This window comes from Nomascus leucogenys, chromosome 7b (genome assembly GCF_006542625.1).
Source record: "Nomascus leucogenys isolate Asia chromosome 7b, Asia_NLE_v1, whole genome shotgun sequence".
In the NCBI taxonomy this organism is placed as follows: domain Eukaryota; kingdom Metazoa; phylum Chordata; class Mammalia; order Primates; family Hylobatidae; genus Nomascus; species Nomascus leucogenys.
In genome coordinates this window covers 62,570,828-62,715,006 of record NC_044387.1, presented here as the reverse complement: position 1 = coordinate 62,715,006, position 144,179 = coordinate 62,570,828, and the positions used below count along the sequence as shown (strand labels likewise).

The following is a 144,179-nucleotide window of genomic DNA, read 5'->3' as shown; positions in this document are numbered from 1 at the left end:
ATAAATAAAACATTTGATAGACTTGACCACCACTACGGCATGGACATTAAAAAACTTCCTGTCAAAACATGACAAATGTACTTGATAATATCCTCTGAGTCATTTTCATGTTCACAGCCTTTTTTGAAGGAAGTACTCTACTCTGGGTTTCATGAACTGATAGGAGAGGATGCACAAAAGAAATAATAAAAAAGTAAAAGTACAGTGCTGGTCTATTTAATATTGGCCAGTGCTTAATATCCTTCCTGCCTCCATCCTCCTACATAAACACTGACACACTGGAACCAGGCTAAGAATAGGCCAGGAGTCTTAGGTAAGACTTCTTAGATCCTACTCTCTAATCTTTGAACGTGAGTTGGCTTATCCACCCAACCACAAGAACTTGGAGCCAAGAGACAGATTTGTGCTTTCAACTTACCCATGTACTCAGTCACAACCAGAACAAAGAATGCTAGGAGTATGGCTAGTCTGGAGAAAGCTAGATAGAAGGCTATCCTTCTGAGTCAGGTCAGGTCAGACTGAAATACAGAACACTGGATGTATAAGACAAGGCAGGAGGCCAGGATGCACTTAGATCCAACTTTTAAATTACAGACCTTAACTACTAATGAACAGAAACCCTGCTAATGTGCTCTGTGTGGCCACTTCAATTAGCCACTCTTTCTCCTAGAATAGGATAGACAATGGGATGTAGAAAAGTCAGATTTATCTCCCCCAACACTTCCCTAAATGTAGAGGCTTGGGGTGTGTTCAGTCTTTCCTATGGGTGAAGCGGAAATGTGAGAGGGGATAAAAGACCCACTCAATGATAATGTGCCCTTAAAAATATCCATATCCTTTGATTGAGAGGCAACTATCTTACAGGATTAATTGAACATAAATAAAATGATTTATCTCGAGGATACTCATTGAAGAGAGTTTATAACAATGGAAGTATAAAATGACTAAGGTGCAACAATAGAAAAAAAGACTTAGAAACTATATTATATTAATATGATAGACTGCTATATGGCCATTAAAATGAGGTTCATGTTAAGTTAGGTAAAAATTTACAAAATAGTATATACAATATAAACTCTTTTTTAAAATGCACATACAAAAGAATGGAAGGTTATTAAAAACAGTTCACAGTAATTACCTCTAAGTGGTAGCACTGTATGTGATTTTAATTTTTTTATTATTAAAATCTGAATTATCCAATTTTTCTATAAAAACACATAAGGTTTATATAAGTTAAGCAAAAACATTAATGAAAGAAAACAATTGATTTGGTCAATTATGATGAGAGGCACATCTCTGTCAGGAGTCAGGGAAAAATATAGGTACCTGGATTGTGCAGGAACCACTTCCCTACAACTCAGTAACTGGCTCAGTAGGCTTATTTGGGGCTGCCTCTTATTAGGAATTATTATGGTCTCTCAAAAATGGGTTTCTTCTAAAATAAATGTTATCTGGCTTTACCTTTCCCTTTTTGACCCTACATTATTCGCTATCACCTTCAAACGATCTGCTTTTGGAGATCCATAGATTCATTCATCTATTCATCTAGTCACAAACATTTGCAAGTGGAATGAATATATGATTTACTAGTGCCCTGGGAAGGCAAAAAAGAAAACAGATTTCTCCTGAGACAAATATGCTGCAAACTTGATGCCTATTTTGGGAAACAAATCATCCCTACTTGAAGTAACTTGATTACACTTGCAAGATAATATTCTAACATGGCATCATGCATAGATTTTTGCTGAGGACTGGAAAGAATGGAACAGACTTGAATGACCTAGAGAGCCATGGTAAAAAGGTTTTTGGAAAAGGTGTGGCTTACCCCTAGCCTTACTGGGGAAAATGGCATTTGGCCTTGCAAAAAAGATATGACTGGCATAGCTGATGAGTTTAGGAGAGGAGAAAGTTTTAGTAAAATAGAGAGACATGAGGCTGGAAAATTAAAGTGTGGTCATTTGATGAAAAGTTTCAGAACCCAGATTGAGGAAGTGATTATTTGATTTCAAAGACTATAAGAAATTTTTTTGAACTTGTTTTCATAATCCAAGTCTTTTTAATTCTTCCATGATTTTTTCTATGGAGCTCATTGCTGGAGGCTAAGGGGGGTCAAGGGTGCTTCTTTTTAAATTTTACCATTTCCAGGTAATATCATCCCCAAACAAGACCCCCTCCAGGACCACTGATTAGAGCTGTGCAAGTTGGACTCTAAAGATCTGTTCCCAGCCTCACAGAAATGCCCTGTAACCCCCAAGATGCAGCATGGTTAGGCTCAAAGATGTTCTGTTGGATCCTTATGCTAAAAAGGACTAGTAGATTTATGTAATGGGGAAGGGATTAGAGGTCTGAGTCATTGCGTGTGTGTGTGTGTGTGTGTGTGTGTGTGTGTGTGTATGTGTGACGGCTGGGGTTGACTTTCCTTTTCTCTTGGGGCATTCCTCTTCTCCTGGAGTTGGTAATATAAGCAACCGTAAGAATGCTTGGGTGGGGCAGTGAAGTAAAATTTCCTCTATCTAAGGATTAAACAAATGTTCCATTCTTTGTTTTTCCCCACTAATGTGTTTTCTTATCCTGTTGGCCTTGGAGCTGAGCACTGAGATTCAAAGAACATGCTTACAGGATAAAAGACAAGAGGAACCATAGTGCTATCATCCAGCCTAGCTCACAAGGATTCCCTACTGAAACTTAGAGGAGCCAAAACCCAAGCCAGTGATAGCTATTTATGTTTATGCAAGTACCTCTGTCTACTTTCTTCTTTTGTACATATATCTTTCTCAGAAACTGCTCTGGAAGAAGTGGCAATTGCAGCTAGGTTTTGGCCTTTTAGCAGTTGTGCAATAAAATGGTTGCAGGGACCAGGGAGTTAAACAAATGTGAACAACAGGCTGGTGTGGTGAAGCCTGTGACGACAGAAGACCTGTCCCATTGATAAAAAAAACACTGGGCTAAGATGAGTATTTTATAGAACCACAAAGTTACCTCAGAAAGTCATCAGGATCTCTCAGAAATGTCTAAAAATGTCACAAACACAAAAGATTCCAAGTCACCTTTAAAGACTACCAGAAAAGCTAGGGGTTATGCATTTTGATAATTCTTCCCAGGGTATAGCAACCTCCAGGTGGAGTGAAGCAGCAGAATTCCATGGCAGATTGTTCAAAACTAGTCTCTTTGTGGACTCTGCCTTCCTTTTCAAATACCAATCATCCTTTCTCTTTGATTAATTTTCCAGTGTGTGATTGCTAAGACATTAAATCAAAATCATCTGGAGTAACAATTTTATTCTTAAGTTATTTAGGGAAACAGCTGTACAGAAAAGATCAAATTATTAGTCCTTGAGAAAAGTGATGATGGGAAGAAAATGAAAAATAATTTTGCCCTTGCTTTCACAGAGAACAATCTTTGCAGCACTTAAGGTAAAATAAATAAATAAATAAATAAATAAATAACTTTACTCCAATCTGAGTCCAGAATGAGAGATTTATGCACGAACAGGGTGGTTGACTTCTACCACTCTTCTGTAAGAGGGAGGATGATTGATACAGTCATAGGGGAAGAGAGACAGCACCCAAGAGGTGAAAGTAATGAGGACAAAGTGGCAACAGCAAAAAATTCAGTGGTCAGAGTAAAGGTATTGGAGTATCATTTTCCATGTACTTTTTTTAAGTAAACTTCTACTCATCCTTTAAATTTTTGGTTTCACCTTCTCACCTCCTTCAAGAAACATTCTTTAACCTCTACCAGGCTCCTTTCAAGAGTCAGCTCCTATAACACTCCCAAGAATAGATCTAAGGTGCACTTCCATTCAGTGCTCTATTGGGTTAGAGAGAGACATTAGTTCAAATTCTTAACCTGCTGCTTAATACATATGACCTTGGAGAGATTGGAGTTTTGTTCTCTTGAAGTGGAAGCTCTAATTGGGCAAGGAGGAAGAATATTCAGCAGGGCAGATATGACAACAAAGTAAGGCGTGTTCAAAAGGAAAGTATTCCAGAGGAGACATAGAATAGTAATTCTCAGTAGCAGTGTCAACATCATTTTGTTAGAAATGCAAATAACTGCTCCTTTCCCCAATTCAGACACTCTAAAGCAGAATTTCTGGGCTTGTGATCCAGCAATCTGTGTTCTAATAATCCCTCCAAGTGAAATGAATGCATGCCGAAGTTTGAGAACCACTGCAATATACAAAGGGAATCATATAAAAGAGGTAGCCAAGATCAGGGTATGATGCCTAAAGGGAGTAGAAAAAAATGGGGCAGGGCCCATTACAAGCCTGCCTACTGTCAGTGCACTCAGTCCCTTTATCAGGTGGGCCCTTGAAGTGTGACTCTGCCTCCTTTCCCCACAACCCTGTCCTCCCCTGAGCTCTGGCCAATTTAGCTTTGAAAAGTGGAAAATTCCATCATACTGAAACGCTGCTGTAGTTCTGCATTTTGCAAAGCATTCTCAATGGCAGGTTACCTACAGACAGTAAATTTGTTGTGGAAATTTGCTTGCCACACAGCAAATTCACTTAGTCATCCCAACAATGGTTTCCATAAACCTCAGTTACTTCCAAAATTAAAGACTATTCCACAGTCCCAATTTATGGCTAATTAGCAATCATCAGGTTCATTCTTGTCATTGAATGGCATAGTCAACATTTATATTCTTGCTTTATATTTTTTTTTTTTTGACAGAGTCTTGCTCTGTCGCCCATGCTGGAGTGCAGCGGCGTGATCTCGGCTCACTGCAAGCTCCGCCTCCCGGGTTCACGCCATTCTCCTGCCTCAGCCTCCCCAGTAGCTGGGACTACAGGTGCCCGCCACCATGCCCAGCTATTTTTTTGTATTTTTAGTAGAGACGGGTTTTCACCCTGTTAGCCAGGATGGTCTCCATCTCCTGACCTCGTGATCCACTTGCCTCGGCCTCCCAAAGTGCTGGGATTACAGGCATGAGCCACCGCCCCAGGCTATTCTTACTTTATCAAACTAATAATTGAGTTACTAAAAATAGTATAATTTTTCTGTAAGGAGTTGCATTCCTTGAGATTTGTTCTTCAAAATGTCATTTTGAAGTCCTATCAATGACTTTAATTCTGTTGTACTTTCTTGTCTGTAGCTGCCAATAGCCAAATACATCAGGTCCGGTGTAATGCAGATTTATTCAGTATCACTGAGTAGTTAAGCATTTGGGGAGCTGTTCTCATGGGGATACACTACTCCAGAAGGCAACCATAGGCCTCGTCAGACATCAGAACACCCTGTAGGCAGAACTAAAACTTAGAGGTTGAGTAGGTAAGTCTAATCCTTCCTTTTCAGAGAGACTATAGTGTCAGAAACCAGAAATATTTTATTTCCTGGATCAGCACCCAGAACTCCCTTCAGAAAGGGAAAGGAGAACACTCTAATTGATGTCTCTGAAAAAAAACTCGTCTTCCTCTTACATGGTATCCACCAAGTAATGGCTATGGCTTCCAGAGAGAGTTCAGAGGCAACATACATTGTCCCTGATGCACTTGCTAACTCAGGGGTCCCTGTGGAAAGGATATTCATTTTGTAACTAATGTAAATTAGAGCACTTGTCTGTATTTCAGTGATTTCAAGTGACATTCTATTAAAGTTGTTCCTGTCATAAACAAGATGAGGTGATAATGGGAGAATTAAACAAGAATTACGCTTGGCTGGTAACCTTGAGCCTAATAGTCTTCAAGTATAACACAACAGTCTTTTTTTCTCTCGATTTTTATTCCATGATCTATTCATACAAGTGGCAACTTCAAGAACTGAAAAATTATCAATTAGTACCTTTGTTTTCCACCACATTTGTTTACTACCATCTGCTTTGAGTCTTTCTCAATGATGAGACTCTGATAGTCGGTCACATTAATATAAGTTCCATGTTAATCATGACCTTGTTACTTTTCTAATAAAATAAAATTGCGACCAAATTGTTCTGCCTTTGTAGCTTAATGATGAGAACATAAAATAATTCATTAGCAACAGCAGTGACCTGGACTACAAGAAAGAATAACCGTGACATGCTCCAAAGCATTTAAGCCCCCAGCTCCATGTGACACTTGAATGTTGTGATGCATTGCAACCTATACATATTTGATTCTTGAAAATCTGAGAAGGACAAAGTGAGAAGATGAGTAACCAAGGTCATACATCAAATCAATAATTAATATAAATAATTTAAGCAGTTACATTCAGCAGTGGTAATTAGATAAACATTGAAGTTTTGTAGTGAGGTAAGTGAAATCTGGCAGACAGAATTGCTTGAAAATTAGTTGGGGATAGAAAATAGAAATATGGGAATATTCCAGTATTCACTATAGAAGATGACAACCAATATAACTGGTGCAAATAAGTGTTGAAGTTGGAATCAAAGTGAGAGAGTGCAGTGCTCATATTGGCTTAAAGGCAGCATTACCCAAAGCAACCAACAGCTAAATCAAAAAGAGCAGTAAACAGTCAACTTGTATTGGCAGACTACTGGTAAAATTTGATCGGTAGAAAAGGCTGGAACTCGAATTCTGCTTGGAAGCCGGAGATATTAAGTGGTAACAACTTTCCTAAGGAAACTCTTTTCATATGTCTTACTGTACTCATTTTAAACCTAAGGCTATCCTCAGTTATGCTGATTGTAACTCCTAAGTAATCACCTCACTAGAGGCAAAGAAAATCAGAAAGTGCTTCAGAGAATGAAATTGGGAAAAAAGTTTAGTAGCTACTCCATACCAAGAACCGCAGTTGACATCTAACTTATAACAATCCTGCTAGTCAATAATATAATTACTGCCTTTTTAGACTCAAGAAAATAAGCTTAGAGTGACTTGCCCAGGATCAGATAGCTAAGACAACATCTAGTCCCATGTCTCTCTGGATGGTATCCTTCCAGTAATGGTTGTGGCTTACTGAAACAGTTCAGAGGCAAAAGCTCTCTAATGTTAAACTTTAAGAGTTTTACGCCTCTGATGCTCAAAGTGTGACACCTGGATCAATAGCATCATGTCTCCTGGGAGCTAGTGAGTCAGAATCTGCATTTTAATGAGACCCTAAGATGCACCATAAAGTACATATACACAATTTACAAGGTACAACACTGCCTAACCCTTTGACTTAACAGGAAAAGTGAAGAATTCTTAAAGAGGCATTCTTAAACCTTTTTTGATTCATGGAACACTCTTAAAAGTCTGATTAAAACTATGAACATTCTCCTAAATAAAGTAAGCACATTGTTACACAAACTTTTATTTATTTTCTGAGGGTTACAAACTCCCTGAAACCTGTGTATGGACAAACTACTTATCTATAGACTCCAGGTTAAAAAATGCCTTTGAGAGATGATTAAGGTAGTGGAGAAATACAAAATCTGTATAAAAAGTTTGAAAAGTGAAAAACCATAGTGAAAGAAAAAAAGTGAACTCTTTCCATTAGCAGCACCATAGATCATGCATCACATAACATTACAGTCAAAGATGAATCACATACACAGTGGTGGCTCCATTAGATTATAATGGAGCTGCCCTATGAAAGTGTACCATTTTAAAATCTTGTATGCCATATTTTTACTACATCTTTTCTATTTTTAGATATATTTAGATACACAAATCCTTACCATTGTGTTACAGTTGCCTACAGTGTTCAGTATAGTAACATGCTGTACAAGTTTCTAGCCTAGGAGAGATAGGCTATACCATATAGCCCAAGTGGTTAGTAAGCTATACCATCAAGATTTGTGTAAGTACCCTCTATAATGTAATCACAAGGACAAAACTGTCTGAGGATGCATTTCTTAGAAAGTATCCCCATTGTTGGAAATGATTCCATATTTAATACATGGTACTGGGAAAACTGGCTAGGCATATGTAGAAAGCTGAAACTAGATCCCTTCCTTACACCTTATACAAAAATTAACTCAAGATGGATTAAAGACTTAAATGTAAGACCTAAAACCATAAAAACCCTAGAAGAAAACCTAGGCAATACCATTTAGTACATAGGCATGGGCAAAGACTTCATGACTAAACCACCAAAAGCAATGGCAACAAAAGCCAAAACAGACAAATGGGATCTAATTAAACTAAAGAGTTTCTGCACAGCAAAAGAAACTATCAGCAGAGTGAACAGGCAACCTACAGAATGGGAGAAAATTTTTGCAATCTACCCATCTGACAAAGGGCTAATATCCAGAATCTACAAAGAATTTAAACAAATTTACAAGAAAAAAAAACCATTAAAAAGTGGGCAAAGGATATGAACAGACACTTCTCAAAATAAGACATTTATGCAGCCAACAAACATATGAAAAAAAGCTCATTACTGGTCATTAGAGAAATGCAAATCAACCACAATGAGATACCATCTCACATCAGTTAGAATGGCAATCATTAAAAAGTTAGGAAACAACAGATGCTGGAGAGGATGTGGAGAAATAGGAATGAGTTTACACTGTTGGTGGGAGTGTAAATTACTTCAACCATTGTGGAAGACAGTGTGGTGATCCCTCAAGGATCTAGAAATAGAAATACCATTTGACTCAGCAATCCCATTACTGGGTATATACCCAAAGGATTATAAATCATGCTACTATAAAGACACATGCACATGTATGTCTATTGTGGCACTATTCACAATAGCAAAGACTTGGAACCAACCCAAACGTCCATCAATAATAGACTGGATAAAGAAAATGTGGCGCATATACACCATGGAATAGTATGCAGCCATAAAAAGGATGAGTTCATGTCCTTTGCAGGGACATGGATGAAGCTGGAAACCATAATTCTCAGCAAACTATCACAAGGACAGAAAACCAAACACTGCATGTTCTCACTCATAAGTGGGAGTTGAACAATGAGAACACATGGACAGAGGGAGGGAAACATCACTCTCTGGGCCTGTCAGGGGGTTGGGAGCTGGGGGAGGGATAGCATTAGGAGAAATACCTAAGGTAAATGATGAGTTGATGGGTGAAGCAAACCAACATAGCACATATATACCTATGTAACAAACCTGTACGTTATGCACATGTACCCCAGAACTTAAAGTATAATAAAAAAAGAAAATATCCCCATTGTTAGCCAAACATGACTATAATTATACAAGCTCAGCCATATATGCATCCCTAGATAATAGCAGAACTTTTTTTCTTTTCTTTTTTTTTGAGGCAGAGTCTCCCTGTGTGGCCCAGGCTGGAGTGCAGTGGCATGATCTTGGCTCACTGCAAGCTCCACCTCCTGGGTTCACGCCATTCTCCTGCCTCAGCCTCCCAAGTAGCTGGGACTACAGGTGCCTGCCACCACACCCAGCTAATTTTTTGTATTTTATTTTTAGTAGAGACGGGGTTTCACCATGTTAGCCAGGATGGTTTCAAACTCCTGACTTCACGATCCACCCGCCTCGGCCTCCCAAGGTGCTGGGATTACAGGCGTGAGCCACCGCACCCGGCTGAAAATAGCAGAACATTTTTTATGTGGATACACTATATGGACTTATGTGGACATAATACATTTCCCTAGAAATTTTCTCTCTGTTTATTTCTCTGCTTATTACTTCTCAATGGATTTTATCAATAGTTATTTGGAGTTTCAGTCCCAATTCCAATATTTTCCTCATTGATAAAAATATTTTTCTAAAATAATGTTTGGATATCTCATTCTTAGGGACATTCAGATATAATTTCAACTATGTTTTCAAACACTATTTCAATAACTATAACTATTCAGCTAGTTGTAAAGCTGTATATTTCAATTTTTACTTTATGTACTGTAAAGTCTGAAGCAAAAGGAAAATAAAAAAAATTTGGATTTTGAATAAAATACCCACATTCTCAACCCTTTTCACCATTTAGTAAAATTTTTAACATTGTAACATCATCAATACTGACTGCTTCCTTTGCCCCCTTTTCCCTCTCCTTCGACTTTGAAGGGAGGTCTATCTTTATTGGGAAGAGATTCATTTTTTTCCTAACTAGATTAATTCTCAAGTCACCTAGAAGCAGTTGTGGACAATTAGTGATAGAAAAATAGATTAAATTATCACTCGTCTTCTCTTCTTTAATAAAGTCTTGGTCTTGCCCAAGTCTATTAGCGCTTTGGTCTAATCTTACTTGGTCTTCAGTAGTGTCTTTCTCTTTTCCATTATTTAAAAATCTTGTTGATATATTTTTTTAATTTATTTTTATTTCTATATTTTTTTAAAATTTTAAATATCTTAACTTTTATTATAGGTTCAAGGGTACATGTAAAGTTTGTTATATAGGTAAACGTGTGACTCAGGGGTCTGGTGTACAGATTACTTTGACACCCGGGTACTAAGATTAGAACCCAACAGTATTTTTTTTTTTTCCTGAACCTCTCTCCCATCCCCCACCCTCATACTTGAGGCCTCTGTGTCTGTTGTTCCCTTCTTACTGTCCATGTGTTCTCATTATTATTATTATTATTATTATTATTTTTTTTTTTTTTGAGACGGAATCTCTCTCTGTCGCCCAGGCTGGAGTGCAGTGGCGTGATCTCGGCTCACTGCAAGCTCCGCCTCCCGGGTTCACGCCATTCTCCCTCAGCCTCTCCGAGTAGCTGGGACTACAGGCGCCCGCCACCACGCCTGGCTAATTTTTTGTATTTTTAGTAGAGAAGGGGTTTCACCGTGGTCTCGACCTCCTGACCTCGTGATCCGCCCGCCTCGGCCTCCCAAAGTGCTGGGATTACAAGCGTGAGCCACCGCGACCGGCCGTGTTCTCATTATTTAGCTCACTTATCAGTGAGAACATGCGGTATTTGGCTTTTTGTTCCTGCTTTAGTTTGCTAATGAAGATGGCCTCCAGCTCCATCCAGGTTCCTGCAAAAGACATGATCTTATTCTTTTTTATGGCTGCATATTCCATGGTGTATATATACCAAATTTTCTTTAACCGGTATGCCGTTGATGGGTATTTAGGTTGCCCATCGCATGTCTTTGATATTGTGAATAGTTCTGCAATGAACATACGTGTGCATGTATCTTTATGGTAGAATGATTTCCATTCCTTTAGGTATACAGAGGGTTAGAAACTCCCTGAGGGTCAGTAGTAGAATTGTTGGGTTGAATGGTAGTTCTGCTTTTAGCTCTTTGAGGATTCATCATACTGCTTTCCACAATGGTTGAACTCCCACCAGCAGTGTGTAAGTGTTCCCTTTTCTCTACAACTTTGCCAGCATGTGTTACTTTTTGACTTTTTAATAATAGCTATTTTGACTGGTGTGAGATAGTATCTCATTGTGCTTTTGATTTGCATTTCTCTAAGATTACTAATGTTGAGCATTTTTTGATATGCTTGTTGGCAGCATGTATGTCTTCTTTTGAAAAGTGTTTCTTCATGTCCTTTGCTCACTTTTTAATGGGATTTTTTTTTTTCTTATAAACTTGTTTAAGTTCCTTGTAGATTCTGGATATTAGATATTTGTCTGATGTATAGTTTCCAAATATTTTCTCTCATTCTGTAGGTTTCCTCTTTGTTGATAGGGCTTTTTGTTGTTGTTCATTTGTTTGTTTGTTTGTTTGTTTGTTTCTGTGCAGAAGCTGTTTAATTTAATTAGATTCCATTAGTCCAATTTTTTGCCTTTGTTGCAATTGCTTTTGGCATTTTCATCATGAAATTGTTGTCAGTTCCTATGTCCAAAGTGGTATTAATATTTCCTAGGTTACCTTGGAGGGCTTTTATAGTTTTAGGTTTTACATTTAAGTCTTTAATCCATCTTGAGTTAAATTTTGTATATGGTATAAGGAAGGGGTCCAGTTTCAATTTCTGCATATGGCTAGCCAGTTATCCCAGCACCATTTATTGAATAGAGAATCCTTTCTCCATTCTTGCGTTTGTCAGCTTTGTCAAAGATCAGATGGTTGTAGGTGTGTGGCTTTATTTCTGGGCTGTCTATTCTGTTCTATTTGTCTACGTGTCTGCTTTTGAACCAGTACCAGGCTATTTTGGTTACTGTAGCCTTGTAGTACAGTTTGAAGTCAGGCAATGTGATTACTCCAGCTTTATTCTTTTTGCTTAGGATTACCTTGGCTATTCAGGCTCTTTTTTGGTTCTGTATAAATTATAGAATAGTTTTTTTTTTTTTAGCTCTGTAAAGAATGTCATTGGTAGTTTGATAGGAATAGCACTGAGTCTCAATTGCTTTGGGCACTATGGTCATTTTAAGGATATTCATTCTTCCTATTCATGAGCATAGAATGTTCTCTCATTTGTTTATGTCATCTCTGATTTCTTTGAGCAATGTTTTGTAATTCTCATTGTAGAGATCTTTCATCTCCTAGCTAGTATTCCTAAGTATTTTATTCTTTTCATGGCAATTGTGAATGGGACTGCATTCCTGATTTGGCTCTTGGCTTGGGTGCTGTTAGCATGTAGGAATGCGCAGATTTTTGTACATTAATTTTGTATCCTGATGCTTTGTTGAAGTTGCTTACCAGTTCCAGGAGCTTTTGGGCAGAGACTGTGGGGTTTTCTAGATATAGAATCACATCATCTCCAAACAGGGATACTTTTACTTTCTTTCTTCCCATTTGGATTCCTTTTATTTCTTTCCTCTGCATGTTTGCTCTGGCCAGGACTTCCAATACTATGTCGAATAAGAGTGGTGAGAGTGGATATCATTGTCTTGTTCCGTTTTCAAGGGAAATGCTTTTAGCTTTTGCCCATTCTGTGTGATGTTGGCTGTGGGTTTGTCATAGATGGCTCTTATTATTTTGAAGTATGTTCCCTCAATGCCTAGTTTATTGAGGGTTTTTAACATGAAGGGATGTTGAATTTTACTGAAAGCTTTTTCTGCATCTACTGAGATAATCACGTGGTTTTGTCTTTATTTCTTTTTATGTGATGAATCATATTTATTGATCTGCTTATGTTGAACCAACCTTGCATCCTGGGGATAAAGCCTACTTGATCGTGATGGACTAGCTTTTAGATGTGCTGCTAGATTTGGCTTGCTAGTATTTTGTTGAGGATTTTTGCGCCCGTATTCATTAAGGATACTGGCCTGAAGTTTTCTTTTTTATGCTGTGTCTCTGCCAGGTTTTGGTATCAGGATGATGCTGTCCTCATAGAATGATTTGGGGAAGAATCCATCAGTTTTTTAGAATAGCTTCAGTAGGAATGGTATCAGCTCTTTTTTGGTTCTACCAGATTTGTACATCTGGCAGAATTCAACTGTGAATTTGTCTGGTCCTGGGCATTTTTGGTTGGTAAGCTATTAATTACTGATTCAATTTTGGATCTTGCTATTGGTCTGTTCAGGGATTCAATTTCTTCCTAGTTCAGTCTTGGGAGGATGTATGTGTCCAGGAATTTATGATTCTTAATTTTGCTAACACTTCCCTCTTCCCTTATCTTTTCCTCACCATCAATATAGCTGCATGTTGATATGGATTCCCCATGTAAATTTCTTTACAAAATTCAGAATAATTATGAACCAGTTATACTACTTAGTTTTAGAAAACTAGTACAAAAATAGTAAGTTCTTACAAGTTTATGGAGGATGGAAAGTACAACTATTTAAATTATTTATAACAACATAACAGTTTAGACTTTTATCCTTTAGTAGCAATCTGATAAAATAATATTTTATGTAAATAACTTATCAGTAACTAGTAAATAAATTTAGTAACACTAAAACATCTGCAAAAGATGCAATTTAGATAACGACTAAATTGAACCACTGATGTAACATTTTATATTCTTTCTTTTTTAATTTTAAAGCAAGCAACAATTTAAAAAGAAGAAATTTCAAAGTCAAAGGTACTAATTACATTCAATAAACTATTTTATGGGTAAAATAAAGTTTGAGTATGCCAAACCATTGCATCTCAAAGTTTGTCCTCTCTTTCTCACCATTTCACATGTGAAACATAAATCAAAATCCCAAGCAGTCACAGAGAAAAACAAAATTGAGGTAACATACAGTTTTCTTCATCCTTACCATCATTAGGCTATCATTGCTTATTTCAACCTGTTTAAACACAAGACTATGTAGAACCAGAGCAGTCAAAATAGTGCCATCTGCGCCCAAAGCTGGTGTGAAGAAGTCTGAACTCTAGAAATCACTGTCAACTGAGTCCACTAGAGTTGATGGGCTACCTGCGTAACCAAGGTCTGTAAAATAACATCCATGTAGAGTACAATGTTTTTTAAAGGAAACATAATAAATATGTGCTAGTTAGAAGATTATATGTGTGCTATGAAGAACAACCAAAACCTGAGAAATTGTTTAAAATTTAGACCAAAGAAATTTTTTTAGAGAAGAGTGTTTTACCATGGGTATTGTTTACACATAGTAATTGTTGACGTAGTCATCATAAAGGCAGTCAGACATTTAGTCAGTTTCATTACTGTTTCTAAATTCCATACAAACAATGCATTTCCTTGAAGCCTGCACCTGGGAGTTCTGCTGCTGGACCTTGGTGCCAGAACTTGTAAATATGTTTTCCTTTGAACATATTTTATCTTTGCTATTTTAAGTAAAAATAAAGATGACTAAAAAGAAAAATAAATTCTTAGAAACAAGTTGGCACTGCTGAGAAACAGTGGCCTTATGAGAAACCAAGTTCTTTCAAATAGGGAACATCTGAAGCCCAATGACATACTCCAGAGAGCTGTAATCTCATCATGATGACAAGGGTATGTTATACTTCATCTTACCTTTACTGGCTTAGAGTTACCAAGACCTGTCTGTGAGGGAAAAGGGTACCTCTGCATTGCAAACATACTCTTTCTTACTAAAGAAAAAAAAAAACCCTTTTATAATGGCCAGATCATCTATCAAAAACCCATTCAGTAGAAAACAGGGATTAGCATCATTGTGGCCATTTAGATGAAGTCTATGGCTGCATGTTAACTGTCTGTTTCCATGGAGAGAAGTGTTGCTGGTCTCCAGATTCTTAACATGTGAAGTATTGAAGAATCAGAAACAAATGACCAGCAAAGACAATAACCATTTAAAAGAGTACTGCCTTATGTTCGCTATTTTGAATTGAGTGTCTCATAGAAAGCATGATATTTTTCTTATTATGCTGTAGCATGGGTAACAAGTCTGTGGTTTTCATTCGTTTAATAAAGTCTAGAATACCAAGAGCTTACGTTATATTTATAAGAATGGATTTCTTTTCAGATGAGATGTTTAAAGCATTGCTATTAATAATTCTGTGTATAACAGCTGTCTTTTTTTATTCATAAATGCAGCACAACCATCTTACTTGTCAAAAGGAAAGGATTTTCTTCTACTATAAAAAGATAATTAATTCAGGCTGGATAAACTTAATGGTGCATTTGCCATCTGGGCAAAGCAAACAAAACACCAGTATATAATTGTGTGAAGAAAAAATAATCAAAATATGAAATAAAAATACATGATAAACTTTATTTTGATTTCTTGAACAACAAATAATTTGCCACCATAAGTGTTATGCTCATGCTTATTTGAAAAGAAATGTAAAAGGCAATAAGGCATAGAAAAATACACAGCACAGCTCGGATAAAATTTCAGGTAGTGTCTCTTTTTAAATTAGTTTTATATGCCAGTGATATATATATATAAAGGTTTTCCAGGATGCATATCTTCTTGTCTTTACCCATGAGGGACAGAAACCCTTACCAATTAAAATAATGTAGCTAAAAATACTTTGTGAACTTTAAAGAACCATAAATGTTTAAGATGACTATTGTTATTACCATCAACCTGGTGGGTCCTTAGCAGAATTCATATACACATTGAGGGCTTTGCCTTTGTTAAAAAACTGAATGTGGCTGATGATCATAATCTTTAAAACTCTTGAAAAGATGGTGCCTGTCATGCATAACCAACACAGTGACATTCTAGCCTTACCTTTAGGCTCTTAGCTGTCACTTATTCAAAAATGTTGCTTTTCTTATCCTCCCCTTAAACATATCAACTTTAATCTTTTCTAAGCTAATGTGTAGCCTAACTTTCTGAGTCCCTGATTGTATGTAGTATAATTGTGCCTCAAAAGCTTTCTCTCTCTACCCAGCCACACCTACCTTGCCTCTATTCATTTCCCATGTTTTAACTGTACCCCGTCATCACTCAGCAGAGCACTATCAGCATGTTCCTGTGCCTTCCTCTGACTCATTTTTCTTACAGAGAATAATTAGCCCCCCTTATACAAAAAGTTTTCACTGAAAATCTCAGTCAAAGAAATCTTAAGCAAGAAGAACAAAGCTGAAGGCATCATATTACCTGACTTCAAAATATGCTACAAAGCTATAGTAATTAAAACAATGTGATACTTGCATAGAAACAAACACACATACACGTGAAACAAAGTAAAGAGCCCAGAAATAAATCCACACATTTATACTAACTGAATTTTGACAAAGGAGTTAAGAACACACAATGGAGAAAAATTAGTTTCTTCAGTAAGTCATGTTGAGAAAACCATTTATCTACATGCATAAGACACTTATCTCACACTGTATACAAAAATCAACTCAAAACCAATTAAAGACTTAAATGTAAAGCTTGAAGCTATTAAACTACTACAAAAAAAAAAAAAACAACCAATGGATAAAAGCTATATGTTGTTGGTCTGGGCAATAATTTCTGGCTATGATCCCAGTAGCAACAAAAGCAAAAATAGACAAATGGGATGAAATGAGCTAAAAAAAAAAAAATCACCAGAGAAAAGAAGAAATATTTGCAAACCACATATATGACAAAGAAGTAATATGAAAAATATGTAAAAACTCAGACAACTCAATAGCAAGTAAACAAATAGCTTGATTATAAAATGGGTAAATGCCTGCATAGATATTTGTAAAAGGAAAACATAGATGTACAACAGATATATGAGAAAACATCTAACATCACTAATACTTAGAGAAATGCAAATTAAACCAAAATGAAAAAGAAAAGATAACAAGAATTGGAGAGGCTGCAGAGAAAAAGGAATATGCATTGTTGGTGGGAATGTAAATTAGTATATCCATTATGGAAAACTTTTTGGAGGTTCCTGCCAAAAAAAATAGAACTACCACATGATCCAGCCATCCCATTTGGGGGTATATAGTCAAAGGAAATGAACTCAGCATGTCAAAGAGATATCTGCACCCCTATGTTTATTGCAGTATTATTCACAACAGCCAAGATATATAATCAACCTAACAGTCCATCAACAGAGAAATGGATAAGGGAAATATAGTATATCTACACAATGGAACATTATTCAGCCATAAAAAAGGAAGATCTTGTCATTTGCAACAACATGGGTGAACCTGGAAGACATTATGTTACGTGAAATAAGCCAGGCATGTAAAAACAAATACTTCATGATCTCATTCATATATGTAATCTAAAAAAGTTGATCTTAAGAAGTAGAAAGTAAATCATCAGGAGATAGGGTAGTGGTGGGGGAGCAGATTGGGGAGATGTTGGTCAAAGGTTATAAAATTTCAATTAAATAGTGAAAACAAATTCAAGGGCTAGATTGTAAAACATGGAGACCATAATGCTGTATTATATTCTTGAAAAATAATAATAGAGTACATTTTGTGTTCTCACCACAATGTTGGTTGGTTTGGTTTGGTCATTCTGATAGATGTGTTTTGGAATGTCATGTTGTGCATGATAAATGTATTTAATTTTATCTGTCAATTAAAAAAACAAAACAAGGCCTGTCTGGGTGGCTCACACCTGTAATCCCAGCACTTTGGGAGGCCAAGGCGGGTGGATCACAAGGTCAGGAGATCGAGACCATCCTGGCTAATGCGGTGAAACCCCATCTCTACTAAAAATACAAAAAAATTAGCCCGGTGTGGTGGCGGGCACCTGTAGTTCCAGCTACTCCGGAGCCTGAGGCAGGAGAATGGCATGAACCCAGGAGGTGGAGATTGCAGTGAGCTGAGATTGCACCACCGCACTCCAGCCTAGGCGACAGAGCGAGACTCCATCTCAAAAAATAAATTAATTAATAACAAAACAAAACAAAAACAAAAAACTTGTTATCACTGAAAAGTAATCTAGAAAGTCCTTTTTTCAAGGAGCCATCCCTATGTTAAGATTTTGATGACAGATAAATTCTATCAGTCTTCAGAATTCAATGCTGGATTTATTTATTTTTGAAAATGTATTTAAATTGATATATTAAATTTTATGTATTTATTGTGTACAATATGATGTTTTGAAATATATATACATTGTGGAATGGATAAATCTAGGTAATTAACAAATACATTACCTTACTTGGGTATCATTTCTGTTATGGAAACACCTAATATCCATTCTCTTAGCATTTGTCAAGAGTACAATATGTTGCCATTAACCATAGTCACCATACGGTATAATAAATGTCTTGAAATTTTCCCTCCCACCTAATTATAAATACCTATCGTTTGACCAACATCTCCCTAACTCTCCCTCCCCGCATAAATACCCCAGCCTCTGGTAACCACCACTGTATTCACTACCTCTTGAGATCAACTTATTAATATCCCACGTATGAGTGAAATCATGCAGTATTTGCCTTTATGTGCCTGGATTATTTCACTTAACCTAATGTCTTCCATCTTCATCCATGTTGTAGTGAATGACAAGAAATTCTTTATTATGGCCAGTGTTGATTTTGTATGTACACCACATTTCTTTATCCGTCCATCTGTTGATGGACTGATTCCGTATCTTGGCTATTGTGAATAATGCTGTGATAGACATCAGTGTGCAGACATTTCTTTCACTGATTTTATTTCCTTTGGGTATATATTCAAAGCAGTGGGATTGTTGTATCAAATGGTAGTTCTATTTTTAATTTTCTGAGAAACCTCCGTGAAGTTTTACGTAATGGTTATAACTAATTTACATTCTCACCTACAGAGTGGCAGGGTTCCCTTTTCTTTACATCTTTGCAACTTTTGTTAACTTTTAAAAAAATAATACTCATTCTAACAGGTGTGAAGGTATAACTCGTTGAGGTTTTGATTAGTGATGTTGAGAATTTTTTTTTTTCATATATCTCTTGGTCATTTGTATGTCTTCCTTTAAGAAATAGATCTCTGGCCGGGCGCGGTGGCTCACACCTGTAATCCCAGTACTTTCAGAGGCCAAGGTGGGCAGATCAACTGAGGTCAGGAACTCGAGACCAGCCTGACCAACATGGAGGAACCCCATCTCTACTAAAAATACAAAAATTAGTCGGGTGTGGTGTCGCATGCCTGTAATCATAGCTATTCAGGAGGCTGAGGCAGGAGAATCGCTTGAACCCAGGAGGCAGAGGTTGTCATGAGCCGAGATCGCGCCATTGCACTCCAGCCTTGGCAACAAGAACAAAACTCTGTAAAAAAAAAAAAAAAAAAAAAAAAAAAAAATAGATGTCTGTTCAGGTCTTTTGTTCATTTATTAATTGGGTTACTTGATTTCTTGTGATTGAGTTGAGTTTCCTATATATTTTGGGTATTATTCCCTTATCAGACATATAGTTTGCAAATAATTTCTCCTACTTTGCAGGTTTTCTCAAACTCTGTTGATTGTTTTGCTGTACAGCTTTTAAATCCCATTTGTCTACTTTTTCTTTTGTTGCCTGTCCTTTTTGAGATAATATCCAGAAAATCATTTCCCAGATCAAATGTCACGGAGTTTTCACTCTATGTTTTCTTTTGGGAGTTTCATAGTTTTGGTTTCCACATTTAAGTCTGTAGTCTGTAATCCATTTTGGGTTGATGTTTTGATGTGGTGTGGGATAAAAGTCTAGTTTATTTTTTGCGTGTGGGTATTCATTTTCTCAACACCATTTATTGAAGAAATTGTCCTTTCCTGTTGTGTGTTTGTGGCACTATTGCTCTTGATTCTTCTGCTCCATTGATCTCTGTGTCCGTGTTTTTTTTTTTTTTTTTTTTTTTTAACTATACCATGCTGTTTTGGTACTGTCAAAAAGCTCTACTGTTATTGGTTATTGTATTTGGTACTATTATAGCTTTTTAGTGCATTTTGAAGGCAGGTAGTGTAATGCCTCCAACTTTGTTCTTTTTGCATAAGACTTCTTTGGCTATTCAAGGTCTTTTGGGATTCCTTATGAATTTGGGGATTTTTTTCTGTTTCTGTGAAGAATAACACTTCTACTTTGACAGAGATTGCATTAAATCTGTAGATCACTTTGGATAGTATAGACATTTTAACTATATCAATTCTTTCACTCTGTGAATCTGGGATATCTTTCCATTTATTTTTGTCGTCTTCAATTTCTTTCATCAATGTTTTCTATCTTTTAGTGTAGCACTTTCATTTCTTTGGTTAAGGTTATTTCTAAGCATTTCATTTTTACTTTTTAGCTATTATAAATGAGACTGTTTGCTTGATTTCTTTTTCAGATAGTTTGCTTTCATGTATAAAAATGTTAATTGTTTTTGCATGTTGATTTTGTATGGTGCAATTTTACTGAATTTGTTTATTAGTTGTAATAGTGTTTTGGTGGAGTCTTTAGGGCTTTCTACATATAAAATTACACCTTCTACAAGAACAGATAATTTAACTTCTTCCTTTTCAATTTGGATGTCTTTTATCTCTTTCTCTGGCCTAATTGCTCTGGCTAGAATTTCCAGTACTATGTTGTATAGAAGAGGCAGGTCGGGAGTCCTTTTCTTGTTTCTAACCTTAGAGAAAAACATTTCAACTTCCCCCTTTTAGTATAATAGCAGATGTAAATTTTTCATGTATGGTGTTTATTGTGTTGTGGTACATTCCTTTCATATCTAATTTTTTGAGAATTTTTTTAAATGAAGGAATGTTGAATTTTGTCAAATGTTTTTTCTGCATCAATGGAAATCATATGGTTTTTGTCCTTCATTCCATTAATGTGATGTATCATGTTTATGGATTTGCTTAAGTTGAACCATCCTTTCATCCTTAGAATGAATCCCACTTGATCATGATGAATAATCTTTTTGATGTGCTGGTATTTTGTTGAGGATTTTTCATCTATATTCATCAGAGATATTGGCCTACTTTTTTGTTGTTGTTGTTCTGTTTTTGTCTGGTTTTGGAATCAAGGTAATGCTTATCTCATAAAATGAGTTTGGAAGGACTCTCTCTTCTTCAATATTTTTGAAGAGTTTGGTGGTAGTTCTTGTTTCAGTATTTGGTAGAATTCAGCAGTTAAGAGACCAGGTCCTGGACTTTTCTGTTATGGGAGGCTTTTTATGAGTGTTTCAATCTTCTTACTCATTATTGATCTGTTGAGATTTTCTTTCTTCATAACGTAGTCTTGCTAGGTAGTATATGTCCAAGAATTTATCCATTTCTTCTAGATTACTCAATCTGTTGGTAATTGTTCATAATAATGTCCTATGATCCTTTTTATTTCTGTGGTATCAGTCGTAATGTCTCCTTTTTCATCTCTGATTGTGAGTGTTCTCTCTTTTTCCCTTGGTCTAGTGAAAGGCTTGTTGAATTTGTGTATCTTTTTAAAAAATCAACTCTTTATTTTGTTAATCTTTTCTTCTGTTTTTTTCTAGTCTCTATTATTTTTGATTTCTCCTCTACCTTTATTATTTCCTTCTTTTGAGTAATTTTGGGTTAGTTCTTGTTTCTCTAGTTTCTTAAGGTGCAACATAGTTTATTTGAAATCTCTTTTTTGATATTGATATTTATTGATAAAAACTTCTCTCTTAGAAATGCTTTTGCTAAGCCTCAGAAGTTTCCATTTCTATTTATCTTAAGATATTTTAAATTTTTTTATTGACTCATTGGTTGTTCAGGAACATGTTAATTTCTGTGAATTTGTAAATTTTGCAAATTTCTTGTTATTGATTTCTTGTTTTATACCATTGTGATCAGAAAAGATACTTGATATTATATCAACCTTGTTAAATTTGACAAGACTTGTTTTATGGCCTAACATATTATCTAATCTATTCTGGAGAATGTTCTATGTTCGGTTAAGAAGAATGTGTATTCTGCAACTGTTGGGTGGAATGTTCTTTTTTATGTCTGATAGGTCCAGTTGGTCTAGAGTGTGGTTTAAATCCAATGTTTCCTTTTAGATTTTCTGTCTGGATGCTCCATTCATGCTGAAAGTGAAGTGTTGAAGTCCCTTATTATTGTTGTATTGTAGTCTATCTCTTCCTTCAAAGCTATTAATATTTGCTTTATATATTTAGTTGCTCTGATGTTGGGTGCATGTATACTTACAATTGTTATATCCTCTTGCTGAATCCTTTATCATTATACAGTGACTTTCTTGGCATTTCTTAACAGCTTTTGTCTTAATGTCTATTTTATCTGATGTAAGTATAATTACTTTTGCTTTCTTTCAGTTTCCATTTGTGAAGAATTTTTTTTAGATCTCTTCACTGTGTGTCCTTAAAGGTCAAGTGAATCTCTTTTAGGTAGCATATAATTGGATTTTGGTTTTGTATCATTTATCCATTCTGTGTCTTTTTATTGTAGAATTTAATCAATTCACATTCAAGGTAATTATTGGTGGGTTAGGACTTATTTTTTCCATTTTGTTAATTGTCTTTCTTTTTGTAGATCTTTTCTTCCTCTCTTACTGTCTTTCTTTGCGATTAAGTGATTTTTTTTTGCTAGTAGTATGTTTTGATTCCTTTAATTCTATTTTTTATTTATCTATTATAGCTTTTTGTCTTGTGGTTTCCAAAAGGTTGACCAAAAAATCTTATAAAGGTTATTTTAAGCTAACAACTTACCTTTGATCACCAAAAAAATAAAACCTCTACACTTTCACTCCATCCCCTTTGATTTTGAATTTTTAATGTTACAGTATACATCTTTTTATATTCCATAGCCCTTAGTTAATATTGTAGTTATTATTTTTACTTTTATCTTTTAACCTTCATACTAAAGATACAAATGATTTGCACACCACCATTATAGAATGAGTATGCTAAATTTGACTGTGTGACTTACTTTTACCAGTAAGTTTTGTACTTTCAGATGTTTTTGTGTTACTCATTAGTATGCTTTTCTTTCAGCTTGATGAACTCATTTTAGCATTTCTTATAAGACAGGCCTGGTGGTGATGAACTCATTTAGCTTTTCTTTGGTTGGGAGTTTTTATACCATCTTCATTTCTGAAGGGCAGCTTTTCTGGGTGCAATATTCTTGGTTAATAATATTTTTCTTTCAGTATTTTGAATCATCCCACTTCTTCCTGACCTGTAAGTTTTATGCTGAGAAGTATGCTGCTAGGTGTACTGAAACTTCCTTACATGTTATTTGTTCTTTTTCTCTTGATTTCAGGATCCTCACTTTGTCTTTAATCTTTAACAGTTTGATTATAATATGTATTGGGATAGTCTTGTTTGGATTGACTCTGATATTAGGTATCAAGGCAAAATTCTATGCTCATTTATTTCCCTTTCTCACAAGCAGATGCTATCTCTCTGTGCCATGTGCCTGGGGTTGGTGAGGGTGGGTGGGTAATGCAAATAATATAAAACTATCCTTTCTACTCTCTTCAATGCATCTTTTCTTATTATTATGCTATAATCAGGCACTGTAATCTCTCACCCGGTTTCCTTAGCTATTTTGAAGGTATTTTCATGCATGGATAGTTGTTCAAATTGATCTTTCTGTGGGCAGAGGCAATCCCTGAAGAGAGCTATTCCATCATCTTCCTCAGCTCTCTTCTCAAATTATGGATTCATACGTTAATTGTCCTGACTTCAGCCTCTCAAATTATATACACTACAAAAAGGCTTGTTGTTTTGGACAGCGAGCAGGTAATTACTTGCTGAAGTTTATGTCCATTAAGTTGAAAAGAATTCATTAAATGGCTGCAATGATGAGGCCCATGTAAGATGTTGTTATTAGAAATTATTTTATTAACTTGGGATTTAGTGGTAAGGGAATTTTGACTTCACCTCTTTTCTTGACGGTATAATAATACATTCTGTATATTTTATGCATGTCAGAGTAAGTCTCATTTCTTTTGGTGAGACAGCAAATTCTTACTAGACCCTAACCAGTTGATACTTTTCTTACCAGCTTCCTATTTTAGTTCTTTCCTTTAGCCTTGCTGTACTGTCATTCCTTCCACTCTATGAAAATGCCATGATCCTCCCTGACTGAAGGTTTTGGTAAGCTGTTTTGCTGGTGGACTCTTCCCACTTCACCCCAGATAAGTCCTAATCATAATTCATAGTTGGCCTCAGATATCACTTTCTCAAAGAAACTCTGATGGATCAAATCCTCCAATTATATGTTCTTCTGGTGGTGTTAATTAGAAATGATAGTAAGTGAATAAGTTCTCAAGTTATTAGTTTGATAATATGGCTCTTCTGCTGAAATGCAATCTCTATGAGGGCTGAGACTATGGCTTTCTATTCACAGCTAAAACTGTAGCATTTAACATAATGTTCACATATAGTAGGTTTTCAAGAAAGATGCTTTCAATATGACTAAAGGAGAGAATTTGTTAATGAAAAAAAGCGATGATGATGATGAAGACAAATAACCTGTTGGGTGACCCTGGATTCTCTGATGACCATATTCTGAAAGTGTTGACACCTTTGTATAAATTACTTGTAGAATTTTCAGTTCTACTTGTCTAACAATTTCCTCTTCAATTCCTCTAATTGTCATTTTGAAGTATAGGATTGAAGAAGTAAAATATAGAATAAAATCATTAGCTTTTATTAATAATTCATTAATTTTTCTTCTGTGTGTCATCTGATAGATTATACAATTACAATTAGGATGCTGTTTAATGAAGCTGAAGTTTACCTTGCATAATCAATTTCTAAGGACACAATTCAGTCATCAGACACATTCAGAAACATTGAACCAAACCTCTATGGAAATGAGATTTTCTCTGTGCAAAATATTTATATATGGCATGCATACATTAACCATGGCTCACAAGGAATGCAAAGAGCTTAAGCTAAGTCTGACATAACAAAGATGAAGGAACTAAAATGCATTCTCTAGTATTTTTGTGCTAAGCTGGGGGAGAAGGGAAGGAACAGCCACACTACTTGATTTTCATATTGTATATGTTGGTTGACCTTATGAGTTATTGAATTTGATAGCCGTAAACAGTAGCACATCAAAACACGTGATCCTCTCACAATAACAGTAGCAAAAGAAAAAAAGTAATTCTGTGACTTACTCTTCTAAGATTAAAAAAATGGGAGTATATAATACTAGCTTTGTGATTAGGTTTTAAAATTCTCTGGGCTCAACAATATTCTATTCTATTCTATTCTATTCTATTCTATTCTATTCTATTCTATTCTATTCTATTCTATTCTATTCTAAATTCTATTCATTTTATTTTGAGACAGAGTCTCACTCTTTCCCCCAGGCTGGAGTGCAGTGGCACGATCTTGGCTCACTGCAAGCTCCACTTCCTGGGTTCACGCCATTCTCCTGCCTCAGCCTCCCAAGTAGCTGGGACTACAGGCGCCTGCCACCACGCCCGGCTAAATTTTTGTATTTTTAGTAGACAAGGGGTTTCACTGTGTTAGCCAGGATGGTCTCGATCTCCTGACCTTGTGATCCGCCCGTCTCTATTGAAAGTCAAATAGGATACAGATTTCTTCTAAACTTTCTTGAAAGATACTTATAAACACCGTTTGACCAGAGCAATAAGACACATGTACATGGATAGGGCACTCGGGTGATAGAAGAATGTTTCAACAGAGAACGAGTTTGTACTGTGGAACAGAGAGAAATCGAATTCTTAAGAGATCATTTCCCACCCCACAGTCACTCAGTATTACCAGAATTGAATTAAGGTGAACTAAATTTATAATAAAACAAAAATATTTCATCTTTCTTACAGTTCCCAAAGTGCTGGGATTACAGGCGTGAGCCACCATGCCCGGCCTGGTTTCAACAATTATATATTGGTTCTGTTTACATTTCCATGTCCTCTGCCTTCTAGCCCTTTTTGTTCATTGCCAGGGAGACTGTAGAGATAATATTCTTTCATATGTCTTTTACTGTCCTGAAATTAAGAAAAGATAAAAACAAAATTCATCAATATAACTTTGGACTGTATGTCATATTGTTACGCTTACCTTTACTATTTGAGTTTCTAAGTATATGTTTCTGTGCTTTCTTTATGTTCTATATGGAAGATATTTTCAGCATTTACGGCAGTAAATGAGACATAAACAGAGTATCCTCTAGGCAAATGACATTGAGTCAGTTAATTAACGAAGATAGTTCAAACAGGCAGATTTTGAATCCAAAGGAAAGACTGATTTTGTAAAGAGTATAAGCATGAAAAATAAAATTTAGATTGCTTTACACTATTATTTTGTTTCTTCAGTTAACTAATAATATTTTAAAAGAGTTGCAGATCTATGTCTTGAGTTTTCTAAGATCAACTGAAGCGATCCATATCGAGTAACTAATGTAAGAATTTTAATTTTGAGCCCTGGTAAATTCCAAGTTTTAAGCCCACTTGTATGCCTATGTAACCAAAATGAACTATTGATCACTATAAAATATTATTTGCAAAGTGACTGGCATTATGGTTTTCCTTCCCCCATCTCAGGAAGACTAACATCCCCCTAAAGACTGGACTGGAAACTTAGAGATGAAAATGGCGCACTTTTCCTACTCTCCCTAATAGAAAAGCTACATAAAACAAAACAAAAATACAGGTATATTAAAAAATTCCATCTCAATTGAAATAAAAAAAATAAACTGCCTCAATCCACAACCCATAAACTTTAAAGAGTGGCTGCCAAATACTATTTTTCTGGACTGAGAGTAGGTAAGAAGCTGAGAGCCAATACATGATTATTGAAAGTCAAATAGGATACAGATTTCTTCTAAACTTTCTTGAAAGATACTTATAAGCACCGTTTGACCAGAGCAATAAGACACATGTACATGGATAGGGCACTCGGGTGATAGAAGAATGTTTCAACAGAGAACGAGTTTGTACTGTGGAACAGAGAGAAATCGAATTCTTAAGAGATCGTTTCCCACTCCACAGTCACTCAGTATTACCAGAATTGAATTAAGGTGAAATAAATTTATAATAAAACAAAAATATTTCATCTTTCTTACAGTTCCATTAGAAGAGAGCTTGCTAATTTTAGACAGTGTAGTGCAAAAAATATAAACAATTATTTTCTGTCAGATAGCAATGGCTCCAACAAATCAGCAGGATTTTTTTTTATTATATAAACATGGCAAAAAGAATGTGAAAATAAAATACCTGTATTTGGGAAAACACGAAATATAAACACTGTCACTATTAGTTTTCTATACCAGGGGCATCCAATCTTTTGATTTCCCTGGACCACATTGGAATAAGAAGAATTGTCTTGGGCCACACTTTAAATACACTACCACTAATGATAGCTGATGAGCTAAAAATGAGATTTATGAAAGTTTATGAATTTGTGTTGGGCCACATTCAAAGTTGTCCTGGGCCACACGTGGCCTGCAATCCGTAGGTTGGACAAGCTTGCACACCATTCTACCTATCAGTAGAAGTTTATTATTGTCACCACCACCAAGATTTACTGATGGACATTATTATATGCCAGTTATTGCAATTTATTTCATAACAGTTGCTTTATACATCAATAACTAAATTACAGTGTAAAGAAGAGGATTCACATATAGTTCTTTTTCTTATTGATAACAAATTCTTCCTCTGTTTGCTATGCTTAGTAAGGAAGTCAATGAGAGCCAGTAGTCAGTGGTTCCACACTGGCAAGAGCACACCAGCATAGCTGTTGACCTGCAGCATTGGTACTCATCCCCACCAATACATAATTTGACTATCACCCATAAACAAATGCTATTTTGCGATGAGGTAAAATATCAGTGCAACTTCAAAAAACAACACTTGTACGTATTTTTATTCAACATTTTACATTATTCCACAAATATGTACAATTTCAATAATAAATTAAAAACAAATGAGTAAAGTAAGTCTGAGAGAAGTTCATAGTCACTATATTACTCAATGACATTTTTCTGCCTTCATTTCTAAGAGTTCATCTGATCCAAGGTCTGATCATCTTATTGACAGAAAAACTCGTTTTGACAGCACATTTGAAATGCCGAGTGTTTTGTTATGTCTAAGCAGCAGAGTGATGTTTGTTAATAACAGAAACACTTTAAAAAGAATCAATTGCAATCAAGAAGTGTTGATGAACATTTGGACAATATGTACAAAACTCTGCAAAAATTCTTTAATATTTTTTTCCTCCAGTTCCTCACATTCTTTGCATCCAGATTCTGTTACATTCTGCAAAATATAAAGAAAGATTAAATTGGCAATTTATAATTAATTAAATATACATTCATGGGAATGGGAATATCATATCGTTTGAACCATATGGTGAGGTATTGAGATATGAAAACTTTAGCAAATAAATAGCATATTAGGAAGAACTATGAGAAAAGAGAACTGGGCGATTTGATATATGTTTATTTTTCCAATAATGGGTTAAGGACATTGAGAAAAATAAGCTGTGTCTATCAGACCATGGAGTTCCTGCTTGGAGCCCTTCAATGGTTTCTTATCATCTGCTTCTAGCATAAAGACCATGCCTCCCTGCATAGCACACAGGCTCTTCATGAGCTGTTCCTTACCTATTTATTTCACATATCCCCCGTGCCTCAATGTTATGCCCTAGAAACACTGAGTGAGCATTTGGCTTTCCTTGCCATGCACAGCATACTATTAGATGCCTCTCTGCCTTTGCTTTTCTCTCTGTTACATTCTTTCCTATTTTAGCTGCTGCTACTCACACTTAAGATTATTCAGGTACTCTTTTAGGGAGGCTTCTCTGAACCCCTGGGCTCCCAGGGCTGGACTCAATGTCCCATCTTTACATCTCAGAACCCCTTATTTAGACCTGTCTCACAATATCTCATGTATTGTATTCATATTATGAAGTTTTACTCTTTTTATACTATAATTCTATTCTCTAAGCTCTCTGCCAGAAGGGCAAAGCCAGTATGTTTGTTTCCCTAGCATTTAGCACAGGGCCTGACACACTGTAATCACCCATTGGTTGAATTGAGCCATTTAGGTGAATACCACAAATTATTGTAATTCAAACACAGTCTCATGGATAACTAGAATGTTCCAAATGTAGCAATTAAAAATAAACTTTTTAGAGATCATCTGAACCATGAAGGCTGTGCCAGCAAAAATAAAAATTAGATTTTATATCCATTAACTATTTGGAATTCAGAATCACCAACATTTATCAAGCACATCCTCTATGCCAAGCACTGTCATATTTCATATAATGCTGTCCTATTTGATCCTGAAAATAATCATGTCAGATGGGAAGACAGAGATACTGACTCATCCCAACTGACATAATCAACTGAAATTCTTCACATCCAGGTCTTCTGACTGTGCAGTCCTGCCCACGCATTCCAGCACGTATGTCACACTCTGTCATGATGAGGGTGACTATCACCATTCACATTAAAGAGCTCATCATTTATTTTGCCATGAGTTACCTGTTGCGTGGCTCACTCTTTCCACCAATAAGATGGAGATAATATCATAAGAGTATTATAAACCTTAAATTCATTTCATACATATGTAAAGTATTTAATATATATGAGACACTGTTCTGGGAATTTGGATATAGTACTAATAAAAAACAAAAACACTTGTCCATTTTAAGCTGACATTCTAGTAGGGAAAAACAGACAATACCCATTACATAAAATATATCGTATTCCAGATATTGGACATGCAGAGAAGGGGACAGGGAGTGCTCAGATAGGGAAGGGATTGCAACTGTAAATAGGTAAATCACTGAGAAGGTGACACTGAAGCAAAGACCTAAAGCAGCCTTGTATTTTTAGAGAAGAGTCAAGGTGTCCACCCACACAAGGTCAGGGCCTTTGCACTTTCAGTTGTCTCTGCGTGAACATATGTCCCTAGATACCCTTAAGGCTCATTCCCTCACATCTTTGTCAAATGGCAGCTTATTAGTTCAGCCTACCCTAACTGGAGCCCCAGTCCCCCTACCCAGCCTCCTTTTTCACCACTGGACTTCATAAATAACTAACTTATTACTCATTTGCTGAGTGGTTGGTTTATTTCTGTTTCCTCCCTCTTTAACAGCAGGGATTATGGGTATTTTTTCATACTGTCTCCTGAGGGCTAAAAAGTATTTATGAAATGAACTAATTTGATTATGTCTCTTTGTTGCAAAACTGCTTTCTCTCTACCTTGCTTTGGCCACTAGTGTTTTGCCATGAAAGCCCTAATTCTTTGCACTTCAGGGCCTTTGCACAGCTGATTCTCCAGCCTATCATATGAGTACCTAGAATTTGCTCTCCTGGAACCCTCTACTGCTCAAGTTGCCTGGGATGTCCCAGATTATACTCGAATCATTAATATTTTCATTGTTATCTTTTTAAAGCATTTATCTTCTCATGAGATAACAGACTCTGCAGACAGACTGCTCGGGGAAGAGTTGTGGCTCCCCATTTTACTAGCTGTATGAACTGAAGCCAGTGATCCAAGCTCTCAGTGCTACAATTTCTTCAACATTCAAACAGAAATAAAGATAACTATCTCACAGATTTATCATGAGGATTAAATGAATTATCAATTTAAAGCTCAAAGAATAGTGTCTGGCACACAGTAATAACTCAATAAATGTGAGTTACTATTATTGATGTTAGACATTTATGTAATTAGATTAATGTCTATCCATTGCACCTGACAATAAATGGTGGTCAGTGACCTGTCTGTCTGGTTTGCAACTATAATTCTAGCACTGAAGCACACTACCTGGAATTATTCTGTAAATGTTTGTCTACTGAATCAATCATTGAACAGTTTAGCATTGTGTGCATGCTGGAGACGGTGCCACTTTTGCATGCCACTCCACTGAAACAGTACTCCTTCTCTTGAGTGCCCCTTAGGAGGATCTGCTTGTCCATGAGTGACTTCTCCAAATCAGGCCCAAAATATAAGATGCAACTCTGAGCAACTGTTGGAAAACTCACCCCATTAGAAGACAAACTGTTGTTTGCTAGGATGATAAGATTTTCTACTGTATCATGAATACTTGTATCTCCGGACTCATGTGAAATAACTTGTAACTCTAAGAGAAAGCACTTCATTGCTGTTACTTTGCAACTGGGCTAAAAATAAAAGTTATAAAGAATAATTACTTTTTTGTGATTATTAATTTTCATACTGATATCATTTTGATTTTCAAAAAGTCAATCCAAATATTTTATAAAGATACACAATATCCTTAAGAAATTTTACATAGGAGGCAGCTTAGTTTTTTTTCTTTTGGCTTTAAAATAGAAACCAAAACAAACCAACAAAACACAATGAAGAAGGATGGCAATATTGTACAGAAGAACATGAAATTAGAAAATGTAGAAATAGTGGCCAGTTTTTCTCACTGAGCACATTTCCCCTGTGGAAAGGGTAATAATACTGGCCTTAGAGTCTGAAAACATCAACATAGACAGCTTATTTGTAAGAATTTTTAGAATCAAATTGTGTTGTTAACATTTTTAATAGTGGTAGCTGCTAATTATACTGTTCTTTCAAGTTCCAACGTTCCAGAGGGAGAGAAGTAATTCCAAGAAATTTATTAGAAAAATCAAACCAGGACTAGTGTCCACTCACAGGCTGATCAAATCAGAAAAGGTGCCACAAAAATATGTTTTCCACAATATTTACTTTAACAATAACTTAAAGAAAGGAAACAAGGAATATCTAGGGATTTGACCATTATTTGACTTTGTGTCCTCGATACCTTGCACAGTGCCTGGGAGCCTGCAGACACTTCACAAATGCTTACTAAATGGATGAAAAAATGAGGGAATACACCCATGTGCCCAGCACTGGTAATATTCCTTAACCCCAACAGTCACTGCTTAGGATTGAAAGACAAATACTGTCACCATATCAGCAATAATAAAACTGAGCTTCAGAAATGTTTAGTAATTTCCAAGGTAACACAAGTAAAAAGTGGTGGAGTTAGTTTTAAAATCTAAACTTCAATCTAAGGTTGTTTCTATAACCCATGGGTTGCAAAGTTATCTTCTTGCAAAAAAGCAATTTCAGGATGCTGAATTTGGTGGCTAATTGACTACTTTCCATTTTACAAAAAATGCAAAGAAAAACAGAATCCATGCTGAAGCCAGAGGAGGGAGACAATTTCTTTGTGCAGCAGCATGACCCAATTGGTTGGTGAATATCTCTTTTTTCTAGTTTCTGACTATGGTTTCTTTCCAATGCTTAGAAAGTCATCTATGTAACAGAAGTTCTAATTGAGGAATAATGGAGAGAGGACATAGAGTTTGTTTTCCCTGAGGGGAAGTTGGGGATTCATTTCTTGGTTTTAGTAGCAATACTGAAGGGAAGAACCACCACCAACATGACAAATCCTACATGCCTTAGGAAATGTCAGGGTATTAATGAAACAAGTTCAAGACCACTTTTCAGTTCTAATAAGTTTCATGGGTTATGTTTCTTTTCTCACATAGAGAATAATTAGAATCTTTTTCTGACAAATGTAGAGAATCATGTAAAATGCAGAACATGAATGACTTTAAGCAACTTACGGAAAATATGATTGCAGATGGTGATACATTACAGCATTGGAAATAACTGATATGTTGGCTACTCTTAAATTGAATCAGTTAATCTGATTTTTGCATCTAATTGCATCATGATGCAACTGCATCACAAAAACGTATAATGTATCTTGTTCGACATTGATGGAAAAGACTCTTTTAATATTTTGATTTGGCACCATTACAAAAATAGCATTTATGTAGCTATCTGTCCCCAAGTCCCATCTCAACAATCACTAATAAAACTCATTGATCGTATATTATAGAAACATACCAAAAGTTAGATTTTAAAACTACACATATTTTAGTTGTTACAAAAATACACTTTTAAAAACTTTAATAATGAGACAAATAGCAATTTTGAAAAAGTATACTCACGTGAACATCACTTTCTGTATACAAAGTAGCATCAATATGCATAGACTGAAAGGAAACAAAATTAGACAATATTAAAAACTATGCCCTGCCTTAAATATTGTGAGAACAACCTACTGAAAACATTAAATTGTTTTTAATTCATTTTTTTATTTTGGGATAATTTAAAATTCATATGAAACTGTAAGAGTAAATACAGAGAAATCTTGTGTACCCTTCAACAAGCTTCCCCCAGTGGTAATATCTTCCATAACCACAGTACAGTATTACAATCAGAAAATTGACATTAATACAATGCACTCACCTTGTCCAGATTTCACAAGTTTTATGTGCCACAGTGTGTGTGCATGCATATGTGTGAAGTTTTATGCAATTTTATCACTTGCATAGATTCACATCACCACCACCACAGTTAAGACACAAAATAGTTCCATCACCGCAAGGATTCTGCTGCTATTCTTTCATAACCAAAGTCACCTTTCTCCCCATACATACCTCATCATCACCCAATCTCTCTAAATTCTGGCAACCACTTCTCTGCTCTTCATTCCTAGAATTTTGTCATTTCAAGAATATTATGTAAATGGACTCATATCATATGTAACCTTCTGAAATTAGCTTTTAAAAGAATTGACAGACATTTTTATGAGCCATTTAGGTTTACAGAAAAACTAGCAGAAAGTACAGAGACTTAAACACCCCTTTGTCCACTACCCCAGTTTCCCTATTGTTAATATCTTGCATTAGTGTGGTGTGTTTGTTATAGTTGGTGAGTCACTATTATGATCTTAAGTGTATAGAATATTATGGCTCATTATTTGTGTTGCATGTTTTACAGGTTTTGACAAATGTATAATGCCACCCATCATCATATATTAATATTTTCACTGCTTTAAAAGTAGCCTGTGCTCTGCCTAGCCATTTCTCCCTCCCTCTGAACCCCTGGCAATCACTGATCTTTTTATTGTCTCCATAGCTTTGCCTTTTTCAAAATGTCATAGTTGGGATCATACAATGTGAAGCCTTTTCAGATTGGTGTCCCCATCTTTCACTCAACAATATGGCTTTGAAGTTTTCTCCATTTCTTTTCATGGCTTGATAGCTTATTTCTTTTTATCACTGGATAATATTCTATTTTATAAATGTACCACAGTTTCTTTATGAAGATTGGCTTTTTTCACTCATCATAATACCCTGGAGATCCACCTAACTTGTGGGTATCACTAGTTTGTTCCTTTTTATTGCTCTGAAAATTGACATTAATACAATGCACTCACCTTGTTCCTTTTTAATACTCTCCTTAGTATTCCCTGACATGATATATCACAGATTTTACCAATGAAGCACATTTGTTTCCAGTTTTTGGCAGTCATGAAAAAATCTCTGTGAACATTCATGTACATATTTTTGTGTGCATGTAGTTTTCATTTATCGAGGATGAATGTCTAAGAGTACAATTGTTGGATTGTAAGGCAAATGCATGTTTTGTTTCATAGGATGCTGCCAAACTATTTTATACAGTGGCTGTATTATTTTACATCATCACCAGCAATGTATGAGTGATCCAGTTTCTCCACATCCTTGCCAGCATTATCACCCTTGTTCATTTATATTTACTTAGCATCATCACTATTTTTTATTTTGTATATGCTTACAGCTGCATGTAATAATATGTCATTGTGGTTTTAATTTGCATTACTTTCTAAACAAAATATACCCATTTTTAGTATTTTCTCTCCAAAAAACTTGGGGTGATGTATAATTTTCCTTTCCAATCTGTGTGCCTTTTATTTATTTTTTCTCATACATTTTTTTCTCTTCTGCTTCATAATTTGGCTAAACTTCCAATATTATTGCTATGGTTTGAATGTCTCCTCCAAAATTCAGGTTGAAACTTAATCCCCAATGTGACAGTATTGAGAGGTGGGGCTTTAAGAGGTAATTGGATCACAATGGCTCTACCCTCATGAATAGATTAGTCCACTCATGGATTAAAGTATCAGTGGGTTATCATGGAAAGGGAACTGGTAGTTTTATAAGAGGAAGAGAGACTTGAGCTAGCACATGAGCACATTCAGCCCCTCGCCATGTGATGCTTTGTGTCATCTCTGGACTCCAGAGAGCCCCCACCAGCAGGAAGGCACTCGTCAGATGTGGCTCCTCAACCTTGAACTTTTCAGTCTCATAACCATAAGACATAAATTCCTTTCTTTAAAATTACCCATTTCAAGTATTCTGTTACAAGCAACAGAAAACTCAGACAACTATGTTGAGTAAAAGTGGTGAGAGAAGATATCCCTGCTTAGTTTCCAGTCCCAGCAGAAAAACACTCAGTCCTGTACTCGCCATTAAGTATGGTAGCTCTAGACTTTTTGAACGTGTTTTGTATCAAGTTGAGGCAGTTCTCCACACCTACTTTCTAGGAAATTTTATCTTCAATAGGTGTTTATATCAGTCTGCTAGCGCTGCCATAAAAAGTACCACAGACTTGGTGACTTAAATAATAGAACTTTATTTTCTCACAATTCGGGAGGCTGGAGGTCTGAAATCAGGGTACCAGCAGGGTTGGTTTCTTCAGAGTCCTCCCTCCTTGGCTTATAGGTGGCCATTTTCTCCCAGTGTCTTCACATGGTTTTCTATCTCTGTGTATCTATACCCTTATCTGTTTTTCTAAAGATACCAGTCATATTGCAGTAGGACCTGCCCTAATGACCTCATTTTAACTGACCCTATCTCAAAATACAGTCACATTTTGAGATACTGGCAATTGGTACTTCAACATATAAATCCAGGAGGCATAGGGAGGGACACAGGCCATGAGAAGTGTTGCATTTTATCAGCTACCTTTTCTACATATGATTTTCTTCTTTAGCCTGTTGATAGGGTAGATTACATTGCTTGATATTCAAATAATTGAGAAAGACTTGTGTACCTGAAATAAATCTCACTCGGTCATGGTGTATAATTCTTTTCATACATTGCTGAATTTGATTTGTTAATATTTTATCGAGCATTTTAATATCTAAGTTAATGGGAGATATTTTTGTAGTTGTCTTTTTTAGTAATGTCTTTATTTGGTTTTAGCATCACAGTAATACTGGTCTCCTAAAATCAACTGGAAAATGTTCCTTCCTCCTCTATTTTCTAGAAGAGACTGTACAATTGTTGTTAATCCTTCTCTAAATATTTGATAGAATGATTCAGTGTAACCAGCAGGCTTGAAGGTCCCTTTTTGGGAGCTTGTGTATGATGAATTCAATGTATTTAGTGATTATATGAGTGTTTGGATTGTCTATTTCATCTTCATTATGTTTTGGTAGTTTGTGGTTTCTGAAGAATTGGTCCATTTCCTCTAAGTTGTCAGATTTGTGAGCATAAAATTGTTCAGAGTTTTTCTTATTATCCTTCTAATGACTGCAGATTCTGTAGTGACAGCCCCAAATTTCATTCCTGAGATTTGTGTCTTCTCTCTTTTTATTTCTGTCAATTAAAGATCAATTGTATTGATTTTCCAAATAACCAGTTTTATGTTTCATTAATTTTTTCTATTGTTTTCTTGATTTCAATTTCATTAATTTTAGCTCTTATATTTAAATATTTTCTTTGTTCTGCTTGTATTGAATTTATTTTGCTCTACTTCTTCTAGTTTCTTGAAGCGGTAACTTAGATTTTTGATTTGATAATTCTCCTTTTTTTCTAAGGTATTCATTTGATTTTTAAAAATGTCCTGTCAGTATTGCTTTAGCTGCATCGCATATATCTTGATATGCTGTATTTCATTTTTTTCATTCTATGTATTATGAATATCCTTTGCGATTTACTCTTTGACCCATGGATTATATAGAGGTATAGTATTTAACTTCCAAGCATTTGGAGATTTGCCCATTGTATTTAATTTCTTGATTTCTTGTTTGACTCTATTGTGGTTTGAGAACAAATTCTGCATAATGTAAGTTCTGAAAAAATTTTTAAAGTTCCTTTTATGGCTCAGTATATATTCAGTCTTGATAAAAGAAAGTATATTCTGCTGTTGTTGGGTGTAGTGCTCTATGTATTAAATTAGATCCTGTTGGTTGGTTATATTGTATTTTTATGCCCTTTCTGATTTTCTGTCTAATACTTCCATTAGTTACTGAGGAGGAGGCGGTGAAGTCCTCAAGAATAATTGTGGATTTGTCTATTTCTCTTTTATCCCTATTATTTTTTGCTACACAAATTTTGAGGCTTTGTTGTTTGATGTGTATATATTTAAGAACATTATGTTTTCCTCACAGATTTATTTTTTATCATTTTGTAATATCCCTCTGGATTATAGCAACTTTATTTTCTGTGAAGTCTACTTTATTTGATGTTAATATAGCCACTTCTGCTTTTTACAATTAATGTATGCATGTCTATCAGTCTAGAGCTGCTGTAATAAACTACCACAAGGTGGGTGGTTTAAAACAACAGAAATCTATTCATTTACAGTTCTGGAGACTGGAAGTCCAAAGTCAAGGTGTTGGTAGGGCCATGTTCCTTCTGAGGGGTCTAGAGAAGAATCTTTTCTTGACTTTCCCAAGGTTCTGGTGGATTCTGGCAATCTCTGGCCTTCCTTGGCTTATAGCTGCATCACTCTGATCTCTTCCTCTGTCTTCACATGACTTTCTTCCCGGTGAGTTACTCTGTGTCCTTTCCTTTTCTAATAAAGACACTCATCATTGGATTTAGGGCCCCCCCTACTCTAGTATGATCTCATCTTAATTTCATTAATTATATTTGCAAAGATATTATTTCAAAATAAGATCACAATTTAAGGTTCCAAGAGGATGTGAAATTTGGGGGGAGACTATTCAACCCATTATAATATGCTATATCTTTTTCTGTCTTTTTAAATTTCAACCTACGTATGTCATTGTACTAGAAGTGAACTGCTTATAGATAGTATAGATGGGTGGTGTTTTGTTATCAATTCAACCAATCTCTCTCTTTTACTTGGTGTATTCTCATACTCTCCTATGATACTAACCATAGGAATGCTGAATCTTTTCTTACTGTCTTCAAGATCAGTGATGCTTTTTTTTTCTTAAGTCAATTGTCTCTCTAGTATTCTGTTGTCAAATTAACTATCTTTCCTCAGTCATTCATTCTGCTAATGAGCCTTTACAATTTGCTTTATATTTCAGTTATATTTTCAGTTCTATAATTTCTATATGGTTCCTTTCATATCTTCTATTTCTTTGTTAAGGCATTTAGTTTTTCATTTGCTTCAAGGGCATCTGTAATTGCTTTTTGAAGCACTTTTTATAATGTCTGCTTTCAAATCTATGTCAGAGAATTCCAATATCTCATCCACTTCAATTTTGTAGTCTGTTCACTATATTTTCTCATTTAAGTTGTAACTTTCCTATTTCTTGGTACAATGGGTGATTTTCAATTGTATCTTGGCTTCATGTCTATTATGTTAGGATACTCTGGTCCTATTTAAATCTTCTATTTTAACATGCAGTCAGCTTGTTTGGATTTAGCATGCAAGTTCTAACCTATTTTTTAATACTGTGATTCCAATGACAATTTAGTTTTCAGAACTTTGTGGTGCTATTTTGGTATGCTTCATGCCATTGAGACTTCACTGAAGCTGGTATTACCTGCTATGGCAGGAAGCACTTCCTTAGGTCAGGCCACCTGTTTTCTTGAGGTGGGAGAAGAGGGCCTTTAGTCCACAAGCAACAACAGCTGTTCCCTGGGTCAAGCCCATTCTCCCTGCAGGTGCCACCAAGATATCTGGCTTCTCCAGATAGAGGAAGAGAATACCTCACCTGTGCAGACTAGAACTCATCCAGCTGGGCCGCTTATAAATTACGTTTTAAAGATAATTAGATTCTAAAACAGTAAGGAAAAGACTCCTTTTCAAGCTTTATAAGACCATAAATTTCTACAAAAATATTATTGTTTCAAGTGTGGTTTCCTTAAGACAGACAGAAAAACACAGAGAGAGACAAACTCCATAGCAGTTACACCAGGCATTTTATGGAAAAATGAGTACTCACTTGAATAAGATCTTCAATTTTTTTCAAATCACTTATTACATTCACCCAGTTGGCTTCTGTTTTAGGAAGCCCTGCACTGAAACAGCTGAAAGAAAAACCATAGAGCAAAGCATTTTGAAGGAGCCTATTCATCTTGATGAATACTATAAGCAAAAGAGCAATCAATAATTTTTTATTCTGACCAGTGAAAAAATCAGTGTTATCCTTGCCTCTGTGCATTCAACAGCCTTGTAACTGAACATAAACATTCAGCATATAGTACAACTTTGGCATTTTATGATAACTTGAGGCTTCACCAACCCAGATTAGAGAAAAGCCTAATTGTAGGCATACTTGCATACTTTATAAATAAACTGGCTCAATTTATCACAATGAAATAGAAACAGTGCCAGATGTGTGGCAATGCTCAATAAATGATTTGAATGAATTACTAGTTTCCTTTAAGTAGAGATTTACAGAGACTTTGAAGTCTAATAAATAGGTAAAATTCTTAAAATAAGTAACAATTATTTTCATGTAATGATTTTGACAGTAAATTGTTTTTTACAATACATTAAACATGCCCCTTTCATGTTGCTCACACTCTCACAATGCTTGCAGCAGCTTTCTCCATAAACAGTACAGACTTCATCCCAGTGTAGGCTGAATGATCATATACCTACTCACTTTCACAAATTTCATAAAAATTAAAATTTAATATCCAGACAAAATACACTTATACTGACCAAGTAACATTGGAATGATTCTTAGAGCTTGAGGAAAAATAATCACTCACTTCCTGATGGATCTTACACAGAAGCATGATAGTCAACACTAATCTGTCTTATGATGAAGAATTACCTGCACAAATCTATGGTTCCCAATACCATGAAGGCATTAGTAGAGTAAAACTGAACTGAGAGTCAGATTATATAACTATAGGTTAGGTGCTTTGGGCCAACTGGGTATATTAGCTGCATCTAAGAGAGAAGAAAAAAGTTAATAGTCATGGAAACATATGAATTTTATTAGAAGGAAACAACAAAAGGCTTAAATAAAGAAAGAAATGTTTTAAACTGAACTAGAATAAGGATCAAGGGATAGGAGGAGTCAGTGTCAGGGACAGATAAAAAAGTAACATAAGCAAATACTAAATATCTACTTTTAATTGCCATGGAAAATATGTAGTCTATCAATAAGTGGTATACTTCCAAGTTCAGTTAAATTTCAAAAGGCCCAATTTATTTGAGGGCTATAATGCTCATTTGGACTATTACCACGATGTAGAAAAATGCTCAGTTAGGTATTTACCAAACCTCCTCTAAATCTCTATAGTCTGCCTTCTATCCCCCAGATACTGAGTACCTAGAGATATAAGCAAACTGAACATAAACTAATTTAATGGAAAAGATATCCAAGGACAATCATCATGACCATGAACATAATGTTATTTACTCCTAGAGATAAAATTACCCCAAAATGAAGACATGAATGCCAGCTTCAGTTAGAAAATGACTGTTTAGAAGTAAACACAAGTAGCACTGGATGGAAATACTTCTCAAATGTGGTTTCTGAAAAATATAATCATAGACAAATGGTTAAATTTTTTGGTTAAAAAGTGAGGTTTAAAATAACATGTCAACATATTTTTAGGTCTAAAGATGTTTGTCATAATTTCATAATTAATGCCTCTTATCAAAAAATAATAAAACTATAATTTATCTTTTTTGCTTTCTCTCCTATCTCCAACTCTGTCTCTTATGCACAAAGTTCCTTAACAGATATTTCTGCAGATGCATGTCAAAGATAATTTAACAAAGTTGATATATTTGTTAATTTACATACATACCAATGTCACCACTTAATATTTTTATATTATCTTTGACCTCCTCCTCATCCTTCTCTCTTTTTTAATAGGCCAAAATATTTTATACAGTACAGGTTAATAATATGCATTACTAACAGAGATGCACTAGTTATATTAACTTCATGTAAATTATGAAAATGAATTATATTAATATTATTTGGTGAAAAATTGGATAAAATGGAACCAATTACAGATACTGCATTCCATCTTGAGAGTGACTAACAATTTTTCTTGGTGATTTAGGAAAATCATTTATCCTAGAACTTACCAGAGTTTTGGTACTTTCACCTGCCTCTTTTGTGTTGTCAAAGCTTTTAAAGTTTCAGAAAGCAGTGTTAACTGCCACCTTAACCACTAATTGTTCATGCTTCCTTTCAAAAAAATGAATGATACCCACACCCTGCCCTCTAAGACTACACAATTTAGTGAGTACAAAGACATTTAGAGAACACAAAAGAGTGGGATAAGTGAAATAACACGTTTATAATGACAAGAAGAGCCTATCAAGATGGTCAATAGAGTTTTTAAAAACCTATTTAATTTATTTTCAAAATAAGAACAATCCAAATGTGAACAGACATCTGTGATGTCTCAAGATCTTTAGAGAATAACCATGTAACTTATTGCAAAGACTCTGAGATTCAAACGACCTTTTAGGGAAATTCCATAGGATATTTTCATCTATTTTTTTTCTTACCGAAATTCTCATTACTCAAAGCCACGGTAAATCCTTAAGTATTGAAGAAGAGCTGGCTATGGCAAGGGGTTTCCAGCAGCCATCCATCCACGATGCCTCCTACAACACAATCTAGGGTAAAGTATGATCCATTAAAAACACAAGTGGACTAGTAAGAAAAAGAAAGGGAGGGAATTAATACTTATCGAACACCTACCTTTTAATAAGCACTCTGTTAGTTACTTAACAGATGCATCACCTTTAATCTTTACAATAATGGTATGGAGGAAGGTTAGTAGCATTTAGGTAAGCTGCTCTAGGCTCATAGCAAGTACATGACAGCCAGGATTTGAGACCAGTTCTGTCTGATTAGAACGCCTTTGCAAAATTTTTCTATTCTATTATGTCCCTGAATTGAAAAATTCTGGAGTCATACTAGTAAAAAGTAAAAACAAACGAATACTTAGATTTGTAGAAATACTGATTGTTAATCCAGTTTACAATAGCAGTAGCCATTTCTACAGCCACTGAATATGTATCTTCAGTCTTTTAAAGAAACCATTGTTAATCATTTGAGAATTTTATAACCAAGAAAATTTTATTTTTTCTCACTCAAATCAAGTGAAGAATATGAAGATTAAACATCCCTAAATTCAACTCCATGCCATTAAAAGCAGTTTATAACCAAAATATACAAAAATACAAACAACTATTTTCTGCCCTTCAAAATAGTATATACATGGTGACCTCTTCCACAAAAAATCAAAATCTGCCACAACCCATGACATAAATATTCACTGAATTAAGTTCCATAAACTCAAAGAATTAAATTATTATACTTTTCAGATGTTTCTGAAATATAAAAATGGCCACTTTAAAATATATTATCTATAACTCCTAGAAAGAAAAAGCTAACACTTATTTAGGTATTAAGCAAGATATAAAGGTGTATCCAATAGAAATACCTTTTTGTCCACAAGAACATATCAAATCTAATATTCCTGTTACATATGATCTAAGTCATTCATTGATTGGTTTATTTAAAGCAAACCTTCCTTATCACTCTCATTTTATAATTATTACCTTTGTCTATATTATCTCAGTGCTTCAAATTTTTTATAAAACTTTACCATAATCTTCATCATTTCATCCAAAGCCTCTTAAATTCCCTATATCCCTTTTAGTTGTGGTATCCTTGATTCCACATTTTTCAAAAAAAAAATAGTATTGACTTGGGATTGAGCAATGCCATGGGTGATATAATTTTTAATTAGCCCTTATGAAGCTACTTTTGTAAACAATGAAAATTTCATTCCTGGCCTCTTCTAGCAGTGAGCCTTTACAATGTCCCAATGGATTTTCACTACCCTGGTCAACTACATCCTGCTGGTATAAGTAAAAGAAGACTAAATGCTTAGCCAGAATACTCCACCATAGAGTGTGGTTGCCAAACACGGAGGAATGCAATAGAAAATGTCCTCAAAAGTATCTAACCAAATCATGATAACGGAAGCCAGCGTAGATGAAAAGAAGTATCGGCCGGGCACGGTGGCTCATGCCTGTAATCCCAGCACTTCGGGAGGCCGAGGCAGGCGGATCACCTGATATTGGGAGTTTGAGATCAGCCTGACCAACATGGAGAAACTCCGTCTCTACTAAAAAACTACAAAATTAGCCGGGTGTGATAGTGCATGCCTGTAGTCCCAGCTACTTGTGAGGCTGAGGCCAGACAATTACTTGAACCTGGGAGGCGGAGGTTGTGGTGAGCTGAGATCATGCCTTTGCACTACAGCCTGGGCAACAAAAGTGAAACTCCATCTCAAAAAAAAAAAAAAAAAAAGTATTTTATAGCTCTGCTTGCTGCCTGAATCCATTTTCTGCTGCTAGAAGAGAACACCACAAACTTAATTTATAAGGGACACAAGCTCATTTGGCTCACAGTTCTGGAGACTGGGAAGTACATGAGCATGGCACTGACATCTGCTAAGGGTCATCCTGTGGCAGAAGGGTAGAAGCTGAAAGCAAGCACATGAGACAGAGAGGAAATTGAGCCAAAATCACCCTTTAGTAAGGAGCCCACTCATGCAATAACAAACTCACTCCCTCCGTAACTGCATTAATCCATTCATGAGGGCCCTGTCTAATGAAAGTGCCTAAAGAGGTACCTAATTACCTGTTAAAGATCCCACTTCTTAAAACTGTCACAATCACAATTAAATGTCAACATGAGTTTTGGTGGAGGCATTCAAACCATAGCATTCTGCCTGTACCCTCCCCTCTCTGCCAAATTCACATCCTTCATACAATGCAAAATATATTCATTCCATCCTAGTAGGCTCAAAAGTCACTCTAGTGTTAACTCAATAGTTAATACTGTTAGTTAATACTTATCTAAATCTAGTTAATCTAGTTATCTAGGTAATACTTATCTAAATCAAATATGGGTGAGACTTCATCCTGAAGGCAAATGTTCTGCAACCACAAGCCTGTGATCAAAATAAGCTATCTGCTTCCAAAATACAATGTGTGAAGGTATAGAAGAGACATTCCCATTCTAAAATGGGGAAAATCCCAACAGGGAGAACAATATTAAATCTTAAAGTTGGAGAACAATTTCCTTTCATTCCATATTCTGCATCCTGGGCACACTGGGTGGGGGTTGGACCCCTAAAGCCTCAAGCGGCTCAGCTCCCATAGCTTTCCTAGGCTCAGCCTATTCTTCAGCTGTCATGGGTTGGAGTCTCATGCCTGAAGCTTTTCCAGACTGCAGCTCTACACTGTTAACCATAGTTCTAGGATTTTGGGGGCAACCCCATTTCCTTGGCTCCACGAGGCACTGCCCTGTTGGGGGCTCTCTGTGGTGGTTCTGCCCCTGTGCAAAGTCTCTGCCTGTGCCCCAAAGAAGTCAGCATCATCTTTTGAAATCAAGGTGGAGGAAGCCATGCCCCCTCAGCTCTTGTATTCTGTGAGACTGGAGACTTAACACCACATGAATTTCACCAAGGCTTACCACCTGTATCTTGTGAAGCAGCGGGTCAAGCTGCAGCTGGGGCTGCTTAAGCCATAGTTGGGGTGGCCGAAGACTGCTGCACCAGAATGTAGGGAGCCAAGTCCCAAGGCAGCCCTGGGCAGTAAGCCCATGGAGAGCGACCAGGAGGGGCCTGGCACCCGAAACCATTCTACCATCCTAGAACTCTGGACCTGTGAAATAAAAGAGACTAATTCCCAGCCCTGTCCTCAAGGAGCTCACAGGGTAGGAATTGTTTGGAATCTTGTGATTGGATCTCACTGCAAGGTGACTGCTGACTCACGGCAGCACTGAAATCCTAGCAGGATGGTACTGCCCAGGGAAAATACATAGTGAGGTGAGCAAGTTAACGCAGGCAGGCAGCTCTATAGTTTTCATTCTGGAGTGAAAACTGTCCCTTAGACTCGTAGTCACACAGTTGCTTCTGCTCTAGATTTTCCTTCTGCTTCAAATATTCCTTACCCAGATACTGTCGGGGCTTACACCATTGCTATTTCCCAAGCAAATAATTGCTTGTGAAAATAACTGTAAACATCTTACATTCTATACCAATATTGTAGTTCTTCCCAGTGAGGAAAGATGATATAACATACTTGATGTTTCGTTTTATTCTGCTTATTAACTTGTCTAATCACACATTTAAAATTAATTAAACATACAAGAATAAAAGATTTACAGGTATTGGTTTATTGGGTTAAATGCATCATCCATTCATTCAAACCACTAGAAAAGACAAGCCGAGACTCAATAGAATATAGAGATTATAAGATAGCATCACTTTCCTTGATTCATTTCGTAAATATTCACTGAATATTTATTATGGGCCAGGCATTTTTTATGACCTTGGAATACATCAATGATGGCAGAACACAATCTTGATTTCGGAAAGAAAGATGAACCATATAGAAAATGCACAAATAAGTTATTATAATTGTGTATTTTATTAGAGAGTGAAAAATTATTTAGGAAAAAGGAAACAAGGTAAGAAGGGTGAGGTTGAAATTTTGTGTAGTCAGGGTAAAGATAGCAAGGGTGTGAGCCCCCGTGCTATCTCAGTGAAGACTATTTGAAGCAGAGGGAATAGCTAGGGCAGAGGCAACTGTGTGGCTATGAGTCTAAGGGACAGAAAAGAAGCCAGTGGAGTGAGCAAGGGCAAAAGCAGTCTGAGGTGAGGTCAGAAAGGTGGAGGAGAGGAGGACCTGAATCTGCGTGGGGTAGCAGTGGAGATAGAGACATGTGGTTAGAGTCTGGAAACATTTTTTATGACAGGACTAACATAATTTCCTGACAGATTGCAGGGTACAGGAGGAAACAAGAGAATGAGAATGACTGTAAGTCTTTTCCTCTGAACACCTGAGAAGATGGAGCTGCCATCAACTGAAACAAGCAAACCTTGGACACAGCTGATGCCTTGAGGAGAGGTGACAGGTCAGGAGTTTCAGTTCTGGACATGCTGAGTTTGAAAGGCTCATTAGATATGCACAAGGAAATGTCAAATATGCCATTGGATACATAAATCTCGAGTTCAGGAATGTGTCTGAACTGGAAATAGATATGCGACTCATGAGAGTGCTCATGAGGGAGTGGTGTAGGTAGAGAAAAGGACCAAAACCTGAGCATGGGATACTTCAGTATTAATTAGGTCAGGGATTATAAAAGAAGGACCAGGAAAGAAAAATCAAAAGGAATGGCTACTGAATAAAGGGAAAATGAAGAGTATTATATTCTAGAAGTCAGTTAAGGGAAGTATATCCACAAAAGGGAATGATGGGCACATCAAATGCACTGACAGGCCAAGCAAGGCACAGTTTCAGCACTGATCAGTGGGCTTGGCAATCCGGAGGTCATGTCAGATGACTCTGACAATAGCACTTTTAGGGGTTTGATGGAGGCAGAAGCCTGCCTGGGATGGCTGACAAGAAAGTAGCAAGAAAAGGTTTTTAAAATGCTAGTGCAGGCAATGTTTTTAAGAATCCTGCTCCAAAAGGGAGGAAGGAAAGGGGATTGTTGCAGGTGGTAGAAAGTGGTGGAAATCACAACATGTTTGCATGTGGATGGGACTGACTTATTAGAGAGGGAGAATTAAGGATGTTGGAGGGGGTGGGAAGTGCCAGAGTAATGTTTTCTAATAAGCAAGTGAGGATGAGGATGTTAGCTCACCCCCAAGAGGGGGTGAGGGCTGAGTCATCTACTGTCACAGGAAGGAATGCTGAGTTATAAGGGGGGTGGGGCTGGTAGGTAGGTGTAAGTTTCCTACTATTACTTCCATTTTCTCAGTGAATTAAAATAAAAAGTCATGAGCAGAAAGTGAAGATTGGAGGAGGATGGGGACAGGAGGAGGATGAGAGGGAAGAGGACACACAAAATAGCCATTTAGGTAACTGGGAGAATAGTATGAGAGCCTGGCCTATTGAAAGATCAATGTTGTGAATGATTGTGGAGTGAGATTAGTGAGTAGGATTGTATGTGTTTTCTCCAGCCACAGTAAGCTGAAAGGGAAAGAAAGCCTGGAATAGTTACAGAACTGGATTTAAACCTGTTATGTGTATACCAAGCAAGTACAAGGAAGAAAGGGGCAAGGGATTTCAAACTATATGTAAGGGAGCGATTGGGAGATTTGCCCAGGAAATTTTACTTCATTTCTTTATGATAGGACTTCATAAAGGTAGTGTTACTTGAATCATACCTTGAAGGTTGGATATATTCTAGGCTTGAGTGAAAGGAGAAAAATAGCATTGAGGCAGAAGGCAGAACCCAAGCAAGGCCATATGCAAACAAGTATAGTGCGTTTGCAGATGACTGTGAGCCATTTTCCTAACAGTGTGAAAGTAGTGGTGGGTAAGACTCCACAAACTGTCACCATTGTTTAAAGCAGCAACTGGTTAACACTTTGTGTAGAGGGCCAGATAATGTTTTATGCTTTGCAAGTCTTGCAGACTTTGTTGCCAGTGATTAACTCAACCACTCTAGTGCAAGAGCAGCTATAGACAACACATAAACAAATGGGTATGGCTGTGTTCCAATACAACTTTATTTATAAAAACAGGTAGTTGATGGATTTGAATCACCAGCCACCTGCTTTGATAAATAAGTAGTCAGTTTTGGTAAATAAACAGTTGGTTTGCCAGCTCTTGACCGCTACAGATCTCTTTTCTGTCCTAATTTAAGTACAGCTGAGAAAGTGATATCTTTAAACATCTCCAATCTTCCTATCATTAATCACACTAAGACATTTTCAGTAATTGCTTTCAAGCTGTTTTAAATTGACACCAATATGAGATTTTCAAATAAGAAATGTCCTCAAACTTAATCTGTGTTCAATATCAAGGCTAAATAAACCCCAATACAAACTATAATAACTTGCGTTGCTATAATGAGTTTTAAAAATTCATTCATACAAATATAAGACCTGAGGTTGGTATTAATTCTCTTATAAGGCTACCCAATATGTTTATAAGGCCTATAAATTTCAGTTTATCAAAACAAAAAAAATGATTAGGTAACTACTTCATACAAAGGTATATAAATATATGTATCTTTTTTAATGAAACACCTTTTAGTTCTTTGGAATGCTTAAAATAAGACAAATTGGTTAATTATATTGAAATGTTTCCAAAGCAACAATAATCTATATAAATATGCTTTGAACTGCCAGGGACAGTGGTAGCAGTAAGATTTGGACATCTTAGTTTCAATCACTATCAAAAAGCATTAATTAAACAGATAGTGGGTAAATATAGAAACACTATATTTAAACAATATATTTATATATAGAAATATATATTTAAACAATATTTAGTATATATTTAAACAATATATTTATTTATAGAAATATATAAAATAAATATAGAAACACCTCAGGTAGCTTATCATTTAAGGTAAACAAGGGATATTCATTTATGTAGCTGGAGGGGATATATGGTATATTCTCTTACCACTCTCTGATCATAGTTTTCTGTAGCACTATGTTCATGGGCTATTGTCATTTGGTGCAAATGTTTTTGAAAATGTTTGGTATAAATGTTTTTGAAAAATCCCAGCTAGTATAATTCTCTAGGGCAGGAACAATGGACAGCTTCCTCAGGGCAGCAAAGATATATTTAACCTACTGTCCAGAAACAATCAATGATATCTGTTCCTCTGATCAGTTTCCAAAAGCACTTCATTCAAACACTCACTAAGATGAAGAAATTATCCCAAACCATAGTACAAAAGAAGAAAAAGTTGGAAATTATGAGATAGATAGGTCTAGAAATTCCAACATAGTATCCAAAAGGAGTTCCATAAACAGACAACAAAGAGACAACAGACAGAATGAAATAATCAAAACAGTCATAAAAGAAAAGTTTACAGAGCTGAAGTAGAACACAAGTTTTCACATTGACAGGGCACAAAAGGGATAACTGAAAAACACGCAATTTTAAATTGAATTTCCTAATTCCAGGATAATGAAACACATGCTAATAGAAAGCTATTTAAGGACAAAAATCAGAATGAATCTGATCATGGTACTTACAAGACAAGAGAATTCATCTTCAAGGTTCTAAGTGAGAATGAGTTTGAACCTAGAAAGCTATTAGTATTTGAAAAGGAGGGCAAAAACATTCTTTCATAGCACATCTTAGAAAATATAAGACCCACAGAATGTCTATGAAATAATTATGTAAAAAATGCATTCCAGATAAATTAAAAAGTTATCCAAAAAAGATGTGGGATATAAGAATGCAGAATTAGTAACATTTATATTTGAGTCTAAATAACTAATGGCAATTCATTAAAGTACATTTTTGACATCATTCATTTTGCAAAAACATGAAATTCTTGTGGTCAGAAACCTTGTGTATCTTACTAATTACTGTACCTACAACACCTATAAGCATACTAAGCATATAATAAGCACATATGACATATTTCCTGGTTTTGATTTTTAATTTGTTTATATTATAAATAGATTGTCCCTATTCTCACAACTATCAGCATCTTAGCTACACTAGCTTCCCTAACCAGAAGGTGGCCCAGCCAGTCACTGTAATAAATACTATCCTAACTAGCACCTTAACTTTACCCCACATTTCATCTTTCTGCTACATTCATCTCGCCAATTTCAAGTTCCAAACTGCTAAGTATTTCTGGAAAAACCATGCCAGAATAATTTCGTGAGATGTAACTTGCAATGGGCTTTCTCTACATCCTGCTAATTATTTCTTGCTCTCTCTGACATCCTGTACCATACTTTTAAATAAACTTTATTGGGATACAATTTTAAGATAATAAAATATACACTTTAGGCCAGATAAATAAAAGGCATCCAAATTGGAAAGGAGGAAGTCCTTTCCAATTGTCCCAGTTTGCGGATGACAAAACTTTATATATTAAAAACCCTAAAGACTTCATCAAAAAACTTTTAAAATTAACAAATTCAGTAAAGTTGCAGGATAGAAAAACAACATATAAAAATCACCAGCATTTCTATACACCAATAATGAATTAGCTAAAATGGAAATCAAAAAGGGATCCTATTTACAATGGCTACAAAAAATTAAAAAAATCAAATACCTAGAAATAAACTTAACCAAGGAAGTGAATGATCTATACACCTTTTTTTTTTTTTTTTTTTTTCCAAGATAGCAGATAGGAGGCAGTGTTAGCATGCCTCTTCCACTGGGAAAACTGGAAAAATCCACAGACCTTTTCAAAGAAGTGATAGGCTGCAGCCTACTCCATGAGATAGGAAAAAAAATAAAAGTTCCCAGAGTATGAGACAGGGAGATTCTACCTTTGAGCACATATCCCCACTAAGGAATCTGAAAATCCAGGCCACAGGAGAAGGCCTTAATGCTACCCAGAGCTGGAACAAATTTAGGGAGCCTCGTGAAAATAAAAGTAGAAGCAGCCGCAGGAAGTGCTTTGCAGGTATTCTGAGTCTCTAGTATGAACCAAGGGAAGCCATTCCTGACTATATCTCACAGGAGACCTCAAGAAAGTTAGCCAATGAGCTCAGGGAGGGGTCACAGGGTAAAAGAAGCTCCCAGCTGAATCTGTGATATAATTTTGAGTAGGGATGTACACCCATCAACAGAACTTGGTGGCGAGTGGGAAGAACACTGCCGACCAGCCTTGAGGGAAGACGAGGAGGGACGTGACCCAAAAGTCATGCTTGCTATTTCTGCAGGGAAGTTTATGGCCTCAGGCAGTTCTGTGCATAGGCTCTGTGGACCTAAACCTGGTGCTGATAGCAGGACACTTCAGGAGCGAGATTGGCCTTGCCAACTGCATTGGAGCTGGATGAGGCTTACTGCTGCCCGCTACTCCCCACTCCCTTTGTGAAATCTTCTGCATAGCAGAGGCAGTTATACTCACCTCTGGATCATTACCACAGTGGCCTGCAAACCACCCCATGCCTCTTACAGTGGCTGCGGCAGGCCCCACCCAAGGGGAGTCTGAGCTCAGACCCACCTAACCCTGCCCTCACCTGGTGATATTTCTCCACTCATCCTAGTAGATTAACACAAATAACATAAACTTTTGGGAGCTCTACAGCCCTGTCCATCACCTAAGAAACCAGAATAATTCCCCTGGGCAACTTAGAGCAAACTCAAATCCCATTGCTGCTACTGCAGCTGATGCTGTCTTGCAAGCGCCACCTCCTGGCTGGAGGCCAGCCAACTCAGGCTATCACAATACCTCTCAGCAGAATATCACTGCTCTCAGGAAGGAGAAAACGGCTGTGGGATCTCAGCTTACACCACTGCCTGCAATACCCTGGCTATCCAGGGGTCCCGAGTCTGTCCACATGACAAGTTCCCTATTAGTATAACCAGCATTCAAGAAAGCCAGCACACTAAGCCTATTGACAACCAAGGAATCTCAGTCTACGTCACTCCCCTGCCACCTCCATTCAAAGCGGGTGCTGGTATCTATTGCTGGGAGACTTGAAGAAAGGTCACATCACTGGATCCTTTGCAGACATTCTCCATCACCAGCCCAGAGTCTGGTAGCCCTACTGGGTGGCTAGACCCAGAAGATCAATAGTAATCACTGCAGTCCAGCTCTCAAGAAGTCCCATTTTTGGGGGAAGGGAGAGAATACCATATCAAGAGAACACCCCATGGAACAAAAGAGTCTGAACAGCAGACTTGAGTCCCAGATCTTTCCACTGGTGGAATGTTTCTTTCAGCAGTGACCCAAGTACAGAGCTGGGCACAACAGAGAAAGTCAGCACCTCTACCCCAACAGGCAGGCAGCCTCTGTGATCGTGAAGGGTCTTGGAGAAGAGATCCTTGTTCAACCCTGGTATGTCACTGCAGACACAACTGGAGTTTCTACCACAAGAATGCAGTGTATATGCATCTATAGACAGCCTTCCTGGAACAATTCATGGTGACTGCAGCCCAACAGGGGGAGTACTCTCCATATTCAGGCCTGCATGAGAGGCAAGGTCACAATCCCCCGCTACTTGGAGCATCAACATTCCTACACATGAAAAGAGGTGCCTGTATGATCTGAATAGCCAGAACACTGGTACAGGAGTGAGGCTGTGAGATGGATAGCTTTTTTGTTGGCCTGGAAGCCAACAAAAAGTGATCATTTTTAAAGTGATCTCCTCCCTCATCCCCAGAGACGCTATTATTTAACACATTATTGCCTCTTGAAAATTTTGAAAATGCTTCAGGTAGTGGTCTCTAAGAATGAGACTCTGAGACTGGTTTACATACACAAGGTATACTGGAAAAGTTTTGAGGGTCACTACATGTCAGGGAAGAGAGGATAGGTAAATTGGTCAGAGGGAGGAGAAGTAAGGTCACTATTCTGTCACTAGGCAGACTTTGTGGAGCTCTGAAGCTAGGATGATCCTTCAGGGGGTGCACTAGACCGGGGCCTTTGTAAACAACCCTACCCCACTCCTATCAAAGAAACACTGGGTGTAAGCTGCCCTTAGGGAGTGGCTGTGATCTTGCACGAAAAGAGCTTGTCCCAGAGAGAACTGTCATCTTGACAAGTAGCAAGCAGCACTCCCAACAACTGGGATAACAAATTCTTCATCTCTGAAAGGATCTATGGACACAGAACAGTATCCACTACAAAGGATATTTAAGAATGAAATGAATATGGCATTTTTTTCTCAATATGATTAGATCTTAACATGATCATGAGGTATTAAACAAACTTGCTCTATCACAACTCATTTCAAATTCACTTTAGTCAAAGGCTGGGTTATTTAGAATTCTGTCCTGTTTGGAATAAAGTGGAGAAACACAATTATTGCTAAATTTTTTAAAAAATAAAATAGAATTAAAAAAGGCATTCACTGCAATATTCCTAGGGTTTTAACGAAAAATAATTTCCCAATGAAAGAGTAAAATAATTCGGGTAAGTGCTAATTTACTGAGCACTTACAAGTCAGAAGCAGATTTACCATGGAATTAGTGGAGCTGAGGCTTCAGAGCTCCTCACCTGCACTGCCTGTATTGAGGAAGTAATAGCCTCAGGCCTTTAGTGGAGGTGTGGAGAGTGGTCCTAGCCTGTCCTCACCTTCTAAAATCATCCTGAGTTTGCAGCAGATGCTGTCAGCAGGCAGGCTGCCAGCATTTCCTTAAATCTATCTATACTTCAATGACAACCTAACCCCAATGGACTTCAGGGAGATTTTGGACCTTACCTGTGACCCTAATAATGTAAATGCAAAGCTTTGTCACCACTATCTCCCAGGCTCTTGGCTACTTTCTACTTCCTCCCCTCATCTCTCACAGAAAGACCTGCCCTGCTCACAAGGATGAAGATGGGGAATCAAGAGGAGGCTGCCAGGATGGAGCCGCTGCCAAGGCCCTGGCCTGTCTGAGACCATGCCAAGTAAGACCCAAAACCTGAACTTCTCTAAGGCTTCCTTCCAAACAATGAACTTCTCGGGCAAAAAGCCATGGAGGAAGTCAGAATGTAGCATTTCCAGTAATATGTTATGAATTAAGTAAATGAATACTTCCTAAACCAGCAACAATAAAAAATAAATAAATTTCAATCCACTTTGCTAAAGAATGAATTTTCTTTCTATTCTCTTTATAGAAAATATTTAAAATTATTATTTGAAAAAGGAAATCTGAGTGTATGCATCTAAAAATGTATAGAAAATAAAGTATTATAATGAACCAGGAAGTTACTAGTAACAATAATATTTGATGATAACTGGGGTATTTTTCAGACCTTCGTTGCCTATAATTTCCCACTCTACAGAAATACCTTTAAAATGTTCTAATTAACTAATTTTGAATTCATAGTTTGAAATTCATTTTCTTAAAGAGAGCTCAGACACTGTAAAAGCTTGAGGCCCTACAAACCTGGATTCTCTCTCGCCTATGATGTGTTAGGCACTTTGCCAAGCACTAAATTTGATGCTCACAATAACCATATGAGGTAGGCACTGTCATTACCACACTTCACAGACAAGAAAGCTGAGAATGACGAATTTAAGGAACTTGTCACAGGTGACTCACAGAGGACTAGGCAGTGTCAGGATCTGAACATGTGGTCTCACTGCCGGGCTCATGCTCTTTAAATTCTGGACGATAATGAAATAGGAAACTTATTATTTTGATGCATCTTGATATGCAGCCTTTCATTTATGATTCAATATTTACTGTGCCCCTCCCACCTTTTATTTTTTGTTTATTTTTTTATTTTTTTATTTTTTTGAGATGAACTCTTGCTCTTGTTGCCCAGGCTGGAGTGCAATGGCATGATCTTAGCTTACTGCAACCACTGCCTATGGGGCTCAAGCGATTCTCCTGCCTCAGCCTCCTGAGTAGCTGGGATTGCAGGTGCCCACCACCATGCCTGGCTAATTTTTGTATATTTAGCAGAGATGGGGTTTCACCATGTTGGCCAGGCTGGTCTCGAACTCCTGACCTCGTAATCTGCCCGCCTCTACCTCTCAAAGTGCTGGGATTATAGACGTGAGCCACTGCGCCCAGCCTATTGTGCCCTTTTTTGATTAGGGGGATGTGCTAGGTTCTAAATAATATCAAACAGGTTTAAGAGAGCTCCTGCCCCTCCAAATCATAAAGACTAATGAGGCGACCCCAATGGCTGTAACAGCAAGAATAACAAAATACAAAGATATTTTTAAATGTTATGAAGAAATGAAGGAGAAATAATGAATTAAACATTCTGATCTGCCACGTGGAAGATTGTGATTAATTGTATATAAACATCTGATAAGTCTTTTCATTCACGGAACATTAGGAAGCTAATGCAATAATATTCTAAAATTTCAACTCGACAAAATAGATATATTTGGGGCTATACATTTCTAAAGTTTAATTTCAGATTTACCAATTAACAGATGTTTTCTGAGTACCTATGACGTCACTGGCATTCTGAAGAGCATTTGGTGATTGAATCAAGAAATAAATTTATATCTGGGAAAAATAGCAAAGGTTTTATAATCTACCTTTTTTTTTTCCATGAGGGAGCTGAGGCCAGAAAATGGATGGCATATATTCCAAAAGTCATCTCTTTCAGGAAGTTTTTCCTTAAATGACCACAGTCAGACATCATTTTACCTTTTTCTAAACACAGCTTAGGGTTTGTTGTTCTTTTATGACTCTTGTTCTTTAGTTGTGTACTTGTTTCATACATACTGAGATCATGAGCTTTTCAACCTTTTGAAAAAATTATCAATTACATCTTTAACATCTAAAAACTATGTGCCCTCTCCTCAGAAAAATGCGTATAAGCACATATCCAAACTTTAGATAAAATCCTCTGAAGTTAAAACATCGAATTCTCTAGGGGGGTCCTAGGACCTCAAATAGAGACTCTCTCTTTTGGAATACTGACTCTATTAAGTGATTGTCTGTATATCTCCTATAGTGTATAACATTGCAATGTACATGACAGAAGTTTAATAAATGTCCATTGATTTGAATTATCCAATGACTAAGTAGTAGCCAAGAGGAAATACAAATGAGTCTTGTAATTCCCTACTTGGTTTTGACTTACACTATTTCACGACCTCTTTGTTAAAGAAAAAAAAAAAGACATAATCACTGCCACCGTAGGCTCAGTTTTATAGAGGAGATACAATAAATATTAAACTACAAACTCAGTATATTACTTGGTTATGACTCTACATGCAATAAAAATTCATGTTTAGGTGAGGACAGCATCTGTAACATAGAACACACTCAATATTTGTTGAGTTATTGTGAATAAATGAAAAAATAAATAATAAATAATACTGAATAAACACTGCTGCAAATGGAGAAGGCCTTGGAATGGGTGGTAATTGAGGTTAGTTTTGAAGAGTGGATAAAGTTTGAATAGAAAGAAGGAGGATATTCCAAGCTAATATAGACCTAGCATAAATAATAATAGCAAGTGTGAGAAAAACCTAAGAGGTGCCACTGAATGAAAAGTATTGAAGGAAGTCAAAGGAAATACATGTGGATAGGCAGGTTGAAGCCAGATTGCATGTGTCCTTCAAAGCCAAACTGAGGAATCTGATATGATTTGCTTGGCAATGGGATATCACTTTAGATTCTTAGACAGTGATGCTGCCTAACAATTATACTTGACAGGGGTTAGTCAGTAATTAAATGCATAACTGAAGAGAAAAAAAAAATTACACATTACTTTTTAACATCAGCTAGTATAAAAACTCGGACCAGTCATTTACCGATTAGATAAACTAAGAGCCTAATCTGATAAATAGCCCTTCTACTTGAATAAATTCATTTACAATTCCTGGTCATCAGTGGTCATTTCTTTAACAGAAAAAAAAAAAGACTATTGAGTACTGAAGAGTGAGAATTTATAGTTGATTACGTGCTAAACTTCTGTGTTAATTTTTAGCTGTCTGGGTACAGGCTGGGTCATAATTAGTTGAGGTCATAGCATGAAATCTCCCAGCTTCTCCAACACATATCCCCAACAGGGGCTTTCACCTGCATTATAGCACTCTTTGTTACTGTTGCTTCCCTAAGTGTATTTTTGGGGAAGAAAACCCCGCTATGTATCAAGTATTCATATTGTATCTACATTTCAGCCTATCTACTAAAGCTAGTCATTAATCTCTCTACAAATCCATTCGCAGTATGTTTGGGTTATAAATCCCTTTAGAATCCTTGCTGTAGATAAAAGTAGATGTCAGCAATGCCATTTTTCCCCAGAACATCTGTACTGCTCTCTCCCTGACCGAAAGCTCTTTTCTGTATCTTTAACATCATCTTCTCCATCTTCAAATAACTGTTATTCTAATAATAATGTGAAATTACACTTGAGAATGTTTTCCTAATATATGGACAACATAAAAGTGAGCCAGAAGTTATTAAATGACTTGTTCCAGGTTCCCACAGTGCAGTTACTATAACAAACAAGAGGAGACACAGTCCACTATTGGTTTTTTTACTTTTTTCTTTTTCTTTTTTTTTTTTAGAGATGGAATCTCGCTCTGTCACCCAGGCTGGAGTGCAGTGGTGCGATCTCGGCTCACTGCAACCCCCGCCTCCCAGGGTCAAGCAATTCTCCTGCCTCAGCCTTCCGAGTATCTGGGACTAGAGGTGCATGCTGCCATGCCAGGCTAATTTTTTGTATTTTAGTAGAGACGGGGTTTCACCGTGTTGCCCAGGCTGGTCTCGAACTCCTGAGCTCAGGCAATCCACCCACCTTGCCCTTCCAAAGTGCTAGGATTACAGGCATGAGCCACCGCGCCCAGCCTATTGTTTTTTTTTGTTTTTGTTTTTGAAATGGAGTCTCGCTCTGTTGCCAGGCTGGAGTGCAGTGGCATGCTCTTGGCTCACTGTAACTTCCACCTACCCGGTTCAAGCGATTCTCCTGCCTCAGCCTCCCGAGTAGCTGGGACTACAGGCACCTGCCACCACGCCGGGCTAATTTTTGTATTTTTAGTAGAAACGGGGTTTCACCATGTTGGCCAGGATGGTCTTGATCTCTTGATCTCGTGATCTGCCTGCCTCAGCCTCCCAAAGTGTTGAGATTACAGGTGTGAGCCACCGCACCCAGCCCCTATTGTTTTTTGTTTGTTTGTTTGTTTTTTCTTTTGAGATGGAATCTCGCTTTGTCGCCCAGGATGGAGGGCAATGGCGCGATCTTGGCTCACTGCAAACTCTGCCTCCCGGGTTCATGCCATTCCCCGGCCTTCCGAGTAGCTGGGACTACAGGCGCCCGCCACCACACCCAGCTAATTTTTTTTTGTATTTTCAGTAGAGACGGGGTTTCACCGTGTTAGCCAGGACGGTCTCCATCTCCTGACCTCGTGAACCACCTGCCTCGGCCTCCCCCTATTGTTTTTATTAAACCACATTGTCTCTCATCGTTCCCCAACTCCCCAGAGAAGGTTTCAATGTTGGCTTTCCATTGTGTGTGTATATGTACACATGTATGTACATGTGTTCATGTGCCACTGAGAGAACTAAAGAGAAAAAAAGTCTCCGTTCTTATAGAGTTGTCACATTTTTTAATGTGACTGTATATATTACTTATGTGTGTTATGGACATGCAGAAGTAAGTAGTAGTGACTTTCTGACAGATATATTCTAGCTAGTACTATATTCTTTAAATAATTTTGGTCAAAAGGTTTATGTAACTCTAGGTAAAGTTATTTATGAGATTCAATTATCACTATTTCCCACTCAGCAAAGAAAATTCACAGTTAGACATCATTAAGTAAAATTTTCCTACTATTCAAATTTTCTTTCAATAATTACAAATTTTAATTTAAGGAGAGGTAGATATTTATGCAGAGAACAAAGCTGAATATTTGTGTATTAATCATTTATATGTGAACTTAATGGTTATACTTACCTTGTTGTTAACTCTAAACAAATGTTTAGAAAAAAGATCACAGTTTAGAATAAACATTTTTTGAAGGGAGACAGGCACACTACAAAAACAAAAGGTTACATTAATGATCTCTACAGTAGAGGATACTAGTTCAAAAGTTGCACCTAATGTTTACTCCAAATCAAAAACATTAAACAATTGTTTAGAAAAATCACTTCTCAGCAGAAATTACTTCAACCTGAGCTATAAGTTTGTGAATTGAAGGTCCACAGTACACTGCCAAAAGAAAATAATGGTTCTTTGCCTTAGGAACAACAAAGTGGGTCACTTAATGTCTGTGAGTTATATACAACCAATGGAGAGAATAAGCTTTCTGCACCAACAACCACTTAGTCAAGCCAATTAACGACTTGACTTGAGCATCTGAAGAGATACTTCGGGTTATTAACGGAAAAGAAAGAAAGTCTTACAATAGGGTAAAAAGGCCTTGCAAAATAATTGCCTTTGGGAAAAATTTTTTTCTCAGTTTTCCAGTAGAAATATATGAGACATAAATTATATGGGAATGAAAATTTGTTAACAATCCTGTTATTTCACTTTAAATTCCCTCAGGTACCCATTATCATGCTAGAACTGAATGTTTACATCATGCAAACAACATTATCAGAAAAGAAGATGAAAGAAATTGTTTTCCCACTCATGGCATTCTAGCACCTGTGCTACCATGAGGCATCAAGACACAGTGAAGCAGCCTGTCTGGACTGCCACTTACCCTTTTATTTATTTATTTTTAAATAAATAATGCATGTGAAGAAATACATGTATAGTTTAGAATCCCTTTGGACACTGAGAAAGCTGTTTTCAGGCAAAGCAAAATATTACTATGACTTCTATTACCCTTTAAAAAAAAGTCTTTTTTTTTTACACAGGTTAATTAAACATGCCAACTTATTAGAAAAAAAGAGGAAGGAAGGAAATTATGTTTCACAGTGCATCTTATATAAGAGATCAGAGCAAGAATCAAAAGGTGTTCTGTGAGAAGAAAAATGTACTATAAAGGAAGACAGGCACTCTCTCAGACTGTACTCAATTAAGGTAAAAGAGGACCATTAATGAGTCTCAGAACTACAGAGAGAATATAAATGCTTACTGGCTGGGCTGAATATGTAGATGTCAGCAGGTAAGGATACAAAGCCAGGATGACATGGCCACAAAATGTAGGTGGAGAACAAAAAGTTTTAATAAGGAAGAACTGGCACTGAAGCATGTTCATTGCAATACAAATCTCTCCAAAATGTATAATTAATATTTATTGAGGACTCCTTGGTGTGAAGTACTTCTTAGGAGCTGTACCTAGGGTAATGAAAGAGGTGAATTGTTGAACATAAAGAACATTTTGACCTTGATGTTGCAAATATCCTAGGAAAACACCCAAAGAACTTGGTTCTTTGGTAAAGATGGGTTGAACAAGACTATTGAGCCCCAAAAGGGAGGCTGGTGGGAGAGATGTTCTGTAGGAAGAAAGTGGTAGAATAAAGGAAAGTGTTTGTTTTAACTCAGAGCTGCACTTGCCAAATACAAAAGGCAAGCGCAACTCTGAGTGATAACTAACACCCAGGTTCTGAGCTTTTAATAGCACACAGGGTGGCAACCCATAAAGACAATTTCTGATCAAATTTTATGGAACTTTACTTTATAGCCAAGACATAAAGCCATCTCCATGAAGGAAGCTTTACAACAGGGCTTTCCATCAAGTGTTCGACAGAAACAGAACCATTGAAAAAGTCTCTGATATTCAAACAAAAAAATGAAAACAGTGATACAATATTCATTCAGTAGAATGAAGCACATAAAACACAGGGGATGGCTCACTTCTGGACATGGTATTGGCGGCATTTGCCTTCCTGCCTCTCACAAACATAGTCACACTTTCCCTCCAGCTATAATAAAATACTGCTATCAAGCTAAATAATCAGCACATTGGCTTCCAAAGCACATGGAATCGGTAGTTTCCCTATCAGAATCCTACAGCTTTAGGAAGCCACGTACTGACAGGATGGCAATGTAAAAAGAAAATAAAACCAAAAGAAAAACAGATAAACAGCTGTTTTCCCCTGCATTAAAGCATCATTGCAAATATATAGTAGTATAGGTTCTTGTATAGTGGAAACTCTTTTTGTTCTCTACGTACTGAATGACAATATGAATAGTTTTGTTCTGTTTTGGTTGCTATTTTCCAAACTTTATTGCCAGAAAAATCACTCCCTATGTGCATGTTGCTCATAATGTCCTCCCTTCTAGGAAGAGAAGTTATAGCTCATCCTCCATTTCTAATTTAACTGTTCATTTAATTTTCTTTAACACTTTAAAATATGTGGATGCTTTGACTTGTAAAAATCAGGCCATCAATTTTGGGTAGAATCCATCAAAATGATAACATCAGTGTTTCATACAATATATTTCACAAAGAAAGGCAAAACTAACTTTTCTAAGACATCGTGTAGCCATGTTGGCCATAGTCTGCAATCATCTGTTTTTTAATATTTTGGTCATGTATCCTAGGCAGCAGAAATAATCATGTCTCATTTAAAGTAAGCACAATCATGCATGAATTATGACAAAATAGCATTCAAAATAAAAGATATTTCTGGTTGAATAAAAGGAACACCTTTGAGAACAGAAGAGTATACAAAAAATTGAAACTAAAGAAAGAATTTTATTGTGTAAAGAAGGAAAATAATCTTATAACTTGCTTAAGTATGACAAGCCCCATGCATATTCAAATTAATTTTACTATAATATTTACACATATTCACCTGTAAAATGTTTCCATGTCTTTATGACATCCAGAGAACAAATTTCTTAGCGGTCAAACTAAAATAAATTAAATATTTCCAGCCTCTTGGATACTAAGCAAAGTATATCATAGCAGATGTCATTTAAAATAATATAATTGTGGAACTGCTTGCTTATTTTTATAATTGAGAATAAGGAGGTCCAGCTGTATCTAGTGACTTGTCCAAATTACTTAGTCATTGAGTAAATAAAAGTTGGACTTTGTTTCATACACAATCCATACTGCTTCTAATACCACTGAGCTAGTTATAATCTGGGAGGCTGTCTCTGGGCTGGTGAGTCATGAGGAAAAAAAAGACTGTTGTCATTTTCTTAATGGAGGCAAGCAAACAAGATTCAAAAGCTGTTAACAAAGAAATTAATACTTATCTCAAAATATGTTACACTTAACAACCTAAGAAATATACGGCATATATTGTTTATGTTATTTAAAATCAATGAGGCCGGGCGCGGTGGCTGAAGCCTGTAATACCACCACTTTGGGAGGCCTGGGCGGGCGGATCACAAGGTCAAGAGATCAAGGCCATCCTGGCCAACATGGAGAAACCCTGTCTCTACTAAAAATACAAAAATTAGGTGGGTGTGGTGGCACGTGCCTGTTGTCCCAGCTACTCGGGAGGCTGAGGCAGGAGAATCGCTTGAACCCAGGAGGCAGAGTTTGCAGTGAGCTGAGATCGCACCACTGCACTCTAGCCTAGTGACAGAGTTAGACTCTGTCAAAAAAAATAAAAAAAAAAATCAACGAAATCACACATTTGCTTTTTTTTTTCATTGTTTCACCAGATCAAATATTCTGCTTCAGAAAAATCCACGGGGTCCCTAGTTAAATGATAGCTTTGTATGATCAAGTAAGGGATTTCTCTTGATTGACTTTGTATCTTTTGGAGTTCCCTTAGCACATTATGGTCACTCAACTCAATTACCTCTGAAAAGGATTTAATTAAGCAGAAAAAAAATATGACTACGAATTTCCAAAAGAAACTGCAGTGAGCCTGACTCTTAGTTAACCAAGTTTTTAAAGTATGTTCATAAGGTAAGCAGAAGGGAGAAAGGGTAGAAAGTAGAAATCAAAACTTGTAATAAAGTAGGGCAGAATAAACTAACAAACACAAGTGCAAATCACAGAAATATATGGGGCATAACAAAACCTAATGTATGCATTTCTGACCATCTGGATCTCCTATTTTACAGGACCAGTGTGCATGTAAAACTGTGCTGGAGACCTCTGAGGCAATACATTTATAGCAGTATATGGGACCAACATAGCCTGGCTATATAGGACTAAGACTGGTTTCCATATCACCACAGATAAAATTAGGCCCTCTGATGAATGTAGCATAGAGACAAAGCTCTGGAGTTCAACCAAACCCAGCCTTGACCTCTAACTCTACCCATTACTGTTTTGAGCAATATGATATGGTAAGCAGAATTATGCCCCTTCTCCCCCAGAATATCTCACACTAACTGTGCATGTGACAACGTATCACCCCTGTGATTGTTTCATGTTACATGGCATAGTTAACCTTACCATAGAGAGATTTTACATAGAAGGGGTGACTAATGTAATCACACAAGCCCTTAAAAGCAGAGAACTTTGGCTGGTAGGAGAAGGGAAAGCCAGAAAGACTCAAATCGTAAGAAGGTTTCAATATGCCATTGCTGGTTTGAAATGAGTGAGCCATATGAGAAGGAGCACAGGTAGCTTCCAGGAGTGGTGAGCAGCCCCTGTTGACAGCCAGCAAGAAAACTGGTACCTCACTCCCACAACTGCAAGTACAGCTGATCCTTGAACAACTCAGCTTGGGGCACTGATCCCTGGCAAAGTCAAAAATCTACCTATAAGTTTTGACTCCCCCAAAACTAATAGCCTACTGTTGACCAGAAGCCTTATTGATAACACAGCCAATTAACACATATTTTGAATGTATTTCATATGTAGTAGATACTGTATTCTTACAATAAAGCAAGCTGGAGAAAAAAATATTATTAAGAAAATCCTAAGAGAAAACATAATTATTATTCATTAAGCAGAAGTGGATCACCATAAAGGTCTTCATCCTCATTGTCTTCAAATTGAATAAGCTGAGCAGGAAAAGGAGAGGTTGGTCTTGCTGTCTCAGGTGGCAGAGGCAGAAGAAGTGGAGGAGGTGGAAGGGGAGAAAGGAGAGGCAGGCACACTTGGTGTAACTTTGAGGAAATACATTGTAACTTCTGACTCTTTTGCTTCTTTATTTCTTTAAAATGTTTCTATGTGGTAGCATCTTTCTTCCACTGTTAGCTTTAATTTCAGTGCCTGTATCATAGAAGGGTCCATGTCATGAAAGAAGTTGAAAGTAGTCTTGAATAACAATAACCCTTCTGCCAGATTGTCTAATGTCAATTTGTTTTCTGGCACTGCTTCTTTTATAATATGTCTTCTTCCTCATAGTGTGGCACTGGCACAAAAGCATTCATCTCCATTAAGTTGTCTTCTGTTAATTCCTCTGGTGTGGTTTCTATTAGCTCTTGAATTTCCCCAAGATCCATATCCTGAAATCCTTTACCCCTATCTTTTTTTTTTTCTGCCATACCTACAATCTCATCCATAACTTCCTTGATTGGCTCTGTCATAAGTCTTGTGAAGTCATGCACAACATCTTGACAGTTTTCTCCAGTAGGAATTTATTGCTTTGGGCTAATGGCCTTCACGGCTTGTTCAATAACAACGACATTTTCAACTGCGTGATCCTTCCAGACTTTCATGATGTCCTTTCTATCAGGGTTCTCTTTCATGTCACTGACAATCCCTTCCATGAAGTACCATGTGTAATGAGTTTAAAGTCCTTATGACCCCTTGATCTAGAGGCTGAATTAGAGAAGTTGTGTTTGGGATCAAGTAGACAACTTAGACACCTTCGATCTTGAATTCATGGAGATCTGGGTGGCCAAGGGCATTGTCCAAAATCAAAAGAATTTTACTTGCAAGGTACCTCCTGACAAAGCACTGATAAAACAAATGCAGAATAGGGCTTCTCATTGTCCAGGTCGTCTTGTAAAAGCAAAAGACTGGCAGCTGGTGTTTATCTTTTCCCTTCAAGGCTCTTAGATTAGCAGCTTTATAGATGAGGGCGGTGTTGATCATAAACCTGACTGCATTTGTACAAAACAGTAGAGTTAGTCTATCCCTTCCTGCCTTAATTCCTTAAAACTTTCTAAATGTGCCTTAAAAACTTTCTAAATATCAAGACCCAGACAAAAAAGACCAGCTTAATTTCTGGTGCTGGCTTCTATTTTTTACTAATAAATGTCCTCTGTGGCTTTTTTTCCACAGAGCAGACACTTTTGTCTGTATTAAAAACCTGTTCAGGCAGATATCCTTTCTATTTAATGATTTTTAATGGTGTCTAGGAAACTAGTATGCTGTCTCTTGGTCTATAGGTATGACTTTCTCATAGCAATCCTGTACCCACATAAAAGCTACATTTTCGATATGAGATACAAATGTATTTCACAAAATGTGCAAGGATTTTGCACTTGCTGTTGTAGCTGCAGCTACAGTTTCAGGAATTTCCTTTTCCTAGGCTGGATTCATGTATCTTGAAATGATGGGCAATCAAAGTGGCAGTCCTCGTTTTATGGTACATATCAAGCAATCCAACTTTTTCTTGTAATGTCATGACTTTTCTGTTTCTTGGAAGCACTTCTAGCATCACTAGTGACAGTTCCTGTGGGCCGTAGGGTGTTATTCAAGGTTTATGATAGTACACTAAACACTGTAACAAATACTCGAGAACTGCAAGAGATCACTTTTTACTTCAGTATGCAATTTACTGGAGATGAGCTGCTCACACAGGTTGATTAGCATCACAGGGCATTTTATGCAGAGACTCACAGCACTGGAGTTCACCTCATTACCAACAGGAGGGGGTTACAACATTACTACAGTAGTTTAGTATGTACCACAATTAATTTTATGCCTCCATATATTTGTTTACATTTCTGTCAACTCTAAGTGCTTATATGTGTAAGTTCTGATACATTTTAACTTCTAATGATAGATTTGTGTATATTTTATGGTAGTTAATGATAAAATAGACTAGTATCTCCAGACTAGTTAGTGTCACACTTAACTTTTTCCTAATTTTTTCAGTATTTCTAGGCTACACTGTTCATCTGTTTTTTTTTTCAAATTGTCTCAAATATCCAAAAGAATCCCAATATAATTATTAAAAAAAAAATGGGTATAAGTGGACCTGTGCAGCTGAAACCCATGTTGTTCAAGGTTCAAGTGGAATTTAATTCTGCCAACAACCTGAATGAGCTTGATAATGAATTCTTTCCAGCTGCCAGCTAAGAGCCCAGCCTGGCTGACACCTTGATTTCTACCTTCAGAGACCCCAAGTAGAACATCCAGTCCAGTCTGGTTGGCCTTCTGATCTACAGAACCATGATATAAGTAATGGTGTTATTTTAATTCTCTAAGTTTGTGGTGATTTGTTACACAGCAATAGAAAACTAATACATAGGGTAATTTATTTAACTTCCAGAGTTGCTGAAAAGCAGAGATAATAATACAAATCATAAACAATTTTTAGGAGGCACATTGCATACATATTGCATACATAATCTTGTATGCAATGTGCCTAGCACACTATTTAGCATACAGCAATAAATTAATATGCTGTTACTGTACCTTTAAATATTTTATGAAACTTCAGAGATTTTTTCTTTTTTTTTTTTTTTTTGTTTTTGAGATGAAGTCTTCTCTGTCACCCAGGCTGGAGTGCAGTGGCGTGACCTTGACTCACTGCAATCTCCGCCTCCCCGGTTCAAGCGATTCTCCCGCCTCAGCCTCCTGAGTAGCTGGGATTACAGGCAGGTGCCACCATATCCGGCTAATTTTTGTATTGACACATTTTATATTTCTGAAATTCTCTGCAAAATTGTTAGGGTATTACTTCTACCTGGGTTTCCCTGTACTTTGAACAGACTTACAGGTTTGTTTAAATTAAAGTGTCATGTGAGATACTACACAAATAATCAAATGACTCCACAAAGCACACAGAAGGTTCTGTCTGGTGATCTGTATTTGCATCCTATACATGCTACACTTCAGTTGAGAATAAAAAAAACAAAAACCAAATCCCCACTTCCCAAAATTTCCAACTAGATATCCTTAAAAATTATGGAATCCTAGTAAGCATACAAAAGCACAAGGGCTCTAGGCTGTGGTTCATTATTTCAATAAAGATCAACTGAAGAGTTACCTGAAACTTCTGCAAATTTAACACTTTAATATCAACTTTAGCTGAACTTTCTAAATATCAAGACCCAGACAAAAAAGATCAAATGCTGTGAATGTTCAATTTGCTTACATTGTTTAGCTGGTCCAAATAATTCATAGATATCAAAGTACAAATATGGGTTGAATGAAAAGAGCAGATCATTAATTATGCTGGAATATTAGAAATGGTATAAAAAACTAGAATGTTTGTTTTTGGAGGAAGCAAACCATATAATGAAATTAAAAAGAGAATGAAATCTATGCTACTGCTGTCAGAATGAATAAAGTAGTTTATATGTATGATACAAATGGACAAAAATTAAGGAAGGGTGGCAAACTACAGAAGGTGAGTTGAAATATATTGTCAGATAGTAATCAATACATTATTTCACGTGTGTTCCAAGAGGCAGATACAGTCAAATAACTTGTATCTAACAGCCACGCGCTCTGAGAACAGTGGGGCAGTGAGGTCATTATTGTTTCAGAGGATAAAAGGAAGCTGTAGAAAATTTTAAGAAGCAGAAAGTCAAAGTAGGTAGGATAGTGATGAGTAAGATACCAAAGGCATAATTGAGGTATTTGATTTGTGTGACCTTAATTCCCATAGTAATTTGCTAGGGAACTACAAAATAAAAGTAAATCAAGAAAAATCATATCCTTGATCATATAAAGAACCATTTAATGAGAGACTATTTAGATACTTACAAAGCAGAATATTTGATCTGTTGTACACAATGAAAAGATAGAACATTGTATGCTTTTTCTATTTCAGTGCCAAACAACTATGAGTCCTGATTCAAAAAAGAGATTTTCTATTGTATTTTTATCTGAATGAAAATGCATAAAGTGGGAAATTTTATTACAGTCTACCCCAAGTTAATTCATTTAACAAGTATCAATTGCCCATTACAATGTTCTAACTGCTGTGCTAAGAAGTGAAGGTATAAACATGGTCAAAGTCAGCATCACGCCTCCCCTTATTGAGCTCATAGTCTAGTGAGGAAGAAAGAAAAGCCCACAGCAGCTACATGATAGTGGGAGGCATTAGCAGAGGGTGCTATGCAAACATGCAAGAGAGGTGCCTGGCCAGAAGACTTTCTGGAGGAAATGACATGGAAACTGGGACTTACAGGGTAGGGAGACACTCATCAAAAGAATAGTAGGGTGTGCTTCAACCTGAGAGGGCGACATATCTATAAGTTAAAAGATAAGAAACTGTCTTGTATTTTCAAGAAAATGAAAGGCATTCCTATAGCTAGAGTCTATGATCAACATACGTCATTGGCTGTAAACTGGTATGTTTTATTTAAAGTCTACAGTTCATCTGGAGTCTGACTATTTTTCAAAGTAGGATTCTTGCAACTCTCAAAAGTTTGGAATACCCTTATTTTACCAAAATGGACAAGTTTGTGTTTTCTGCTTTAGCACACATACCCTCAAGATAGTGTGGTATATAAATTATAAATTCACTGAGACTTCAAAACAACAAAAATAAATCAATGCAACAACACAATACTTTGTGGTGCGTGTTGGAAAAGTAAGGCTATCTAGTTAGAAATGATATTGAAACTACCAGATTAAAATAAAAAGAAAACAAAGTCACACTTCACCCCAACTCCATGCTCTGTAACCATTGGTTATATACTTAGATAAGTGGAAAACTGACTTAAAATATTTATCTTCTTGTTATGAAGGAATAAAAGTGACAGATATTAAGCAGTAAAGTAAAAATTTACCTTTTATTGCTAAAAAAATTGAAGATAGTGTAATAATAAAGTAACAAGAATTAAGAACCTTCAAACTACTAGATTTTTTCACAGACAGACAAATCCTTCACTCATAACCTATTGGTTAGAAGTTGCTGCAATATTTCTTTAATTACAAACAACAATGACTATGAACTATATAGAAGGACTCAAACTGTGCCTTTTCATACTATTATTCCTTGCTAGTAATGATGATTGAAACACATAAAAAAATAAGTACAACTGTTAGCCACTGTACATAGAAAAATAGATTACTCATACTTTACCAAATGGGAAATAAAAACCTGCCATGTGTATATGTGGTAGATAGTTTGCAAAGATGGCCACAACAGTCTCTTCCATGCCATGTGCCCTTCTCCAATGTGAATTTGCCACTTCTCCCATTGAAAGGTGGAGTCCATCTTCCTTCCCCTTAAATCTGGGCTAGCTATGATTTATGTCCTAGCTATGATTTATGTCCTATGTCTTTATAACTAGCTATGACCAACAGGATATGGCAAAAATAATGTGTGACTTCCAACTCTAGGTCCCAAGAGGCCTTGCCATTCTGTTGTTACATCTTTGACTGTTTCTGCTGTCATGTAAGAAAATCCAGCTGGACTACCTAATGAAGAAACTGCATGATGAAAGCAGCTCACACAACAGCCATCACCAAGGCACCAGACAGGTCAGTGAGGAGATCTCAAATGAGTCCAAACAAGACCAGGGAGAAAATCACTCAGTCAACCAGTAAAACAATGAGAAACAATAAAGTGTTGTGATTTTAAGACACTAAATTTTATGTGGTTTATCACACAACCATAACTAATTTAGTATAAAATTTTAAATCACGAGATTCAGAACACATGAGTTAGTAATCTCTTATCCAGAAATCCCTCAGTCAATAATATGTCATCTAACATTCTATAGCATTTTGTAGTACTTTTCACAATTTCATTTTCCCCCATAGATAACCCTCTGAGTTATGAATTATTATTATCATTATCTGGACTTATAGAGGAGGAAATGAAAGCTAATGGTTTACCTAAGTAATAAGTGCACCCACAAAATATGAGATTCCTCATTATTCTATGGGCTTCTTTACGTAGGGGTTATATTACTCATCTTTCTGTCTCTAGTATATACATTAAGACTAGCATATAGAAGGCTATTTCTATATAAAATGATGGGTGAATGGTTAGATGGATAGAAGAATGGATAGATAAATGAGTCTGCTCCTTCTTCTGCCATTTTAAATATTTAAGACAACTGTGATATATACACAGCCCACCCCATTGTGCAATGCATACATAAGCCCAGACCCTCCAACGTCTTTCTTCTCCATACTAGTTGTTTTAGCTATTTTTCACTTGAATTAGTACTTAGATATGTTATAATCCTGGTTGTGTCTTTCTACGTAAGCTCCAATTTGCCAATGTTTCTCTCAAACACTTCAGGTATAAAGGTACTGGAACTTGGACATAATGTTGAATCTAAAACTAATTTCTGTAATCTGCACTCAGCATTTGCATATATGAAAGTAATACTCTATAGATTTCAGAAGTTTATCTGAAACATTGTATCATCTTAAATAAAGAAGTAAAATAGGCTGGGCACGGTGGCTCACACTTGTAATCCCAGCACTTTGGGAGGCCGAGGCGGGCGGATCACGAGGTCAGATCAAGACCACGGTGAAACCCTGTCTCTACTAAAAATACAAAAAATTAGCCGGGCGTGGTGGCGGGCGCCTGTAGTCCCAGCTACTCAGAGAGGCTGAGGCAGGAGAATGGCGTGAACCCGGGAGGCGGAGCTTGCAGTGAGCCGAGATCGCGCCACTGCACTCCAGCCTGGGTGACAGAGCAAGACTCCGTCTCAAAAAAAAAAAAAAAAGTAAAAGAATTTCTATGTTGTACTAGTAAAAATATTGACTATTTCTATAAATCTGTTGTAAAAAGCAAAACATGTTGGTTAAACTTACAATCAATAACATTCCATTAGGAAAATAGACTTAAACTCTAGTGATCTACTTGAATTAAGGGAATAAATGAACTCATTAATTATGGCCAGTTTAAGAGACTTCTTCAATTTGTGCTATTCATTTGGTTAATTTGGACAGAAGTAAGGAACTCATATTGTTTTTATTTAATTCTATCTATAGTGCATTTATTTTGGTCAATTTTGAAAGGATATAACCCCCTTTAATCCCATAGTTAAAGCATAAATATTCTAATTCGTTGATGCACAGCTGGCTACAATTCTTATAGCGTGTCTTATTCTATCTATCATGTATCATGATACTCTCATAAACTAAAGATTACTTTTAGCCTCTGTGACATCCAGTAAGCCAAACATTATTTTGCATTAATTTCCACAGAATTATGATTAGAAATTTTCTGAAACTATTTTTCTTAAATCCTAATCAACATTTGAAAAATTTTATTAATTTTATTGAATCTATTTTTATATCTAGTTGACGGAAGTCCTTAGTAACTTCACAGGGCTCAGAAAAAAGATAAAATCTATTTCTGGGCAAAACACTTTCAATGTAAATATTTATAAAATTTACAATAATAATCTATGTTAAGTAGAATACTGTACATCTATGCTTACTCATGAGTTTTCAAATTATCCACACGGTGAATATTAATCTAGATTTCTAGACCCAATATCTCAGTCAAGGCTGTCATGAGCCAAGTTAGATTGCAGCTTTTTTTGTTGTCCTACATTTTGCATTTTAAATATATATTAAAAGAATAGTAAAAAAAAAAAAATACAAAGAATAAGATGTGACAGAGACCACATCTGGTCCACAAAGGCTGAAATATTTGTCATCTGGCCTTTTACAGAAAAAGTTTGCCAATCCCTGTCCCCTGGGATACTTCCACTTGAATAGCCTATTACTGCCTCAAACTTAATAAATTTAAAATCAAAATTTTTCTACCCAGACAACATTCTCTTCTTTTAACTCTCTATTTCCACTAAATTCAACATGATGCAGCCATTATCCTTTGCTCAGAAACACCCTGGGGCCCAAACCTCTCTCTGATCCCTGATAATCTTCTCTGTTTTCTTTTATCACCACTGCTATTTGCAACAACTTAGTCTAGGCCTTCATCATCTTAAGGCTGAAGTCCTGTAAATACAATCGCTGTCTCACTCTTAATATACTCCTAATGAACTAATTTAAATCAACACTACTTTCATCACACAGCCACTCAAATTATTTCAAGGCTTCTTGTTGCTTGCTATATTGTATGTCTAAATTCCAGGCACTTTCAAAGTCTCACTTAATTAGGCACCTGCATTTCCAACTTTACATTTTTCATTTAGCCTCCTAATATTTGGTATCAGCTAACCGAAACCAAATATTTACTACTTTTCAGTTACTATTTTAAGTTCTTAACTAATTTTTTGTTACAGCAACTTTATAAGGGACTATTTTGTCATCATTTTAAATGACATTTAAATTATCATCATAAAATGATGATAAAATAATCCCTTTCTTACAAAGTTGTTGTAACAGATTGTCATTAAGATGACAAATCAGAGGAATAAAGAAATTACATTACTTACCTAAAGCAACACATCTAGTAAGTGACAGCCCAGAACAAGAAATGAGGCAGCCTGTCTTGCATTCATGTTTTTAGCAGGAAGTTAGGCTCCTCTTAGAATAAACCAGTGTCACCTCCTGTTTGTAAAACCCTATTGTCTAGCTTTCCTAAGGCTTCAATCATGAAAATGAAAGTTGGTCTAAATTGAGTTTCTTCCATAGTAGAGAGTGGAAACATGATTTGTCAATGGAGGCTAAACAGGAGGTTGCCCTTAGGAGAGAAAGGATGTGATGCAAGTTGGCATTTCAGCTAGTGGATGGGAAGGCAAAGAGAAAAAAAGAAGAGGAAGACCTATGTGAACTAAATTCTCATCCAGTACTGACACACCAGTAGGGGATTGAGAGTGGATTTGGTGGCATGCTTAGTCCCCGACACCCCAGCCAAACTCCTGACAGATACCAACATGAAGGGTGTTCTCACTCAAGAATCGGCCAAATGTGACAACAAAGGTGAAAACTAGGTAGGCAGAGAGAAAGATTGAGTTCACTCATCTAAGCTTCTCTGGAAGGAATCGAGAAGTTTCTGCCAAAACCCACAGGGAGCATGGAAGATATCTGAGGAGAGAGTCAGAGGCTTGCACTGAAGAGGCAGTGGCCAAGTCGCATAAAGGAAGCTGAACCCACCACATCAGAGACACCTGGCCCAGGGAGGTAGGCTGAGGCACAGGAGACCTGCAGCGTCTCTCTCAAAGGGCCTTCCATCCTAAAGAAAATACCTCTCAACAAGGATGTGCATGTATTTCCCGCCATATGTGGCACTAGGTATTATCTCTATCTCAAAATCAATCATTTCATATGTTTTAATAAAATTATACAGTGATTTAACCACAACTGTAAAATATGTGTTAATAAAAGGTAATTGTATATATACATTTTAATGCACAAATTAAATTTCTGTAAAGTGAACTTTACTAACTGTGACAGTAGTCAAAGTTCAATGTCCCACGAAAAGGTTAACAATGTCAGGTTGGTTTTCACAGAACATTAACCTATTGTACCAGAAAATTAACATAAGAGAAAGAATTAAATAAATAATCTCACTAATGGTAGATGACGACAGTGAGGTTCATGCTTATTTATCTATGCATATATGTCTAATCTCTAGAGGGTTCTGACAACTTTCTAAGTATTATATACATTAGGATACCAAGAAAAAAATAAATACACCCACATTACCTCACATTATAGGAGAACTAAAAAACCAAAAGGTGCTTTAAGAATTAATATTTGATTCAACTCTACCCTTCCTTCCTATAACTGAATAAACAGAGCCCTGGAAAGCAGAAGACAAACTTATTTCTTAATCTTGCTGGCTAGATAAGACAATCACATTTTTATTTTTTTAATGTAAGTGGCATACAGAGTGAAAAAAGAAGGTATGAATTAAACCATAGGTGCTGGGTGGAAAAACAGTTTTTTCTCTACTCTCACACCACAACAATCAATACAGAAAACTTCTGTGACCAAGTGTGTGGGGATTTCTCCTAACCAACAAGCAAGCAATCAGTTCTGCAGTGGACACCCAACTCTCTACCTGGAAATAGCATCCTGACACTATCTACTGGAGACAGCATCAGATCACACAGGTTGGAGGCTCAGTCCCCATAAGCCCCAGGTTATTTTGCCTGGGCTTCTAACTGACCGGTTATAAATCAGTTCCCATAGCTCGGTCCTTGGGTTTGATTAATTTGTTAGATTGGCTGACATAATTCACAGAAACACATTTACAACTTCATTATAAAGGATATTTTTAAAAATACAAATAAGCAGTCAGATGAAGAGATACACAAGGTGAGGTCTAAAGGGTCCTGAGCACAAGAGCTTCCATTCCTGTGGAAGTGGGATGTGCCACCCACCCGCACGTGGATGAGTTCTTCTTCACCTTTCTGCAAGCTTCCACAAGTTCAGCTATTCAGAAGCTCCCCATATTCTGTCTTTCTGGGCCTCTTATGGAAAATTCATTGGATAAGAATGATTGAAGCATGGACAATCATGTAAAAATATGACTGGACAAAGACAGTATGACCTAATATGAATAGACTGAGTGGGGCAAACCAGCAAGGACTGTTTAGATTTTTCTTGGCCTTTCTGTGCAGCATTGCTTTTTCCTGGGTATGGTGCAGGACCCCTTCAGAAATGGGGATCTTATGACTTACAATCAGACAATTTCTTTATGGCCAGCTCCAAGACACAAAGGGAAGGAAGATGAGAGTATATTTTTAGTTTCTATGGCCTTCTTGGGGAGAAAAAAGAGAAAGTTAAAAAAGAAAGTTGGGGGGAGGCAGAAGAGCCAGGTGGGGTGGGTCACGCCTGTAATCCCAGCACTTTGGGAGGCTGAGATGGATAGATAGCTTGAGACCAGCATAGGTAACACGGTGAAACCAAATTTCTACAAAAGAACACAAAAAATTAGCCAGGCAGGGTGGTGTGCACCTGTAGCTCCAGCTACACAGGCGGTTGAGATGGGAGGATCACCTGAGCCCCGGAGGTCAAGGCTGCACTGGGCCAAGATTGTGCCACTGCACTCCAGGCTGGCTGATAGACTGATACCCTGTCTTATAAAATTGAAATTTTAAATTAAAAGGAGGGGAGCAATCTCTTGACTTCGTGATCTGCCCGCCTCGGCCTCCCAAAGTGCTGGGATTACAGGTGTGAGCCACCGCGCCCGGGGGCTTGGTGGCGGGCGCCTGTAGTCCCAGCTACTCCGGAAGCTGAGGCAGGAGAATGGCGTGAACCCAGGAGGTGGAGCTTGCAGTGAGCCGAGATCGCGCCACTGCACTCCAGCCTGGGCGACAGAGCAAGACTCCGTCTGAAAAAAAAAAAAAAAAAAAAGGAGGGGGGCAGCAGGAAAAGGTCAGAGAGAGATTCTGTTCTCTGAGCCCTAAAGAGCCCCAACATTATGACGAAAGGCTTTCACCTTTATTACTTTAAAGCTGTTTGGAAGCTGCTTCAGAAACCAAGAACAAAAGACTAAATACTTTAACAAAAGACATACCTATTGTTTTAGTCACCTAGGAAATAACCAGATCTATGGGAGTTATGAGACAGAAACCATGGACAGAAACCAAAATATATACATCATAATATCAACAACTTTTATATTCATCATTCCATGTCTCAGCAATATGTAGGGGAAATTGCCTAATCCACATTAGCAACAAAATTATACAATAGTTAGGAATGAATATGGTAACTTATGAAAATATATAAAGAAATCAATAAAACTAGATTGAAAGGCAAAAAGAACAATTAAATAATTTGAGAAGCATACTTTATTCCTAGATGGAAACTATATATTACAGAAATATCATTTTTCCAAATTATTTCATAAGAAATAAATTCGGAAGTGAAATTGACATACAAGACTTGACATAAGTAGCGAACTTGACACAAGTAGCGAACTTGACACTATGATCCGTAAGTTCATCCAAAAACATCCACTGGTGAAAATAATTTTTAAATAGGAAAGGAATAAAGAGGAACTAGACCTAGTAGATATTAAAATTTACCACAAAATGAAGGTCTATCAATTGGTCTATCAATACTGACGTATTGACAGATGACTCAATGAAGTGCTATCTGAATCTTGAAGCAGCAGGTAAGGGACAAGTTATTACTTAACAAGGATTTTGTGAAGCATTCGTTTAGGTCTTTAAGAGATTTATATTCTCATCTCACATCCTATGACAAATAAATTCTAGCTTTAAAAAAGACATCTAGAAAAAAAGTAAATATTTACGTAGTTTCTAGATGAGCTCTAATATTTCTGGAATTTCTCAGTGACAGTAGAAGCCCACCTTAACTACAGTGGCAAAGAGATCAACTGGTATCATTCAAGACTCACATACCTGCCCAACCTGATGTGCCAAGTCTCTGTGAGTCCATCCTTGGGCAAGGATGAATCATTTCAGGCAATGTCTGGAGTTCCATTCATTCATTTTTCCATTGTTTATTAAGAAGAGGAAGTGTCATAGATACATTAAGGAGATTCTTAAGAGGATTTGGTGGATGATTTGGGGTATGCATTAATTACCTCTTTCTGAGGACTCACATCGTTAGATCCCAGCCTCCATGACGACAGGAAGCCCAAACTATCCCAAAGGGAATGAGCCTACATGGAGTGGTCTACATGAAGAAGAACTGAGACCTCCACTTGACACTTCTCATCAACCTGACATGGAAACAAATTATCCTTCAGGGACCTCAGGGAGCCAAACCCAACCAGTTGCCTGTTTTTGAAAATAAAGTTTACTGGAGCCCATGTTCATTCATTTATATAATATCAATGGTGTCTACTACCCTGAAGCAGCAGAAATATGTAGTCATGACAGGGACTGCACTTAAATCATGCAAAGCCAAGAATACTTACGCTCTGGCTCTTTAGAGAAAAATGTCCTGCTTCCTGCCTCCCAGCCTTCAGGTCTTCCACTGAGGCCCCATGCATGTGGAGCAGAAACAACCATACCTGTTGTGCCCTGTCAACATTCCTGATCTGCAGAATTCATGAGCATAATAAATGGTGTCTTTATTACATGAAGTCTGAGAATAATTTGTTATGCAATCTGAGCACCTGGAACATAGGTAAATATAGTGCTTGAAAAAATTCAAGCTTTTGTTTGTTAAAATCTTGGATGATCTAAACCCATTTTATTTTTTCCCTGTTCCTCCATCTCCCAACACACATACATTCAGATCTTTGTAGACTTTAAATTCCAACTAAGATTAAGGAACATGCCCAACTATCTCCCCTTTAGGGTTTGTAACCTAATATACTTTCCTTCAGGAAAGCAAATAGTAGTTACAGATGTCCTGACTATCCTTAAAAATAAACATGTTTTGTTCATGTGGGAGAACTTCAGTTTCACCTGATGTTTCCGATCTCTCAAACCATGAAGTCTCATTTCACAGTTAGTCTTTGTTTCCTAATCACTGTAAGAATCTCTAACGAACAAGCAACACCCTCCAGTCTCATAGCACTGGTAACTGTGGCTCGTAGTTCATTCAAAGAGACGTCATTAAAGTACCCAGAATCATTTTCTATATTTTCTCCGTTTGTCATTCATCAAAATGAAGGTTTCATGAAGAAGACTAAAGGCCATAAAATAAAATACACTGTCATGATCCCTTTGAAATGTTTTATGCATTTATTAAAAATAGGGCAGTTTGAAGTGAAAGGTTAGCCAATGATAATCAATTTCCTTAAAATTGATATGATTCTTATTAAACATTTAGCATTTGGGTGTCATTTCAAAAATAAAATATAGTAATGTCTCTCAAAAAGTCAACACAGGAAGATTGATAGATCTGACAAAATAAGAATTATTAATTTCTCTCAGTTAATGTATAATAAACAAGATGATAGGAAAACCAGACTTTTAAAAAGTGAAATAAAAATGATAAAATGTACTGGTTCCTTAACATATTAAGGAATTATAAAGTTTGGTTAAAAAAACAACAAAACAAAAATATCTCTAAATATAAAGATCCTGAACAGATAATTTTAAGAAATGAAAATACAAATCGTACGTGAACACTTTAAAGAACTCAACTTAAACAGTAATCAAAAGAGGTGAAATTTTTCACCTTACATAAAGGAATTGCAAATTTGTATTTTTATATATTTTTCTATAAAAGTAATATATTCACATGGCTAAAAAACAAAACAATATGAGAAAGTATTTACGTAAGAATTAGGCTTCAATTCCTGTCCCATTCACCCTATTCGTTGTCCCTCCACTCTGGTCTCTGTAGGCAAACATTTCTATTAATTCTTGTGCTTCCTTGAAAGTTTCTTTATAAAACACAAGCAAATTTAGAAATATATACTTATATTCTCTCATTTCTTAAATAAAATCAAATAACAACTGGCGTCTTATGTGGGGATGAATATCTTTTTTCTGAGTTGAAATGCTATTTGCAGTTCTTTTTATATAAGCTGTTCATTTATGTTCTTTGCCAACAGCTCTATAGCTTGTACTTCCCCACACGCCCCAGTTTCTAAAAGTTCTTAATATATTAGGGGGAGAATTCTCGGTGATTGGAGAAGTAAATATTTTTCCCAGTTTATCATTCTTTTGAATTTCCCCAGAGGGTTTTTTTGTTGTTGGTTTGTGTGTGTGTGTGTGTGTGTGTGTGTGTGGGTGGGTGTGTATGTGTGTTTTTGCCCACCAAAGAATTTTTTTAATGAGTCAGATTTATCTCTGTTTTTCCTATTTTAGATGCTGGAATTGAGTAATGGTTAGAAACTTTCACAGGTTATTTGGGGGTTTTCTAAATATTAAGTCACAGAAACATAAAGGTTTTACTTCCACCTGCTTAGGTCTTAGAGCTTAAGACTTAATTTGTCTCTTGTATCTGCTTTGTTGGCTAAAATCTCTGGTACAGCATCAGTAGCAGGGTTGAGAATTGTGCATCCTCATCTGATTTATACTTTTAACAGAATAAGCAGAAATGCCTCTAGTGTTTTGTTATTCATTACAAAATGGCTTTGAGATAAGATTGTGTGTTTGTGTGCGTGTGTGTTTGTGTGTGTTTGTTTGTGTGCATTCTTAGGGCTCAAAAAATAATATTTCAAAATGAAGGCCTCAGAAGCAGTCTCAGAAGCAAGTTTCTCTCTGATCTCCTACTCTCTTCTCTCAGCCTGATTATTCCCCAAGGAGAGCTACAGAAACTAGAAGCCCTCTTCCTCAAGGCAGAACCCCTTTTTTTTTTTTTTTTTTTTTTTTTATTGCCAATGTGCAGTTTTACATATTATCATGTGCATTATTTCTGCACCTACTCTCATTAGCATAGGTTATCTCCTAATGCTGTCCCTCCCCCCTCCCCCCACCCCACAACAGTCCCCGGAGTGTGATGTTCCCCTTCCTGTGTCCATGAGTTCTCATTGTTCAATTCCCACCTATGAGTGAGAATATGCGGTGTTTGGTTTTTTGTCCTTGCGATAGTTTACTGAGAATGATGTTTTCCAGTTTCATCCATGTCCCTACAAAGGACACGAACTCATCATTTTTTATGGCTGCATAGTATTCCATGGTGTATATGTGCCACATTTTCTTAATCCAGTCTATCGTTGTTGGGCATTTGGGTTGGTTCCAACTCTTTGCTATTGTGAATAGTGCCGCAATAAACATACGTGTGCATGTGTCTTTATAGCAGCATGATTTATAGTCCTTTGGGTATATACCCAGTAATGGGATGGCTGGGTCAAATGGTATTTCTAGTTCGAGATCCCTGAGGAATCGCCACACTGACTTCCACAATGGTTGAACTAGTTTACAATCCCACCAACAGTGTAAAAGTGTTCCTATTTCTCCACATCCTCTCCAGCACCTGTTGTTTCCTGATTTTTTAATGATGGCCATTCTAACTGGTGTGAGATGGTATCTCACTGTGGTTTTGATTTGCATTTCTCTGATGGCCAGTGATGATGAGCATTTCTTCATGTGTTTTCTGGCTGCATAAATGTCTTCTTTTGAGAAGTGTCTGTTCATGTCCTCTGCCCACTTTTTGATGGGGTTGTTTGTTTTTTTCTTGAAAATTTGTTTGAGTTCGTTATAGATTCTGGATATTAGCCCTTTGTCAGATGAGTAGGTTGCAAAAATTTTCTCCCATTCTGTAGGTTGCCTGTTCATTCTGATGATAGTTTCTTTTGCTGTGCAGAAGCTCTTTAGTTTAATGAGATCCCATTTGTCGATTTTGGCTTTTGTTGCCATTGCTTTTGGTGTTTTAGACATGAAGTCCTTGCCCACGCCTATGTCCTGAATGGTATTGCCTAGGTTTTCTTGTAGGATTTTAATGGTTTTAGGTCTAACATATAAGTCTTTAATCCATCTTGAATTAATTTTTGTATAAGGTGTAAGGAAGGGATCCAGTTGCAGCTTTCTACATATGGCTAGCCAGTTTTCCCAGCACCATTTATTAAATAGGGAATCCTTTCCCCATTTCTTATTTTTGTCAGGTTTGTCAAAGATCAGATAGTTGTAGCTATGCGGCATCATTTCTGAGGGCTCAAAATTAATGTACAAAAATCACAAGCATTCTTGTACACCAATAACAGACAAACAGAGAGCCAAATCATGAGTGAACTCCCATTCACAATTGCTTCAAAGAGAATAAAATACCTAGGAATCCAACTTACAAGGGATGTGAAGGACCTCTTCAAGGAGAACTACAAACCACTGCTCAATGAAATAAAAGAGGATACAAACAAATGGAAGAACATTCCATGCTCATGGGTTGGAAGAATCAATATCGTGAAAATGGCCATACTGCCCAAGGTAATTTATAGATTCAATGCATCCCATCAAGCTACCAGACTTTTCACAAATGGAAAAAACTACTTAAAGTCATATGGAACCAAAAAAGCCGCATCGCAAGTCAATCCTAAGCCAAAAAAAAACTGACATCACACCGACTTTAAATATACAAGCTACAGTAAAAAACAGCATACGTACACAACAAGAAAGATCAATGGGGCAGAACCCCTTTTCACCAAAGCCAGGCATAAAACCTAAAAGTATTACTCTAAACTTCCCCGACCTTTCCATGTAACAGTTGGCCAAAAAGAAATTAAGACTTCATTCCAGAGGGGCCATATCCCATACCTGGGAGGAAGGAATGCTGCATAGATAGGGCAAGAAGAATCTGAACAGGCCTTCTTGAGATTTCTCTACCAGGTCTATTAACATTAGATCATGCCGTTTTTGCCAAGCACAGTTCTACACTGGCCATGCTTCAATCATGCCTAGCTAATGAAGTCTCCATAAACGTTCCAAAAAGACCAGTATGAAAATGGATTGTTTACCCTGAGTCTTTGGGTCTTCATTTTTGAAGGTTTCTGTGTCACATAAAACTATGATCAAATAAATGTGCTATGCATTTCTCTTGTTAATCTGTCTTTTGTTATAAGGGTGTAGGCTGTGACCTTTATAATGGGGAAGAAAGGGATCACCCCATTTCTGCCCCTACAGCATAGTTTGTCAGTTCACCTTGTTTATAAAATGTTTTAACTCTTATTTTATTGAGTTGTCTTTTTAAAAAATATCCACAATGGCTGTTGAATTTTGTCAAATAAATATTCAGCATCTATAGAAATTGACATATGATTTTTAGACCAATTAATATGATAAATTATTTTAATAGAGTTCATAATCTTTCATTCCTAGAATGAACCCTACTTGATCATGATATTACTTTTTTAATGAGTTACTTTTTTAATGATTACTTTTTTAATGAGTTGCTGGATTTTTTTCTGCCAATAATATGAAGAGTTTTGCACTGATATTCATAAATAAAATTGGGAAATAGTTTTTTTGTGAAATTTTTATCAAGCTTAGATATCAGTGGCATTCTCACTTCATGGAAACAATTTGAAGCTTTTATTCTTCTTTAAGGGTTTAAATCAAACTGCAATTATCTCTTCTTAAAACAAATCATTAGATGGAATGTAATATGCAAAGGATGCATGTTGTAATAGCTAAATAATAACAACAAATGAAGAAAAAGCTACATAAAAGCTGAGTCAAACAGAAAAAAAATAGGTTGATGAATCCAAACATAAATACATTGGTAATTATATTAAATAAAAATGGACTAAATACTCTGTAAAAGACTAAGATTGTCAGGCTGAATTCAAAACAATAACATAAAACACGGCTACATGCTGTTTACAAGAGATGCACATACATAACACAGACAAAAACAGGCTGAAAGTAAATGGATGAGAAAAGATATATCATGCAATATTAAATGAAATAAACTGAGGTAGCTATATTAATAACAAAGCAGACTTTAAGGCAGGTAGCCTTATTACAAAGATGATGATGTGCATTTCTTAACTATGACAAGGTCAGACTACCAGTAAGGTCTCACATTCCAAAATCTATAGTCTTCTAAAATCACAGCTTTAAGTCTTATAGGCAAATTCACCGTCATTGCGGGTAATTTAAAAACATCTCTTTCAAAAGCTGATAGAATACACAGTAAAAGAAAAAGTCAACAAGGACAGAGTAGATGTGGGAAAAACAATAAACTTGACCTACCTGTTCTCTAAGGTGCATTGTACTCAATGGCAAAACTTACTTTTGTTAGGTCCTCTTGGAACATTTGCCAAAATTAACCATATGTTGGACCTGAAGCAAGTCATGACAAAACTAAAAGGACTAAAAGTATTCAATGTTTTATTCACTAAAAGAAATCTGGCTGTGAAATCTAAAAACGAAAAAGACAACTAGGGAATCTTCAATTGCTTGAAAATTAAGCAATACATTTTTAAATAATCCATGGAACAGAAAAGAAATACCAATAGAAATCAGAAAAACAATAAAGGTATGATGGGTATGACATCATCATGAGACACAGAAAAAAGTATTTTATTGAGGGGTATGATTCCAGGAAAGCAGAAAGAAGTGAAAATAAGGAGAAGAAATAATAGCAACAACAAAAACAACAACAACAAAAAAAACAGAAACGGAGGGTGGAGGGAGCCAACATAAGGGAGTGCAACAGAGTTCGCCATTTCTAAGTGCACAGCGGTACACAAACTGTACTTTAAGAGGTCACACCCAGGCAGAGAAAAAGGGGAAGAATGTGTTGCTAACTTCTGTATCGCATTGGTCAAAGATGAGCCACACAGGCTGTTAACTTGTCCACATCTTCATACAAGGAGAAAAGTCCCAGGCACTAAGTGCACAATGCAAGCAGGAATCCGACTCTGCCTGTCAGGATGCACCTTGGGAAGTCCATTGGATCTTACGAGGAATGGCAGGTGCACCAGCTCTGAGCTCCTCCAGCTTCCTCACTAGAAGCTGCCACCAAGGGATACAACCCTTTCCTTCCAATGCATTTCTCTCCTTTTTAAAAGATGTGCTTTCTGAGATCTGCCTCTTATGGGAACAAAAACATCTTTCTCCAATTCTCCCAGGAATGACTCCCTAGTTGAGTTTAGCTCCCACTCAAAACAGGGCTCTTTCCTTCTTAGAATACTTACCTGCTTACAGTCATCAACACCTGCCATCACTGTGGCTCCTCCACACTCTCATTCCTCCTGGCAGTGTTTCCTGCACAAATTCTGCTAATTTCAGTTGCTTTTGCCTGTCTACAGTAACATGTTCTGGATTTTATGGTTACTCACTGTCTCTGGGTTTTGCTAAACGTAGTTTGTGGGACTCCCTTCAATCCCATTCTCATAATTTTCTCTGTGGTTTCCAAGAGGAGAATTACATTTGGCATAAACTGCTGCCCTATTCTTCATAGAACCAGAAAGGATTGTGAAACATCAGCACTGGTGAGGATGCAGTATCACCAAGACTCACATAGAGATGATGAAGGTGTAGGGATGACAAAAGTGTAAATTTGTACATCATTTTTGGGATAAGAGCTGAGCACCATTAAAATATTTATACTTTAGACATCTTAGTTCCCTTCCTAGGAAATGTACCTAATGAAATTATCAGAAATTTGGACAAAATTTATTCAAAAATATATTCACTGAAGTACTATTTATAATAATCAACAATTAGAGAAAGGAATGATGGGTTGGAACCTATTTTAGAGTATTATATACACATTAAAATAATGTTTACATATGTAACGTCACAAAGAAATGTCACAATTTCCCGTTAAACAAGCAAAACCACAATGCAACTTTTCAATCTTTTTTATAACAACCACGTAAACAAAATAACCTTGTTAACAGTCATGTGTTTAGTTGTCTTCTAGTAATTACGGCAACTGGTGATATTTTTCCCACTTTAAACTTTTCTGTAGTTTTCACTTGTCTATAATGAGCACATATTACCCTGATAATCAAAGAGATAATAAATAAAATTAAAAGCTTTAACTAAATTGAGTTAAAAGTGGTGACTCAAGGCCACCCAAGCTTGTAAGCTGCATCCCTACCTAAAATAAAAGAGGAGGGGACTTGAGTGAACGCATGCACTGGTGAGGTTCCTAGTAACTTAGTTAATACCCAAATTCTGCTTTATAAATGCATTTATTCTTAGAATGTAAAAATTATAGCAAAGAAATCATGATAAAGACTACAAGTGAGATTCAATTGGCAGAAATGTTTCACAGCAAAAGTTTCTTTAGCATGGAGCCCATTACATTCCCCAGTTTATCCAAAATAAAAGCTACCTTCAAGGGATTAACCAATACAAATAGTGCCTTTCTGGGTTCTTGTTACAGTAAGAGCAGAGCTCACCAAGGAACAAATTACACTTACTTGCCTGTTTTACTGTGCAGATTGAAAGAGATACTTGAGGTCTTTAATTCTACCTAAATCCTGACATGAATAACTATCACTGGCCACCAAAAAATAAGCAATCAAAATGCCCCTGTTTTTAAGTATCCCAACAAAGGAAGCTGAACCTAAAAAATGTAGGAATCAAAGAGAATTCATAAAAAGAAAAACAGAAGGCACACGACACTCTCCTTATGACTTTGAAACACTTATTTACTACTCATATGCTAGGGGAGATCCCTGTTTAAATCTCTTGCATATTTCAAGCATGATTTCATTTAAGCAAAATTCCCCTGCCATAGCTTATTTACCACAGAATTGATCAGAATAAATTTTTTTAAAAATAATGTTTATTCCTTTCCATCAATATCTCAGTGACAAGACACTTCACAACTATATTGCTATTACTAAAAATGTCTCAGATATTATCACTCAATACCCCAAATTTCCCCCTGCTTCTTTTTTAACCCCTCAATGGTAGCAATACCTAATTTGTGTGTATCAATAAGACACTGGCCAGGTGCAGTGGCTCATGCCTGTAATCCCAGCACTTTGGGAGGCTGAAGTGGGCAAATCACAAGGTCAAGAGTTTGAGACCAGCCTGACCAACATGGTGAAACTCCATCTCTACTAAAAATACAAAAATTAGCTGGGCATGGTGGCATGTGCCTGTAATCACAGCTACTCAGGAGGCTGAGGCAGCAGAATCACTTGAACCCAAGGGGCAGAGGTTGCAGTGAGCCAAGATCACGCCATTGCATTCCAGCCTGGGCAAACAAGTGACACTCTGTCTCAAAAAAAAAAAAAAAAAAAGAAAAAAGAAAAAAAAAAAGTCACCAGTAAACTTGTTCTTGAGTTTGGGGAATTCTTAATAAAAATTCCAAGAAACAGTAATTTCTAGGAAGTTTATGAAGTTAAGGGGTAAGTTTCAGTTTATAAATAATTACTGTCAAAGAACATGATTTCCATGTTTTTTCTTTGAATTTATAGTTATTTTATTTTCTCATACTAAAAATGATGGAAAAATAAAGAAACTGCCTTTTTCCTCTTAGAGTTCTTATAAAATGTTTCAATTTCCTTAAACTCCTTTACTTATTCTACTGTTTGTCTTGATCTAGTATACATGCTACAGAATTCTATCTGAGGGTGTTAATTAGAAATTATAACTGAAAGTGAAAATGAAATGTATATATTCACTTTACCAGTAAGAAGCCAGATGCTTGGATTTATTTCTGCGGCTTTAAAGTCACATGCCCCATAATGAAGTTTCAGTCAATGACAGACTGCATATACAATGAGCTGGTCCCATAAGATTATAATGGAGCTGAAAATTCCTAGCAGCTGATGACAAAGATGTCTGTATTAGTCCATTCTCGCATTGCTATAAAAAACTACCTGAGACTGGGTAATTTATAAAGAAAAAAATGTTTAATTGACTCAAAGTTCTGCAGGTTATACAGGAAGCACGACTGGGGAGGCCTCAGGAAACAAAATCATGGCAGAAGGTGAAGGGGAAGCAGGCATGACTCACATGGCCAGAGCAGAAGGAAAAGAGAGCAGGGGGAGGTGCTACACACTTTTAAACAACCAAATCTCGTGAGAACTCACTATCACGAGAACAGCAAGGGGGAAGTTTGTCCCCATGATCCAATTACCTCCCACCAGACCCCTCCTCCAACAATGGAGACACAAATCCAAACCACATTGATGCCATAATGTCATAACACAGTGCATTGTTCAATTTATGGTGATGCTAGTGGAAACAAACTTACTGTGCTGCCAGTCATATAAAAGTATAACATAAAATTATATACAGTACATAATACTTGATTATAACTATGTTGCTGGTTTATGTATTTATTATACTATAATTTTTATCATTATTGTATGGTGTACTCCTTTTACTTATATTTTCTTAAAAGTTAACTGTAAAACAGCCTCAGCTAGTTCCTTCCAGAGATATTCCAGAAGAGGGCATTGACATCATAGGAGCTAACAGCTCCACGTGTGTTACTGCCCCTGGAGACCTTCCAATGAGATAGGATGTGGAGGAGAAAGACAGTGATGTTGATGATCCTGACTCTGTGAAGACCTAGGCTAATGTGTGGGTTTATGTCTTAGTTTTTAACAAAAAAATTTAAAAAGTAAAAATTAAAACATCTTAAAAACAGACAAAAAGCTTACAGAACAAGGATGTAAAGAAAAACATTTTTGTACAGCTGTATATGTTTGTGTTTTAAGTTGTCTTATTGCAAAAGTCAGAAAGTTAAAAAAAAGTTTCTTAACTTTAAAAAGTTATAATAATCTAAAGTTAATTTAATATTAAAAGAAGAAAAATATTTTAATAAATTTTGCATGACCTAAGTGTATAGTGTTTGCAAAGTCTACAGTAGTGCCAAGTAATGTCCTAGGCTTTCATATTCATCCACCACTTACTCATTGAATCAACCAGAGCAACTTCCAGTATTGTAAACTTTATTCATCCTAAGTGGCCTATGCAGGATATAATTTTTTATCTTTTATATTATATTTTTACTGTATCTTTTCTATGGTTAGATACACAAATACTTATCATTGTGTTACATTTGCCTACAGTATTCCATACAGTAACATGCTGTACAGGTTTGTAGATTAGAACCAATTGGCTATACCATATAGACTAGGCATGTATAGGCTATACCATCTCGGTTTGTGTCAGTGCAGCCTGGGATGTTCCCACAACAGAATTGAGTAACAATACATTTCTTAGAACATATCTCCATCATCAAGTTATACCTTACTATATTTTGTTTAGTTATTGAGACTGAACTTGACCTTACATTTTTCTAAAATACTCCTCAAAAGTCTCAATTAGTCATTTAAAAATCTAATCTACATTATCTTCTAATATTCTTACATAAACTCATTCAAAAATTAGTTTGATTGCACTTATTATTTAATTTTAAGCACGCAAGTTCTTTCAAAATTAACCTAGTAATATACAGAAAGTGATATGCACAATTCTGTCATTTTATATGCCTAGAATTGACAAACTATCAAACTATGACCCAGAGGCCAATCCTCATCAGCCGCCTGTTTTTCTGAATAGTTTTGGTGGGACATAGCCATACACATACACGATCATGGCTGCTTTCAGGCAATAGGGCAGAGTTGACTCATTGTGACAGTGAGCATTTGACTCACAAAGCCTATAATATTTACTAAGTGGCTCTTTTCAGAAAAAAAATTATGTGCAATATTCTGTGCCCTCAAATATATGCTTTAAGCATGCAATAACAAACGGTATATTTTTTAAACCAAGATGCTCATTTTAAAAGCTCTGAGTATATATAACTTCACCTGTTTTGCCACATCTTCCTTATTATTGGTTATGCTATTACATAAAAGTATCTGTATTGCATGATAAAACTTTTAAAACTTTACTTACACGCTCTTTATGGGCTGGCTATCTGCTAACATTGATTTCTGTGCTCCGTGTGACATCACCAGCATGGAATATGATGGAACATTGCTCCAAAGAGCCACATGGCCATATATTGGAATGGATTCTGTAAGAGTCAAAGGTAGGGATAAGAGGATTAATAATTATGTATTGAGTAATCCTTCCTTCCTCAGATTTATGGTTACCTACATACCTGATCATGCTATAAAAAAACAGGAAGAATCATATGGAGAAAACTACGTAAGTCAAGACTGAACTTCTTGGGGAAATCTTTTCTACAATCCTCAGAGTTCCTCATAATTTAACTCATGTCCTTGCTGACTAGAGCTACATCATTTTGGCGAAAAAAAAATTATATATCATTTTTTAAAACCTATAATGCTTCATATAGCTCTCTAGTAAATTGTATTTCTCTTTATCACAAAATATCACAAAGCACACATGATGTCAAATGTATTTGTGCATTTGATATCAAGTTATTGACCAAGTCTGAAGAAGGTGTTGAAAATAAGTTGTAAATGTTTATTCTAAAAGTGAAGTGGCAAAGTCTCCACTCAAATATGAAGTAGTAAAACACAACATCATAATATAGTATAATATTTTAAGGTGTATGTGATTTGGGGTGTATGTGACATATAAATATGTCACCAGATTATATGATTGGAAAACCTAAAAACAGTATAACTTCTGTGTCTTTTATAAAGGTAATCCAACTTATTATGCCATTTAAAAGAGTAAAGTAGTGTAACTTTTATTTTATAAAATAAATTAAGAAACATCTTAACCAAATTTCAATATGATCCAAGAATCCTTATGAAGCTTTGTGTTGAAGAAAAATATTAAGGTTTTTTAGAAAAACTTACATTCAGTTTAAAAGTTGATCTTACACCCATACATCCACCAATCTTAGAATTGTTTTTTTTTTTTTCCTTTTTGCTTTCTTCTCTGCATCATGTTTGTATAATACCACCTTAAATTTGATTTCACTTCCCATTTCCTTATCTTAAAAGAACATTTTCGGCCGGGCGCGGTGGCTCACGCCTGTAATCCCAGCACTTTGGGAGGCTGAGGCAGGCGGATCACGAGGTCAGGAGATCGAGACCATCCTGGCTAACACGGTGAAACCCCGTCCCTACTAAAAATACAAAAAAAATTAGCCGGGCGAGGTGGCAGGCGCCTGTAGTCCCAGCTACTCGGGAGGCTGAGCCAGGAGAATGACGTGAACCCTGCGGGGTGGAGCCTGCAGTGAGCTGAGATCGCGCCACTGCACTCCAGCGTGGGTGACAGCGAGACTCCGTCTCAAAAAAAACAAAAAAACAACAACAACAACAAAAAGAAACAAAAAAAAGAACATTTTCTTTTTCTGGGATATATTTTCCATCCTCTTTATGAACCTTCATCAACTCTACCAGGCACACTTAAAAGAGGCCCATTCCCTGAGCCCTTTTCCCTCTCCTACCAGGAAACAAGCTTCCATCAATAACAACCACAATTGATGAATCCTGCAGGAGCATGAGAATGAAATTTGCAAGTACCATAAATGACATAGGATGCGCATTTAGACCCATCTGATTCCCAAATGGAAGGTCCCTGAGAAATTGCTGTAGCTGTTTGTCTACACCTGTTTGCTTCCTGAGCTTCTAAAAGGAGAATAAATAAGAGCTCCTAAGAATGTGCTTTAAAGCCAGTTATGCTCCTCTCTCTTTTACTCCCCATGCCAGTATATTCCTTCAATTTTATCAGTATGTGCCAATGTTCTTAGGAAGACAGCAGGCTAGCTTCTCCAGCAAACACCTAACAAGAGGTAACCAAAATACTTAAAAAATAAAAAGCTCTAATGCAGCTCTTATGCAATTTTGCCTCAAGAGTCTGCCCCAAGTAACATGTACTTGAAAGCATTATAAAAATGCACTTTTTTTCCATAACTGCACAGCAGAAATATTAAAAAAACTAAGGCTTATTTATCCACATCATTGGCCTCTATATGGCCAAGTATGTCTTTGGGAAAACTTATGTCTGACCTTGGAATTTAATTAGCACATACTGAAATGGAAATAGATGCAAAGAATCTTATAAACTCTAAAGAACTTTCAGCTCAGCATCCATATTTCATACAGCAAGAAACTGAGTCCCTGGAGACCAAGTGACTTGCTCTGACCAGCAAGACACTCTAGGAACTGATAAGCATTTCCTTTAAAAATTTGAAGATTCTATACAGAGTTGTGGTGAACAATGAAATTCATTGTTCCAGCTGACAGCTCATAGCTGAGCCCCTCCTGAGAAATGCTTTAAATGGAAAAAAGCTCTCCCTTCCAAGAATCTGGCCTGCTTCCCTTCCAGAGTTGGAACATCCCCAAAGGGCCATCCTGCCTCTAGAGGGCTCCCCGTGGGATCCAGTGAGGCCACTGTTGCAACTGCATCACAGTCCAACTTCTCCCTCTGCCCACCCTGTTTTGATCTGCCCTTACTTCCATCAGGTGTTGTTCTTTAGAACATGCCCCAGTAAGCCTCTCGCATGTACATTTCTATCTCAGTCTGCTTCCCAGGAACCTGACCTAAAGCAATAGTGTATTCTGTTCCTTGAGAAAATGTGAGGTTGGGAAACACTTGGATTACATCAAAGCAGATGATTGCAAGATTTCTTTTAATTTGACAGTGTGCACTATAAACATCAACAAATACCCAGAGTTAACCAAAGTTATTTAACTATAGAACCCTTTTGGATATTGAACATCTCATGAGACTTGTGTTCTATGGAATATGGGCTGGGAAACAGGAATGCAGTCACTCTAGCTCACTTTAGAATATCAGTGTTGAAATTACTCATGTGAATATTTCCTGTAATAACAAAAGAATGGAAAAACCTAAATGTCCATCAGTAGGGTACTGCTTAAGTAAATTATAATACATGCATGCAATGTAATATTATACATCCATAGAAAAGAATGGGAAGTTTTTTTTTAATATTAGCATGAAAATATATCCAAGGTATATTTTTTAAGTAAAAAGAAAAAAGTAACTCAACAGTGTGTATTTGTTTTCAGAAAGGGGGATGGTTAAATATATATGTGCATTTTTGCGTGTCTGCATGAAACATTTGTAAGGACATACACTAGAAAATGATAGCACTAGTTGCATCTATAGAAGGGAATTGGAAAGCGCTTTGAACCTTTTGAAGTTTAAACCATGGGAATGTATTATCTACTCATAAAATTAAAATCAAAATACCACAAAATATTATATAGTACAGATTTAAATATTTTGTCTTAATCATACATGAAGAAAATTTGGGAAAAAAACTATGACATTCTCCATAAAGCTGCTTAGAAGATGAACTCCTGGAAGACAAAATTCATTTAGAATGACCAAAGCATGGCACAGTTTCTGAACCAAAGGAAGCTGTAAATAATTTTTTTAATTGAATTATCCTTCCTCATAAAAATAAGCCAATTATTACTTAACAATTTTCCAGTGGTGCCTCTTTAGATAATTGTTTAACTATTAAAATGTATCCTGTAATTTATAAGAGACATTTTTTGACACCAGTCTCTATGTGATCACTCAGTGCTGCCACAGAAGACATACCTTGTCTGTTTTAGCACAAAATACCGGATGAGAATTTGTAATGATGCACATTTCTTATTACCTGCTGATAAAAACGTATTCGGTGAAAATGACACCTAATGATATAGTATATCTCCCACTCACAAATAACTGGATTCAAATATTGCTACTGCTTTCACCAATCCCTTAGAGAAGCAAAGAGATGCAATTACCATAATCCTCAGGAATAACACTTAAAATTAAATTTAAAAATCTAGGAACAGCTAATCTTTTACTAAGCACAAGTGCACATTAGACCACAAATCCTCCAGTACTCTTTCTCCAGACAGTTTCACTAGGCTTGGCTGCTGTTCTTCTAATTGTTTATTATTCTTGCTGATTAGACCTCCGGCATCTCTTGTTCCAAATACTTAGCTTCACATGAAATGCATCAAGTGATTTAGCCTGAGCATTGGATCTCTGTAGCAGTCCCAAACGTCTTGTTTCTAAAACATTGCTTGCCGGCCTACTTTCTGACAAGTAAACTAACCTTCTCAAGTCTATATAAAAAAGCAATAGTGCTTATAAAACTGCTAAGGGGGAGGTTGTCTCTATTAATAAAGTTTATTTGGCAACTAGCAGTGTTTGGACTCCTGAGCTCTAATGTGGTCAATGTGGTTGCTTTTTTCTCCCTAGATTGGACAGCAGAACTTATCTTTTATAGCACTGCTGGTTCTTTCTTCTCCACTTGGGCTGTACAAATTATCTGAGACAGACCTAACAGAGATCCTGTCCTCACAATAGAATAGTCCATAGTCCATTTCAGTACTTTATCTCCTCTTCTCCTCTTTCACTGGCCTCATTAACTATTCTTACCTAAATGGTAGTTATCAAAACTATTATTATAAATAGATTGCCATTCTTGTCTTCTTTATAATTTTTGCTTTTCATTTTTCCCTGCTTTGTATTACTTCTCCTATGCCTTTCAGCTTTTGTCTAAGGAAAATGGTTTCTGTAGACATCAACTTGGCATGCCTCATCCCTTCCGTGGGATTACAGATTTGTTACAACCTTTAAGACTTTGGCCCTTTCTGCTGGGTGTACTTGCTACAGGTTTCCCAAGATGGCTGCATTTTTTGTAGTCTAAGATTTCGGATTTCTTTGGAGGGTTTTATTGGCAGTGGCGGAGTGAAACATGAAGGGGTATAGAAGGTAGAAGTGGGTGACTTTTTTCTTGCTCCAGAGCAATCCCTGAGTAACTAAGCCTGCATTATTAACTTACATGACCAAATTATTAATAAAATTAATTTTTGACAAATATAGAGTGAGAACAAAGAAAATTGAAAAATCTTACCGAATATATATCTATCATCTAGGTTGGAATACAATATAGAAAATTATCTCCATTCAGTTATAAAACATACTTCTAGGAAACTAACATTAAATGTGGTCCATGTGGTGGGACCACAAACATTCATTTAAAAAAATAAATGTAAGTAGTATAAAGGCAGTTTTGTTACAAGGCTATATTGCATAGAGGTAAAGTCTGGGCTATTAGTGTAACCATCACCAGAATAATGTACATTACATTGTACACATTAAGTAATCTCTCATCCCTCAACCTCTTTCCATCCTCCAAACCTTTTGGATTCTCCAATGACTATTATTCCACATTCTATGTCCATGTGTACACATCACTTAGCCCTCACTTCTAAGTGACAATATGCCACATTTGACTTTCTGTTACGATTTGTTTCACTTGAGATAATGGCCTCCAATTCCATCTATGTTGCTGCAAAAGACGTGATTTTATTATTTTTATGGCTGAATAGTATTTCATTGTGTATGTGTATATATATATGTGTTTATAAATATGTATATATATAGATGGTCTGTGTGTGTATATGTATATATGGTGGGTATATATACACACACGCACACCGTAGAATCTCTCTCTTTGGATGTGTTGTGTAAATAATGGTGGAAGTGTTCACCATCTATTCTTTCATTACATGCCATACAGACTACCATCATTCCCATCTATTCGTCATTAACATATTACAATTTCCAAAACTATAGTTCATGTAAAATTGAGATTGAGAGCTTCTTGATGAAATTTGGAGCTTTCCTAATCTTACCAGAACCATGGAATGGACTGGGGTCTAGAGACTTGGACCCTAGGCTTGATTCTGTCTTTAAACAGCTATGTGACACTAGCAAGGTACTTTATGTCTTTAAGTGTCAGTTACCTTGTCTTTAAAATAAGGAGATTAGACTGGAGGTGTCTAAAGTCCTTTCTAGTGCCTAAGAAACATCTATAAAGAGCACAGGTTGAAAATCTCAGCATATGATAGAATCCATCCATGTTATGTTGCTTCCCTGAACCACCAGATTCAACACCAAAGGGATTTTCTCTGGTCTAATTATCTTAATTTTCAAGAAGAGAATAATAAGTGCAGAGAAATTAAATGTATTGTTCAATTTTACATAAATAGGTTAAATTGAAATTTAACAATGTGTTTTGGATCCCCACTTTAATTCTTCACCAGAAGTTCATTCAGTTAACATAGCACAAAGCATATGCTATGCATTGTGCTGCTTCTCCATATTAACTTCAATTTCAAAAGGGCTCTGCTTCATCCATAAAATCCATGATTACAGTATGTTTGGAGCTTGCACCTCCATATGTATTGACTATATCTAAAGCGCAGTTATTAGTAGATATTAAGGGATTTTTTCATCTCATAGCTTAGATCTAACTATCCTACACCATCACTGCTACCACCAAAATTCTACTACATTGTAATTTGCTCTATTCCATTATGTCCAAATAGCTACATTCTGGGTCAGAACAATAAATTAAACATCCTAGCTACAATTGCTCTGCAACAACTCCATTTCATCTTGGCTCACTGTAGTTCAATTATCACCTCTACCTTGGAGGAGTAGGAAGATGGGAGTTTCACCATCTCCTTGCACCAATGGCTAATCCACCACACTTTTGCTTTTAAACTGCTTGGCACATAGGTAAACACTCAATACAAATGAATGGTCATTATTATTTTTGTCTTCGTCACTTTACTGAATAGTTGTGCCAACACTGGCATCCTCATTGTCTCCCAAAATGTAAAACAAAAAATGTTTTTCTGAGCCCTGTATTAAATTTGATACTTACTATAGATTTTTCATAGATATACTTTAGTCAGTTTTGGAAAATCCCATCTACTTTTATTCTTCTCGGAACTTGACACTAACTTTTCCTGTATCCTTAAGATTATTTTGATAGATTTTCTGATGTTGAGCCATCCAGACAATCCTCAAATAAACCAAATTTAATTGCATCAAGCATGCTCCTACTGGGGAAGGTTGTGTTGCTGGTTTGTTTTACTGTTGTGTTATGTTAGCTAATGCTTTATTTAGTATTGAAAAATGTTATTGGTTTTTAAAAATCTTTGGTCTGACAACTTTTCTGAACTCATTTGTTTTAGTAGCTTAATTTGTATGGCTTTCATCTATAAATAATGAACATTTTACCTCCTCTCTTTTAATCTTTATAATTCTTATTAATTGCACCAGCAAGGTAGCACCCTCTATAGGAAGTGTGCATGCTCGAGAGAGAAACCTGAGTTTAAGCTCCAGTTCCACCACTTCCTACTGGTAGTCCTTGCACCAGTCACCAACTTCCTGGTGCTTCAGTTTACTTATCTGAAAAGTGGGAAGGAAAGTATCTCATGAGTTTGAGAAGGCTACATATGTTAGCGTACTTGGGACTGTGGATGGAAATAAATGTTAACTATCGAATTATTTATGGAATGAAGTTAAGAATGAAAGACACCTAACCCAACTCTGGACATTTAGGACAATATTCCCAGAGAAGCCATTATCAGACTGAGATTTCTGGACCAGGCGAGTCAGGAGAAGGGGGCAAGGAAGAGATACTGGATGAAGTAGTGCATACCAATGAGAGAAACATGTCCAAATATTTGGCTATGAAAGGAAGTGTGTTGTGTTTAGGGAAAGAGAGTAGTTCAGTATCCTGGACACTCAGCTGTTTACATGCAAACAATAATTGTTCCACTAGATAATAAGTTCCTAAAGAGAATAAAATGTGCTGCGTCTTTTTATCCTTCACAGCACTTGGCAGGGAGCCATGTACACAGAAAGTGATCAATATATATCCACTATTGTTTAGAACTTTTGGTGTGCTATTAGCCTCTTTGGTTTAAACACCTTAGCCTGGAAGCCATGCTTTATAAGTTGTAGCGGCTCAGAGTAATATGGCTTGACTTAAGAAAGGCCAAGGTTTAGAAGATGAATGCCTCAATATCAAGTCAAATAAGCCATCAGCATAACCACATCTTTACAGTTTTAGAGGTTCTTTACAAGGATCTTGCTTTTCAGGAGTAGAATCTAAAGATACCAAATACAGATTTTAATCTGATATTTGAGGTAACTGCAACTTTTTTTAACAGCATAACAAGAGAAAAAAACATATTTCTTCTCTTAAACCCTCAGGAGAAGAGAAACTAAATAAATTAAATTTCAGCAATAATATTATTTTCACACAATTTCTCTCATCTTTTTTGTCCTACTGAAATAACTTCTCAAAATACTCAGCAAATAAAATAAAGAAAATGAAAGGATTTCTGTTTGAAGAAATTTAGAGAATAAGGTGTGCCTTGTTTCAATTTCCTTTCATTTACTGAAGCATTTACTTTGCAAATTTATAAAATTATCCCCTCTATAATAAAACTGGCACAAAATACTAAACAAACTTACTTGTTTTCAGTTCTCTAAAACTCATACTTCTAATAAGGAAGTTAAAGATTCTATTTGTAACCTGGCCCAAAGTACATCCCCAGAAAATTCTATTTCCCTTCCTGACCCTGATAATAGGAAATATGCTGGGAATAGTTTCCCAAAGGCCATGTGATCACCAGTAATATACTATGAGTCAAATATGGTCACATAAGGATGCAGTGTTTGTCAAACTTCAGCCCTTCCAACTCCACCATCACAATTCTTGTCATCTATGACCTTTATCATTTACCTGCAGGAGAGGCAATATGAACACAGATAAATACAGTGATACACTGCAGATACTATGAGAGAAGTATCTATCAGGTGGAGAACACACAAAGGAAAGGTGTGAGGCAAGACAGGAGGTAAAGATGGCGTCTCGCCAGGAAAGTGTCACAGAGAAAGTGAGTCTTTAAAGATGAATATGTAAGAATAAGCATATGAGGGATTAAAATCCCTCTAGAGAGCAGCAGACAGAGCAAGTATGACAGGAAGGTAAGGGCTAGGAGGTGTAAAAAGACTAGCCTTCTCTTTTGAAGACCTGGGAGCTGGCCAATCCCTCCTTGAAGGCCTTCCCGAATACCTCCTCTTTCAGGGTGCTTAGCTCAGTGAGAGTCCCTCTGGTTGTCTTATGTGACCCTAAGCCATCTATATATACATTTGCCTCTTGGGGAAACATCCTGACCATTTGTTTTAACCAATAATTCTTTACTTAATTCACCAGCCCAAATCTTGTACAAATAGCTTATCCAATCTTCAATCTAGTACTTCTAATCACTTACAGGACATTTTAAGTAGTTTGTTCCACTTTTAGCTCAATTGTGATATTTCCAAAATCAAGTCCATCCATTCCCCTACCTTGCCCCATGTGTTCGCTGTAATATGTATCTGTTCCTAACATGTTTATCTTTCCTGACTCTCGTGGTCAAAATCTTGGGCATCCTCTGACTCTTCCCTGTGCTCTGCTCCTCCCACTCAATCAAGACCAGTCAAGTATTTAGGAAAGTCCCCGGCCCATATTAGACACTCAAAATTATTAACTGCTGAAGTGCCAAAATCAATTCAATGAATAAATAGAACATTGGTAAATCAAATCTTCCTTGAAATTGGCTTGTCTTTCTATTCTCCATTCTATTTGCAGTACCTTACTACTTAGCATCCATTAACCCATTCACTCCCTTATTCATTTTTGCCTTAAATATTGCTTTAAATACTCAAGCAAATATTTGTTGAGAGACTACCATATGCCTGGCACCAATAGGTGATTGGAATATAGCAATGAATAAAATAACAAAACTACATGTTCTCCTGTGGTGCATATTCTAATGAAGGGAGATGTTAATAATCAAATAATTCAATAAAACATACAAGTCCATAGTCCCTTATATGAAAATATTAAATCAAAAAAGCTCTAAAAACTGAAAGTTTCTCCTTAATTCACTGATTAACAAAACACAAACTGAACTAACATTAGACTATGTGTATGCTGTATTTATTCCCTTTTGAGGAAGTACCTGAATAAGCTTGGTTGATACATGATATATAGTAAACACACTATATTAATTTCCAAAATCTGAAAAATAATCTGAATTCCCAAACAGGGTTGGGACAGGGAGTGCTGGTGAGGCTGCAATTTGAAGTACATCAGTCAAGGATTACTTCATTGCAACAGGGATATTTGAGCCAAACCCCAAAGCAGGTAGGGGAAGGGGGTGATATCTGAGAGAAAAGCATTCTAGGAAGAAGGAACAGCAAGGTAAAAGACTCTTAGACAAGAACATAGTAGTATGGTTGATGAATAGAAAAGGTGCCAGTGTAACTGACTCAGTGATTTAAGGGAAGAGTAGTAGATGGCAGGCATCAGGGGTACAAATCACTTAGAGACTTAATATCCACTGTAATAGAATTTGGCTTTTATTAGAGTGAGATGCGAGAACCATGGGGGGTTTGGAATAGAGGAATAGCATAACCTGATTAATATTTTAACAGGATTACCCTTTGTGGTAGATAATCTCCAAAGACAGCTGCCATCAATCAATGGCTTCCCCCCATGAACATGCATGACACTCTACTAATCAAGAGGTGGAATCTTTGTCCTCTCCCCTTCAATCTGGGTGGCCTTCTGACTTACTTTTCCCAAAAAAATAAAACAAATGTTACAGTCTGGAAATTCCATATCCAAGCCTTAAGTGATTACAGCTCCAACTTCCTCTGTTATAGAAGTTGGCCAAGTTGTGAAGAGTCTGACAACCCTGAAATTATCATGCTGTGAGAAAGTCCAGTTTAGTCATGTGGAAAGACTAAGTGGAGGAGAACCAAGGAGTCCAGACAACAGCCAGAACTGAAGCTCTATATGTGTGACTTAATGTCTGAGCCATCTCAGACATCCCTTGACCATTGAGTCATACCAGCTGAGGCCACATACATTGCAGTGTAGAGACAAGTCATTCTCTTGAGCTTAAGAAAATAAAATGGTTCTTATTTTACGCCACTAAGTTTTGGGGTAGTTTATTATATGGAAATTAGTAATTGACATTGAAACTACTATGAGACTGAGTGGTGGGAAGACACCTGGAGAGAGGCAAGGACACTGTTAGTGAAGGCTAGAAATGCAGTGACGAAATAGTTCAACCTAAGACCTGCTAGATTGGAAAATAACACCTATTCTCATTCTTGCCTTTCCAGGCAGCAAAAGGTTTTCCAAGAAATAATTAGTTTCAGGGCAAAGATCAAATCCAGGCTCTACTATTACATGTGCTCTCAGGGTGAAGATCAAATCAGGTGTGTGGCATGGAGGCCCTTCATTAAGAACTCTGAAAGATTTAAAATGGTGTCTCATAGACCTTGCCAACTAGTCAAAAGGCTTCTAAAAACGGTAAGGGCTTCTATGGCATCTTGACTTCCCAACAAATTAAAGTGGAACTTGTCTCAAGGATTTTCTGGTTATGTCTTTTATCTAACGGAGTGAATGAATCTCAGTAAAATTCATAGGAAGCCCCTGAGATTTTAAATATCATTGAACTTAAAAACAAAAAGCAGTTAAACAAAAGTGATATACAAAAGGTCTCTAAATTATTAACCCTCTAACATCAGGAAGCAGGCTACGCCACTGCAAAGAATAGCAAAAATTATTTCTCATTGAAAAGAAAGAAAGAATGAGAAAAGGAGCCCAAAGTGCAAAAGGTAAAGTTAAAAGCCACAGAGAATCACTCCTAGGGAACAAATTTAAACCTTAATCAGGAACATGTATTGCTTCCAAAGCAAGAACTTGGGATATATGCCGGCTCTATTTAGACTTGTTATGCACTAGCGACTGTTATATGCCTTCTATTGTCTTGTTTTGAAATGGTATTTTTTAAAGCAATTGTCCTATTTTTGTTTTACCATTGTACATTGGGACAAGGGGAAGGTCACAGATAACCTATCTTCTTAGTTACAGGTTTCTGCACTCAAGAAACTACATCAGAGAAATATCATCCTCATCTGGAGCTCCAGTTTAGAGACTTAAAGTCTGAGTTTGATGCCATAATGAGATAAGCTATGGGGGATCCTGAAAGTCAATAATTAGTTAAATGATACAACTACTTGATACCAACATTATGTAAAGTCCAAGTTAGCCATGTATAGAGGTCACATAAAGAGAGATGGATGCCTGGCCAGCCATGAGCTTTCCAGCTATCCAAGCTGATGTTCTAGACATGTGAAGGAAGATGCCTTCTTGAATGTCTCATCTCCAGCAGCCTAGGAGGAGTCAAGCAGCCGAAAGTAGCCCAGATTACAAGATCACGATAAATAACAAATTATTATTATTCAAGTCACTAAGTTCTGGGGGTGTTGTTTTGTTTTGTTCTTGTTTTATGGCTGTTGATCCTTTACATGCAGGGACAGGTAACTGAAACACTGTGGCTGCTATGTTGAGAACAGGCTGGGGTGGAGATAAGGGGACAAGCAGCAGGCACTTTTGCAATAATACTGTGAGACATGATAGCAACTTGAACCCAGGTGACAGCAGTGAAAAAAAAGGTGAGAAGAGATAGGATGTGGGGTATATTTTGAAGGCCTAGCTAAATAATTTGGTGGCAGATTCAACGTGGAATATGATATAAAGAGATGTTAAGGACAAATCCAAGATAGATTGACTGATTATCTGTGGAACTAAGAGAATGAAATTGACATCAAGTAAGATGAGGAAGAAGGTGGGGCAAGCAGATATGGCAGTAAAGGTAGGAATCCAGTGAGTATTAGACATCCAATCAGAGACGGGTGAATAACAGATAAATAGACTGCTAAATGAGTCTGGAGTTCAAGGGAGAGATCATGGCTAGATTCACATGTACATTTGTGAATCATCAATGTAAGAAGGGATTAAAAACCATGACACTAGATGAGATCACCAAGACAGAGAGTACAGATAGAGAACAGGCCTAAGGATTGAGCCCCCAGACTGCTATATTTACATGTTAGGGAAATTAGGAACTAGACAGAGACTGAAATTGTTGCTGGTAAGGTAAAAGGAGACTGAAATTGTTGCTGGTATGGTAAAAAGAAAATAAGGAGAAGGGGAGTGGCTTGGAAGCCACATGAAGAACTCTCAGGTCCTGCTGAAAGGGTACATAGGAAGGGACCCAAGAACTAACCACTGGATTTAATAAAAGGGATGTTCGTGGTACCTTTGACAAGTGTATTTCTAGTGGAGCAGTGGAGGTGACAGCCTGGCTGGTTCAGGAGAGAATGGAGAGAGGAAAGCTGGAAACAGAGAATATAGTTAAGGTTGTAAGTTTTCCTGTAAAATGTGGGCAGAAAAAAAACAGATATAGAAGTGAGCAGAAACGTGAGGAGAAAAACATGAGTCTTTTTTAAAAATGGCAGAAGTTATAGCACGACTACGTGGTATTGGGAAAGACCCATAAGAGACAGAGAAAAAAAGGTGATGAAAAGAAAGAATGAATTACTAGAGTTATGTCCTTGAGCAGAAAATGAGAATGAAACTACACTCCTGAATTAACTGTGATGGATTTCTAGCTGGTTTCCTTATCTCTAATTGTCTTTTCTTCAATAAATTCTACCTCAAGCTAATTTCCCTAAAATACTATTTTCATCACAGTATTACAACATTGTTTTGCTATATTACTTATGTTTCCTACCTCTTCTACAGTTCTCCGCTTAGCTGTCAAACACTTGAATGATGATTGACTCATGCTGAAGTCAATACAAATAGACTGACCAACCCTCTGCTAAGCACATGGAGCACATTGTCCTTACTCAAAATGTAGGTGTAGAATCAGACACATAAAAATGAGTTTACAGACATTAAAGTTGTTATAAGGGAATGTAGACAGTACCAAATGAATTCATGTAAGGGAGAAAATAATTCTGCCTGGGCAGTAGGTGGGAACAGAAAAAGTTATAGAGGGTTAACATTTTGAGCAGGACCCATGAAGGCTGACAAAGAATGGCAAGTGTGTCTGGGACACTGAGGCAGGGTGACTGCAGCTGAGGCTAGAAGAGGAGACTTCACTGCAGAGGCTATCCAAGCCCTACTAGAGCTTATTTTGCACTAGTCCCCAGTGGGAAACCTCTACAGAAGCTAGCCCGGGCTCTTTACTGCTCCCCATCCCGCTCCCTGTACTTTGCTTTAAGCACAGTAACCCATGGTAATCCAGAAGCCAAAGGGAGAGTGTGGAAAAGAAGGCTGAACTATATATCCCAACCAAACAATACGCACCTCTGGCGTACCCTACAACTTTCCCAGGGGTTTGTGGACATAGACGGTTCTAAAGGAACCGATTTCAAGATCCGTAACTTCCATAGGAGCCCCTTTTACCAGAGATATGCCTGATGTGTGCCCAAAGCAGGCAGATTTCTGGCAAGTTCTCCTTCCTCACTTCCTCTTTCATAATTACCCTTCTCCCACTTTAGGAAAAAAACGCCTATCTCTCCCTATCCAGAATCTTAACATGTGCCTTGCCTCACCAGGGTGCCAAATAAAGGGGCAATTTGAAAAGTTGATATAAGAGACATCTTTAATCAAAGCATTGACATATCTACTTGTATGATATATATTTCCAATATTGTTTTAGTTTTTTTTTTCAAGAGCATGTTATTTATTATTATTATTATTATTCTCCAATACAGGTTTGGTTTTCAGAACTCCACAAAACATAGCGATATTCACACTTTTCAACAAAAATAATTTATATTCAAAACACTGATGCAAGAAATTTCCTTAGCAGCTTTCTAAGTTTCTAGAAGCTGGAAAACCACATTGCGGCTTATTTTTTTTTTTAATTATACTTTAAGTTCTATGGTACATGTGCATAACGTGCAGGTTTGTTACATATGTTTACATGCGCCATGTTGGTGTGCTGCACCCATTAATTCGTCATTTACATTAGGTATATCTCCTAATGCTATCTCTCCCTCCTACCCCCACCCCGTGACAGGCCCCAGTGTGTGATGTTCCCCTTCCTATGTCCAAGTGTTCTCATTGTTCAATTCCCAACTATGAGTGAGAACATGCGGTGTTTGGCTTTTTGTCCTTGCAATAGTTTGCTGAGAATGATGGTTTCCAGCTTCATCCATGTCCCTACAAAGGACATGAACTCATCCTTTTTTATGGCTGCGTAGTATTCCATGATGTATATGTGCCACATTTTCTTAATCCAGTCTATCATTGATGGACATTTGGGTTGGTTCCAAGTCTTTGCTATTGTGAATAGTGCCGCAATAAACACACGTGTGCATGTGTCTTTATAGCAGCAAGATTTATAATCCTTTGGGTATATATGTTTTAGTTTTATGCTTAATAATCACTTATCAAAAATTAATGGTTCATTTGATTAATTTTGTAATGATAGCGTTTTAAATAACATAAGCAAGCATAATTTTCATAACAAAAATCCTCCAAATAAAAAATCAAGTTTTATGTACGTATTTTTGTTGCAGATGAGTCAGGAAATCAAATAACTTAAAAATAGAAAATCTTTAACAGTAAAATGTTCAATTAAGAAAAAATTATTTGATAATTTTAGAGGTCAGTGCTAACAGTGTGCAAGGACTACTTTGTCAAATTTCTATTAGAAGGTACATAAGCAAAATAGGAAGGAGAAGTAGCATTCAGTGATATAAGGGACCTAAGACCCTCTCTGGGCTTCTTTTGTGTGTCACAATGATAAGCAGAGCTTACCCCCACCACCACCCCCGTCAACCTTACAACCATCATATTTTCCTGTTCTAGAACCATTTTCAGTTTCAATTCCCTCATTTCACAAAATAATTTGTCACTTTCCTGATCTTATCTGCATCCTGTCAGCACTTGGAGGAACTATTAGCATTTAGAGAAGAAACAATTGTGTATTACATGCGGACTTTACAAAAATCCTTTTTTATATGGTCTACATAGAGTCTTCTGCACCTGCAGTGGTATGAAACACTATAAAATAAATGCATACAAATACCCTGACTCTGGATGTGAAATGTGGACAAATAATATTAGTGAACTAACCTGAGATCAAAGAGCCTCTTTTTCTCCTCTTTCTGACTCCAGCACTAAACAACTTTTTTTGTTGTTTAAAAAAGGGCAATATTCTTTGACATAGGCAAATTAATAAATAGCATTAAATCACCCCAAATGATGACCAGGGTCTATTTCAAGGTAAGGATAGCAGCATTTTAGTTTTCAGTACACTGAACACCTGAGTTTTCTTAGAAGAGAATACATATGATATCCGAAAAGCAGCATTAACATTAGAATCAAGATAAATCTCAGTGGAGTGTCTGTCTTACCTAGATGTGTCCTAATGCAAGTGAAACTCTGCATGCCTTTTTTTTTTCTTTGTAAATTCAGGATAAAAATGCAATAGTTACTCAAATTCAATGAGGACATACAGATAAAGTGCCAGTATGGTGCCTGAAACACAGCAGAGGCTTCCTCTTTGAAACTTTCAAAACCACATTAGGTTCCTACTGGAATGGCACTGTTAATAGCAATAATTTATACTTCAGGCTTTCTGTCAAGATTTCTTAGCTACTTATGTTTACCTAGTCAATACATTCTGGAAGCTGAGTAAAAATTAGCCCTTGTCTGCCCACAGCTGTTAACAAATAGTACAGTACAGTACAATATATACATACACACACATATATGCACATATACAGTATATATACATATAGCCATATATGCACACATATAGACATATACTTGATAGTATTTAATTAGTGAAATTCACCATCAAATAGGTGTTAGTTAATGCATTCCAGTACTCACTAAAATAACAATTTTTCCTTCAACTCCTCTATGGAATTTTTCCATCCAACCCATTCCTATAGGACAGCAGCAAGTATTTAAGCAATGTTCAGTGTCGGTAGTCTCATGCAGTTACTGTAATCAATGGGTAAGTAAGTCAAAGAGCTAATATTGAGCAAAAGAAGTGGCTTCTTGCCAACCCTTCTACCATAACGCCTTCTGAAGAGAGGATGTCCCAAATAGTTAACTATATCATCTCCAGCTGTGATATTATGGGAAACTCTTCTTCTCTGACCTCTCCATGAATCCCAGACTTCTAGTTGTATGGATGAAGGGATACATAAATAGGCAGAGACAGATATCTAGATCAATCCACATTTGCCTACTATTTGTCAGACTCTTTCAGCAGAAAGTGATGCAAATTAGACAAATGTTTTCATTCAGGGACCATAAAGGAAATTTCTCCAATATACCAAATACATATTGATACTCAAATGAATATTATTTGATTATAAAGATAATCTTTAAAAATATAATAATGTCAATTGCATAAGTACCATACAAACATTACTTTAAAACCGGCATGCTACCATTACAACGCTGCCCCAAAATAAATGGGGATTGATTATCACTGTCAAATTGTAGGAAATATTTTCATGCAAATAATACCATCCTCCCTAAATACCAACAGTCTTAAACTTGTCTGAGTTGGAATTCCAACTCTACCACTTTCTAGCTCTGTGACCTTGAGAATTTCCTCAGCTGTAAAATATATTGCCTACCACATAAGTTTATTATGATGTTTTTTAAAAATACATCCTTAGAACAATGTCTGATACATAATAAGAACTCAACAACGTTAGCTATTATTCATACTGTTTCTCATAACTTAAGTTATGGGTCTGAAGACAGAACTCTGTATTATGATTAGCTAACCTTCAGAAAAATAGTTAACACAATGAGCAGAACTCAACATTAAAATCCAGGAGAGATGGGGGGGAAAAGGACAGTAGTCTATATTTTTAAAAGATTTAAAACTGTTTTGGGTCAGAGACCCATTTAAAAAGCTGATCAAAGTTATGGATATTTTCCTGAGAAAAATCTGCAAGTACCCAGCATTTTAGGGCTCCTTTTCTAGCTATCCTGAAATCCATCAGAGGCAGCAAATCTGAGATGGAGTATCCCGTAGGCTTTAAAACCTTCCACTTCCAAAATCTATTTCGATAAACTTTAAACCACTGTTTTCTCCATCCCCCAAGGAAATTTATAAACATATATTTCATTGACAAACATTGTGCCTTGCAATATAGCTGTTGACATTGGCTACATTAATTTCATGGATTAAAACAAAAGAGCTTCATTTTAATCACCAGTAGTCTGCAGGAAAATTCCATCCAGAACTATAGCTTCCAACCAGGTTCTGGAGTTGCCACTCCAAATCAGCAGGGAACAGTGAAAACAAAAGTATGGGAACACCCTGCCTATCAGAAGTTCCAGACCAACAGCCAACTGACCCTTCTCTGTCACTGTTGCAAAGCAGATGATACTGCAGGAGAGACTCTTCTGATTGACTAAAATTCTGTGAGAAAACAGAAACATAAGGACACGCAACTAAGACAATCATGACAAACCTTAAGATCTCTATGATACTTGTTAACTTTAAGTAAAACTAGCTTTTTCTTCACTTTTTAAATCTAAATGGCTTTTGCTGTATTTTCAGTTCTTCTCTTTATATATCTTTATGTTCCTTCCCTTGTACCTCCTTGCTCTGTTGGCCACATTACTTAACACGAAAACAACAGGAGTTTAAAAATGTAACCCGTATTATATCTTTTTTATTCATTTCTGTATTTTTTGACAGGCTGGAGTGCAGTAGCAGATCATATAGCTCACTATAAACTGGAACTCCTGGTCTCAAGCTATCCTCTCACCTCAGCCTTCCAAAAGTGTATTGTATCTTGAGGCTTTCAGTAGAATGGTTCACCTTGCAACCTCTACATGGCAGGATGCATAATCACCAGTTTATTCTGTAATACCTGAGCAAAAATTCAGTCTAGCTAATATGGCCTCTTTCACCACACTGACAAGATAAGGATGACGACCACTTAGTTGGCCACCACCAGCATCATAATATTAGATAGTAGTTTAAAAATATATAATGGAAACTAGCTGGTGATCACCACTTTACTTCCAGTTTTGAAATTGCTGACTCATCCTATTTAAGAATCTGTTGTAAGCATCATTTAAGAATTAGTTTGGTTTAGACATACTTTGAAGTCAACATAGTTTTTAATGCATGGAATTACATAAAGTCACATGAACTGTATACCCTTGCAACATGCGGTCTTAATAACACTTGAAAAAATTGGCTGGATGTTCATTTAAAAGCCACGTTGAATAATGATTTGATTTCAGTGAAATTCGCTCGTATTTTTTCCAAGTTCCTTCGACATTCTAGATACACTATTGCTTCTCTAAGAGATAACTGGCTGGCGCAGAGTTGGAACCAATACAGACCCAGGCCTGACTGCCAAGCACTGACCATTCCTGCAAATGTCTCTCCCAGAAGACGTGTGCAAGCAAAGAAGAGGGCGATAATTTGATTTTGCAAAGGTAGGGATAGACGCACACGCACAGACATCTGCACCGGCCCACAAGGAGTTTGGGGCGGGAGCAGTTAGGAAGTGGGGAGCTGCAGTACCTTTTCTTGGCCTTCCTGAGCTTGACGGGGTGCAGAACTCAGCCCTCAGGGCTGCGGGACAGCGTCTTCTCAGAAACCGGCAGCTCAGCTGGGGCCGCCAGACGCGCGTCCCTCACCCTCCCAGCTGAGCGCAGGGTGCCCGGCCCGCCTTGCGCTAGCCAGCAGCCTGGGACGCCGTAAGATCGCAGCGCAGTAGGGAGTCGCACGCCAGGGACAAAGGGACCTGCGATCTGCGCTCCTCCGGAAGCGGGAGGATGGCGAGGAGAGCCTCGGAAGTGTCATTAAAGTGTCATTAGGGGAAAAACCAAAAATTGAAGTTGCGGCTAAGTTTTCCCCATGAGAGGGCGGGGCAGCCCGGCCGGTTGGGTAGACCAGAGGGTAGCGCTGGAGCTGGGAGGAGCCCCGGGCGTAGGCTTTCGGGGAAAATTCCATTGCCCTTTCAACCACCACCACTCCCCTCCCAAGGCAGAGAAGCCGAGCTCTGTACCTCCATCGAGTCCTGGCTGCAGGGTGGGGGGCGACAGCCACCGCAGCCGGGAGGGTGCGGCCACCCAGTTCCCTCCCGGCGGGGCGCCGGACTTCGAAGGCAGTGAGCGAGTCAGCTGGGATTCCCCCGGGCGCCTTCCACCCGGATTCCCAAACCCCGGCGAAAAGAAAAGTGAAAGAGAAAGAGCCGGGAGCAGAGACGAAGACAAACACCTCCCGCGGAGACTGGGGGTGGGGCGGGTGGCGGCGGCTCCTGGATGACTGACGGCCCCAGGTGTCACTGCTTCCCGGCCTGTTTCCGTCCCTGCCGGGGCCTGGGGCGCAGAACCTGCAGTGCGAGCGCAAGGACATCGAGGAGCCCCAGCCCCGCCTTGCAGGAACACCAGCCACCGGTCTCCTCCTCTACCTGCTGGGACACCTGCAGAGAAGGCAGAAGGACACTGGACGGAGCCCACCAGCCGCATCCCAAGCGACGGGCACCATGTGGGAAGCTTCCGCAGCTGAACCTGGAGACTCGGGCTGGGCTGGCGCGCATCCAAGTCGTCCAGAGGAAAGGGAAAAGGATGTCGGATCCGAATGCTGGGCGGCTGCTCTAGACGGGCCTCTTGGTCCCAGCACAGGCTGGAAGAAGGAAAGTTTGAAGTCCAACTAGGGGAAATGTTGGAAGAAGACATCAGGGTGGCAGCTTTGTGCAAGACAGTTGGTACAGGGAGTGAACTTACAGCAATGAACCTCTCTGCGGATCACTTTTCCAGTCTATTGTATAGTCCAGTGTAAAATATCACACATGGTCCCATTTGATGGAAGCGTGAGATGTTGTTCTTGTAGTATTTTTACATTGGAGGAAGGAACTGAGTTGAGGCTGAGTGATTTGCATGCCATAAAGGCAGTAGCAAAGACCTCACGCTCCGTTTTGAAAGTACTTTGCAGAATCTTGCACTCCTGTGAATCACTGAAAATCCCTCTTGTACGGTGCTTTCCAAATTTTCAGAGTCACGGTTCAGAGAAAATGATAAGTCTTCCTGGAGCTCGGTTTAATTTAGTTTAAAATTTAATTATGTTTTTTAATTACATAAATATGATAAATATCAAATAGAAAAATAATAGAAATTATTCACTTTCCATGTATATAAAGTCCCATATAATTTCATATTTTTATGAAAAAATTGAGTTTATTTTCATTAACTCAATTTTTCGATATCAGTTTTATATTTGAAATAATTACTGATCGATTTTTTGATGAGAATTACTTCAAACTCTAGATAGTCTCCATTAACAAAATAAGTGAGGCATAAAAATGCAAAAACAGTTTTTACAACCATTCAAAATTTCACCATAGTTGGAAATTATATTTAAGAATATGAAGCAATCATCCGTTTCTGTTCATGACGATGTCATGTTGAATTTTCTTGTGATGATGTCAATGGATTTCAAGACCAGTCAGAATTTTTCGCAGCAATACGTTGAAGCTCTGATTTGCAGAATGAGCATGCATTGGGAGAGCAAGACTGCAGCTGGATTGGATCCCATCACAAGGATACAGCAGCCACGGAAGGACAGATATGCATATGTGTGAAGATAGAGAATAGGGATGAACAAGTGTATCATGTGCCCCAACCTCACTTTGGACTGCTGCAGAGCTTCCTGGACTCCTGCCATGTAAACTCCTCTAGCACCTCCTTCAGCTCCTTTAATGGATACTGTGTTCTCTACAGCCGGTGAAGGAAGCAGGTGTCCAGACAATAAGACACCTCAGAGGCCACACTCAGCACCACCTAGCAGAGCTCGATATCAGATATTGCTGCTGCCAGAGGACGTATCATCACATCTCAGATCCTGTCTCTCTTGGACTGCCCACAAAGTCTATAGAAAGTTGCTCTCAGCTGGTGCTCACTAGCCTGTGGGCTTCAGCTTTGTTAGCTATCTGCAGGACTCAGGGACATCAGTATCTGACTGCATACTTTTAATACATTGAGACCACCAAGAATGTTCTGAGCTACTAGAGAGTTTTCACCACACTATGAAATCGATGGAAAGTTTACTTGTAGGGTGAACTTTAAGGAATAATCTGAATATGTAACAGTAAGAAAATTGGTCTACAACTATTTATTGGGTTTCAAATATAGTAGGTTCTAGAATAAGATGGACTGAATGATATATAAAGCATTTTGTCAGAGTAGGGAGATAAAAAACATAAATAACAACAAAGTACGATAAAAAATTATTATAGTCATAAGATATGCTTTGCTCTACTATTTGCCTCCCAAATATGTTGGTCAAATTTGTTTTCATAAATACAGATATTTTAAAAGTATTTTTAAGTAGTTATGAGTGCCTGCAGTTCAATGAAGTTGGGTTTGCAGCATAATTTGTTTTTGTTGCATTGCACTCAAAAAGAAAAGTCTAATGTATGCAACTTGTGTTTTCAGTTGCCACAGGCTGTTTGGCAAAATATTGAAAATTACTCATACCAATGAACAAGTAATTCTGCTGCATAAATTAAAAGCAAAGATAAAGATTGATGAAATAATTTGAAACTGTCTTAAGATAACTAATAATATTACAACGTACAAAGAAGTGGAAATTAACTAAACCTCACAGAAGTGATCATAATAATCTTCTTGAATTCAAATAATTAACAATAAAATTATAGTTTAATAAATTTTTAATATCTTTTTTCACAGACAATGTCAATTGGGTAATCGTCTTTAAAATAAATTACTAATAAATGTTCTCTAGATTTTGTGATTACATGGAAGAAGTTACAAGTTATTTCATCTGATTTAGTGTTCAAAGTCCATGACTGTGGCCTTATTTATGGTTTTCCTAAGATTTAAACCACCCATCAAGAACAAGTTGATCCCTTGCTCTTTGGAAAACATGGCCTGCCTGGGTCCTCTACGTTTCCATTTGGGGTAAAGCATGCTGAAATGCAGCATTACCTCGAAGTTGCTTCTCACATTTTTTTCTGGTGATCCTGGCAATAGACGGATGCTCTTGGCCTTAAATACTATTTAAGTTTTCAAGAGCTCCTCAAGTTGCTGCTTTTTCAGAACCACAGGAATATTAGTTAGGACTTCTGTAGTTCCTCCAATCTGCTATTTCTCCAGTGCTGTGCTAAACACAAATGTTAACTTATTAAATCCTCACAGCAAAGCTATGAGATATAAACTATTATTATCTCCATTTTACAAATGGGAAAACCAAGGCCCAAACAATTATACAGCTTGCCTAAGATCACATGGAAATTGACTGACCCAGCAAGGATTTGAACTCAGACAGTCTCGCTTGAATACACATTCCTGCTCTCTGATGCCTTTAAATTGGCAACCATTCTCCACTGTTTCTAAAACAGAGTTCATAAGGAAAGAAGTCATGGACCCTCAGACAATATGTCTTGGTCCAATTTTGTTTGCTTCAGGGTAACTTTAGTCACCACCAGGGAGGAAACTCTTCAGTTTTCCTTGAATTTCTGCTTTCTCATCTTACGTTTCTGTAATGAAACTGCAATAGGTATTGCAGCCCTGCTACTAACATAAGTTATTTGAATAAAGTGACTGACAAAAGGCTGGCAGAACATTGCTGCAGGTTTGAAACAGAGGAACTAGAAGCTGGCAGATTCTAATAGAGATGGGTGACTTTGAACTGAAATGTCAGAGTGTACCCATGACAAAGAAGAAAAGACGCCTAGTTTCAAGCTGGAGATTAAGAACAATAATAACTGTATTAGTCAGGGTTCTCTAGGGGGACAGAGCTAATAAAATATATGTATATATGAAAGGGAGTTTATTAAGGAGAATTGACTCATGATCACAAGGTAATATTCCACGACAGGCCGTCTGCAAACTGAGGAGCAAGGAAGCCAGTGGTGCATCAGTCCAAGTCCCAAAACCTCAGAAGTAGGGAAGACAACAGTGCAGCCTTCAGCCTGTGGCCTAAGGCCTGAGAGCCCCTGGCGAACCACTGGTGTAAGTCCAAGAGTCCAAAAGCTGAAGAACTTGGAGTCTGATGTTTGAGGGCAAGAAGCATCCAGCATGGGAGAATGATGAAGGCTGGAAAACTGAGCAAGTATAATCCTTGCTTGTTTTTCTGCCTACTTTATTCTAGCTGTGCTGGCAGCTATTTAGATGGTGCCTACACATTAAGGGTGGGTCTGCCTCTCTCCGTTCACTGACTCAAATGTTAATCTCCTTTGTCAACACCCTCACAGACACACCGAAGGATAATACTTTGCTGCTTTCAATTCAATCAAGTTGACACTCAATATTAACCATCACAATAACATACTTAATTTTTAATATATTTAAAAGTACATGTTATCTTAAATGCATTGGTACTTAATGTAGGGGGGAAGGGGCTTAAGTAGAAAAAAGTGACAAGTTCATATGCTACCAGTACTATTCTGAACGGTCATTTAATGTTCACCTTAACAATTAAAATCTAGTTACAAAACATTAATAAGCCTATTTAGATTTATAATCTGAGAGTATATTATAAATGTATATAATGGATCTTGTCAGCATTTATTTCAATGACAAATTATAAAAAGGAATTTTACTTCTCTTCACATATATTGGCTAAAACATGGCAAATACACATTCCTTGAATTTGTTCTATGATTAAAATTAATGCTTTTTTTATAACACATAATAACCTTTACAAAAAGTGTAAATCGAATCAATACCAATAATATGTTTATGTCAACAAAGTTAAACTGGCATTGGCTTTGACTCTATGGCTGGCAAATAGTTGGCCTTCAATAAATATTTGTTATATTAATCTTGGTTAAAAAAAATCACCTCTTGTTTCATAGTTTAAATACTTGCTAGAATCAAAATCTAGAAACTTATAGATATGTGTGTATGTATGTGTGTATATATATATATATATGTATGTAAAAAAGCTCTTTCCATTATTATGAAATGATTTGATAATTTGTATATTTGTATAATTTCATTCTGTGGTTTATGTGTGTGTTTAATCCTACAATCACTTTTTATTAAATTTTCAACTAAAATTTCTTCATAATATATATTAAAATTAGTTCTAATCACTGGTTAAAGTATCAATATAGGGTTCTGATCACTGGCTAAAATACCATTGATTTGGTTATTATGGTTATGTGGGAAATTACCTTGATGAAATGGTAGCCTCCAATACTACCCTGAAAGTCTTAGAAAAACTTACAGACCAAATTAAGATGCTCAAATAACATGGTATATTAAATGAATTTAAAACACACAATGAGATGTAAAAGAAATGGGGTACCAGGTGTGGGGTACCAGGTGTAGGGTACCAGGGTACAAGTGTGTGAAAGGATCTCACTACCCAAATCCTGAATTATATAATCTTCACATAAACACAGCTATCTCCTTCCCTATGTTTCTCAGTCTCTGCCAGGTCAACCTTCTCTGCTGATGCTGTGGTGACAGGGACCAAGGCTGAGGTTTGAATAAGAATGGAATGCACAGACGGAAGTTACCTAGGGCCTAAACACACACTCTCCCAGAGAGTGTGTTAGTCTGTTTTCATTTCCATAAAGGAATACCTAAGACTGGGTAATTTATAAAGAAAAGAAGTTTAATTGGCTCATAGTTCTGCAGGCTGTACAGGAAGCATGGCAAAGGCCCTCTACTCAGCTCTTGGGGAGGCCTCAGGGAGCTTTTACTCATGGCAGAAGGTGAAGTGGGAGCAGGAATGTCACATGGTGACAGCAGGAGCAAGAGAGAGGAAAGAGGAAGTGCCAGGCTCTTTAAACAACCAGATCTCACATGAGCTCTGGAGAACTCACTTATTACCATGGGGAGGGCACCAAGCCATTCATAAGGGATCCACCCTCTTGACCCCAAGGTTTCCCTTTGACTTTCATGACTTCCCACCAGGACCCATCTCCAACACTGGGGATTATATTTCAACATGAGATTCAAAGGGGACAAAAATCCAAACCATATCAGAGCGACATAGGAGCAAAATTCTTTTTCAATTAGCCTCCTAAACAACTATGGGTTTTATCTACACCTCATGGACACAAAACATGTGAATGGGTTAGAATGGGACCATGTTGGATGTCACTGATAATAGCCAACTTAAAGATTATATATAAAAATGCCTGCATGAAAAGGGCATGATCATAACTACAACTTTCTATCCTTTTCTATTATAAGTAATATTCTTGTTCATTCTAGTATATATTTCATTTATTCTACCTTTAACATGTCTTTCAGGTTACAAACTTACCATCTATTTAACACATCCATGAATTTTGCCATACCAGTAAGCTACTCACTTTTGCATTGTTTATATTCAACATACATTCCATAATTTTTTGCTACATATTCTCTAATTATATAGCAGAGTCATATTATGGCAGTTCTTCATGATTACTTATTTTATTTGAGACTTGTGTGCTTTTTGGCTTTGTCACATTTATAAGTTTTTGTTATGCATCAAGCTTGATGTCCTCAACCAAAGGCTCTCCTGACCTGTAGCATCATGTCTACTCTGATACTGAAACTTTCTCCTTCACATTTATGCCACCCCCTCTGACGTGACACCATCTTGGATCTCAATAACCCTCTGAAATGAAATCAAATCTGCTATAACCTGTGGGGGAATACAGATCGTGTATATACATAGATTCAATCCTGAGTCTATTCTCTACTCATACTTTATATTCTAAGCATGCTTTATACCCTAAATGTAAGCAAGAACAGTGCTTAACAATTTCCTAAGGTATGTTCTGACAAGTTTCCAAGATAAACAACAAATCTTTATCTAAATAAACAATGGATCAAAGAAGAAATCACAGAAGAAACTATAAAATATTTTGAACTGAATGATAATGAAAACAAAACATACCAATACTTGAGTGACGCAGCTAACAGCTTTTAGAAATTTATAGTTTTAAATACTCGTATTACAAACAAAAAGATCAAAATCAATAGAATAAGCTTCTACCTTTAGAATAAGAAAAATATACACAAAGTAAATTAAAGGAAACAAGAGCTGAAATGGAAGAAAAGGAAAGAAAACAAGTTACTTATTTGAAAAGATCAATACAATTAGTAAATCTTTAGCTAAATTGCTTTTAGCTAATTGATTAAGAAAAAAGAGAGAAAATGTAAATTACCAGCATGAGCATTGAAGGAGTAGACATTACTAATATACTGTATGCATCAAAGAATAATAAGGAATATTAACAGCCTTATGGCAATAAATTTGACAACTTGATAAAAAAGGACAAACTTGAAGGCCACAATTTATGAAAGCTCACATAAAAAAAGTTTAAATTGATCTATGTCTATTTTAGAAATTAAATTTATAATTAAAGTCCTTCCCACAAAGGAAACTCCAGGCCCAGATGGTTTCAATGGCAAATTCTATTAAACAATTAAGGAAAAAATATTAATAATACCAATCATACACAAATTCTTTAAGGAAACATAGGAGAAAAACACTTTCTAACTTACTGTAGAAGTCCAGAGTTATTCTGCCAAAACCAAAGATATTACATGAAAATAAATCTACAGATATAGTTACATTTTTTCTAAACATTGCACAAAACTTCTTAACAAAATATTAGCAAATCTAATCCAAAAGTGTATAATAAGGAACAAGAGCAGCTAGAGATCTCCCATGCAATGTGTAGCTGATTTAATATTTGAAAGTCAGTCAATGTAATTTTCCATATTATCTGAATAAAGAAGAAAACCATCTGAAAAAATTTAGTGTTCAGCCATGATAGAACATTTCAGCAAAATAGAAATAGAAGGAACTCCCTCAGCCTGATAAAAGGCATCCACATAAAGTCTACAGCTAACACCTTATTTTTAGAGAAAGATTAATGCTTTCTCCAAAGTTAGCTATAAGCAAAGATGTCTCCTCTCATCACTCCTATTCAACTGGAACTGGCTATCCTAGACAATGCAGTGTAACAAAAATAAATAAATATTTAAATAAATAACTAATATTGGGAAGAAATAGGTAAACTGTCTATATTTGCAGACAACAAATTTATGAGGAACCTACCAAAAATTTCTGGAATGATAAGTGAATTTAGTAGTGTCCCAGGATACAAGATAAATATGTAAACATCAATGATAATTTCTTATTTAAGCCACTAATAATAAGAAATTAAAATTTAAAAACTACAATTTACAAAAGCATCCAATACAGAATACTTAAGTGTAAAGTTAGCATCATGTGCACTGAAACTACCAAATACAGCAGTCCTCTGCCTCATTGGTGGTTTTGCTTTCCAAGGTTTCTGTTACTCGAGGTGAACCACAGTTTAAAATAGGTGAGTACAGTACAATAAGGTGTTTTGAGAGAGATTAGTTATTATTGTTAAGCTCTTACTATGCCTAATTTGTAATTAAGCTTTAATCATAGATAGGTATATATAAGAAGAAGCATAGTATATACAGGGTTTGTACTATCTGCAGTTATGGCATCCACCAGAGGTCTTGGAATGTACGCTCCACAGAAAAGGAGGGACTACTATGGTATTGGTGAGAGAAACTGAAGATGACATAAATTAGAGGTTGGTAAACTATGGCCTGCTGTTCATGCTCTGCTTTTGTTTTTAGAATACATCTATACTCATTTGTTTACATATGGCTATGGCTGCTTTTGCAGTTGAGAAGTTGCAAGAGAGACCAAATAATTTAACAAAACTTAAAATACTCACTGCTTTGCTCTTTACAGAAAATGTTTGCCAACCCTTCATAAATGCTTGGAGAGATACACCATGTCTATGAATTAGAAAATTTAATGCTGTAAAGATGTCAGTTCTTCCCAAAGATATCTATAGATTCAGTGCAATCTCAGCAGGCTTTCTTGTACAACTTGATTGAGGGATACTAAAAGTGAAATGCAATGAGGAACCTAGCAGAGGCAAATACATTTGAAAAAGAACAAAGTTGTAAGACCTGTACTACCAGATATCAAGACTTAATATGAAGCTTTAACAATCAAAGTAGTATATTCATGGCATAAAGATGGACAAATCAATAGAACAGACTAGAGAGGCCAGAAATAAACCCACACACATATGGCCAATTGATTTTGACAATTGTGCCTAGGTAACAGAATGAAAGAATAATCTTATCAACAAATGATGTAAAAACAACTGGATATTTTGGTGGAAAAAATACTCTAAATTTCCCAGCTTACATCATACTTAAAGTTAACTAAAAATGGTTGGGAGACCTAAATACAAAAGCTAAAAATGATAAAACTTCTTAAAAAAAAAGCATAGGAGAAAATCTTCACAATCTTAGAGTAGGCAAAGATTTCTTGGACAGAACACAAAATGTACTAATGATGAAAGAAAGAAAAAGATGACATAATTGGGTTTCATCACAATATAAGCTGTTTTACCCTCGTTAAGGTCCAAAATGACTACCAATACATTAAATGTTTTGGGGTCTCGTGCAATTTAAAAATCCTGTTTGATCTTATTTGACTTATTTCTCAAACTTATTGGCGTAAAACCCTTTAACAGAACACCAATTAATCTTTTATAGAAGTTGTATTGCAGAAAACACACTTACAAAGTGCTATTGAAGACACATTTTTTTTTTCTTTTGGAATAAACTTTGTTATCAAGGCTAATTTAGGGGCAAAGAGCCAGAACAGCCAAATAGTTATTTTTGCCATGGAATGTGCTGTATTTGATGCATTTACATTTTACTATAATGCTTCTAATGTTGGGGAGTTATAAACATTTCTCAATAGCAGTAAATATTTTTTAAAACAGCATTCTATAATAGCTGTACAATTTAATTAACTTGCTGTATGAATAGGTGTTTACAATTTTATTTACTTTTTATCCCAATCAAGATATCCTCATATAAAATTCAGCTGGAGAATCTGAAAATTTAAACTTAGGTCACACTCATTAAAGTGGTCTAAAACACATTGCCAGGAAGAGTTCTTAGTCCTAAAAGTCCTACAAAGAAACTTATTCTATTTCACTTTATTTTGAAAGAAACTGGAGTATAGGGAAATAAGGTGATTCATACCTAATGAAAAATCCAAGTAATGGCAGAATGCAGAACAGATACTTTGACAAGTGATGGGGATAACACTAAAGTTTCTCAACTGTACATGTTAAATTAAAAGAGACAATAAAGATTAAGTTTCAATATATCCCCAGTATGAACTAATCAAAAACCAGCATTGGTCCAGTGTAAGAAAGAGTTGTCAATAAATAGTATATTAATAAAATACACCACAGAAGTAACCATTCTCATGCAGTTGAAAGAGCAAAGAAATTTTAGGTGAATGGAACATAATTATTTGGGTTCCTATCCAAAACAACAAGAAAATGTGTTATATATTCCAAGAAAGCATTTAAAGGTTTATTATTGATTGCATAAAGTCAGAAGCTCACACAATATTGAAAGGCCATTTCTCTGAAAAATGGCTTTCAAAGGTAAGGTTTGGCAGTTTTGTTCTATTTGAAACATGAATAAGAAATGAGATTATTGAGCAGGCAAGGAAAATCTTATGTTTGCAAAGTTTACTTTGATGCTCAAACATAGTGAAAATTGCAAAGGTGTTGGAAATAGCCATGCATGGTATTTGAACATCCTTTCTTTTTTTATTTTTTTATTTTTATTTTTTTGAGACGGAGTCTCGCTCTGTCACCCAGGCTGGAGTGCAGCAGCGCGATCTCGGCTCACTGCAAGCTCCACCTCCCGGGTTCACACCATTCTCCTGCCTCAGCCTCTCTGAGTAGCTGGGACTACAGGCGCCCGCCACCACGCCCAGCTAATTTTTTGTATTTTTAGTAGAGATGGGGTTTCACCGTGGTCTCGATCTCCTGACCTCGTGATCCGCCCGCCTCGGCCTCCCAAAGTGCTGGGATTACAAGCGTGAGCCACCATGCCCGGCTGAACATCCTTTCATTCATACAAAAATAATGAACTATGAGGTATATACATTGTGTTGAAAGCCTTGATATTTTATTTGCACATCTCACCACATGTATAAAGGTCTTCTTTTTAAAATATACGCTTGTTTACATTTATATTGTAAACCACAATGTATCTGAGGTCTGTCTTAATTGATTTAGAAGTTTATTTTGCCAGGGTTAAGGATGATGACCTGTGACAAAACCTCAGGAAGTCCTGAACATGTGGGCAAAGCAGTATGGTTACAGCTTGATTTTATACATTTTAGGGAGACAGAAGTTACAGACAAAGACATAAATCAGTAAATCTGAGGTATACATAGGTTTGGTCTGGAAAGAGGAGAGCTTTTGAAGCAAGGAGCTTCCAGGTCATAGGTGGATTTGAAGATTTCTTGGTGGCAATTCATTGGAAAACTCAAGCTTTCCATAAAGAAATGAAGTCAGCTTGAGTTAAGGTAAGTAGGGGATTATGGAGGCCAAGATTCTTGTCAGGTAGATGAAGCCTCCAAGTAGCAGGTGTCAGAGAGATAGATGTGCATGCCTTTTATTGGACATTAAAAGGTATCAGACTCTTTGGAAAGAACTCCTTAAGTAAGAAGATTCTCTAAAAAATGTAAATTCCCACACCAAAGATAGCTTTTCAGGGCTATTAAAAATATGTCGAATAAATATATTTTGGGATAAAAATACTTTCATTTCCTTCAGGGCCCACTATCTGTCATGTGACATTATACCAGTCAGGTTGGAGTAGCCCAACCCCCAACTCAGCAACTTATCTAGGAATGGGGCACAGGCTGAAGACTGCTCTCTACAATCTTAGATGCAAGAAAAAAACTCAAACTTGCCTTCCTTGATGGAAGTAAGTGACAACTCCAGAAAGGAGTTAAACTGCTCTCCATTGTCATGGAAACAATCTTAGGATCTCTATTGTAATGTTAATGATTGGTCAGTTTTATCTAGACTCCAAAAGGGAGCAGGTATAATGAGGCATGTCCAACCCCCCTTCCCATCATGGTCTAAACTAGTTTTTCAGATTTCTTTGAAATCCCCTAGGTTGAGAGAGTCATCTATTCAAGTTGGGAGACTCCCTAAAATGCATGAAATCAAGCTGTAACTGAACCACCTTGTGCACATGTTCTCAGCACCTTCTGAGACTGCGTCGCAGGTCATGATCCTTAACTTTGGCAAAATAAATCTCTAACTTGAGACCTGTCTCAGATACCTTTTGGTTTACAAATTGGTGATCAATGGAAGGGACCCAGGGTGGAGGTGCCCTGACTTTTCACAAATCTATCAGCGCTTGTTACCAGCTTGGGCTCTTTATTGCTCAGACCATGAGGACAATCTGCTGAGGTGAAAGAGCTTTCCCACTCCAGAGAATCTCTCAAATTTGGAGTGAAATCTAAGGTTCATTTTGCTGTACAGAAAAAGAAACAAACAAACAAACAACCCTCCTTTTCTGGAGTTTTGCTCTCTTCCAATAAGGCGAATTTCCTTGCTTCTGTGACAAAGTTTAACTTTTTTCTTCTGGAGTTTCCACTTGCTTCCACCAAGGAAGGCAAGTTTGATTTTTTTTCCTGCTTCTAAGATTTTAGAGAGCAGTCTTCAGCTTGTGTCCCATTCCTAGATAAGTCACTGAGTTGGGACTTAGGCTCGAAATTTCTGCTTAATGACTAAAGGTTTAGGTTGACAATCAGTGAGTCTTAATTTTCCCTCACTTTTAGAGTGCTCAGTAATTGTATACATTGTGTGAGCATTTGTTTATTTTCTTTAAATTTGTTATTTGTCTGTTTCTGTTTTTGTTGTTGCCTTTTGTTGTTTCAGTCCTTCTCTCATTGGGTTTGACCAAATCTATCAGGTTTGGTTAAATCTGAAGGGAGGTCTCAAATTATGGGGAACAAGGCCTCCAAATTGGTTGAAATTCCCACAGCTGCAAAACAAAGGCGGGGGGGAGGGGAAAAAAAAAGTCCAGCAAAAAGAAAAACTAAAAAAATTTGACTACACGGGGAGCTTCATGTACCCAACAAGGCCACTTTTTGCTAGCCAAGCCTAAACTGAAAGAGCAATGGCAGCCACCTAATGTAGTTCAATAGCTAAGATTTGCCCTTTTCACCCTGACAGCCTAGGTTTGGTTCTTGCATCAAGTCCTTGCTGGTTTGATATTTGTGCTACTTTGGAAGTATCAGCTGTTTGTCCCAGCTGAGATATGATAGTAACTGATTTAAAAGAATTTTTTTAAAGAGCTCTAGGGTTAAAGGTCAGCTTAATTAATAGCAAATATCCAATGTGTGTGTGTGTGTGTGTGTGTGTGTTTGTGTGTGTGTGTATGCTTTTTTTCTTTATGGATCTTTTTTTTTTTGGTCAGTCTACTAAGTTCCATTTCTTCCTTTTACTTCTGCCTATTTCTCCTTCCTCTTGCCACCTCTACCCCATGAGGGACCTAGAAAGAAGAAAGGAATTTCTGACAGCCTGGGATCCCTTGGAGGTGGGGGGTGGGTGGGTTGGAAAGGAGGTGGCTGGAGCAGTAGGCGGCTACACTCCCCTACTTACGAGAAATCCATTTTTCCTCATGGGATACCAAGAGTTATAAGCAAACAGATTTCCACTGAGGTCATAGAAAAAGCAAAAAAACAAAAAACAAAACAAAAAAAACTCTTCTCTCTTTTTGTACTGCATTACATATTTTTTACTTTTGAGGGTACTGGGAATTACTTTGCATTATGAAAAAATGTTTAACCTTGGTGTGTGTAATAGCTAGGTAAGAAATATACTTTTAGAGGCAGCTAATGGCAATTGCTTAAATAGTTACCACAGGGGGTACCCTTTGCATGTTTAAAATTTAAAAAGGATGCAGTTTAAACACTTAGAGAAATGTCTTCATAACAAATTGCACTGTAAGAACATAACATGGCCGGGTCTAATGGCATTTTCTCTCTTTTGGGTGACCCAGAATTCTCTGTGGGCTCTGCTCTGAGCTCAGTGGCCCAGTTAAAAAATAGAGACTAAAGTACAAACCTACCTACTTTTCAGCAGGTTTGACTTTCAGGTTATCCAAATGGGCTTCTCATAAGGAAAAATAATCACTGCAGCAGGTTTTTTGTTTGTTTGTTTTTTGTTTGTTTGTAACTAGCCTAAGAAATAAATATTTCACATTTTGTCAAATTAATTTCTGTATTGCTTTCATTAGTTTTTTAAAAGTTACTTAAAAGGCTCAACTTTAAAAGGATTAATGTTTTATATCCATGTAAACTTCCTTTATCTCTTTTGAAGTATTTCAACAATCCATTTAGTTAAATGAATAGCTATTATTCTACAATGACCTGTTTTAATAAATTTGTTTTGGGTCTTTAAACATCTTTAACAAACATGCTCAAAATAAAATCCTAAATTAAGTCTCTGATTTAGATTTATTGTTGGAGACTTATCAAAACTATAAAAATTAATCACCTCAAAGTTATAAAATCTTCCTACAGCTTCCAATTAAGTCATTAACTCCAGTATTACCACCTCCAGCCTGATGATTAGCTATCAGTTGAGACTCCCTCCAGCTCCATTAAAAATGATCTTTTATCAAATATTGTTAACTAACCTTTGTGCTACTAAGTTGCAGGGCTTTAATTCCTGGGTACCGCTATCTTCTCTAAAAGGGGGCACTGACTCTTACTGGATCCTAAACATCAACGCTGGTATCTGCCACCAAATTCAAGTTTACGAAAGTCTCATCTTCAAACCTGGGAAAAGATGGCAGTCAAAGTAGTTTGCTTCCATATAACATTGGACCAGAACTGTATGCAAAGACATAAGTACTCATTTAATAGTTTTTCCTCTATCTATATTAATATAATTTGTTTATGCCTTAATACTAGATCATTTAAATGTTTAGCTACCTGTGTATTTCCTTTTCCTGTCATTGTCAGATTTAGGCAGGTCTTATGTCCTTTTTGTTTAAAATTTTGCTAATTCTATATATAGCCTACAAAATTACATAATACAACAAAGATTACCTTTTTTTTTTCTCTTTACCTGATGTCTCCAAAATGTTAAAACCATTTAAAATCCCATTTGGCCTTATCTGTTTTCATTGTTAGCACCCTGCTGCTAAAACTATATGAGCACCTTCCCTCTAAATCCAGGGACAGTCATGAAAAATGTGAGCATGTGAGATCATAAGGGCCAATTTTGAGGGAGAGAATTAGTTCAGGCCCCCCAAATCAAGGACAGGCAAACAGATACCAAAACAGCTGGCAAAATGAGGGACTTTACCTCCTGGGACATTTCCTGGCCCTTTCTGTTCATCTCAACGATAAAGAATTTCCTGCTTCCCATTGAATTAAAAGAAAAATTACTGAGAGGATATCCAGATACTTGGTAATAAAGTTTCCTGGGTGTAGTGCTATCAGTTATGAGATTTATGCAAATATATATAAAAAATGTTTTCAGCAACCTCAGGACAAATTACTAAAAAGACCACAAAAGCACGGTGGCACAACCAAAATTTCTAATTTCCTTAGCTAAAATGGTTTTAACAAAATGCTTATGTTTTGTATAGCTGATTGCTACAAGTCTGTAGTTAAATCAAGTTTAAGGTAGCTCAATGCATAAAAGTTACAGATAAGCCACATTTGTAATCTTGCCTTTTGCATTTGGGTTTTACATGATTTAAAGAATTCTAAGTGTTGATGAACTCCTGCCCACTTCCATTCCCATCTGGCCTAGCACATTTAAATTAGGTATCAGTCTTTTGTCTCTAAGTCCGTTGACCATGTGGGTCCCACTGAGGGTCAGGATGGACCCGGGGCAGGCAGCCACACCACCTCGGCAATGCTATGGGACAAAATAAAAGTTTGGCCATTGATGTTATCTCTGGCAAATCTTGGCCAGAAGGGGGAGAACGTAAACCAAAAATGAAATTCTAAGCCCCTAACTGACTGAATGGAGCCCCCTCTCAGTTTAGGGGATTCCAAAGAAATCTGAAAAACTAGTTCAGATCATGATGGGAAGGGGGGTTGGACATGCTTCATTATTCCATTTCCCTTTTGGATTTTAGATAAAACTGACCAGCATTAACATTACAGTAGAGACCTTAAGACTGACATAACAGAGTCTGTAGTAATAAGATACTTATTCCAGCCTGACTCTGGTATAATGTCACATGACAGATAGCAGACCCTGAAAGAAATCAGAGTATTTTATCTCAAAATATGTTTATTTGACAAATTTTTAATGGCCCTGAAAAACTACCTCCTGTGGGTGAAATTTACATTCTTTAGAAAATCTCCTTCCCTAGCTAGCTATTTCCAGATAATCTGAAATCTTTTAAGGTCCAGTAAGTGACATTGACTTCTATTCTCTCTGAAGCCTGCTACCTGAAAGTTTCATATACATGGCAAGAACCTTGGCTTCCGCAACCACTCCCACCAACTCCTGCTTACTTTAACTAAAGCCAACTTCAATTTTTCAGACAGAGCTTGACTCTTTCACTCAGTTCCCAGTCAGGAATCTTTGAATCCACCTATAATCTGGAAGCCCGCTTTTATAAGATGTCCTGTCTTTCCATTCCAAACCAATGTATATCTTAAATTGATTGACTTATGTCTTTGCCCGTGACTTCTGTCTCCCCAAAATGTACAAAATCAAGCTGTAACCCAACCACCTTGGGCACATGCTCTTAGGATCTCCTGAGGTTGTGTCACGGGTCATGATCCTTAACCTTGGCAAAATAAACCTTTAAATTGATTGAGACCTATCTCAGATCTTTTGGTTTACAATACCTACGCTTAGTTTAGGAAGGCAAAGATTTGTGGATTCGAAGTAGGCTTTGACAGACCCAAAACTAACGTTATCAAATCATCCTTTTACTATCACTTATTAACTCTGCATTCGGAATCTACTACATGCCACAGACTATATAGAAGTAGCATAAGATATAATTCCTCTTTTCCAAAGGGGCAATATCTGACATAATTGCTACTACTAAGAAGTTTATAATGTGTTGTTATTTCTGTACGTGGAACAAAACTGGAAACAGTGGTTTGCACATAGTCCTATACGAAAGGCTTTCCTACACAAAAGGAATTCTCTATCACAATTGCTTTGAAGTGATATCAGAATATCATTTTAATTGGCTAGCTTTTTCTCTATGATTATTTGTGAAAATTTCCACACCAGATGTGTGCTAATTCTTCTGTAGTCCAAAACTAGAGAAAAAAAGGAATCTTTATTAATTAAAGGCCCTAACACTTTACTCCACTTACACAAGTACAATGAGTCATACAAACTTGTCTCACTAACATAGATCTACTCAGATATTGTTTTTTGGTGTCAGCATGATATAATGTACAAAATATAAAATTGTGAAACACTTTAATGTGAGCCCATTCTGAAATCTATTTGGCCTAAGTGGGTACTTTATTAATTTAGTAACTGAGAATTGAAATGAACTTGCCCAGGATCATACAAAAATTAATGGTGAATTCAATGTTTGAACCCATCACTAATTATCTGCACAGCCTCATCTTCCCTAATATATTGAGGATTGGTTCATACATTATTAACAATTGATATAGGCTAATTCCCACTCCATGGCCCTGGGGCTTCATATGCATCATTATTAAGCCTATATCTAAACTTTACATGGTAGAAATTGTTATCTTCAATATACATGTGACAAAACTGGGATTCAAACTGGTTACGTAAGAGAACATATAGCTAGAGAACTCCATAGTACTTTTTCTTTTCTTTTAGCAATTTTTGATGCCAATCATAGTGCCATATAATACATTGAATAAACTGTTATCAAATTATTGGATGAATTAATAAATATGGATGTGAAAAAATCATAATGTACCATTTCTTTAATTCCTCTTATGTTTCAACAAAACACACACGCATTGATTTTCGTATCTTTTTTTTTTTTTTTTTGGAGACAGAGTTTTACTTTGTTGCCCAGGCTGGAGTGCAGTGGCGCAATCTCGGCTCACTGCAACCTCCGTCTCCCCGGTTGAAGCAATTCTCGTGCCTCAGCCTCTTGAGTAGCTGGCATTACAGGTGCCTGCCACCACACCTGGATGATTTTTTCTATTTTAGTAGAGACAGGGTTTCATCATCTTGCCTAGGCTGCTCTCGAACTCCTGAGCTCAGGCAATCCACCTGTCTTGGCCTCCCAAAGTGCTGGAATTGCAGGCATGAGCCACAGCCCCCGGCCGATTTTCATAGATTTTCTTAAGGACCGAACCAATAACTATAGAAAAAAAGTCAACTAAAATGATTTTGTGACATTTCTTCAAAGTAATGTAAAATGTACATTTGTTTTTTTTTTTCCAGAAACCTACAGAGCATTCAGCCTTATAGCTGAACTATCTGATTGTGTAGCCTGAATTCAACAGTCTTTAATATTTGAGGAAAAATCTGTGTTTACATCTGCAGTTCCAACAAAACGTCCCCAAATAAGCAGTAAAACATAGATTTTATTTGATAGCTTTTTAAATTAACACAGAAAGCAATAGGTAATAAAACGCTATTTTGATTTTCAAAGGAAAAAAATCCATGGTCAAATGTTTTTCAGTTGATAGACTGGAAAAACTTCTGAAATTGAAGACAATTTGAGAATCCTTGTAGATAAACTGTGTAGCCTAGATATATTGAAAAAAGCCCTGTGATGCTAATTATCTCCACGACAGCAGTTCTGTCTATCCGGCAAATCAAAGTAAAAAATGATCTCTTACAGTTCTTCAGGATTTTTCATAGTGTTTAGCGTCCTATCTTAAACTCGAATAACACCATGGGACCCATAGGAAGTGCCAGTAGTGATGCTCTAAGTGTTTCCCCACAAAAAGAAAGAAGTCATGATATTACAAGAAAATGTTGAATTGCTTGATTTGTACCACAGATTGAGGTATGCAGCTGCAGTCGCCCGTCATTTTAAGATAAATGAATCCAACATAAGGACCACTGTGCTACACCAGGAGACACAAAAATCTTGTACTTTTTGTGAAATACTTTTTTATCTCATAAAGATAAGTATTACTATAAGAAAGGGATGCCTATAGACATGAGTATGATTGAAGAAAAAGTGAAGTCATTTTATGACAACGTAAAGCAAAAGGAAGATGAAGATTCTAAGCTGGAGAATTTAAGGCCAGCAAAGGATGGATTGATGATTTCAGAAAGAGGCTGAGCTTAAAAAACGTCAAGACGAGAAGAGAAGCAGCTTTTGCCAACCAAGAGGCACCATACTAGCTCCCAGAAGCCAGTAATAAAATCATTAAGGAGAAAGGGTATCTGCTTGAACAGGTTTTTAATGCAGACAAAAGTGTCCTATCCTGGGAAAAAAAAATGCCACAAAAGACATTTATTAGTCAAGAAGAGAAACAAGCACCACGAATTAAGGCGGGAAGGATTAAGCTAACTCTATTGTTTTGTGTAAGTGTAGTTGAGGTTATAATCAGGATTGCCCTTATCTATAAAGCTGCTAATTCCTGAACCTTGAAGGGAAATGATAACCACCAGCTGGCAATCTTTTGCTCACGTAAGAAGACTTGGACAAGGAGAAACCCTTTTCTGGATTGGATCCATTGATATTTTGTCCCTGAAGTCAAGAAGTACCTTTGCAGTAAGGAACTGCCTTTTAAGGTTCTTTTGATATCAGACAATGGCTCTGGCTACCCAGAACCCCATGAATTCAACACTGAAGGTATCAATGTGTTCTATTTGCCCCCAAATACAATGTATGTAATTCAGCCTCTAGATCAGGGGTCATAACGACCTTTAAGGCTCATTACACACACTGCTCTAAGAAAAGAATTTTCAATGCTTCGGGAGAGAACTCCAACAGAGAGAACATCACGAAAGTTGGGGAAGATTACACCATTGAAGATTGCATCGTTGCCATAGAAAAAGCTGTGAAAGCCATTGGGCCTGAAACAGTAACTTGCTGCTGGAGAAAACTGTTCAGATCATGTTGCATGACTACATGGGATTTATAACAAAGTCAATCCAAGAAATCACAAAAGAGATATGCAGATATGCCAAAAAAAAAAAAAAAACCCCACCAAAAAACAAAGATGGAGTGAAGGGTTTCAAGATATGGATCTTGGAGAAATTCAAGAGCTAATAGACACCACACAAGAGAAATTAACAGAAGAGACTTGATGGAGGTGAGTCCTTGTGTGTCCGGAATTGGTGGGTTCTTGGTCTTGCTGACTTCAAGAATGAAGCCACGGACACTCACGGTGCGTGTTACAGTTCTTAAAGATGGTGTGTCCGGCGTTTGATCCTTCTGATGTTTGGAGGTGTCTGGAGTTTCTTCCTTTTGGCGGGTTCATGGTCTCACTGACTTCAGGAGTGGAACTGCAGACTTTCGCAGTGAGTGTTACAGTTCATAAAGGCAGCGTGTCTGGAGTTGTTCATTCCTCCCGGTGGGTTCATGGTCTCCCTGGCCTGAGGAGTGAAGCCGCAGACCTTCAGGGTGAGTGTTACAATTCATAAAGGTGATGCATCCGGAGTTGTTCCTCCCTCCCGCTGGGTGAGTTCGTGGTCTCACTGGTTTCAGAAGTGAAGCTGCAGACCTTCCCGGTCAGTGTTACAGTTCACAAACACCACGCAGATCCAAAGAGCGAACAGCAATAAGATTTATTACCAAGAGCAAAAGAATAATGCTGCTACAGCCTCGTAGGGAACCTGAGCGCGTTGCCCCGGCTGGGTGGCCCGGGTGGCCTGCTTTCATTCCCTTATCTGGCCCCACCCACACCCTGCTCATTGGTCCGTTTTACAGTGCTGATTGGTCCATTTTACAGAGTGCTCATTGGTCTGTTTTGACAGAGTGCTGATTGGTGCATTTACAAACCTTTAGCTAGACACAGAGTGCTGATTGGTGCATTTACAATCCTTTAGCTAGACAGAAAAGTTCTCCAAGTCCCCACCCAACCCAGAAGCCCAGCCGGCTTCACATCTCACTGGCACTCACCAAGGCACTTTGCTGGCACTTAGCCCGGGCACTCCCACAGAGGGAGCTCCTCCCAGACAACCAAGAGGAAAAGAGGGGAAGCAAGAAAGAGATGGAGACCCGCCATCGTGGCCAATGACCCCGCAAAGAGGGAATGGCAGTCCACGCATGGGACCCAGCCTCCGATCAAGCCCCGGCTGCACCAACTGCAGGGCCTGTCGAGCCCGTGCCCATCTGGAACCTGCCTCGGCCCGCAAGCTCCGTGCGCAGCCCCGGCTCCTGCCTGCGCCTCTCCCTCCACACCTCCCAGCGAGCAGAGGGAGCCGGCTTCAGCCTCAGCCAGCCCCAGAGAGGGGCCCCCACAGCACAGCAGGGGGCTGAAGGGCTCCTAGTGCGCGGCCAGAGCGGACGCTGAGGTGGAGGAGGCTCCGAGAGCCAGCAAGGGCTGCTAGCACGTTGTCACCTCTCACTTCTAAACCACTGCCAGATGATGAGAAAGATGACATAGAAGAAGCAGTGTCAGAATCAAATTGACATTAGACAATTTGGCAGAAAGGTTCCAATGATTCAAGACTGCTTTTGATGACTTACAAAATGGATTATTCTATACTTAGTAGTTAAGTATTTGAGGAGTCAAAAGTTATATGCAGATTTTTGACTACACAGGGAATCTGTGGGCCTAATGCCCACATTGTTCAAGGGTCAGCTGCATTTACTCTCGCAGTTTCAGGTGTTTCCTGTTTCCTCATTTAGATAGTGTACAAGCTAAGAGATGGTTAGCTTCTCAGAAGTCAAACACATAAATGTCTCAGAGCTGGAATAGGTTGAAAAGAACTGAGAGTGTGTGTGTGTGTGTGTGTGTGTTCATTTTAAAATAATCTCTACCTTGTGGTGCCAGTTTTAGGATTAGAGACGAATGCATGGCTCATGATAGGCAGTTAGAATATGGGCTTATCCTTAAGGAGTGCACAATACAGTAGGAAATATGGGACTGTGGGGAAAAGATCTATGTTCAAACACTGGGTTTACCATTTAATATCTCTGTGATCATGAAGAAGTCCATTTTATATCTTCAGTTTCCAATTTATAAAATGAGGACAAACATACTATATATTCTAAGTTTTGTGAGAATTAATTTACGATCATCTACTTGATCACATTTTCATTGATGTGAACATGTTGAAGTCAGGCTTTCACCAGGAGAAGCCAGCCATCTGGCTGTCATGTACATTAAATTCAGCAAATTTAATAAGGTTTAGTTGCTTCATCCCAGATTGTGTTATATAATTTGAATGTTTAATAGCATTATGATTTTATAATATCAAATGTCCTGATACTTAGTAACCCAAATAACTATCTTATCAAGATACCCTTTTCTGTAGAGAGTGCATGAATGGGCAGCTCACCACCAGGGTATGTTGCTTCTGTTACCTAGCAACCTTCCCTGATTTGTACATTGTTTCTTGGTAATGGCAATGATTGTCATCAAATATAGTTTTGGTCTGAGAAACCTCTCTTTTTCTCTCTCTCTTCCCCTAATCCCCTTACTATTTGAATTGAATACAGAAATACATAAATGACTGTAATCATATCACTGAAAGATAATAAATGTTAAGTATAGCATCAGCCTTTTCCTTTGTGGTGATCACACTGGATATAGAGAGTCTTTTTAAAATTTATTTTAAAATTATATTTTTCATAGTATAAAAATAATGTATACTCTTTCCACTTAAGATATTAGCATTCCACATTATTTGACATCTTTCCAAATTTAATGAACGTGTAGTATATTTTAATTAAGCATTCTTCGTTACTTGGACATTTATATTCCAATTTTGTAATATTACATAATTAGCAACATAGTAACCATCTTTGTATACACATATTTTTGCATAGATCTGGCAATTTTTAGGATAGAGTCCAAGTAGTTAGCAAACACAAAGCTCTTAATTTATGTCAATAAATTTTTAAAATAAATTTACTACCCCATATAACACTATATGAGAGTGCCCATTTCCCTGCACCATGCCAATATTTAGAAATACAAAACATTCTAATTATTTGAATTAGAAGTCATTTTTTTAATAATGAGTAGTTATACCATCCGCATACTATCATAATTCAGTATACTTTATAAAGCTATATTTTAACACTTTCTTTTTTAAGATTATTTTTTATTTTTTTTAGAGATGGTCTCCCTGTGTTCCATAGGCTGCAGTGCAGTGGTGCAATCACAGCTTACTGCAGCCTCAAATTCCCAGGCTCAAGCGACCCTCCTGCCTTAGCCACCCAAGTAACGGGGATTACAGGCATGTGCCACCACACCCAACTAGTTGTTCTGATGTTTTGTAGAGATGGGGTCTCACTATGCTTCCCAGGGTGGTCTCCAGCCCCTGGGCTCAAGAGATCCTCCTGCCTCAGCCTCCCAAAGAGCTGAGATTATAGGCGTGAGCCACTGTGCCCCAGCCACTTTCTTAATACCTACTGAATTGGCTACAATTTTAGACTATTTAAAAAATAATATTGGTGACTTGCTTCTTGATTTGAGAATGATTCTGGTATTTTAACCTTAAATGTAGTTTTGCCTGTTGGTTAGAAAAATATTCTTTTCATGAAAGGAGTCAGCATATTCTCATTTTATTATTAAGGTGGTTTAGCTATTAAGTGCCTTTATAGTACAACTGAGATTACCTTGTAATTGAACTCCTTTGGTTTACATAAATGATACATTTTTCCTTTAACATTTTAAAATAGTATATTACATATTCTAATATCAAACTATACGTATAGTTTTGTTTAAATCTTCTTGACTTGTGGCTTATTCTTTTGCAATTTTGATGAATACAATAATTGTTGATTTGATTTTAGACATTTTTATTCACACAAATTATATTATCCATTTTCCTTTGATATATATGTTATGCAATATATATGTATAATATTTATATGCTGTATTATTTGGAGTAAAAAGTTTTAATATTTTTATATGCACTAATATTTTGTCTGTTATGAACACAAAATGACTTCTTCTCTAATCCAAAGTAAGTTAACCAGAAGTTTACCTTCCTTAATATTATTTAAAACGATAAACAGTTCAAACATTTGAACCAGAAAAACCTAGGCTCAAATTCCAACTGTGTGATCTTTAACAAGTAACTTCTTTGTGGCTTAATATCCTTTTCCATAATTGGAGAAATAATGCTAACTTTACATGTTAGTATAGTAGTAAGTGATATGACATATGCTTGTATTACCCCAGAGCCAACAAATAGGAGGCACTCAATAAATACGTTGTGGATGTTCTATCTGCTTTCTTTCACACCACTATCTGTAATCTTCTTACTTGTAGCTCTGCTCTGTTTTCCATGTTGATTGTCCTTTCATTATTTTCTTTACCTCATTATTTTATACTTCATTCTAAAAGAACTTTGAAATTTGTCTTCAGCTCACAGCTGCAATTTTCTGTATCAATTTTCTAGCAAGGCCCATTCTATTATTGCTATTTCATTGGTCAATTTTTCCTCTACACAATTCCCATGACTTCCTAGTTGATTATGTTGTCTCCTTGACCTGTTCTTTACATGTGTCAGATACGCATATTTCTTGAAAACACCTCTTTAAATACTTTAGGGGAAACAGTTGTCTAACACAGTTTCTTCAAAACAGTTGTCAATAATATTTGTTTGCTTTGCTTCCCTTTCTGAGTTATTCCCAGAGATTTGATTTTCACTGCGGATTTTTTGGGTAATATGCTCCTCTTTCTCATATACAAATGTATTTTTTCCACAGGGATCAGATGATAATTTTCACCTATTTTCAAAATTATGAGCATTTGGTGCATATAAAAACATATATAACATAATAAACAATAATACAATGAAATAGAACATTTCCTAGGCTATTGAAGCTCCCTGTAAGCCCTCTCCAATTACCTCCCTTTGTTCCTCATGTATTTATATATCTCAGACCTTCTTTCTAGGATGTTTCTAAATTATATCCTTCCTAAAGTTTATTCTTTCCTAAAGTATATCCTCTAGATGCTATTTCAGGGAGAATCTGTTGGAGACAGACCTTTTATTTATAAAAGTGTCTTTAACTTGGCTTTCTTGAAAGTTGTTTTTGTAGGGTATATTATTTTAGGTTGAAATAAACTTTCAACATTTAGAAAATAAAATTCTAGTGACTTCTGGTTTCCATTGAGAAGTCTGTTGAGAAGCCAAATGTTAATCTAGTTATCATTACTTTGTAAATCATCCTTTATCTTTGCTTTTCTAAGCACCTACTTTTTTATTTGGTGCTCTACAGCTTTTCTAGTTTCATATCTAGGTATGAAAATTTATTCTGTTTGAGACTTGTTAGTATCCCTCAGCCTGACTTAATTAGTTTTGGGAAACTTAGTTTTAATTCACTAACTATATTTTCATTTCTAAAGATTCAATTTTGCCTTTTCTCAACTATGCCTATTCATCGTTGATAGATGCTTGGTCTTTACTCATGTTTTTATTCCATATTTTATTCATATAAACTTAGTCATACTCAGATTATATTTGTAATAATTCTAATATCGCTGGCGTCTGCTATCAGTCCTGCTGTTGCTCACTCACAATGCCTAATTTATTTTTGGGGGGATTTACGATCTCTGATTCTGAACATATGTTTATTAAAACTCTCTGGGAATTTGTTGAAGCTTGATGTGAGGGTGTGTTTATCAAGAAGGAATTTACCTACTTTATGTCGTAGAAAGCTACAAACTGAGATCTTCTTTCAATTAAAATTATTTAATTGCAAATAGTGTGAATTAAGAATGCAAGCCCACTGAAGGACAGACATATGGCCAAAAATATTTTAGGAAGACTACTGCTTCTCCCTTCACCCAAAGCAAATCCTAATCAGAGAATCTCTTATTTAATACTTTCTTTGACTTAGGTCTTTTTAAGTCTGGGCTTTTCACTAAGGTCTTCAATTGAATTCCTCACTATACAATGGCCCTACCTTTGTCTTTGACTCTGTCTTAAGCAGTCATTAAAACTAAAGCTCTAAGCTACCAGTGATCATATATCCTGGGTCAGTGAGGACCTTCAGCATTCAATTATTTCTTAGACTTGTGCTCTTGCTTCATTCCTGGCTTCAGAGAAATTTCATCAATCTCTAGGTCACATTAATTTATATAATTGCTATTTTAAAATTCTTACACAGAACTTAAATGATTTTTTGAACATTTCTTGCAGAATTTTTCACAGTTTCCTAGAACTTATAATGGTGCTTCAAACTAGTGACTTCATATGAAAATTTTTAAATCACCAATGTGTTTACCATTGCATAGACGCAAGGAGAAATGTCCAGCAGATCCTGTTTAATTCCACCTTGCTCATGAATTTTCCTTTGTCCTCACCTAAGATATTTTCCACTCCGAAGATTATACAAAAGTCTAGGATTGTTGGAAAGAAAGTTGGACACAGACAGTGGATTACAGGGAAGGCCTCCGCTGATAAACTGCTCAAATGTGAGTCTCTTTCTCACAATATATTCTCTCCCTTACTTCTTGGCCAAGTCTTTTCTTTCAGTTCTGTCTGCCTTCTTACCTTATTCTAATCATATTTAGTTTTTATAAGTAAGAAAATGAGACTCTGTAAGAATATATTATAATCTTTCTGTACATGAATGGCTCCTCTGAGTAATTAGTTTTGCTTCTATGTTGGCCCACAGTGGAGGCAGAGAAATAGGTAAGGAAAATCCCCCTTTACAGGACAATTGAGAGAGCAAAGGTGGAGGAAAATGCACAATAAACATGTAAATAAATTCTTCAAGATTTTAGAGAGAAATTCATGAATTCCTTGCGGGATACCATTGCTTTCCTTTGGAGTAAGTAGGTAGGTTTCTTTTTCTTGGATCTCATACCAATAATTTCATGTCAAGAATATTAGTTTACTCTGGTCATTAGTATCATTTTTCAATTTCCTGTGCTTAAGTGTGTAGATTCATTTCACTCAGTCCTACACAGTGTCTTCTACCCACTGAATTTGAAGCGATCATGTCACTACAATTTCTTGGGTAGCCTGCAATCCCTGCCACAGCCGACCCACAGAAGTGCTATTGCCCAACAGTGTTATTGTGCCAGTGACTGGCTATGTTCCAGCACTTTGCTGTTACCCTTGCTATTCAGTGAAGCCAGAGCTTAGAGGAATAATACTACTCAAGAAATATCATGTACTTAAGCCTGTGGTAAATGTATGTTTCTCAATGGCAAAAGTAGTCAAATGTGACATTAATTCTACTTCTTCAGTCAGATCTGAAGCTTATCTAGTAGTTATTATTTGACTCAAGGACTTTCTAAAGTTAATATGTAAACTAACTCTTCGAACAGGGCACAAGTATCACAAATGATTTGCAAACTGATAAGTATGGAAATGATAAGCATAACAAGTTTTCTCTTTTACCTTTGAATAGATATCTGTAATATTGGTGTAAGTTGATTTTTTTCACTCTCCCTTCCTCTCTCCCTTCTTCCCTCCATCCTTTTCCCAGTTCTGTTATGCTTTCAGAAGGGAAGGTAGAGATACCATAATTTTCAAGATCTATTTTGCTCAAATTGAGAAATAATTGTTTGACAGATACAGGGTGGAAAGCTTCAGAAACTGGCCAGAAGTTCAAACAGGAAAAATACAAAAAACCTAGCAGAGGATTATCCTTTGCCCTTTATTTTGATGACCATGCCATCTTCTAATCCCCAGAAAAAAACTGGAAAACAGAATAAATATAATTTTCTGATTATTCTTATGTACAATACATGGAATTAATACATACTTAGTTTTTAAAATTTGATATGTTTTGTTAAGCAAGATAGAAAGTAGTCAGAAAAATGATTAAGAGTTACTTAAGCTGGTTCATATATTTTTACTTTTAGTCTGCATCTCCTAATTTAATATAATGATATATTTGACATTATGAGCTCCTTGATTTTAGAAAAAACTCATCATCTTAAAAAAATCATTCAAACTCAATGAATGATAAAAGTGCTCATTTTAATAGATGACATTTATTGAGCACTAACAATGTGCTATGAACTTGCTGGAGTGGTTTACATGTATTGCTTTCATTTCACTGCACTGCAGTGAGGTGTGTATGACATTATCTTAATTTCACACTTGACAAAACTGAGGCTCAGAGAATTTAACGGACTTTCTGGTCCTCAGATAGTTAAGTAGTGGATGCAAAATCCATGTATGTCTGACTTCAAATCATTACTCCTATCTATGCTGCATATCAATATCTTTCACAGAATTCAAAATATAATGGTGCCCTTAAATATGCTTGCTGTAAAGACAGAATATCTTCTTATTACAAAAATCTCCTCTCAACATAGAATTATAACATTTCAGAGTGGAAAAAGCCCTGCAAACCATCCGATCCTGTGTTTCCCATGTTGTGGAGCCAATGTGCTTGGTTTATTGCTACAAACACACAAGGGTGAGGGGAGGGAAATGTTCAAATTGTTCAAAAGAAATATACTGACTTCTGATATCTCTCAGACACTGTTTGAACTATTGGCTCAACTCTAAATAATGTTAAATTCCCTTTGGTGACATTATATCTTTGTGAAACTGATTGAATTTTCTAGGTTGAAATGATAAAAAGAAAGTACCACAGGATAATCAATGTGAAACAGGAGAAGATAGAAGTGTTCAATCCAATTTCAAAGTTTAAGAAGTTGTGCATTGCTCAGTTAGTGCACACATACCATTAACAACTAGTTGTGTTTCTTTAAGAGTGAAACTTTAATAAATTTGTTTCAAATTATTTGCATTCTTTTTTAAAATGGATACTGAGTTTAGAACTTGCATGTACAGTATGATCTGTTTTGAAAATGCACCTATATCAGCTGCATCCCTATCAAGATCTTCATCATCTCTGGCACTGTGCAGTCAATATCTGCTACATAGAAACAAACACTGTTCTGATTTCTATGACCATGCATTAATCATGGTAATTCAAGGATTTCATATAAAGGGGGGCATAAAGCATGTGCTCTTTTATGTCTACCTTATTTTTGTCAGCACAATTTTGGGATTTTCTTCCATGTTATTATATATATATATATATATATATATATACACACACAAATAATTCATTTATATTGCTAAGTAGTATTCCATTGTATGAAATACCAACATTTGTTTATTCACCTGCTTTTGAATAGTTCATTTCCCAATGTATGCTACTACGCATAAAACTACAACAAATAATTTTATGTAAGTCTTTTTTGGTGGATAGACATATCAAGAACTGTGATAAGTCTGGGATTTGACCCTACTTACAAGAAAAGAAGTTAGCTTGGCATAGTTTCCTGGATTCTGACAGAAAATTATAGCAGCATAATTCACAATTGTAAAAATATGGAATCAGCCCAAATGCCCATCAATCAACTGTGCATAAAGAAACTGTGAGATATATATATATATATACATATATATATATATATGTATATAGGAATACCACTATATATATATGTATAAAGGAATACCACTCAGCCATAAAAAGGAGTGAATTAATGGCATTTGCAGCAACCTGGATGGAATTGGAGACAATTATTCTAAGTGACGTAACTCCGGAATGGAAAACCGAACATCATATGTTCTCACTCAAAAGTGAGACCTAAGCTATGAGGATGCAAAAGCATAAGAATTATACAATAGGTGGGGCGCAGTGGCTCACGCTTGTAATCCCAGCACTTTGGGAGGCCGAGGCGGGCAGATCATGAGGTCAGGAGATCAAGACCATGGTGAAACCCCGCCTCTACTAAAAATACGAAAAAAATTAGCCGGGTGTGGTGGCGCCTGTAGTCCCAGCTACTCAGAGAGGCTGAGGCAGGAGAATGGCGTGAACCTGGGAGGTGGAGCTTGCAGTGAGCCGAGATTGCGCCACTGCACTCCAGACTGGGCGACAGAGCCAGACTCTGTCTCAAAAAAAAAAAAAAAAAAAAAGAATTATACAATAGACTTTGGGGCCTTGGGAGAAAGGGTGGGGGTGGTGAGGGATAAAAGACTACAAATTGGGTTCAGCGTATACTGTTCGGGTGATGGGTGTATCAACATCTCACAAATCACCATTAAAGAACTTACTCATGTAATCATCACCTGTTCCCCAAAAACCTATGGAAATAACTTTTTAAAAAAAAGAATGAAACCAAATATTTACTTATTTCATTGGAACTTTCTCCTCCCCAAGAAACGAAAAATTACAGCTTAAAAAAAAAAAGACTCGTTTCTGAGTCAGAAACAAAAGACTATTCTTTAAAGCACAGTAAGCATCATGACATGAGTATCCACAGATGTGTGTTCCCCTGACCTCCAAGTTTCATGGGGTAATACAGTGGGGCCCAGATGCATGCTTTGCATGCAGCAGATCTGTGTTATAGCTATGAAACCCCAGCCTTAGACAATTTGCATCTTTTAGAATAGGCTAGAAGAAATCGGACTTGAACTTTTCCCAAGAAAGAGGCATTATATTTATTATATTGGAAAGTAAATAAAGTTACCCTTCACACTTGACGGATATATTATTTCTATATTTCAAGGTTTTGTGTTTTTATAATATAAAAATGACCTTAAATAATTTTCATTTCCAGTTCAACATGCAAAAAGCTTGTAAGTTGTCATTCTCATCTTCACAACAAGGGAAACCACTGAGCAAACTGAAAATTAGTAACTCTTCTTAGATCCACCAAAGAATTGAGGTCTCCCAAATGGGACAGAAGGATAGATACAGAGAATCACAGCTTACCAAGAGCAGAAGCTTGGTGACAGCATGCTGGCAGCCCTTGCAGCCCTCGCTCGCTCTCGGTGCCTCCTCGGCCTCGGCGCCCACTCTGGCCGTGCTTGAGGAGCCCTTCAGCCAGCCGCTGCACCATGGGAGCCCTTCTCTGGGCTGGCCAAGGCTGGAGCCGGCTCCCTCGGCTTGCAGGGAGGTATGGAGGGAGTGGCACCGGCGGGAACCAGGGCTGCGCCCGGGGCTTGCGGGCCAGCAAGAGTTCCGGGTGGGCGTGGGCTTGGCAGGCCCTGCACTCGGAGTGGCTGGCCGCCCCGCCAGCCCCACCAGCAGTGGGCAGTGAGGAGCTTAGCACCAGGGCCAGCAGCTGCAGAGGGTGCGCAGGTCCCCCAGCTGCAGAGGGTGTGCAGGTCCCCCAGCAGTGCCTGCCCACCTGTGCTGCACTTGATTTCTCACCAGGCCTTAGCTGCCTCCCTGTGGGGCAGGGCTCGGGACCTGCAGCCCTCCATGCCTGAGCCTCCCCAAACAGCACCGCCCCCTGCTCCATGTTGCTCTGTCCCATCCACCGCCCAAGGGCTGTGGAGTGCAGAGGCAGGGCAGGGGACTGGCAAGCAGCTCCACCTGCAGCGCCGGTGCAGGGTGAAGCCAGCTGGGCTCCTGAGTCTGGTGGGGACTTGGAGAACCTTTATGTCTAGCTAAGGGATTGTAAATACACCAATCGGCACTCTGTATCTAGCTCAAGGTTTGTAAATGCACCAACCAGCACTCTGTATGTAGCTAATCTAGTGGGAATGTAGAGAACTTTTGTATCTAGCTCAGGGATTGTAAACGCACCAGTCAGCACCCTGTCAAAACGGACCAACCAGCTCTCTGTAAAACAGACCAATCAGCTCTCTGTAAAATGGACCAATCAGCGGGATATGGGTGGGGCCAGATAAGTGAATAAAAGCAGGCTGCCCAAGCCAGCAGTGGCAACCTGTTGGAGTCCTCTTCCGTACTGTGGAAGCTTTGTTCTTGTGCTCTTTGCAATAAATCTTGCTGCTGGTCACTCTTTGGGTCTGCACTACCTTTACGAGCTGTAACACTCACCACGAAGGTCTGCAGCCTCACTCCTGAGGCCAGGGAGACCACGAACCCACAAGGAGGAATGAACAACTCCAGACGTGGTGCCTTAAGAATTGTAACACTCACCGCGAAGGTCTGCAGCTTCACTCCTGAGCCAGCAAGACTGCAAACCCACCAGAAGGAAGAAACTCCGAACACATCCGAACATCAGAAGAAATAAACTCCGGACACGCCGCCTCTAAGAACTGTAACACTCACCGGGAGGGTCCATGGCTTCATTCTTGAAGTCAGTGAAACCAAGAACCCACCAATCCCGGACACAGTAGAGCCAGCAACTAGTGGGAACACTTAAAAGGTAATTGATAAATTGCTGAGGACAGACTGGATTGAGAGAGAAAATCAACGGAGGTTCCAGCCTTACAGGGTTGGGGGTCCCTCATGCTTTCAGGAGTTTTAGCTCCAGGAATCCCACCAAGCTCTCAGGATGAAGAATAGAGAAAAATCCCCTCATGCTTCTGGCTCGGGGAGGAACAAGTAGCCATTCTGAAATATTCCCAGGGCATTCTGTTCTTCTGAACAAAACCCTGCCCTTATGAGGAAATATTTTACTTATTTATTAAGTAAGAGCTTAACAAACATGGGCTTTACCAGAGCTTAACTGACCTGTGGAAAGTGAAATTCCCAACTCCAGGCCTCTCAAACCTTCCTCTCTCAAAGCAGATAGGGGAGGAAACTAAGAAGCATTGTGAAGGCTATAGACCAGAGGAACATGCCCACGAAAGATGGAGACCTAATCCTAAGACTGGAATGCTTCCACTTTCCCCACACCTTACTACCACATCAATAGAACTCATGTGTAATACCAAAGGATTACAGTTTAAAGAACTGCAAGACTCAGACTCTAAGACAGAGTCTCTAGGCAAACCCAAAGACAACAGGGGATACAAATACAAGGACACTAGAGGAAATTTAAAATGGCATCAACCACTATAGCAAACAGGAAGCAAAACCTAACTCCTAGCCAGATAAACATGAAACCTCATACTAAAAGCCTATCTCATTAAATTTCTTTCTTTCTTTTTTTTTTTTGAGACACAGTCTCGCTCTGTTGCCTAGGCTGGAGTGCAGTGCCATGATCTTGGCTCACTGCAACCTCTGCCTCCTGGGTTCAACCAATTCTCCTGGCTCAGCCTCCCGAGTAGCTGGGACTACTGACGTGTGTCACCACGCCCAGCTAATTTTTCTATTTTTAGTAGAGGCAGGATTTCACCATGTTGGCCAGAATGGTCTCGATCTCCTGACCTCATGATCCACCTGCCTCGGCTTCCCAAAGTGCAGGGATTACAGGCGTGAGCCACCATGCTGGGCCATTCATTAGTTTCTTTTACCCCATATACTATGTATGCCTTTCAACTAAAAATTACAAGGCATGCTAAAAGGCAAAACCTAAAAGACAAAAAGACAAAGCAAGTATGGTAGAGATTTTGGAGTTATCAGGCTGAAAATTTAAAATAACTATGATTAATATGCTAAGGGGTCTAATGGGAAAAGTGAACAACATGTAATAAAAGATGGGTAATATAAACAGAAAGATGCAACTCTAAGAAAGATTCAAAACAAAACGCTAGGAATCAGAAACCCTATAACAAAATGAAGAATGCCTTTGATGGGCTTAACATGTGAGAGGAAAGAATCAGTGTGCATGAAGATGGGTCAATAGACATATCTCAAACTGAAAAGCAAGAAGAAAAATAATCAGAAAGATGGAACAGAATGTCCAAGAACTATGAGACAATTACAAAAATATGATTCATGAAAGAAAATAATGATTAGTTAGACTTCACTGAAATGGAAAACTTCTTCTCTGTGAAACACACTGTCAGGAAAATGAAAAGACAAGTAGCTAATAGAAAGAAAATGTTTGCAAAACACATACCTGATACAAGACTTGTAACCACAATAGAAAAGAACTCTTAAAACTCATACAATAAGAAAATAAACAACCCAATTTAAAAATGGCCAAAAGATCTGAACAGACATGTTACCAAAAAAAATACATATGGGTGGCCAATAAAGATATAAAAGGATGCCCAATATAGTATATCATTAGGAAATGGAAAATTAAGACAAGACAGCATTACATATCTATTAGAATGACTAAAAGCTAAAACACTGACAACACCAAATGCAGGCAAGGTTGCGAACTGACAGGAACTCTCATTCATTACTAAGGGAATGCAAAATGGTACACCAACATTAGAAAGTGGTTTTGCGGTATTTTATAAAACTAAACATACTCTTACTATATGATACAATAATCTCACTCCTAGGTAATTATCTAAATGAGTTGAAGACTTATGAACATACATGCACACAAATTCTGCATACAAATGCATAAGCAACTGTATTCATAATTGCCAAAATAAAAGCAACCAAGGTAAATGAATAAACAAACATTCATTCAATTGACTATCACTCAGCAGCAGAAAGAAATGAGCTATGTTTACAATCTTTTCATATACCTATTGAACACTTGTATGTTCTTTTAGTTTTTAAATGACTATTCAGCTCGTTTGCCCATTCTTTAATTGAGTTAGTTGTTTTTCTTTTTCTTTTTTTTTTTTTTTGACAAAGTCTTGCTTTGTTGTCAGGCTGGAGTGCAGTGGCACAGTCTTGGCTCACTACAAGCTCCACCTCCTGGGTTCAAGTGATACTCCTGACAGCCTCCCGAGTAGCTGGGATTACAGGCATGCACCACCATGATCATCTAATTTTTGTATTTTTAGTAAAGATGAAGTTTCACCATGTTGGCCAGGATGGTCTCGATCTATTGACCTCGTGATCTGCCCACCTTGGCCTCCCAAAGTGCTGGAATTACAGGCGTGAGGTTTTTTTTGTTTTTGTTTTTTTCTCTTGAGTTGTGTGAGTTTTTGCCATTTGTTCTCACAAATGGTGTAAACTGAAGGGAATTTTGAAATTTTTAACGCAAAGGAAATTTTGCTAAATGAAATAAGCCAGACACAGTAAGAAAAACACTGCGTGACCACACTTATATGTGGAATCTAAAAAAGTCAAATGCACAGAATCAGAAAATAGAATAGTGTTTACCAAAGACAAAAGTTTGGGGCAAATGGAGAGATGTTGGTCAAAGGATACAAAGTTGCCCTTATGTAAGATGAATAAATCTAGAGAGCTAATGTACAGCATGATGACTGTATTGCTTATTGGAAATTTGTATTGCTTATTGGAAATTTGCTAAGAGAGTAGATTTTAGATGCTCTCACCACACATACAAAAAAGGCAGCTATGTGAGAAGATAGATGTATTTGTTTGCTTTATTGTAATAATCATTAACTATGTGTTTGTGTGTATGTATACAAGCATGTTGTATATCTTAAGTATACATTTTTATGAAAATAAACACTCAAAAACTAGGAATAGAAGAGAACTTCCTCCATCTGATAATGGACATATGTAAAAAAATCCACACTAAAATCATACCTGATGGTGAAAAACTAGATGCCTTCTCTGAAAGATCAGGAAAAAGACAAGGATATCCACTATTGACACTTCTATTCATCATTGTATCAGATGTTCTAGTCAGGGAAATTAGGAAAGGTAAGGAAATAAACTGTTTCCAGTAAAACTATTTCTACTCACAGGTAACATGATTTCATATATAATAGAAAATCCTAAGGAATGCACTAAAAAATATTAGAACTAATAAGTGAGTTCAACAAGATTGCAGGATAGAAGTTAATATAAAAAAGCAAATTGTATTTCTATACATTTGCAATGCTCAATCAAAAATAAAATTAAGAACATAATTTCATTTAAAATAGGATCAAAAAATAAAGCATAAAATACTTAGGAAAACTATTTTTAATAAAAGAAGTATAAAATTTATATCTGAAAACTACAAAACATTGTTAAAAAATTAAAGAAAATCTAAATAAATGGAAAAAATTTTCATTGTTCCTGGCTTGGATGACTTTTTAATACTGTTAAAGTAGCAATGTTCCCCAAAATGATCTACAAATTCAATTCAATACTTACAATAATTTCAGCTGACTTTTTTAATGGAACCTGACAAGTTGATGCTAAAATTGATATGGAATGCCAAATCAAAAGTTGCCAAATCAATCTTGAAAAATGATAATAAAGTTGAAGGACTCACATTTCCCTTTTTCAAAATTTACTACAAAGCAACAATGGATACAGTGTGGTACTGGAATAAGGGTAAACACATAGATCAATGGTATAGAACTGAGACCAAAAATTTGTTGACCATGCTTCTGTGGTCAACTGATTTTTGACAAGAGTTCCCAGATTATTTAATGGTGAAAGTAGAGTTTTTTCAACAAATTGTTGTGGGACAGCTGGATAGACACATGTAAAAGAATGACACTGGATCCTTAATTCACATCATGTATACAAATGGACTCGAATTAAAGCCCTAAATGTAAGGCTTAAAAGTATAAAATTCTTAGAAGAAAACATAGGAGTAAGTCTTCATGACCTCAGACTTGGCAATGAATTATAAAATAATATCAAAATCTTGAGGAATAAAGCAAAAAAAAATTGAAATTTATTTCAATTAAAAAATAAATTTGAAATATTTTGTGCTTTGAAGGACACTATCAAGAAAGTAAAATGACAACTCATAGAATGGGAAAAATATTTTCAAATTATATGACTGATAAAGGACATGTATCTATAATATGTAAATAACTCACAACTCAGCAATAAGAAGACAAATGATCAAATTTTAAAATGGGCAAAGGATATGAATAAACATTTCTCTGAAGAAAATATGCAAGTGGCCAATAAGCACATGAAAAGCTGCTCAATATTGTTAGTTATCAGGGAAATGCAACTAAAATTCTGTAATATGATGCCACTTCCCCTTCACTAGGATGGTTATAATAAGAAAGGCAGATAATATTAAAATAGATAACATATGTTAAATGGATGTGGAGAAACAGAACATTCGTATACTGCTGATGGCAGTGCAAAATGATGTAGCCAGTCTGAAGAACAGTCTGACAATTCCTCACATGGTTACACATAGAGTTTCTGTGTGTATAGGTTTCCTGGGGCTGTCATACAAAGTACCATAAACTAGGTGATTTAAACAACAGAAATTTATTTTCTTATATTTCCGGGGGCTAGAAGTCCAAAATCAAATGTTGGCAGGGTTGTTTCTTTCTGAGGGCTACGAGGGAGAATCTGCCCCTCACCTCTTTCCTAGCTTCTGTAGCCACAC

At 36.9% G+C, this 144,179-nt stretch overlaps 1 protein-coding gene across 3 annotated transcripts; it reads right to left on the bottom strand.

Moving 5' to 3' along the window:
- Positions 1-27,492: 27,492 nt before the first annotated feature.
- Positions 27,493-107,390, bottom strand: IL15 (interleukin 15). Of its 3 annotated transcripts, XM_030815214.1 has the most exons (9): positions 106,737-106,827; positions 87,433-87,553; positions 41,490-41,600; positions 40,399-40,496; positions 39,787-39,905; positions 38,947-39,031; positions 32,921-32,965; positions 30,950-31,087; positions 27,493-28,208 (listed from the first exon to the last, which is right to left on the bottom strand). In XM_030815214.1, the coding sequence occupies exons 5-9, from the start codon at positions 39,813-39,815 to the stop codon at positions 28,098-28,100; spliced, it is 408 nt and encodes a 135-aa protein (XP_030671074.1). In that variant the 5' UTR covers positions 39,816-39,905; positions 40,399-40,496; positions 41,490-41,600; positions 87,433-87,553; positions 106,737-106,827; the 3' UTR covers positions 27,493-28,097. The 3 variants fall into 3 exon arrangements, with proteins under 3 accessions (XP_030671074.1, XP_003257798.1, XP_003257797.1); XM_003257750.3 differs by lacking the exon at positions 39,787-39,905 and having other exon boundaries at positions 106,737-107,390; XM_003257749.3 differs by lacking the exons at positions 39,787-39,905; positions 106,737-106,827 and adding an exon at positions 107,224-107,390.
- Positions 107,391-144,179: the final 36,789 nt, after the last annotated feature.

What these genes read in the sequence shown, in the direction of transcription:
- IL15 (XM_003257750.3), bottom strand. An exon ending in AAATTGAAGATCTTATTCAA is followed by an intron (nt 32,966 to 38,946) that starts GTGAGTACTCAT and finishes GTTTCCTTTCAG; the next exon opens with TCTATGCATATTGATGCTAC. An exon ending in ATACAGAAAGTGATGTTCAC is followed by an intron (nt 31,088 to 32,920) that starts GTGAGTATACTT and finishes TTTTATTTTTAG; the next exon opens with CCCAGTTGCAAAGTAACAGC.